The sequence below is a fragment of the Lepisosteus oculatus genome, chromosome 11, assembly GCF_040954835.1.
Source record: "Lepisosteus oculatus isolate fLepOcu1 chromosome 11, fLepOcu1.hap2, whole genome shotgun sequence".
NCBI classification, from domain to species: domain Eukaryota; kingdom Metazoa; phylum Chordata; class Actinopteri; order Semionotiformes; family Lepisosteidae; genus Lepisosteus; species Lepisosteus oculatus.
Window position 1 is genome coordinate 41,613,843 of NC_090706.1, and position 121,896 is coordinate 41,735,738.

A 121,896-nucleotide genomic window follows, 5' to 3' on the forward strand; every position below is an offset into this window, starting at 1 on the left:
ATGCATTTAACAAATGGACAACACCCAACCACAAGATGGCAAGGTGGAAGCATTTCAATTAGTGCAAATGTACAGTTCAGTCTAATTAAATCCTCACTTGTTACCCTCTTCAGGTCTGAGTGTCAGCTCATTCATGCTGCTATATGGCTGAGCCCACAAGAGGGACACAGTATGTGTTTCTGTTCAGTGTCTGGCTCTGCCCAAACTAGGCCATCTCTTAGACATTGTAAACACTGCGATGGCTAGTGATTAGAATTTACTTCACCATAGACACTTTGTATCTCTTTTGTCCAGCGGATACTGCAGGAATTAAATCCAGCTGTTAAAGCACAAGTTTAGTTTTTTCTTAAATTGCAGGTCTGCACAGCTCATGCATGTGGTGATCTGCGATTATCCAGGAAACAGCAGATACAGTTCACGATACAACCCTGGGGAAGCTGTGATTCTTGCTGGCACTTTCTGATTATAATGCCATTCTGTTAGATCAGAAGATTAGCATTAATTTATTCTCGGTCTTCAATGGCATAATTCTCTGAAAATTTACATTCACATAAACAAAAGCCAAAGCTATTTTATTTGGTAACTTTCCAGTTAAATGCAATTTCTACATGGAAGGAATTTGGAGGCCCAGTGACTCTGTGCAGTGAGCTGGTATCCCCAGATCTCTTCCTGCATCACTTAGTTGGAGGAAGCAGATGGCTAACAAGTACTGCAGAGCCTCCACTGGTCTCTAGTTGTTTTACATTGATTCTTACACACATACTGTTCAGTATTTGCTTAACATACCTGTACAAGATATGCCTTTTGGAAATGCAGAAAATTAGTACATACCTTGGTTTACAACAAAATTGGTATTTTCTTGGCAGAGGGAGTCAGGTGAAAGAGTTTCTGGATTATGGTGCCATCATTTAAAGTGTCAGAACTGCCAGGTCCCCATTCAGATGAACAGTATGAATGAAGACATGGTGAAACCAACTTTAGATCAAGGACGATATTGAGATGTACAGTAATTGAAAATCTCTGACAGTAAATGAATGCACTTTGGCAGCAGGGAGCCCCAGGGCGACTCCTGCAGGAAGCAGAGCACAGGAAGACCTGCTGTGGCTCTTTGTTGGCGTGGCTGTCACAGGCACAAGCAGAGCCTCTGCCCAGCTCTGCCACACTCCGTCAGCGGCGGGACTGCGGGAAACTGCTGGTCACCATCTGTGTCCTGATGCTCTCCCAGCCCCCGGAGGCTCCTGCCGTTCACACGCAGCAGCGACAAAGGACAAGGCAGGGGGCGCAGGAAGCATGACTCTGGGATGCTCTTTTTATCCTATGTGCCTGGTAAACCGTGATTCTAAACGGAGTTTGTAACAGATGTTTTGGGGGAAGGTTAGATCCTAATCTCGCTCACTTGTGCTCTCCTGTGTATATATCCATGACACTCTCTGGCCTTCCCTTCAGGTATCTCTTTCGTACCCCTCCCACCCCCTCATCTTCACCTCTGCAGTAGCTCCCTGGCTCATTCCTCGCAATGGGGGGTGGGGGTGGGGGGATTCAGGCTGCCTCACCCTCACACCTAGACACACATAGACGACCATTCCTGCCGCTAGCTGAGTCACGCCAGATACCCTCTACACACGTCCTCCCTCTGTCTCATTCATTAGTATCTCATGAAAATACTGAAACTGACAATAAATGATTGCAGCAATTTCTTACATTTACACAGTGTTTTTCATTCTGAAGGATTCAATGCCATTTATATGCAGGGGGACCACTCCACCTACCACTGGAGCGCAGCCTCAGCCTGGGTGACGCACAGCAGCCATTCTGCACCTTCAGCCTCCCTGCACAGGACGTTAGAATGATGATGCACTGTCCTCACCTCAAAGAAAAAATATTCCTTCACATACCTGTACACTGTATTCCTTTCCCTTTCCCCTTCCCTCAGAGACAACAGCTTGAACTTGGAGTGACAGATGTACCTATAAAGCCATGCATGCAAAGTTTTATTTCACACCATATATTGGATCGTGAGCTTAACACCACAAAATGACAACTGGAATCGCTGTGTTTTTATTGCAGAAAGCTCTAGCTTTCTGTTAAACTGTAATGGAGTGCAGCAAAGATTCACAGCTAGCTTATCCTTTAGGGAGACGTGGCAGTTCATCATCAGCAGTGGGTAAGCTAGAGAAAGCATTTTGTACATGTACATACACTATATACAGCAACTTGCAAATCTGTTCATCCCATGCCAACAATATCACATTTTGATGAATAACAACTGATGTTTTTTATTTAAAACTGTAATAATCAAACTGAATCATTTTATATTTGAAAGTGGTTGAATGTCAGCAAAACTTGCAAGAACCTGAGAGAAGTGAAATGTATTGATTGCACATTCTGTTCCCTAAGATGCTCCTTTGTCCACAGTTACTACTGTCAGTGATTTTGGATGGGTCGATATTGTTGATGTATGAACACTGACTCCCATTTCAAACGCACAGCTTTGTAAATCTTTCAAAGTCAGCGTTGGCTTCACAATGACATTCAGTAAAAGGATAAGTAAGCTTCACCTGATCTGTGCCTTTCTACCACTTTATCCTTGAATTGCTTCAAAAACTCTTTGGGCTTCACAGTCAATTTGTCGTATCGCTACCACTTGTGGCAAGAAATTCGATATCTGAGGGATTGGTATTAGACAGACACATTTGCTCTGAAGTCAAGTTAAAGTTGCTCAGACACAGAGAGATCATTACTTTTCAGGCCTATTCTGAACCTGAACTGTTTTAGGGTTTTCTGTTGACTATTTGGGCAAATTAGTATTTTCTAATTTTCTTTAACATCCAATTAATTTACATATTATCAGAATTTTTTAGCATTTGTTCAGAGACCATTTTGTAGATTCTAAATATAGATTCCTCTTTGAAAGTAAGAGAAAGTAAATACTTTCTGCAAATGTAAACTTTGCAGAAAATGAATACTTTGTCAAGACAAAGCGTACAAATGCGCTGGTGTTTCACTGTTTTCTCATGGCTCAGCCCCTGAAGCTGTCCTGTGTGTGAAGTAGCTCTTACTGCAAACACCTGCACAAGACTCTAACAGTATTGTAGTCTGTCATTCTACTGACATGCAGTTTGCTGTAGGAGCTGAATACTTTTCCAATACCTTTAAAGATTCTAGACTTGTTCCACGTTCTCCTCCTCTAAAAAGTGCCAGTCCTTATGTACTATTACAGCTTTGAAGACATGTTTTTATTAATTTCTTCACTATGGAGATATAGAAGTCATTCACAGCGACAACAACAATTCTAATTCTTAAAGCCGGTGTAAAGCTAACGTAAGCTATGCTTTTCATCCAATCCTGAGCCTGACTGACAGAAGACGTCTTCGTCCTCCTGCAACAGTTCCAAGCAGGTGCATGTGTCTGTTGACACATGACAGCCTGTCTTCTCTGCAACATGGGGAGAGCTTGATTGTCTCCAGGTCAGCATCCAGCCAGACGGTCTGAATGACAAGCCAGTGTCCGAGGCGCATCACGTCTCCCATAGCAACAGCTCCTCTGAAAGCTTGGTCCCAGAGGACTGCTCTAAAACCTTTACTGAGACTGAAATAATAGCGACTATAATTATTATCTACAAATGTGCCATTTAAAAAAAAGACATTAACTATTTAATTTCAGTTTTGTCTAAAACAACTGTCCGGTCCAAGTAGTTCAGCTAGTCAAATCTTTTCTTTGAGTGTTATAAGTGATGGCTCTGTGGCATACAGTAGATCTATGGATCATGCTTCATTCATACAGTGGTTTGCCAAGCGGTTTGGAGAAATATTTGAAGAATATTCCTCAGGAATTCAGGAACTCCATTTCCTAAGTTTGAATGGTTAAAATAGTGTCCACCGCTGGCTTTCATCAACCCTGGACTGAATCTCTGCTGCATTCATGGTGTCTGGTTGTTAACTTTAATGGTGGGTGATGTGGCTCCCATGTTATGTGTGAAATGCTCTGTGACTCTGGGGGAAATAAAATGTTATACTGTTTATACGCCAGGAAGTTCCTGATGTATATGTGCATGGAACGTTTGTTCAATTAACTACATAGGAGGGCGAGAAGTTTGTGGACACTCACGAAAGGATGCAGTGTTTTGAGGGATGAGCATGTGGCTTAGTCAGTCCACGGTATTTATGAGTGGATAACAAATAAAGATGAACTTTAAAGACCGATGCCTTGGCATTCCTTGTGCATGTCTATATGAATCTCTGAAGGTGTAAATATTATTAGAACACGGCTTAAAACCTACTTTTGTGTTTCAACATTTAACCATTTTCTTCATCTATTTTTTCTGCTTTTAACCAATCTAACTTTAAATAATGGGATGTGATTAAGAATCAGGTCAGCTTCTGAAATGACTCCAGGCAATATTTGGTGGTCGGGTGAATATTTGTTGAATGAGGAGCGACAGTCTTTGCATCTATTTTTCAAAGAGGCTGTGAAATGGCATTTTATTTCCCTGACATTGCAGAGTATGACAGGAGGTCAGGCTGAAAATCTATTCTCACATGGTCTATTGTAAACATCCCACTGCTGTCTATGTTATATAAATTTAATCACATACCAATTCAAATTGAAAGGTGAATGTTGTATCAGGAACCCTACAAATCATGTTATGAAATACCAGTGCATTAAGCAATAATAATCTAAACTCTATAACAAACTTCAAGGACACCATCACTGCAGTGTGCAGAGGATTGTTGTTTATATGTGTTGTTTATATTCTGGGTGTGAGCGATAATATAATTTAATGTACTTTTCAAGAAAGATAAGAGGTCTCACCTTATTTCTAGGTCTCTAAAAAAGGTCAATTCCTTTTATGGGAAAAGTTAAAAAATTAAGCAATTTCTTACTTCCTCTGCATTTTCTTGGATTGCACCTTTTATTATGACTTTCATAAATATTATTGGTAATTGCATTCAGCTATATCACCCTTCAACTCACAACTGGCAGCCCACTGAAGCTCAGCAGGTGTGTACCTGGGTGGGAGACTGGGGAAAAACTATGGTTGCTGGTGGAAGAGGTTTTAGTGGGGCCAAGAGGGGTTGTTCATCCTGTGGTCTGTGTGGGTCCTAATACCCTGAATAGTGATGGGGACACTATACTGTAAAAAGACACCATCTTTTGTATGAGGAGTAAAACCGAGGTTCTGACTCTCTGCGGTCAGTAAAAATTCCAGCGTGCTTCTTGAAAAGATTAAGGGTGTTACCCCGGTGTCCCTGTCTCTGAACTGGCTTCATCACTCTGCTCTCCTCCCCACTGAGTGAATGTACTGGTGCATTATTGCTGCTATCGCATCACCCAGGTGTGGGTACACTCTGGTGGTGGAGAGGAGTCCCCATTATTTGTAAAGTGCTTTGAGTTTAGTGTCCAGAAAAGCGATATATTGATTAAGTTTAAGGATTATTTACTGTTTGTTTATAATTAAACAACAGTTTAGAAATTAATTAATACATTTTATTTCATGTGTCAGAGTGACTTTAAAATCCTGCTGCATCTCAGAGTGTCCTGGGACAGTGTTGTTGTGTTTATATCATACACACTCAAACAGCACGTCCTTGGAATTTCACAGGTCTGAGCAGCATTCCTTCCATTAAAGGCTTGGAAGTGCTTGAGTGGCTGTGAGAGATGGGGAGAACCACCTAACTGTAAGATGCCCTCATAAATATTAAATGGCACTAAATATGTGGTGACTTTACTCAGATGTGCAACCACTAACAAACTTCCCACTCCAAATTAACACTCCACCCACCCAACATCAAACAAGCACCAGTTTTCCACACAGTGACTCATGTCTGTAAAGCAGCAGACACAATCTGAGCAGCTGGATCTGGGCTGGGTTGCTCTGAGATGGGAAGATCTGCCTCCTTCCACAAATCCCAGTCATACCCTAACATTCCTGCGCCAATACATTAGACTTCACATCACCTCCTTTAGACTACCTTTCCATGTCCTATGGCTTTTAATTCAGTTGTAACCCAGTGGACAGCCTTACATTTCTGGAAAAACAAAATTTTTATTCCTTCCTTGTTGTTCTCTACTGCTCTCTCTGCCATGAGTGTTTTTTTTAATCACGTTTGGCAACAAATCAAGGGTCCTGGACATTTGTTTCCTAGCAGTTGTTTGCGATTGGCTTTTCATTAAATCTACTAGACGGCTCTGGTGAGAATACATTCCTTTAGCTGTCCTCTGGAGCGTCAAACATTTTTATGTGCCATTTTTCCCTTTTTATATTTGTAATAAGAAAAAGGAGAAGCTGCTACATGGATCATTTAATGAGAATCTATCCAAACTCAGTTTTGTAGTGAAAATGGCCTATTCCAACCCTCATTGATAACTCATCCATATCTACAGTACATTGCACCTCAGTCATTTCAGTGACCTTCACAATGCATAAAGAAAACACAGGAAGCATTCTTGACCTTATGTTATGAAAGGTTTCTGGGTTACATGCCATGTTCAGCAATATGAAAGCACTCACTATGCATAATGGACAAGGCTACTGCTTTCCCAAGCTTTAGATAAGGTCAGGTTGTTGAAGATTGAGGCCTGTTCTTTGCCAGCTAGGGAAGAGGCTTGGAAGTCAGTTTTTACCAACAATGATAACAGCAAATAATGAAGAAAAGCGATTGATGTGACTTCAGAAATATTAAAGTTTCTCTTCTTGTATTTTATGATAGTAAAGGAAACATCACTGACATGGCATACTGTATATGAAAGCTAAAGGGTTGATATATTTTCACAGTATTGAACTTCCATATGGATGTACAGTATCAGAAAGGTACAGTATTCTGTTTATCCATAGAGAAAAGGTCTTTGATAATCCTACGGGTGAGCTTCAGTCAGTACACCAGGCTGCAAGGGCACATGTGTAATGTGCTTTTTATAAGCTATTACCTCAAACACACCAAACCACAGGCCACCTCCTGTTGTCCTAGTGTTAATCAAAGCACAATCACAAAATAAACCCTACGTGTAGCAACAGATTAAAACCTTTTGCTGATATACATGTGATATGCACATGGAAAATGAATTATATTGTTTTACTGCTTTACTGCTTTAGAGTGAAGTTAAAATGATATTAATAACTATTAAGAGCCCCATCTACTTTTAATTTGTTTTGGATATGTTCGCATGCACGCAGTTTTGTAATGGGTTGTATCTCTCTGCAGCACCACCCTTCAGTGCACAACTTAGATCATGTAATTCCAGTGGTGTGGTTTAACAAAGATATGAAGGGTCATAGAAAAGGCTGCGATTATTTTTAAAATTACCTTTCAGACCCGCTGGCAGACTACCCAGAATCCTTCAGTGTATTGCAATTGACACCATACTGTGGGATGTTGTTGGCCCCTGTTCTGCACTGACTATGTGACCGCCTCCAGGTTACCATGAAACGGTGTGGCCATAATGCAGAAAACGCACTGGCTGGAATATTTTGAACCCATGATGCTTGTTTAAATTTCATCGCCTTCTGTTTCCTTTCATGTTTCAGTGTAATACATAAATGTCTCCACAGCAGTCATGGACACCTTCAAAAACTGTGTTATTTGCTTAAGCGATAAATTATAAACATTGTGGCTGTACACATCATATTTAAACAATCAACAGTGACAACTACTTTTTTTTTGCATTCAAATTATGCCATCGTCCTGTCAAATATATTACAGATCTCACATCAGGATGGGACCATCTGCTTTCAAAGGGATGAACAATCAAGCGAGCTTAACTGTTTTCTCATACTGTATAGTGGCTCATAGCCAGCAGCTGCAATCCTAGAACTACATTATATTCAGTCCAAAGCTTATGTGGAAACACTGAAGACTGCAAACTCTCTCTGTTTTGGTGGACTCCGGAGAAGTTTTGGGAATCTACTTGGGAATCATGCAAAGAAGATCCATTTCATCATGTGAGGGCTAAGATTTTGTTTATATGGGCAACAGCCCTCAGAGAGCTAGGAGAGTGAACATGCTGTGGTTCTGTAATGGGTAATGTTCAGATTGCTCATCTCTGACTATTCTCCCACTGAGACCCTGTCTTAAAAAGAAAGATTGTTTTTAAAATAAACATGTTTAGAAATATATAAATATAAATCATACCTAAATAATAGAAATACTGATAATTAACCGAGGGACAATAACAGCCAGGAATTGGATACTCTGTGAATGTTTGGATTATTTGGTGGGATATGTTTGTTCTAACCTGCCTGGTTAAGGAGCAGCCTCCTGGCCACAGGACGAGGAGACTCAAACCCCAGTCTCGAACCTCAGTTAATCACTTCTGTTAAAAGACAAACACAAAAGTATTCTAGACTGATCAAAACTAAGAACAATTATATTTAAAAAAAATCTGCACACTGATAGCCACCAACCAGACACAAATGTATTTGCTAGGTGTAAAATTGAAGCTTGAACTCAGCATGATGCAATGGAATGAAATGAAATCAGATTCTTTGCTCATTGATCGTTAAGCAACCTAATAAGCCAGATGGACTGAAAGACCTCCTGTATCTGGAACATTTCTTGTGTTCTAATTCTTTAGCACATTTACTGTAGGCGTGCAGGTACAGGTGTGACCAAACAGGTGTGCTTCTGTGCTTTCTCTCTCCAGTAAGCACTGGTTGTTAGTAAGCAAGGATGGCCCCGCTGTAATCATAACCTGTCACCAACATCTGACCCCCCTGACTGCCAGGCTTGCTCACAAAGTCCAAATTTAAACCTAACATATATTTCCTGATGCCAGATTTTACTTTACAGTGTGCACGCATTTTTACAGATTTTTTTTAAAAAACGATTGTTACTGTTGGTAAAAAAAAAGGTCTATCACACATAATCTAAAAACACAACGAGAAAATAATAACCTGGAAAGTGATGTGCTTCATACCATAGGTTTTAAGGTATAACAGCTTGTTTAACCCTGAGATTAACTTTTTTGTTAGCAAAATGAAATGCATATATTGTGTATATATAATGCATGTGTGACCATTGCCTTGAGCCTTGGTAAGAAACAAACTAATTCCCTGGAGACTGAATTCATATTCAGATAATCTTTCCAGATAGTTACCACCTCAATCTGTGCAGCGCTCCTTCAGACGTGCTCAGTGTGCTACCACACTGCTGTTCTTAGCCAGCGCAGAGGGGAGGTCGGGAGACTGGTTTCCACACACAAGTCCACCACACCGCTTCCAGTGAGAGTCAGCCCCCAAACCCCGGTTGCAGGACTCAGGTTTTGGTCATCGTGCAGCGTTGGGGATCAGGCAAGTGGTCGGAGTGCAGGTCTAATCAAGACGCTACCGTGAGGTGCTTGGCGCAGAGGCTTGGGGGATGGGACAAGTGTGGACACGAAGCCTTTTCTGATTATTTTGCATGGATGGCTAAGGAGAAAAGAGATCTGCTCTGAAAACCGGCCTCTCTTCATTTTGAGTAAGTGCATTTTATTTTCTTTAATGCAAACGACGTGTGGCAGAAGACGGTCCATATTTTGTAATGTAGTTTTTTTTTTATTTGTCTTGCTTTTAGCGTTAAACGATTAAGAACTGGGAATACATTGAGTAGCACAATGCACATTAAAAGTAGATTTTTTTAAATCTGATTCAACTGTTTTTGAGTAAGGGATCTAATAAACATCAGCGAGAGATGCAATCTTTAAAACGCTAACATCTCTTGAGTTCGGGTGCGTTTTTATGTAGAGTACATTACCATCATGCAACACTTCATAATTTCTGCCTGGGAATACAGTTAACAAGCCGCTGTTTATTCACACCAAATGCTTCATTTTTCGTTTTAGTTCGCTTAATAAATACGGCTCAGAGCCGTTTCGCCGGATTATCTGGGGGGGAGAGCCAAAAAACAGCTGTATTATCAGATCAATTCAGTTCTGAGTATGTCTCCCAAATCATCCCGTTGTCATGGTGACCGCGCTATGAGGTTGAGTAATATGGCTGCATCTCGGCTCTGGTCGAGTACAGTTGATTAATGTTTTTGTCCTGTAGCACTTCTTCCCCCAAGTGTCGGTTCGGGTTTTTGCTCCGGGAGGGTGTCGTTTCCGAAGTGGAGAGTCCACTTTTTCGGGGGAACAGGTGCATCAGCGGGACTCAGCCTCTTCACAAAAAGCTCGAATGCTTCCCCTCCCCTGTGGTCTTAATTATTATATTTACGTGTCTAGCCTAATTTTATAGGACTGCTAATCAATTTTGGGAGCAGACTGTGCATATAACACAAGGGCAAATGAAGACGGCTAGCCTGTGATGAAGCTTGGCAATCCATTGTTACCCTTCGCAACGTAAAGAAACGCCAATGAAAGCAGCCCAAATAGAGGTGTCAGACAGCCAGACAGCTCCGTTTAGAAAAAAAAGAAAGACAGGCTAGACACGAGGTGCCAAATTTCACTTTTCTTCCTTGTCTGACTGGCTCTTTTTACGACGCTAAATTAAAGTGAAAATATCAACGTTACGGGGAAATGCGCATTGCTGCAGAAAACATGCTTGAAAGTATTACATGCAAACCTTATTGTAATGTTTGATTACACTATGCATTCTAGTGTGTGACCTTGAAGCTGTAAACGTGACTGATAGAAATGATTAATGATGCTCCATGGCTTTTAGCAAGCACTAGCAATTCACTTTAAATTGCATAAAGGTATGATTTGATGTATGGCTTTTGAAAAGTGTGCTAGCTGCTAAATTAATAGACTGAAGGGTGACTGAACTGCATCAGTAGCAGGGGATGCTGCTATTGTTTTATTTCATTCATTGTTTCTATTAAAATATATCTACTCTATATACGGTGCTATGCATGCATATATGTGTATATGCAGGTGTATAACATATAAGATATTCTGTATAGCAAAACCGAATGCACAAGCACCTTACCCTACTTATCTACCCCTCCATATATTGTACTGCATGTAAGTAACTCTCTAATGAATAAGGTTAGTAGGTCATCTTGCTCATTATGGCAGAATGCACTGCTCTCTAAATTGAAAATGCAGCATCAATAAATTATGTGACCGCATAATGTATAAAGACAACAATTTCTTTGTTAACTACAGAAGAAAACGTTTTGAAAATGAACATTTGCAAAATAAAATACCCATTGGTGCTGTACACTGATATACTGCACTATATATTTTGACCCTACCCTTCTATTACAGGTGATCAGTGTGTCTGCTTGAACATCACTGTCAGGGTGTGTATATTTTAAACAATCTTTATATAAGCAACAGTTATTGCTTATATAAAGCAATGCCACCTGCCTTCCAGAAACATGCCGGAGAAATGAGGTGACGTCTGTCGTCCTGCATTAGTCCTGCCGCCCGTACAGGCTGGCTTCCCGTTCAGGATCGGCTCTCACCTTCCACACTATGCTTCCGGGAGACACTCCAGCTTCCAGCACCCTTTCCAGGAATAACTGGTGGCTCGAGGAGCAGACTGAGTGGATGCACTGTTTACACACACACGCACTTCCACATTGATCCAGTGTACTTCATATTGCTCAATATTGATCCATTCCGTGTCACTGAATTCTAATTCTAACATCAGCAAAACTGGCAAATTTCCACAATCGTCGATTTTAAATCAGAACAGCGTTGTAATGCACAGTAAAATCCTCAAATAAGGGTGTTTAAATTGTGAGACGTTCTTAAACAGACTGCAAGAGAAAATATCAGCAACACTGCCATAAACGTGCCTATATATTTCTAAAAATGCCAGTTTCATTTTACAGTATACCTTAGCTTGTGTCAACTACTGTTATTTTATAAACCGAAAACATATTTTATATTGTTAGAATTTTGATTCAGGATCACCTTGAAAAAGTTGAGCAAAAGAAAAATAGGTAAATACGTTTTTAAAAAACAAACAGACTTAATAAAAATAAAGAGCATTTCAAGGACTATGGCTATACAAAACCCAACCAGCAAGCAGATGAACTTCACGATCTTATGCTCTTGGGAAGTGTAGGTTCTTCCTGCTTGTAGACCTTTAAATAACGTTGCCAATATCAGAAGTTACAGCATTTAAGTTTTTTCGCTGGTTGACTGACCACATACAGAAAGACAGTTCTGGCAGTGGTCATTTTTGGGTTTTGGATTTCAGAATGGTCACTAATTTCATAATGACCTCTGAAACTTTATATGAATGTGCCAGTGTTCAGCACATGGAGATGCAATAAAAAAATATGTACAGTAAACACATTTTTGTGATGAGGAATGAAACAAAGAAACAGTTGTGCTAAAGCCTGGGAGCTAAGTGAGATGCAAGCAAGCAAGATTATAGCCACTGAAAGATTGTTATTGAACAGGTAAAAGCATAAAGAGGGGGAATCTGTATTACTGGTTCTCCTGCAGAAACCAGAGAGAGCAGGAAAACTGGATGAATTTATAGATCCACCTTTTTCCAGACTAACTGCAGCCCGGCACACACACAAGAAAACACTGTCTTGCACTAAAACCAAGCTCGGTCGGGAGTTTTCATCGTTTTGTCGAAGACGCGAGGGTGGTCTTCAGGAACACAGAAAACCCATATCAGAAGATGGTATAATTAGGGCTCCTTGACACTGGCTATGTTCATATATTATATAACTCATAGCAAAAATCCATTCATCTGTTTTCTAACAGGTGAAACTAAATCAGGGCTGCAGGGGATCAGGGGAGCCGGAGCCTGTCCCAGGAAGCAGCGAGTGCAGGGCAGGACACACCCTGGATGATATGCCAGTCCATGGCAGGGTACACTCATAGCAATAACATTTACAATAATTCTGTATTTCAGTTTTATTGTAAGTCTGCGTCATGAGGCCTTTTATTAAAAATGGTCTTTTTGCAAAGATCAAATCAAAAACAGTTGGTCTTTGTGCCCAACGATGCAGCTGTGTGTCAGTCAGCTATGTGGTCTTGCCCCACCTTGCCTCATGGTGAAGCAGAGCCTGTAGAGAGGGTCAGAGTCTTTCCCTCTTAGGTATCTCGGTATTAATAGCCAGCAGATTTCTTCTGGTTCCCTCTTAGTTTTCCTTCTTGCAACCCCTGCCGTAGTCATGTGTTTTCGCAACACAACTTCAACACTGTTGCTAAAGCTTCTAAAGGAATAGATGCAACTTGATGGGTGGGTTGTGTTTTGAAGGAACGGCTGAGATTTTTTACAGGCTTCTCCTGGTGTGGAATCCAGGGAATGATATTCCCCTTGTGGGGAAGTGGGTGATCTTATGGCCACATGCTGCAGGTGCTGTGATGATATGTGACAGTGCCTCCTAACCTGTTCTGTTTGAAAAATCTCCTGCAAGATTGCTGCCCATGTTTCATTGCAACAAACATGTCAGTAAAGCCTGCCATTACAGAAATGAACCCTTGCAGGGTAGTGAAAACTCAACCCACACGTGATGTAACTGAGTCTGGCCATTATCTTTCTCCCCTTCACTTCTCACACTCCTGGACCAGACTTGAAGCACACAGCCAGCCATTCCTGCTTGAGCAAGGCAGCCCAGGCAATGCTAGGGCAGTCTCCTGCTCCGACCCTCACCCGAACAGCTTCTCCTGCAGTGGCCCCCAGGGACGATTGCGTCCACATGTTTGTGTTCATTAGGGCTCCTGGAACTCCAGAGAATCCTTGGGTCCTCTTCTGTCTTTGGGAAGTGCAGCTGAACCCGCCCAGCAGAGCGTGGGATGGCACACATAATTATGAATGGGTATCTGAATGGAAAAAAATACACAACTGTGAGTTTAGAGAAAACTTTTATAGCAGTTAAGTTAAAGTTTTGAAATACTGTACTTTAGGCTTGTATTAATGGGGGGGGGGGGGGTTATTACCCCAGGCTAACTGTAATTAGCCACTCACAAAATATACTGTCGTCCCAGGTGCAACCCAGCATGCACGCACGATGCAGCATTGTACATTTATCAGATGAAGTAGTAAAATGGTGCGCTCCCTGATTGATTCCAGTCCAGAACATGAGACCAATGAGACGCGTGTGCACAAGGCAGTCAGTTGTCAGTCAGGATATTTTCCAAGCCAAGGGCCCTTCGTTTTATGCTACTTGAAGTGTTCCTGTTCCTGCTGCCTCTCTGCTACAAAAAAGCCATCTGTTTTCTTTTAGAATTCGATCTGTGATACTCTTTATATCATGGCAGTTATTAAGAACCATTTATTTTTAATCTATGGCTTTACATAATTGTACTTCCATATTACAAAGCAAATGGAAAATGTACTGGAAAATGAATTCCCTTCAAGGAAAACACATTTTTAGGCATCATTATTTCTTATCATCAGTCAAAAATGTGTGGTGCATATTATTCACCGTAAATAAGAAAATCAATGTCAAATATAATTAAATACTGTATTTTAATTAAGGATTCCTGTTTGATTTTGAGTTTATCAACTCCAAAATGAAACAAATACATAAACTGGATTTTTTTTTTACAAAATGAAAATTGAATCACTGACAAAATAACTTATACAGTATGTATTATATTACATCCTATTGTTCATTAAGGTTTTTGTTGAGTCTGCAGTAGTAGTTATTTAGCCACTGCCTCTGAAGGAATTCATTTCAGTCTTAGCGTTCTCAATGTAGAATCAGGTCCCACAGGTGAGAGATGAGCTAGTGAAGTCAGAGCATTAATCTTTTCTCTTCTGTCCTGAGCCTATTCTGAGCTAAGCCCATAGTTAAGGTCATTTGATGCCATGTACAGGATTTTTGCAGTGTGGGGAATTGCGAGTACTAAAATCATTCCCCTTCTTTCCTGTTAAAAGTAGGCCAAGCAGTGGAAAGGTATTTGATATGTTCATATTACTGCTCAACAGCAACATCCTGCTGTTGCGAAGTAATGACTCTTATCCTAGATAAAGCGTGAAACTGGAATACATTATTTACTGGTGAAACGGTTTAAGATCTGATTGCCAAAATGTTTCCAGTCTAAAGGTTTGATTCGGTTACATACCTGTAAAACAGTTAATAGAGGAATCCACAAGTAAGCTTTGCTGAATAAGTTCCAGCAATGTGTCAGGACTCTTGCCTTTGTGTTCCACAGTTCTCAGAGTATGCACCAGCCAGACACTGAGGTCTGAGGAGATCAGGTTACAAGGTGTTAACACTTTTTTTTCCCCCATCAGTGAGAGCACCTTCTAATAAAATGAGTTAGATAGTGTCCGTGGAGCTGAGTGAAGGATGCAGGGAAAAGTATCTGGTGTGTTAGTAGGTCTTCCTTGTAACATTGCTAAAAATCTTACAAAGACTAAATTCTTTGCTTCTGGAGTGTATTGATCAATTGTGTTCATACCTTGGACATTAGTTACAAAATCCTGTAGTTTTAATCCTCTAATCATGGCTTTTCATTAGCTGTACATTTTCAATGATATAGAAAGGCAAGTTGTGTTTATTTTATTTGTATCCAAAATGCAGAATGCACATCTGGAATTTCATGCTAAATCAACTTTTATTTACAGTTCATCAAGGATATTAATCATTTTTGGACATTACTGCTTGCTAAATTTAACATTCTTTATGTGTTAGCTAGTGTTTAGTTGCTGCTCCAAAAAACTTGCAGAAGGACAGCCTCATTTAACTTTTTTATTGTTTTCTTGGTGAGTCATCATGGTGCTACAGTTTAGTTGGCATTTTTTGTCTAATCAGAAACACTTGATAGAGCTCTTACTAAGATGGAAACATCTGACCTTTTGGGAATTAGTCATTAGTTTTAACGAAGGTCTTTCTCTTTGAATTTCTTGTTTGAGAGCACCAAAGCATTGCTCATTTCTACAATTTCTTCAGTAAGACATGTTTTCCACTCGATGAGGGGCAGTTTTATACTGTCCACCACTCAAGCATGAAATTTGTCCATAATCACTGTGGTTAGCATTAAGAGCAGACTCTCTGCTCTCAGTTCCAAAGCACTGGCAGAGAGTCTACTGTGCTGTGTTTGCCAATACTTAGCTCTTCCTGTAAAGCCTAAATGTGGCTTGGTTTTCAGAGTGACTGAGATGAATTACTGAACATTGTAGACTTACCAGAATGTACACCAACTAATCCTGCCTGGCAGTGCCAATATTATTGAAATTAATAAGTACTGGAGCTATGGTTAGATTAAGTTCATCCCCTTCACTATATTTGCTCAAGTGCCAATCAGTACTGGAAATGCTCCATTTGTGCTGATGTCCCAGTATTTCTGTACACCCATGAAGGTCTCTAATCTAGTCACAAGTATGAGATCCAAACCCTGACTTTGTATTCAAAACAGCTGACAGGCTCTTCCATTGTGAGCCCAGTTAGTGAACAGTGACAGTCATAAGAAACTGTGGTTCATTGCTAACAGTCAGTAGCAAAAGATACATTGGCAGTGATCATTCTCTTTTTTTCATTAGATACTGATTTTTTTATATTATATTTCTTCAAATGAGAGCAGCAGAATTTCTTATTGTTAATGCTATAATTTGGTTTCATTGAATTAAAAACACTGCAGGTCTTAAACTAATATTATTGTAAATGGTGTTGGTAATATGTTTTATATGAGCATATCATGGTAATATATTACTGGAATAAATTGATTTTTCAACAGAACGTCAGGAGGAAGGTCCTCATCTCACCCGCTTCTGGACTCCTATGTACTGTATAAATACATATCTCCTCCTGAGCTTCCCTTTGCATGTCTCTCCCACACTCTCCCTCCTCCTCATCAACACCCTCGCAGCAGCTCCCTGGCTCATTCCTTGTGACAGTGAGGAGGGTTCTGCCTCTTCCTCCTTGAACTGAACAATCTCTGATACAATTAATCTCCATATCTCATTAAATAGGTTCTAACTGAACTGCTGAATCTGTAGTATTTTTTTTAATTTGGATTTATTAGGGTATGAGGCTTATGACTCATTTTTTCCCCACCTGTATAGGTCACTTTACAGCCCTGAATAGATATTTAACACCATGTCAAAGGTTTTTAAGTGTATTTTGACATTTGTTTTACATTTTGTGAACAAGAAGAAGTGCTCTATTTCCTCTCTGTCTAGCTACTGTATACCTGTGTGTTCTCCAGCTGAATGATGCTTTGTTTAAAGTTAACTCAAGTATGTTCGCTTTAGTCTTCAGAATGTACATTTTAAATCTGTGGGGATAAGGAAATAAATCTGCCTTAATTAAAGAATCTCAGTTCCCCAGCCTGCTGAGCTGAATCCCCACTGCTCAGATTAGCGTGGCTGGTAGATGGACCTTTCAAAGCAAGTGCAGAAGTAGTGCCTTTGAAGGTAAGCATCTAAAAGACAAGGTGAAATTAAATATAAGCTCCTATGTTACAATATCCTTACTTGCCTAAATAATTAGTTTTTCGCACAGCCATTTTTTGTTTTGAATTCTGAAGTGCATCTTGACTAATTTAGAAATGTGCAGATACGTCTCTCTAAAGCCTTCGAATGTCTTAAGATTCGAACAGAACTTGGGTTTGAATCTGTCACTTCTGCCCTCATCACTGTGTGAGAGGGAGAAATGGGCAGTTCTGACTCTGTTCTTTATTGACAGTCATCTTAACTCACCTGTAATTCCAGCAGTTTTGTGTAACTGGGCTGCCGTCCTTATAGCCATGAACTCTGATCAATGAAAACCACAGTAGTTTTAAAATAAAAGTAAAGAGATGCAGCCATTTGGAACAAATTGCAAAACCATGCTGTGGTTCTCTGTGATCTTTAAAGAAATGGCTTTATGAGGTTCTTGGATCTAGGAAACATACAGTAGCATGCTGACATCACTTGCTGCCCTAGAGATTCAACCCTAAACAGCAGTTGCCTCAGGCGTGTGTTATGCAGCCTGGTATGCTGCCAGTCTTATTTTCATAACAATTACAAAAATATAAAAGTATTTTAAAAAATCAAACAGATTGCAGGAGTAAAGAAATAATGAACATGCTGGGGAAACTGCAAGTAACTTTATTTGTCTAAATCTGGCCAACTGGCATTTAAAATGCAATTCTGTTGTGTGGTTCTGATATAAGAATAATTACTTTATCAGATGTGTCAAAGATTGAAGATTATTTTACTTAAGAGCGCTCAGTGATATTAAATTACTATCAGTGTGGAAGATGCAAGCTATTGTTCCAGAATACTAAAAATAATATCACATGGAAGAGGGGTGATGGAAAGCTGATGGTGAAATTAAAATAAAACAATAATATCTTAAGTCAGATGTAAGACTATTAAATGGCTAGTTTTAACTGCTTTACAATTATGGAGTTTAGATTCTTTGTGATGACAAAAAATATTAACATCAATTTTCACTGGATTATCCATGAGGACAGCATGGCTGGAAGGTTTTCTCTCAATTCGGCAAAGTCTTAGGATGAACATTTCCTCATCTGCTCAAACAAATTCACAATGGTCCAGAATATTCTCTGCTTATACCAAGAAATTAACCTTTTGTTTCTGAGTAAGAGTCTGCTTTGGATTATGTATCCCAGAGGTTATTAAAATGTTTGTTTTTGAAGGAAGAGGTGAAGGCTTTCTGTGTGCAGCTTTTTCTAAAGAAGGGATTTCAATGAAGTTCAGACTGTCAGAATTATTCTGTTAACTTAAAAAAGTCATTTAACAAGAGAGCCTAATGTCAATAAAGTCATTAGGAATTATAAATAGGGAGATAAAGCAGCACTGAAATGTTAAGGGAAAATCTGTGAATCTTAATCAATACAGTTGATTTAAATACAACAATTTAAATTTATTGAACTGAGATGGTATTTGGGCAGATCCATACCTTTTCTGAAAAGGGCCCTGGGGTCTCTAATGTCAACAGAACAACCATGACCTCTCTTTATGTCTAATATCATCACTTACAGTCACATTCCCTGTCATGTCTTTTCACTATGTAACGTGCTTCCTGGATACATAATACTTCAGAGCTGTTCTAATGTAGATTGTAGTTTCTCAGACTTTATTGCCAATGTGCAGCCTTGCAGATGATGTGCAGTCTTAATGGGATACAGGTAGGATTGAAGTAGATTTTGAACCCCCCCCCCCCCGACATTCGTGAGGAATGAACCAGGGAGCTGCTGCAAGGGTGGAGGCGGATTGTGAGAGAAATGAGCAAAGGGAAGTCTGGAATGAGATATAAAGTATTTGCGCACACAAGAGAGTGAAAGATGTTAAGATTACAATCTAACCTTCCTCCCAAACTAGTTATAAACCCCAGTATATACCACTTCTTAATTTAGGCTGCGTAACATGCTCATGTGCCAGACAACTTGAAGGAGTGTTTGGTACATTATGTAAAATACGTGTTGTGTGAATGCAGTTGGGTGCCAGATTGCTTTGGGAGGCACACAGACAGATGAGCGATCTCTGCTCAATGTTTTTCCAGCTACTGTTCATCTACCATTGTATCACACTAAAGAATTTGTAAATAAAATGTTTATAAGGTCATTTAAAAGACAATAGAAAACAACATTTTACATCTTAGCATTGAACAATTAAAACCATAAAATAAAATAGTCTACATTTAATAATTGCCTAAACCCCTAAAACACTCCAAAGCATCACGCATGCAAGCACTAGTAAAAGATGTACTCTTAATGCAATGGCACCTGGAACTTCATACAATAGTATTTAATTTACACAGAGGAGTAATCTTTGTTAGTAGGAGGCTTGATTTTAGCATCTAAGCGTTTTGCTTCAGAAGAGAAAATAGTATACTGATTTCATTTGACTACTGCTGTCGAATAGAGGTCTGGCATAATTGAGAATGAAACAAAAACGTAATCTGTTTAATATTGTCCCCACTTCTGACAAACCACACTATTGCAATTTACTTTAGAATTCGATTTGAAGCCGTTCAGTGGTCTATATTCTGGTCTTTGTGTTCTATATGCAATATGGGTGTTAATTTTTTTGTCTAGCACTTTCAGGTCTGCTTAAAGGCAGTGAATACAGTTGAAATGCCTGATGTGGCGAGAACTGATTTATTGCTGAGCCTCTATACTGTAAATCTGCACCTCATTATTCTTTTATACAAATGTTTAACAATTCTAGTAACAAACTCACTAACAGTCCCTATTGTCCACATAGACACACACATAAAGAAACCCATAACACAAAACATCAACACACACTTGCCTGATTTTGTAAGCGAGGAAAATAATCATACATTTCTTTGTACCTTAATTATTTTGATTCTTTACAACTTATATCTGTGACCTAAAATATTTCCATTTAATAATTCTCCATTATTCTACAGTGCCTAGTTGTGTTTGCAATCCTAATTGAGCCTGTCAAGCTTAATCTTGCATGTGTGTGTGAGCAATAAGGAATAAATGTTACATGAAAAGTTCATGTCAAAGGAAGAAATTCCCTTTCCCGTTAAATGCAATTAAACTAATCCCAGTGTTTGTTTCTGATGCATCTTGGTCTACATATCTGTCTGGTTAAAAGCCAGACAAGGTCAAGCAAAGTAATTTGCCATTAGATGTTATCATCTGAATTCATAATTAAAAATGACAAAACAGACAGAAATAAATATTCTTTTCTTTGTGTTAATTTACTTAGCTTTCAGATCCTGTCATTAGCAGAGCCAATTTGTTTACATAAAAAATGGAAAAACAAGAAAATCTCAAGTGACTCACAATGGCTTTGGAATTCACGTGAGCAGGCATGTAGTTGAATTGGGCTGTGCCTCTTCCTTCATTTCAGTGACACCTCTCCATTAGGCTCAGCATCGTCACCAAGGCCTGGCAGGATTCAGGGTTGAACTTCAGCAACTTGGCTGTCCTGCTTTTCAGGCAGATACTGCAAGATGTCAGTGAAGTCACTGCTATGCAACTGATCTAAAGAATAAATCAGTTATAGAGACTTACGCTTGTGGTCAGATATGAAACATGCATATAATAATGAGGAACAATTATTTACAAACTGACACGATGAAGGAAATGTAATTGCAACTGTGAAGCTGTGAATTTCTTTTGCTTCAATGTTCTTTAGTTTCTAAAAATGCGATGACAGCATAATGCTTTTTTATGTTACGATCAACATCCATGAAGATAAAGGAGCAGAGCAGCCTAGATTGCTGTACCTGAGCTGCTAGGCGGTTCTGAGCATGGACTGCAAGCAGCTGCAAAGCCAGTGGCCTCTTGGGTTTCCTGGGTTCCTCATGCTCTCAAGCTGCGTGCAGCCGAGCCAGTCCCTCCAGCTGCTCTGCAGCTAGAGAGGAACATAAGGCTTTTCCACTGAGGGTTCTCAAGTACCTGTCATGGATGTTGGAAAGGGCATGCCGTGGAATGACTAGGTGAGCAGTAGAGACCCTATGCGTAGCGGTAAAAGGGGCAGCATAGATAGATAAGACTTTATTGAGCTTAGCCCAGGCTCAGGGGGTCAGACGATGTCGTTATAGAAACCTACAGTATGCTCTCAGGCCATGAACGTGGGGCAACCTGGTAATAGGTGGGTTTCACGACAGTCCATACCCCCAGTGCTGAGCCAGGAGGAAAGTGTGATCTTGGAAATATATAGCCCCACACTGGAAGGACAAGAAAAGCACAGGGAAACTGGGAACAGGACAGAGTAGGAACAACCTCTAGACGTTTGTTTCTTTTTTGGGAGTCAAGCCTCCTAATCCTATGGCCAGGAGGCTACCTCTTAACCAAGCGGGTTAAGCCAAAACTTAATATCCTTAAATACTCAGTAAACATTCACAAAGCATCTGATTCTTGGATGTTGTTATTCCTCTTGCACTCTCCACACATTTATATCTTACTCATCCCTCCTCAGCCCCATCTCTACCTTTGCTGCTCCTCCTTGGTTAACTCCTCTCTCTGAATGGCTGCCTCTTAACCAAGAGGGTTCAGCCAAAACTCTACACTGAAATACTCCAGAAACAATCACGAAGTATCTGATTATTGGATGCTGTTATCCTTTTTGAGATGCGTTCAGCTGGTAAACTACTAGACCTGCATTCTATTTGAGCTGAAAACAGATCCTGTTATTATTTTCCAGAAGTGAACACAGTTTTGCCAAATATAAACAACAGAGCAGGAAAGCCTCTAGCAGAAAAGCAGCTCAGAAAATGTATAACCGTAAACAAGCTAACTTGGGAAAGGGAACAATTGCGTCTGTTCTATTAGATTAGCAGGAATAAAGTCCCAAACTTTTGTTTCCAGTTTAGCCACATGGCTCTGAAAATATGAAGGTCACCATGAAAATGAATGTACATTTAAGTCATATTTAAAAGTAAAATTATTTCTGCTTTTGGCTATGTCTGCCTTTAATTGTATGCAGTGTCTCTTTTGTAATGATTTCTGGTTCCCAAGCTGCTGAAAGGTCTTTAAACCATTAGTCAGAAGTCTGTTGTTTAGCATATAAAACAGACAAGCCAGTACACACAAGCCTGAAAGGGGAGTCTGTAGCAGAAACAGGGCTTTTTAAGAGTTGTCTGTGCCCCAGATTTCACTTTTCTTATCTGTGAGAAAAGATGCCTTCAGGATGTTGGTCCAAGGAGAAGATTAGGACATGTACAATGTTGTGGCTAGCTGTGACGAATGCCGTATGGATATTGTGTTTGTGACCATGGAATTTGGTTTGCACTGAAACAGCCACATATGCTGATCCTGAGGGAAACTTATAGCATGAAAATAATGACAGTACCTTGAAGACTGCAGTGTGTATTCTGGAAAAAGATACACTAACAGTTAAAGGATGACATTCTCATGAATCTCTTCATGAGAGATCTTGAGCCCATCTCTTGGGCTACCCTTGGGTTCTAGTCTAGTGCAACATCTGTGACATTTAAACATTAATGAAAGTTGCAGGTCTTTGAAAAACACAAATTCATTATTCCACTTCCATTCTCCATGTACTGAGAGGCTATAAAGGTAAGGTGCAATTAGGTGAAATTAGTTCACATTGTTTCATTTTTACTGCTTCTCAGTGTAGTTTTATTAACAGCCACAATACCAGTATTTACCTTTTTGTTATTTTAGTGTTTAGTCAAAGTCTTGATGTCTTTGTTTTCAAATGAGTGAACAGGGTAGACGTTGTACCAGTTGTCATTCTGTTATTTACCGTATGAAATGGCTTATGCTTTCACTTAAACATGAACCTAATACACATACCTGGGTCTGCAAAATGGGATTGTTTCTGGCTAAAATGGCCCATGGTGTGTTTCTGTGATAGGGAGGTTGCTGTCTGAGACCCCAGTGCCACTGAATTAGCACTCCTGCCTGGGAATCCCTGGGGGATATTGTATCAGCTTGGAGGAAGTGTTAATACAGAACGATAACAACTTCAATCAGAACTGGGGATTGAACCTTTAATATCAGTCTCACCAGGGAAGGAAAATTCTTGTGTCAGCAGAAGTGTAATACGATCCTTTGTCCTGAGGTGTTCTGCCTACATGACAGATTTACAAATATTTTATGCTTGAAAAATAAACAGCAAATAAGAAACTACTAGTATTGTTAACACTTGCCTCAGAACAGCAATGAAGTGTATTATTTTCCTCTATTACACATATATACACAATTTGGGGATTTTTATAAAAAATAAACAACCTTCTCCAAAGATGTTTTTTCTAGAAAACCTATCTCTTCAGAAGGTCCCTGGGTTTCGATCACAGCAGGACACACTCCACACATCGTGTTAGTTTCTCTCTGCTGTCTTTTCAGCCGTAACCATCTCCCAGATCACAGCTTCACTGTTCTCAAGCTGTGTAGTGGGGTTACAGTCTCAGGACCGGCAACAACATGGCATTGATTTTCAAAGCCTGTTGCTTTTCTTACTCATGTAAATAATTAGTCTGATAATGGCCGTTACCATATTCAGAACATCAACCTGCACAAGGTGTGTTACCACATTAGAGAATGACTTGTACTGCATGATCTGTTTGCCAGTTGATCTGGTTAGAGAACAGTTGTGTATTCTTGACACATACTGTATATTAAAAATGCTATTGTGCTTCAAAGCATTTTATTCCTGAACATTATGTTTCAAGTGAATCTGCTTTAAGGATACTTCATTGAAAGGCTTCACAGCTGCTTTTCTTTGAAAAAAGATATGACTTATTACTCACTTGCAGAGATTATTGTCAAATGTTTCATTTGATTTAAGATTCTGTTTATTTGTGGGTTAAAATCTATTAGAAACAAGAAAATACATCTTCAGCCAAGCTGCTCAGCACTGCTTCTGTCACCTGCTCTCCCTTCCTGGGTCAGGCTGTTCTGGCTGAAGTTGGGAGCTCTGTGGGCTCGGTACAGTATAAAATAATAAGTGTGGAATATAATTGGGTTCGACAGGACATTGAGATCAGAGCAAAAACAGAAAAGGCTCTTTATTAAAGCCTATAGGGTGCCCAACAGGTCCATTGCATCGCTCCATTATTGCTTGGTTGTAACGAACAGTTCTTTCCGGACCCTATGCGGATGACACAATCCGACGGAGTGGGGAAACACTGGGGAAACGTCATGCAGGAATACGGGGCTGAAGACAGGGGGGCGTGTCCAAGGTGCGCTGGTGCACGGGGGAGGTGTGGCCGAGGCGAACAATCCGAGAGAGTAGTCCTTAGGGAATATCCAAAACACACGAGAAAGTCCAAAACCAGAAGATCCATCAGAACAAGTTAAAAACCACGAAGGCCGGGTCGGAACCAGCGGACGGGGAACAGGAACGGGAACCGAGGTTAAAACCTTAAAGGGACCAGGCGCTTCCAGGTCCCGGACTCGCACGATATGGAAATCAGATGCAGAGCCCGGAAGAGCGTCAGCGCCTGGCTTTTAAGGTGGGCTGGGAATAGGGAGCAGGTGCATAGAATAAAATCTTTAGTGAAAGGGCTGGAGCACCCTTAAGGAGGGGGAACTAATATCGTGACATTGGTGTTTTCATTTATATTATATAGTATACATAGTATTTACGTACACAGTATGTGAACTGAAATCCATTGACTCCGTGTTCTTCACACAGCCTATTATTATTGTCAATATCAGCAGCATTTTAATAACACCTGTATTTTGAATTATAGGCTCACAAGTGCTACACATTGCTTTGTTCTGTGTGAAAAAGAAAAACCTGTGAGAGTCTCGCTTCCAGCATTGTGCTGCAGTATTATCTGCTAGAAATCCTCAGGTGTTTTCTCTGCTGTCTTGAACCCCCCATTTTTACAGGTAGATCTGCTCTCCCTGTGAGTATTTTCCCACCTTCCAGATCAGTTACTGATAATATTAAAACTGGTCCCATCCACATCTTATTTTATTAATTTCTCAGGATTCGATGACATTCGCGACAGTCATGCTATGTGACCTCATCACTGGTCCTTGCAGGTGCTGCACGAGTAGTTTTCACCAGCCTTTCATTTACTCACAGTCAGCTCTTTCGCTGCGGCCTCGATCTCTTTTTAATTGCTCACCTTGCTCATGCATTCTTCCCCACTTCATCTCGATTCCTGCTGCACCTTCAGGCATTGTGTCTAACTGTTTGCTCCATTACTGTGTCCTTGTGGAGTCTCTTCTAATTGCTCTTGCTGGCTTTGAACCATTCCCATTCATCACCCCTCCAGTGTAAACTGCCTTTGCTATATTCTTTTTCTTGTTTATTCACGCAAGTGTTTTGAGCTCTTTAATGATATTATTGGGGTTCATGGCTTCTAAACCCAGAACTTTTGCTTTCATCAGCTTCATTATATACAGTATAATGGCAGCTTCGAGGTGTTGAGATGTACAGGTAAATCAATTGGAATTTGCAAATAATTTTATTAGGTTTAAGCATTGAACATCTGCTTAAAGCGTTTTTAACACCATTCTGCTATTCAGTAATGACGGACATAATTCAAACCTTTGCAAACAATACATGAGAAAATTATTAGCAGTTTATGTATTTAGTTCAAGTGGGTAGTGTCAGGCTTTCCTCTCAGGGTATCAGCTCCTGGACTCGCTGGTAGGCGGGCTTCCGGGCATCCATCTTCCAAAGCTGAGCCCAGATTGGCAGGAACGTCTGGCTTTTATAGGACAGGGGCAGGAACTGGAGGCAGGTGCAGGAGATGAGCACTAAACAAGGAAGGGCTGGAGCGTCCTTAAGAGGAGGGGTTTACGGTCATGACAATAGTCCCCTGCTAGCCTCCCTTAACACAGATTATGACAACAAGTGAAAAACCACCTTCTGAAGTTGGGATATCAAAGATGCTCTTCTTGACTGAGTCTGAACAGGTATAAACACCTACAGTAGGCTCCACTGTTAGCAGAACCTCCTGAGTCTCCTACATGTATAGAGTTGTGATGAAGTGTGCTTGAGCTGTCTGGAGTTTTAAACCTGATCTATTTTATCACACAGCTCTGTGTTGATTTTTAATTAAAGTGAGATCTTGAGGCTGCAGAGGTTTAGTGGATCCCAGAAAGACACAGTGTGTCCTGTCTCTGCCACCAAATCATATTATATTATAATACCCCAGAATAAAGTCAGCCTTTGGCATTCATATACCTGTCTAGAATGAAACATAGATCCATTCATATTTCAAATGGTGACATTTATTCTGTTAATATGTTGCAATCCAGTTGCTCCTTTAGATTGAGCACACTGAGTGAGATTGTAATCTGGAATAGTTTGGTTCTCTGGTGTGTCTGATTCTCAGTGAGCGCTCCAGGTGTTGCACTGCTCTGACAGTAGCCCGCAATAAATGAGCCTCCCTGAGCTTTTATTCAGGGAAGCTGGCAGTGCAAAGTCCACTTTTTCTGTATTAAAATCTCACATCTATTTTGGAGCTTCCAAACAGGCCTAGAAGGGACTAATCCCTTTCTGCAAGATTTTCAATATTGCTTCAGTTAAGCACTGTAAAGGACACTATTTTGTGTCCCCCAGGGTTGTGCTGCAAAATATACACTTTATACCAGAAACAGGTGATTGTACATTCAAGGTACAGACAGTAAAATTTGAACAACCACAGAACTTTTTCTTTTGCTTTTTAAGTTGAGGTTGCAGTGCCTACCGTCCACACACTGAGCAGCAGACATTTCTCTCTTAAAGCATTTTTATTAGAAGTATAAATTGTTCTTTGTTAGTTAATGAAAGAAGGCATTACATTGAGTCTCTTTCCTTGAGATGTTATCATTAAGTGTATTTAATATTTTTACAGAACCGGTGGCGCTACCATGCTGTTGTAGCTGATACCCTGGTTTCTCAAAGAAACAGATGGATGAGATCCTGGGATCAGTGAACTACTGACTTCCCAATGGGCCACATGGGTCGAAGGGCTCCTCTCATTTTTAAACTTTATTCTCTACTTCTGAAGTTCCTGTATTAGAGCATGTTTTTTAATTATCAGCTGGTTGTTGTACTTTACAACAGTTTCAAAGACCAGCATCATCAGAGTTTGGAGGAGACTGCATGTCTCATTATTTTCAGGGTGTTCATTGTTCTCAAGGAATGTGCAGGGCTCTAGAGCTTAGCAAAGAACTTTAGATGTTTTAGGTCTTGCATTGCTGCTGTCTTGTACTAAAATGAGAAAAAAAACAAGACATTTGTTTGCTCACAGAACCATAATCTTACATCTCTTGTAATTATATTGATGTAATTTACCAATGCATCAACCAAATATTGTTATGATCAGTTGGTTATTCAACAACATGGCTGGATTCCAGACTGCCACAAACCTGTGAAAGTTCTTAGCATTCAATGCATGTCTACATTGTTTCCACTTGTGTCCTGTGGTTTGGGTTTCATTAATAATTCTGGAAAGGTCCTTTGGGTTGGTTTTGTCAGTGCTTGGAGGATTTTCAATATTTGATTCAGGTCCCTTTTCTCTATTTGAAAAATGTCTACGGACTGATCACAGAGCACCACTAACTTTTTCGTGTTTTGGTGACCACAGTTGTGCCCAGCATTCTAAATGTGGTCTTAAAATAGAACTAGATAGTAAATCCAAGAATTGCCTACAGTATACAATGAGGTCTAAAAACAGCATTCCTCAGTTTTGTAAAATACAAAATTAATGAAATATTGACTTATTTTGTATTGTATGCTGACTTGATGTCTAAGAAAGACTTTAAAATCATGAAAGAAATGATAAAAGCTTATTAAGTAGTTTGCATGATTCTGAAGCTTTCTGACAGGCTGTACAAAGGTAATTAAGTGAAGAGCTATCATGCTGTGTGCTTTCGAAATGAGCTTGACAGTTCTAGAGTGAATCCCTGACCTATTTTCAAACTATAACCACATTGTTGAATCAGCTAATCAGTGGTGGATTTTTAGTCAGTATGTGCTCTATACCTCCTTTGGAACATTTCAAAAAAGCACAGTTGAAAGTACTTAATGATTAGTATTTTTGTATGGAAGTGTGATTTAAATCTATTCAGAATTGTGTTAAGGAATAATTAGAATGATTGGACACAAAATCATTGTCACACCCCCTACAGCTAGAGGGCACTTCTACTCTGTCCTGTTCCTAGTTTCCCTGTGCTTTGCTTGTCCTTCCAGTGTGTCTTAGTATGGGGCTATATATTTCTGGGTCACCCTTTCCTCCTGGCTCAGCATTGGGGGTCCGGATGTCTTGAGACCCACCTAGCACCAGGTTGTCTCCTCCGCGGCCTGAGGGCATAGGTTTCTACCCGACATCGTCTGACTTCCTGAGCCTGGGCTAATCTCCCTTTTGCCCCTACGCACAGGGTCTTTTTTGCTCTCCTGCCATTCCACGGCATGCCTTTCCAACATCCGTGACAGTCATTGCATAGTGACAAAAGGGCAAAAGTCACACAAAGTGTCTAGAGCTCTCTTTGTTGTGCTGCCCACTGAAAATGGGGGTTTGGGCACCAGGACTGCTACGCTGACTTCCGGGTCTCGATCTTAGGAATGTAATTGGCAAAAAACACAGCCTGAAAAGAACCCCATACTCTGCATGGAAGCTATTGACAATATTTACTCCAAACCTTTCTCTTAAATCTGAAGGACTTTGTCTGAATTTTGTCTTAAATTCTTATAGGTGATGTTCACTGGGAATAAATACTGTATGTGCAAACCCTGCTCTCCAACAAATCAGCAGAACTTGACATCTTATGCAGAAAGCTTATGTTAGTATTCTTATCTCATTTGGTGGTACTGATGGGGATTAAACATGGACCATCTTAACTCTGAATCATACCACAGTCATGTCGAAAGATAAACCTTAAGACTTCATAGATTTCAATGTTATATTTCCAAACCTAAGCCTCGTTCATCATTACTGCGCACTCACTAACTCATATTCAAGCACTGTCAGAAGAAGGCTGCCCTGTCACCTTGATATCCCCTGTTGTCAAGTGACTAAAGATCGAAACACCAAACTAAGGCAGCACACACGCTAATACCTATCATTTGTGGAATAAGAAAAGAACATTTCTGCTCTGGAGCCCCCTCAGACGTGGGAATGAGGGAATAGGTGTTGGAATGAGGGACAGAGTGTATTTATGAGACAAAGGCTGGTAGAAGATACCTAGATCAAGGTGCCCTGCTGAAGATTATAACCTGGCTTTCTTCAGAACATGGCTGGATGAGATGCTGGGATCACTTAGCTACCAGCAGCTGAACGAGTTTTAGTGTTTGAGGAGGAGCACAAGCAAAGCTGCAAGTCCTCCTTAATGACAAGAGAAAAAGAAGCACTAACAAGGGTTAGGTCAGGTGAGGATATGGATGTTTGCTGCATTTCTTATGCCAGACAGGGTCATGTAAGCTTGAATGTTCATTGGCCTGCATTCTTCACAGAGTGCACAGAAATACTGTGCTGTACAAGTGCTGTGCTGATCTTTCTATTATTCTTTCTTAATTTATTTATTGTATAATTAGATATTGTAATTATATAATTTATTTTTTGTGTACACAGTGGCTGTTGTTGCTAGTAACTTGCACACTCTTAAATCTGGATTTAACTTATATACTGTATGTGTGCATCGTGGGAAAAATAGACTGTATGTAAGTACATATTATCATTTAGAAATGTGTATCTACTGTATCTTATCCCTTACTCAGTTTTTATTTTTGTCTTTATTTGAATTGAATGCCAAGAAGAGCTTCCCACTTAATACAACAGTAATTGCATGTCTTTAAAGTGCAACTCTTTGAATGCAAAAGCTTTCAATTAGTGGTTCAGTTACTGAAGTAAAGCTAATCCTACACTGAGCCTGAAAACAGATGAGTAATCCTGTGTTTGTAGATGTTGGTTTGCCACAGGGGTTCAGTTATTGTTCCTCATTAATTTCCCACTGGATAATGCCGAAAATCACATGCTGCTCCCAAACTTTTTAGACTGCAACGGAAATTACTAAGATAATAGCTTAAGCATTCCAAGCACAAATGCTTGTTTTTTGGCTGTAAAGCAAAACAATCTGCATATTGTTCTTACATGATACTTTAATTTCCCTAAAAGCAAGGATGTGATGCTTCAAAAATCTGAGCATTCATGTCCTAAGCCTTTATCACACTACAAACAATTTCACTGATGGAATGCAGTCTAAGCCTTTAGGCAAATTGCCCACACAAAATGTGGCTCTTTAGTCCATTCAGTCCAGCTCTCTGACCTGTCTTTCAGCAATGAAAGCTTGCAAGATCTCAGTTTGAGATTAAATATGTGTTTTTAACATAATGCTTAATTACTGCCATTGAAGGAATTTAGCAACCCTTTACCACTCATGAAAAACATTTGACCTGCTCAAAGCAGTAATAGTCATTTAGAAGATGCACTGATTGAAAGTGACTTAGAGAGCTAAAGGAGGGAAGTATACATTGGAAACTGCTGCAGAGCCAGCTACTGCAGGACCTCATGTCTCATCAGCAGGGCAGAACACCAGAGGTCCTGAAAAGTACGCAGAGAGTCCGAGGGGATTCAGGGACAGAATTTGGAAACAGTTAAATTGAAAAAAACATTGTATTTCAATACATGGATTAGAACACATCTGTATAACAAAACATTTTCAGAGATCACAATTCACTTAGCTGAGTTTAATGTGCATAACATGGAATTATGAACTCTCCAGTCAGCTGAAGTCACTAACAACGTATATTATATGTGATTACATTTTGCCATTCAGTTAGAGATGCATCAGACATCAAAACAAGAAACGCTTTAGGTCTGAAGCTTAGACGAATTATCGTAAAGCTTTCGTAAGTAGAAGCTGAACGTTATTAAGTCCTAGAAGATGCAGTGTACAGATGAGCTCATCAGTTTCCCTTGATACAAGCCCTTCTGTTGGTACAGGGCAAGGATCTCACAGAAGACTCTGAAGCACTTGGGCGTACATGGGACTTGCCACATGCATGTCACAAAAAGTGACAGCACCTGCATAGGATGATTTAATTACACAGAAGCTCCCTTAACCAGCATGGCTTTGAGGATCCTGTATGAAAGAAAGGGTTCATGCTCAAATGACCTGCTAAACAGCTGCTTCTTGCACCCAGACACATCCAAACCCAGCTTCAGTGCATACGTAATACATCTGCTTGCATCAAATTCAGTGGGCTAAGCATGTCTTTGATGAATTGAGAATTAAGTTCCATTCAACATCTGTTACCCATCGTTGAAAGTTTTTGTTCTTTGAAGGCAGCCCCAAAATCTGTCAGAATATACTTTAAACAGTAGCTGCAACGGAGACAATGAGTTACTGATGCTGTGCCATCATGGCAGAGTATTGATGGATGTTCCTAGTATTATTGTACATTGAATCATACAATATTGAGGTGTTGTACCCTTTGATTTACGAGGCCAGGCGTTCCAAGCCCCGGAATCAGATGGTCAGGATGCTGTGAGGAAGCCGATGCTGCCGGGTATCTCCTGGACCCAGATGTAGGCGGGCTCCTGGGCGTCCATCTCCCAGTGCTGAGCGAGGGGTAGCGGGAGCGCCAGGCTTGAATAAGGAGACACACAAGGAGCTGGTTATTTGAACCAGCATGTAGGTGCAGTGTTGTAATTGATTGAGGATCAGTATGTAATGGTGGCCATGTTTCACCCTGTTGTGTTTAAACTTGGACACTGCCAAGAAACGGTTATCAATGTACAGTAACAGTGGGCAACACACAGCTTTCAGAATCTTAAAGAGCTAAAAGAACCATATGATAATGTGGAGAGCCACCTGTTAAGTTAGTAATCGAATGCTAGTCCATGGAGTTTTAAAACAAAGGCTCAGGATCAGGAACAACCCTTATCTTGCCCACTTCATCCTACTTACAGTACATATATCATGCTCCTTGCTAATTTATGCTTTCATATCTGGACCTTGACCTAATTTTTGTCTATATTGCAGTTTCCTTCTCATCCTTAATTAGTTCTGAGAGCCCTGTCTTTATGGACAGGTTTTTCACTTAGGCCAGCAGAGATTCCCCTATAAAGCTGGCTTCTTGCATCAGCCTCTTCTCCTTAATTGGGGTTTGACCGAACTACTGCGTTTTTTGTGTGGAATTTGGAAGTATTATAATGAAGTTTGTTTTCAGTTGTTTAATATATGTAAACAGAATTTGTGATTTTGAAGGACCTATATCATTCCATTCTTAAATAATGTACTCACTAAGTGGGTAAAGGGTTTGTTTTTTTAACATGCTAATGACCGGAAATATACTCTGAGCCTGAATTACTCAAATCAGAAATACAGAAGTTACCAGTATGCAATTGTTGCACTGGCCATCCTGGATACCAGTGGATGCAATGAAATAGTTGACAAGAGGTTGAGAACAGAGGTTAGAACAAGCGTTGGCCATGCTGCGGGAGATCATTAGAGCTGAATGTGCTAAAGCATTCAGTGACACAGCACTGAAGAATGTTTAATTCATGTGCAGGTGTGATTGCCAGGAAGGGAACATCATTTGGTGTGAAAACATTACAGTAAAATGCGAGCAAAACACGTGTTGTTGCATTTGATTTTGAGACTTATTTAATAAAAATTTCCAAATATATCGGCTGATGTTGGTTTAGTCTGTTTTAGCTGCATCTCAGTCTTAGCTGTACCCAGCTGCTCTTTTCATTTTCGACTCTCATCATCATAACTGCTGTGCCGATTGCTGCTCTCAAGCTGAAAAAAACTATGGGCTGCATGGTTTGAGATGACAAGGTCTGTGGTATCAGACTGGGATTTGTTGGGTTAATTGCTGTGGATGCACAATATAAAGTCCCAGGGAAAAATTGTATAATGGGAACATCTGCCAATTTGAAGCTTGGGGATCTTTTAGTGATGCTCCATATAGCTTCCTGTCATGGCCGCCTGAGTGCTGAGCCCTTGTGCACTCATTCTGCCTGTGTGCTCAGCTCATCAGATGAGAAAATGGCAGTGGATCAAATGAGAGAGGCAGCAACTGCAGTAGGTCTTTCTTGAGTTCTCTCCTGGGTATTCTTTGGCGTGCGTTTAAAGAGCTCTGCCTTCCAAAAGGGTTTAATAGCAGACCTATGGAAGTCTCTGCCAGGTCCCTCCAATTAGCTCAACCGTATACTGTAAGTCCCTTCTTGTGTGGCAGCCATCTCTGGCAGCTATGACAATGGACAATGATGAAACAGAGAGATCAAGGTAATTGGTTTCCCTATGAACTCAGTGAAAGGAACTGGATAGAAATTATCAAAGATTTTAGACATGGGTCCCCAGTGTCAAGGCTTGTATTCAATTGGTTGTGTCCATAATGTTGGACTGTTATATAACTTTAGATGACGAACACAGAGCAGTGGTAAGAAGGCTAGTATTCATCCAGACAGGTATTGTGTATGCAGCCTGAAAAGGACTTACCCTGGGTTTGTACTCCATGTATGTATTTCTTGAAAGAGTTCTAGTGTATAATAACATACTGTATAGTGAGCAAGTAAAGCTGAGTTTATTGTGTAACATTATCTGGCAATGGACAGCAGGGTCAGGACAGTTTGAAAACTACAGTCTACAAAGAGAGTAATAAATTTAAGGTCATCAATTCTTTATCAAAGTCTTTCTCCATATTTAATATGCTTTGCCCATGTTTGTATAAAATACCTCAATAAAAACTCAAAGCTAAAGTCATGCGCTCCAGGCTAATTTTGCTTCCATACCTGAGGACTGATAATTATTTCGAGACTAAATATAAGGGGAAAACACACAAAATAATTACCATATCAGTACATACAATATGTTTCATTAACATTTGTCATCAGTTTCTGTTTTCCTCTTTCACACTGTTCCAATCGCTTCCTCTCTCCGCAAGAGTGATGAGGACTTGCGCCCTCATCCGACACGCCCACTGTCCTACTGATGGGATCCCAGACCCATCCTGGTAATGGCCCAGCCTAGGCCTGTCTGGCTGAGCGGGTTGGAAGGCCTCACAAGGCAGGTTCTGGAGCCATTTAGCCATTTTTGTTTTTCTTTCTCTCTGAGGGTTTAATTCAGTACCCATTGCAGATTGTGCAGGATTAACTTTAACTTCCAGGGAACAGTACAGAAACTCATAATCTGTAATACTAATCTTCTGCTTACTGAATAATAAGATTTTTTTTTTTTACCATGAATCACATTGAGCCAGGCTATAAAATGAGGATGTGCCGGTGCAGAACGAGAAAAGGGATTAGATATTTACATTCACCAGGACAAGGAGACTAAAAATGGATGGATGGATCATTTTTATCTTAGAAATACATAAATATATTTGTCAACAAAATATTTTTTTACCATTACAACAGTGCACTCCAGATTACCAAGATGTAAAAACAAAACATTGACCTATTGATCTCTTTGCAGAATGCAAAGCGTAGGGTGAGACAATCCGCACTGAATTTCCCTTCGTGATGATGCTGTCGATTTTTTAAAAATTATTTTGAGATGTGTGCCTCCAGACATAATCACTTCATAGACATAGACACTTGTACTAGGATGTCTACCTCTCTTAATCAACTGCTTTATGCTAATATTTTATGTTTATTGATTTGCATTAACATAAATAATCTACACACATCACAGTATTTTTTACTTTTAATATAAATAGATCATTTGAGGCTGCTACTTAGTTTCCTGCAAAACTAGCCATTCAAAACTCATGTTGCATAACTGTCAAATGTGTTTGAATGTGCAGGAATGTGCAGAAATGAGGGATGTTGCAGTGCTTTGAAAATATGCCACTGTGATGAAGCAGTAAATGGAGAGGAACACTACGTAGGGGGATTCAGACATTCATGAATATGCAGCTGGTGTCTACAGAGACAATGCTGTTGCGACTGTCATGCCAGGCGTTAATGCCTTTGAATATTAGATTAGATTAGGGAATGCACAGAAATATGTATTATTATTCATTGTATTGGTTGTGTAACAAAGCTTGGTTCGATTGATATGTAATTTGTCTTTTTGTAGCATTTAGCATAATAAAGAAGCTGTTAAAATATGGTGAAAAGGAGCTTTGAAATTATTCCCTTTATCTAAAATGAAAAAGAGTAAAGCCAGAGAAATAATTGCTTAACAGGTTTCTATAAATTGAAAACAAACATCTTTCCCATCAAGAAGCACATTATTTTAATGATATTTCATCTTATATTAAAATGTTCCTTTTGAGTTTTTAGAGGTCTCAGATGTCTTAATGATACCACCAAGAAGAATTATACAGTTAAAATTAAGCTTTGAAATGACTTGCAAATTGCAGTTATGGAAATGGGGTTGTAGGATTGAAGTGGGAATATCTAGTTGGTACTAAACAGTAACACAATAACTTAGTGAATAAAATATATATGGAAAAAGACTTAATATTAAAATTAATAAACACAATTACTCTCTGGAAGAAGCAATAGATAACACTGCAGAGTCCAATACTGAGTAATATTTACTACACTGCAAAGTCACTCATATAATAGCATTCTCAGAAAGATCTGACATGCTTTAATGCAGGTCAATGACTGAAATATGTGATGTCTTTAATTATAATGTCTTTAGTGTTGTACAGCACTGCATAGACTTCTCCTCTTTAGCACACCGGAGATGTTTTCAGTACTATTTCAGGATGCAAGATGGTATAGCTCAGTTTGTTCTGGGCAGCTGTACAAAATGATTAATAAATTAAGGTTATTGCAAGAAAACTGAGAGCTGCAATGTAATGGAGAAAGCAGCTGATCCGAGAGACCTGTTGCATGTGTGTCTGTGTATCGTCCTCACATCTTGCCATAGCACAGCATCTGGCTTACAGACTTGAGGTCTTGAGATCAAATCACCCGCCTTACATGGGAAACATCCAGATCTGTACAGTACATCTTTACGCTTTGGTGTAACGTCCGGTGTGAGTGACTGCGTCATGAGAATGAAATGCCAAGTGCAGTGTGATTTTTTACCAGTCCAGGATGACAAGACGTCCAGCAGTGTTACCCGTTCGGGTTGAGGGTTAACCACCTGTAAATGGCTGTGACCCCTGCTGCCAGAGAGGGCTATGACACCTATGCATGGAGACTGATGTCAGCATGACGGATAACTGGGAATCGATTGTCTGAGCTCACTTAGTTTGCACGACATGCAGTAACATCTCTGAATCTTCAATGGTGTAATGGAAGGATGTTTGGTGGATCATTGCATTGTTGTGGCCCTTATCACACTGTGGAGGAGAGAAATGCTTCATTAGTGTTGGGGTGGATGTGTCCATGTTCTGATACTGCATGGAGGCATTCATGTCCTGAGTGATATACTGTAAGCATAGTGAGCGGTATCATTAAGTGACAATTCCATTCCATGCTAGTTCATGCAATCATATTATTTGAGAATGCAAAGAGTTAATTTTTTGGATTCATTAGCAGAAAATGTCTCCCTGACGAACATTTGTCTAGCACCAGTCACCTGTGCTGTTTCTGCGGATGTTGCTCATCGCCTGAAGCTCACATCTGTGTTTGTCCGAGTGCTTACAGCTCCATCAGAAAGGCGCAGGATGTGTGTTTACCAGGCAGTCTGCTTTGCTTTCAAGTCTGAAGAAATGTTTACACTAATCAGGTTAAATTTAATCCTCAAGCTGTTGCTCTGCATGAGATGTTTATTAGTGCAGGTAGTACACTAGGTATTGCATACATCCATTTTCAAACTATATTATCCAATATTGGGTCAAGAGGGAGAGCCAGAGCCCATCCCAACAAGCAGTGACAGTTCATTGCAAAACACACAGACAAAAACAGACAGACACACGAGGGGTGAGCCTACAGTATATGAAAGAAATGGCAAGGAATACAGGTATTTTGCATCACGCTGTGAGAAATCTACGGTTGCAACATCTACTAAATTTGCAAAAAGGTTTATGAGTCCATGAGGTACATAAAAACCATGGACAATGGACCACTGAGCAGTGGAGACGTGTGATGTGATCAGATGAATCATCCTACACCATGATCTTGGGTGCTCTCATTCCCTACGAGGGCAAGGCCAGTGCTAATCAGTGTAATAGTACTGAGTGATCATCCTCAACGCAAGTTGAAGCACTTCCTTCCTTCAGTAAGGAGTATTGCCCAGGATGACAATGTCTCCATCCATAGAGCACATGTGTTTGCCCAGTGGTTCGTGTGCTAAAGTTGTCCACCTGTATCATCATAGGAGCCTGGAGAGGTTGTGCAAACCAGTCATGGAGTCAGTCTACCCAAACGCAGACACTTGATCTGATAACATGCTGGCCCAGCATTACAGGAGTCAGCACTCCAGAATAATACCAGTAGTGGCATTTTCAACCTCCATAGGCACGAGTTAACTGACTTTCTCATGGAGGACTGGCATTGGTGTACCTCCTGCAGAACTGAAGTCTCTGGTAGATTTTACTACAGCGCATGCTGGCCATATGGGCTGCTCGTGGTGACACAATGCCCTTTTAAATGATATTACATTGAGGTTTCCCTGTTATAATAAATAGGTAGTTTAATTAACCCTTTACTTTCGTGATCTGTATTCAGATGCCAAATGTATACATTCATGTTTTGGTTGGGGTAGGGGCTCATTAAATTAACATTCAATTTATGGTAGATGACTAACAAATGCACCTTAACAGCGAATTACTGGCATTCTTAACAATTTTGTTGTTGAGAAGTTAAGAAGTGGTGAGATACTGTAGGTAGAAGTATGTATTTTAATTTTCCATTTTAGAAAATATGTGTTTCTTGAAGTGGGTTAAAAATGGTCAGTGGAATATAGCATTTTAATTGTGGCTTACCATGTTAAATATTGATAGAAGCCACTGTCGGTGAACAGAGAGCTTCGAAGCTTTGTTTCAATCTGCAGAGACCTCTCTCTGGGGGTTTGCTCATCTCAGTCAGATCTGTGTTTGTGTGGGCAGGGATCTATCACTCTGGCTGCAGGAGTGAAGGGTTTCGCACACACATCTGACAGCTACAGTCTGTGTTTAATTCATTAAAATGCACACAGCAGTCAGGGAGTGAGATGGGATCGGGAGGCCTGAACTTCCGTACGTGCCAGTGGAAACCTTTTTCATTCTACTAAGGAAAATGTGCCCGGCTCATTGATTATGTTACTTTGATGTTGTTTTGAGTTTGAGGAAAAATGCAGAAAATGCTTTCTAACCCAATAGTATTTTGTTACCAAATTAATTAACTATGTAATTTGTCATATTTAGGATTTAGAGCAAAATCTGTAGTGATTCGGTATAATCCATGCTGTTTCTTAGTCATTTTCTATATTGTTCGAATTAATAGTTTATAATCCCCCTGTGATGATTGACATGTTCCTGCAATATTTATATTAGCTAGACTAACAGGTTGCTATTTTTTTTATAAAGGCTTATTTTAAAAATTTAACATCTTAATATTGCCTCTGTTACATCTGTTTGGCTGAATCGAATACAGTGTCCTGTAGTTGCATGTTGGCTGCTGGGGAATGACTGGCGAGAAGCCAGTTTGTCAGTCAAAGGGCTGTGTTAAGAGGCTGTAAAAAATAAAACAATTTCTTGGGAAACCTAGATAATGCCAGATGACCTTGGAACGATCCTTTCAAATCTTGGAGAGAGTGGACATAAAAAACATCTAAAATGACCATGATCAGTGTCTATCTAACAATCTTCATTATAACTCATTGATTAAGAAATTGATTTATTGACGTTTTTTTCTAAAATGTTTAGATGAAAACAAATTACTGGTGAAAACATATTGACACTATTTGTTACAGGTTGTTATCTCATTGAACTAAAGTAATTGTAACAAACTAACATGCATTGTGATTTCAATTGCTTGTTTAATGCTAGACATATGGTCTTTTCACGTCAAAATATTCATGTGTTTTAAGAATGAATTTACATTATAGCAGAGGAAACTTTACATATAGGACTTCCATTTTAGGATTTTTGTGGTGTACTAACAATTTAAATGACTAATATTTTTTGTATGATTTTCATGTAGGTTTTGCCTATATTCAGTTATATCTATATTAAATCTAAAGTGTTTGCACATGATATACTGCGGAGTTGGTGTTGTGGATTAGCTTTAAAAATTGTATTGTCATTATGCGGTGTTGTGATACCACAGGAATTCTTCCTTATAATTTCTTTGCCTCCTTATAGTTACACCTGTTAACCACCTAGCAGTCAAAATAAATAATATTTACATAGAACTGCTCTACCGTTAGCTGGAGCTACTGAGCAAAGCTTTCACTTTGTCCCACTTTAATAATAATCCCCAGGAAGGGACTGGTCCTGCTGCAGGGCTCTTAGAAGGGTTCTTGTGTCCCCAGGTCTGTGTTCATTCTCATGGTAATTGCTGGCGCTTTCACTCCAATTTCACATCATTAAGAATCGGAACAGATCTGATTCTCAGCTGGAGGTGCGGAGGGGGTGTTTCATTCTCACACAGAGATCCTGACTCTGCAGAATTGGATTTTGTAAAAGGAAGTTTGAAATCCTGGAGCAGAAGCTGGGACAAAACTTGGAGCTGACTATTAAATAGTAAAACAAATATATACTGTACATATTAAAGTTTTATTGTTTTTTCTAATGCTTATGAATTACACTGAAAATGGCCTGTTTCAGCACATACCATGTTTTGGTCAGCCTGACTATACTTGCATGTACTGTATATAACCTACTTTCAGTATTAATCTTATTTAGGTCACCTTTCTCTGGTCTCTTTCCAGTGATGAAATATATTTTTTCATAATGTGGTGACCGGGACGAAAGGCAATATTCTAGATGGCTTTGGTGCGGATGTCACATGCAGTTTCAGCATGACCTTTCTTATCTGAATTCAGCAGCTTTAAATATATTGCAAGCCACTCTGACACACACTGTCTGGATGCATCCATTGATGAGTAAGACAGCATTTTTTGGGGATAAACTGATTAATCTCTTTGGTTAGATTGTATATCCTTCTTAATGACTGATATTACAGTTGTTATATTGCACTTCTGCATAAGTCATGCAATGTCTGTAGCGTGGTTTGAGACATCAGACACACATGTTTACCCAAGAACAAAATGGGCCTGAAACCGCAGTCCTCGTCTATAGCCTGACCTTAATTCATTGGAAATGGTATAGGATAAGCTTGACAGGAAACTGAAAAACATGATTGTAACCAGTATAATTTGGTGTGTGATGTGTTCAGGAATGGGCAGAGAAACTTTAATCATACAATCACATTTCTGCCTTTGTGTTCTTAGAAATAATTAGATTGGTGTGTGCTGTAAGGTGTAGCCTATGCATCTCATCACTGGGTGTATGCATGGAATTTAGCTAATTGGCACTTTCACATTACATGCAAACCAATGGACCTTCATGAACCTCTGGATAATAGATGGCATTTTTAAATAAGGAATGTGTTTTATTCTAGAAGTACTTGGTCCCTTTATTAATCAATGAGTTATGTAAAGGAACAAGTAATAGGTTTATTCCATGCTGAAAAAAAGAAGAAAGAGAACACAACGTTTCGGCCGTGGAGCCAAGAAGGCTCCACGGCCGAAACGTTGTGTTCTCTTTCTTCTTTTTTTCAGCATGGAATAAACCTATTACTTGTTCCTTTGCAGCCTACGCATGCTGACGCAGCTACCCACCTGAACTAATGAGTTATGTAGTTGATTAAAATTACTTCCTTGTTCTTTATGCCAGTTGTGCCAGTGTTACAACATACTCTGTTGTTATGGTCTTACACACAAGTCAGTCCACACACACACACGAAGACCGATCACAGAGACAATAAATGGAATTCGGAGCGAACATTCGGGAGGAAACGACCAGTTACCTCCTCTCCCTTTTATATAAACGAGAGGCATCTTACTTCTTTTTCTGTTCAACAAAACCTCTCCGCCCTTCCTCTGGCACGCCAGCAGCCCCTGGACTCACCTTACTCAGGGGGCTGTCGTACCTTGTCTGTGTGACAGGTAATCTCCCACTAACATCACGCGCTTCATTCATGGTCACGAAGGCATTCAGTCCTCTGATACTGTACTGATACTGCGATGTCACCTCCCATATCTCTAGGACATCGATGCTCTGTTTATGGTGTCCTGGAAAAGAGAATGCTCTGCCTTCAGATATTGGCTTTTACTTCATTTTAAATGACCCCTGGGAAGCCCAAAGACCTGTGCATTCTAAGATCTATTGCCTTTTCAGCATTTTGCCTTTCAATTTGGCACTGAAAGGCTCTGGTCCCTCAAGACCATTTTTTCAATAGGGATATAACAATCAGTAAGATATATTCAAACCTTTAGCAAGGCTTTCATGATAATGCAGACAGAAAATTTAACATGACACACCTTGCCCCGCTATGATTAGCCAAAGCAAAATCAATATAAATTGTACCGAAATAGCTCATACTCTGGAGAATGAAAATGCAAATTGATATTAGTGTGATATTGATTTCTGTGTTTGCTAGTTGCTACTGTTTTACTGAAAAAAAGATGTGGAACAGAATGTTACAATTCACCTCTTTAAAATGTACTGTTAATATTGTTAAAACAATAGAACTTGGGGGCTTTAAAATATCTAATTTGTACTAATATCATAACATAATTCTTGTGCTGTTAATGGAAGCACAGTTCCTCTAAAAAGTTTGTTTTAAAAAATGTAATAATATGCATTTACAGACATTTAAATATGGAACAAAGTCAGTTCCCTTCTGAAAAGTAAAATATATATATATTTTCAAGATGAAATGAATTGTTCCTCTGCAGGTTCATACTATTTCACAAGGATTAATGACACTGAGGGAAGAGATGAATTAGAGGCTGCTTGTTGAGTGTTCATGTATAGTGAGATTTGCCCCAGTCCTGGCAACAGGATGATGAGGCTGCGACCCCATGCAGAGTGAGGAATGAACAAGGGTTGCTGCAAAACTGGAGTTGGGTGGATGTGGATGGGATGTAAAAAAGAGTGATCTGTGTATGATAGAAAGTATATACTGTACATCTGTGCTCTGTGCAGTTTCAGTTGTTTTTAATGCAACATGGATAAAGGCATCAGATTAATTTTGCTTTCAGATTAATAAGAATACTATATAATAATTAAATGAATGAAACATACTGAAAATGTTAATAATAAATGTGTTCCTACTCTTCATAGACAGTTTAAATTAACAGCTACAGCATATATTTATGGACCATTTACAGTGTCCCGGCCAGGAATTTACTGCATATATTTCTTCTAAGAAATCATCAGGAGAGATAATCTATCTATAATAGTTTTAAATAATAGATATTGAGGCAGCCTGAAGATCGTTATATGCAGGTTATGCACAAGACAGTGAAACGTAACCATCCCTATGCTGAGCAGTCCCACATAACATTGAGTGGTGGCTCTGTGGCTAAGGATCTGCGCCTGTGGCTGGAAGGTTGCCGGTTCAAATTCTACAGCTGGGCTCCTGAGCAAGGCCCTTAACCCCAACTGCTCCAGGGGTGCTGTACAATTTGGCAGACCCTGTGCTATGACCCCAGGCTCTCTCCCTGTCTGTGTGTCTCATGGAGAGCAAGCTGGGGTATGTGAAAAGATAATTCCTAATGCAAGAAATTGTAAAGGGTTAATAAAGTAATGTTATTATTATTATTATTATTAACACACTTAAAGGGTTACACCCAGGTTCAGTCCAGCAGAAGGAGGTACGTGCGCCTGCTTGCGATTCAGCTGCTCGGGGGAGACAGGGCTGTGTCTGAAGCCTCTAGGGTGCACCAAGGACCCTTGTGCACCATCTGCAGAAGCCCCAGAATATCACAGGCGTGCAGGGAGTGGTGTTTCTTCCTCCGGGGAACAGGGAACAATCACTGCTGACTGGGGACATTTCCATGTGCTTGAGCTTTTTCCTCATGCAAGTCCATACACTCTGGAAAGGACACGAGCAGCTGGAATGTAGAGGAACTGTTCTGTATGTTGTTGGCTCCTGAGTACTGATTCTACAGTACCTTCTTCTCAGTTAGCCTATGAAAATATAGCATCATGAACAATTCAGCTTTGTGATATGCACGACTAATTCCCTCCCACAGGGTGTGTGAAATTGACATTGAATTGATCACAGGCTCCCACAGTTAATATTGTTATATTTATCCTTTGTTGCTCTGGAAACCTATTTTATTAAATTTGCATCTCACTCCTGTTACCAGGAAAAGAAGGAAGTAAATAACAGGGACAAGGGACAACGAGTGCCACTAAATTTACATCCAGAATATATAAAAGACAATATCAGTGTCAGGAGCAGAGCTCAGGACCATGCTACTGTACATACTAATCCTTTGTTGTATGGCTGAATTAAATCAAACCTTTTACCCTTTTGCTAGTTAAAGACTCCAGGAGGACATTGTGTAAATTTGCATTTCCATCTTTATGTGACTTGTAGGAGAAATAACAATCCTGTTAAGTGTAAAACAACCAACTAAGCAAGTGAGTCACCACTGTAACATGGGGCTCAAAATGAAGCCCGGATTTGCAAGTTAGAGGTCTAGCAAAACAACAAGATCAGCTATGACAAGACATTCTACAGTAGCTCTCACTTTACTGACACATTTGTCTTCTTTGTTTGTGGTGCTGTGGTAACACACGTTGCCTGGTCTCCTGGATTCTAGGGTCAGCAGAAGTTCAAGGAGTGCCTGTCTGAGTTTACAGAAGGAAAACCTGGGGTCTGGAGTCTGGGGTGACTTTGTCTCAGCTCAGTATACTCTACTAAAGAGATGCTATCTCTACTTTTCAAGTCACTTTTAAAATGCTTTCTGTTTAAAACGGAAGTAAAATTGGAGGACAGGTGTAGTGTGTGTTTGAAAACGTACACATATACAGTACATCACACTTTCTGAGTGCCTTGACGTGATGGTACAGTGCTTCAATTCAACTTTGTCTAAAAAGGATGGTGTTTGACGGCATATTTTCTTTGTATATTGTTTTTGCTTCCTTTGGTTGCTTAAGATCTGTCTGCAGTGCTGCATGTGCTAAAGGACGTCTCATCTGTTTCCTTTTGCAGACATAATATCTTTAACAGTTCCTGGATCCAGCCGGCATCCTTATTCTCTAACTCCAGAGAGACGCAGCCTCATCTGCCAAAGGAGTTGACATGAATGAAGAAAACAACAGCACTGTGTCCCTGGTCTTGGAAACTGAAAGTACCTTGCGGCCGCTTGGCACACATCACATTGCAAACGGAGGCTCTTCTGAGGGTCATGCCGGCGTCCTGACCGCCGAGGCAGGTCTGGGGCAGAGCGTGGAGGAGGCAGAGGCGGGACGCAGCTTTGGAAAGAAACAGAACAGCGACACGTCGGAGAAGAGCACTGGAACACTAGGAGGCAAAGTATCGCAGCTGAGAAAGGAAGGGCAGGATGTAGAGAAAATGCAAGAGGAACTGGGTAAAGAATGCAGGCTATCCTCCAGGGGCTCTTGTGTTTCACACTCACAGAACGGCCTGGAATCCGGAGATGAAGAGGTGGCTGACAGGCCTCTCATGAATGGCAGGTTGAAAGACAGGGGGGACGAGAGGGACAGGCCAGCTCCTGGAGAAGGGCCAAGTGGTACCGCTGGAGACGAGACCTCTCAGACTGAAGATGAGCCAAGCAGGTATGAAAGAAACTGCGTGATTCCTGCAGATAGGCATGAAACTGAGAGATGAGAGATGGATGGATGTTAAGACGGATGGATGAATACGAGCAAATGACCTCACTACTGATCTTCCGTTCATCCTCTTCCAGTCCATTTCTCCTGGGGAGACCCAAGATGTATTAATCTCCCATTGCATTGAATGTACTGTAGGTAACGTCACCGCATTGCCGTTATCATCTTTTTAATATAATATATATACTGGAAATATTACCAAAGCCATGTAATAAATTGCTAAAGCCATTTAATAGCATATTAAGCTCTGACAGATCAGAGCAAATCCAGTTAGTAGCCAGTCAGCCATACACGCATTGTTGTTCAATAAGCAAAATAATAATAATTTTGGAAGCCAGGCTTAACTCCTGGTTATGAGAGAAAAATATTCGATTTAATAGCAAGGTAAAACTTTGTACCTTGCTATATTAGCAATATATGAATTGAATTCATAAATATAATATTAAAGCATATGTGCACGAAAGAAGTATATTTTTTTTAGGAAAAAAAACTGTCAGTATTGTACTGTAAGTCACCAGTTGGACTTGAACTTGGGAAGATGTAATCTTTGTCCCTGACAGTCTTCTGTTTGAACACTGCAGTCCTCCACGTCTACTGTGGGCAAATGAGTGACAGACTCCACAGTAAAGTAATGAGATTTTACACACGCATAGAATATGATGAAAAAAAAATCAAATCCCACAGGCATAATTATAGATTTGCTTTCAAAGAAAGCTACTTGCTCAATGCCATAACACACAGCAGACTCCCATAGTTCAGTATAGAAATACAATTTTTAGTTCTTCATGTTTGTATGAAGGCTTTTTTAAAAAGGAGAGCTGAATTTCTAAACTATTAAAAGTGAATTGAATTGATCTCCAGGACCGAGTTGGGAGCATCTGTCCACCATTAGCTTTCTGGATGGTGGCATCGGGGATCAGGGCATTCTACAGTTTAGATTGTGAAGTATATGGAGAAGACATGAATTGTTTACTGAATGTAGACTAAAGACTTTGTGTTATTATTTGCTTTTATTTAAAGCTGTTTGGACTTGTTTCAGTGTGAATGAATATTGTCCACACTTCAGAATGATGTTTAAAAAGTAAACCTAACCTCAGGGTTATATTTTTGAGAACCGTAGCAACATAAACTCATGTTTAACATTAATTCAACTTTTTTTTTTCTGGGCAGAGCCACAGGGGTGAATACTGAGGAGAGAAAAAAAAAGAAAAGAGGAAAACAAGAGAAGTAGGAGAAAAAAAGAGAATAATGTAATTCACAGGCAGGCCCCTCTTTTGAAGCTGGGAATGTGATCTGTCTGTTGCAGAGAAGCATTTATCCCCCAGATTTGTAAGGTGCTGTCTGCAAGCAGCTCTACAGCATATACCTGAAATACATTAAATGCCTGAAGCAATAGTTCTCCAAGGGCTTTTCCTTAATGCTAAATTGAAAAGCAGAGAATAGTAATGATACTGCATAAGGGTCCATATATACCATGGATCTGTAGCCAGATGACTGTGGGACTGTATCACTGTGAGTAATTGTTCTTAAACAGTCTTTCAGTGTGTTGGACAGCCATTATCCCTCACATGTCTTTTTCGCTAGGAGGAAGCGTCCTTCACCTTGTGCCTTTCAGCTCATGTTGTCTGACTCTGAATGTGTGGGCCCTGCTGCTCATTCTTGTAGCCTTTCTTCACATCTGCAGGATCCTACATGAGCATACTCCAGGCTTGTTTTCTTTTTATTGTTAGTTTAATAATGACTGTGTAATTTCTTTAAAGTATATACAGTAGCACTTTGCATCCCCAAAGGATCCCATTGTGTTTTACTTATAGGTAACAATTCACTTCATCCATGAGTGAAGTGTGGCACCAAACTGGGCATCTACTGTAAATTAAACTTCTTCATCACTTGAATACAGGGGAAATGGAGGAAGACCAGGCTGTTAGAATTAACCAGGACAATGGGGTTAACACACCTCGTCTTAGCAGCAGAGACATGAGCTTTTTAACAACCTAGTATCTAGGACAATAGGATAACATTTCATGCAGAGGTTGGCACCTCCTGCCACGTAGTGTGGTCCATCTTTGGAAACTCTTGTCCACAGGGCTGCCTGGTCCACCAGCACTTACAACCATTCCTCAGGACCAGGCTTGCTTAGCTCCTCAGGCCCAAGGAGAGCTGGCTACAGGAGGTGGCACTGCTAACTCCCCTCTGTGTGGTGATTCTTGGTTTAAGCAGTGATTTCTAGGGCTGGCAGCTTTCAGCATTTATTTCTGTCAAAACTGCTTCCTTTAAAATGTCTTGTGACAATTAAACAAGTAGATTAACTGTGAAAAGGACCAAAACTGTTTTTACTTAGGTTTTGCTGTAGCTGTATCTTCAGATAAAATATATAGAAAAACAGAAATCTATACAATAGAAAAAAAAACAAGAATTAGTTTTATTGTCATTGTGACCCCTTCGCTTATATTTAAATAAAGACCGCACTCAGTATTGCAGTCCTAAATAACCTGTGCACTGTGCACTGTACAGTATATGAATGCTGGAAACACTGATGTGAAGTGTGACATGATTCCTTTCTTTAAAAAGCTCCAAATCACAGATTGTTTATCTGCTTTCTTGAAATAGCATTACACACTGTAAACACCTGCTGTGAAATACAGTGTGATTAGAAAGTATGTTTATCACATAAGTACATTTTCAGCATTTGGGAATCTTAATTTTAATGTACCTATGGGTCAGGTGCAAGTGCTGTTATTCCTATCGGAGTGTATAATTAAAATTAATATTAAAATTAATTATTTAAAGGCTAAATAATTAATAAGCTAGAGAAAGGAAACGGCTCTGGGTATGAATTCTTAGCAAGACGTACAGTGGTTTTTATTCATAATTAAACTTTATGACACAGTCCTCCACTGCTTTTTAGCCATTTAGAGGTTTTTCACATTAAAATTCCCATATGGATTAAAAGAAAGGAAAAGAAATGTCCACAGTGTTGATTAGAAAAGTTTGTGGATTTGTCTCTGGTACTGGAAGCAGTTTGTATCCTCCACACTTCTTGCCTGTTTTTGTGGGAAGTAGAAGATATCTACTACAGTACAATAGGTAGGTCATTGCGTGAAGATTTCCCAGAGAGTGTGGAGAGACTCCTGTCCAGACCTCTAGTTAATGCATTCGTCACTGTCAGCGTTAGAGCCCGTGACATTGTTAGGGAAGATGGAAAAGGTTATCTGCCAGTGGGACAGATATGTAGATTTAGGGTGTTCTCCAGTTCAGTGTAAGCAAGAAGACACCAGAAAATAATGATCAGGACAAATTCAAGGTTTGATACTTTGTTACACTCCCCGGTGTTTCAGTCTGGAATTTCTAGAGTCCTTCATCTTGCGACTGGGCCCTGGGTCAGTGGGTGAGCTGTCTCCCTGTGTGTGGCCAGAGAGTGGTCCCAAGAGATTGTAATTACTAATGTCTGTCCTGTGTGCCATTTTATTTCTGACAGCTTATTTTACTTCTACCTAGACTGCAATTTGTGAAATTGTTGTTCATTGCTGATTCCTTGTGTTGACCCCAATAATCCATACTGTATGTATACTGCTATATTTAATTAAATAGTAATTATTAATGCTATCATTTTTATTGTGCAAAGAATCTGTATGTCCATATTTGAAAATATTCTTATTCTTATAGAGGTTTGACTAACACAAATTAATACAATAAACACCACCATCACCATACATATCTACTAATGATTAAAATAAAGAAAATCCAATTAATAATACAATATAGTACTTTAATTTCCTGAATGCAAAAGCTGTGCTTTGTGACCCTTGGAGGGCTCTGTACCTGGCAGCCATTTTGGTTTAAGATCCCTGCTGAGGACTGTGCAGAGCCAAAATGGCTGCCAGCTGCCAAACACGTCATCAGCAGGTAAAATACAAATCTGAGACTGAGCACCTGAAGGTATCTCTGTGTTTAATAGAAAGACAAGCTGCAGAATGCAAACATATACAGTACAACATACACAGTATCAAATGGTATGTATATGTTGCTATATAATAGTTGTGAAGAGTGTTTGCATTTTTTATTTCTGTATATTTGACAGGGTGACTGACTGTGTGAGACTGGATCATTACTTTAAATTAGGAAGAGCTGTCGTCCCACAGCTCGGTTCCCACTGCTGACCTCTGCACTCTGTGGTCACTGCTATCTTCTTCCTGTTTCCCTGTAACCTGTTCGTACTACATGCACAATCCATGTACATGATTTACTTTGGATTCCTATGGGCAGGAGAGTGTAACTTTTATTATATATTTGGGCAGAACATGTTTGGTGAGCTATTTTTTTTGTTAGAGATTGAATGTTTTATTTATTAAATCATCGGGAATTTTCTAAAAAATGTGTTCTTTTAATGTGTCCAAAAAGCAAGTGGAGCTGCTTGGCTTGCTTGTTGCTGGAACAGATGCACAGATGCACAGGGCTTAACTGGGCACTAAGGCCTCACATTGACACTTCCCGCTGTTACAGGAAAGCAGAGAATCAGACGGATGCTGATACGGAGAAAGAGGGGACCCAGGTCCGGGACAACCGGGATGGGTTCAGTTCTACTTTCGAGCGAATCGTGGAGTCGGACCTCATGAGGGGCACCTACTACAGCAGCCTGGACTCACTCGACGTGCTGTCCCTGACCGACGAGACGGACAGCTGTGTCAGCTTCGAGGCCCCGCTGACCCCTCTCATCCAGCAGAGGGTCAAGGACGGACCCGAGCTGCTGGAGCAGAAGCTGGTGGCCCAGCAGCAAGAGGTTCTGGAGCTGAGCACCGTGAGCGAGCAGGAGGCAGAGCAGGAGGGGCCACAGGGGCAGGAGGACCCGACGGCCGGACGGTGTGCTGAGGAGGCCTGCGGGAGCCCCCTGCGTCACTCCATAACGAGCAGCAGATCTGAGAACGTCCTCAGCAGGTCCTCCCTGAAGGTCATCCCCAACGGGTTTCACATAGAGAACGAGGCGACAGCGGACGACACCAGCAAGATCTCCAACTCCATCAGGTAGGGCGGACAGGTGCCCCTGAGGCTGTACAAGCAGATTCGTCTCATGTGCTTTCTTATATATTCATACAGGTAACTTCTTATTTTCATCGTGAATACAGTGTGGATACATGCAGAAACAGTCTTGGTTTCTAGTTACTGAAGGGGTTTCATACACATTAATTCATTAATGTTAACAGGTCTGGGAATCTGAGTATTTTTCAGACTGCTGTTCCATAGATTCAGAACTATCAGCATTCCATACTACAGTGTCTATACTGTATGTCCACAAAAGACACAAAAGAGAGAATTTAAATTAACTTTACTGCATTTTTTAATTTTTCCACAATATCTTTAAAGATTAACTGTGTTCATTTATTTGAGTACCCCTTTTGAAATTAGCAGCGATTCACTTTTGTCAAAATATTTCAGTGCCAGCAGTTTTTTTATATCAGGCCAACAAAAGACAGGGAAGCAATCAATTTCATGCACTTGTCAGTTTATTTTGTTAGCAACCATGTGAAGCAGAACCCAAGAACATATTTGCATCTAATAGAGCTGCTTTTAATATCAGTAAAATGTCTTTTCAACCTACTGACACTAATTAAAAAATTAATTGTTCCCAGAATTTTCCATTAGCACTGACAGGAGTAAGTATTGATTATATGCTATTGAAGAGAAGCCTGAAAGACTTGCTGTCATGCTGTATTTAATCTCTCAGAAATTAAGCTTATTGCTTAATTTTACATCTGCTAACACACTGAGAGTCATGACAGAAATGTTAATGTTTGGATTTTTGGGATTTGAACTTTACTGAGGTAGGAAAGTTGATACTCACTAAAGCTCTCAATACAACAGAATATACAGTACATTGAAAAGCACAGGATTCAAATCCCAAGAATACAGCACTAGAAAGATTTTACAACGGATATTGTCTTAGGCAAAAAAGGGCAAATAACTGTCTTTTATTTGTAAATGTTTTCATGTTCTGTTCTTGTTATTGTGCTCTCTGACACAAAACTGCTGAGAAAAAAAGGATAGACCCATGGGTAAACGTTTGTAATGACGTATGTATCCCTTGCTATGTGTGAAATAGAAAGCAGGTGGCTTGCAGGAGCTGACCTGAAGGAGAATTGTGTGAGAGGGCAGAGGAGGTATTTACTGAATCTATCCAAGAGTCCAGCAGCTACTCTGAGTATTTAAAGGATACCTTGTTTTTCTAAGAGGTAATACACTATTCAGTGGCCATGTATTATTATTAATAAAGAGCTCATCTCTTTATTACAACCAAACTGCCACTGAAGGCTGAATGTCTGGTATGAATATAACACTTTAAAATACTGTATCTGAGGGTTTTAATGTATTTTTCTCATTTAAAGTATGACAGTACTGATATGTGCAGCTTATTATGCAAAATGACAACTGGTGTGTGCTGCCAGCTCGAGGGCTTTCGGTGGCAGAATCACAGCCACGTCAGGTTTTTAAAACCTCAAATACATGGGCCAATTCACAAGGATAAGAGGACACATGCCATTTTTATTCTTCCTGAGTACTTTTGTGAGGGGATTATTTTTGCAGGTGTACATTTTTTTGCAGGGTTTCTGCAGATGTGTAGTCTGAGACATCAAAGCTACGAATGAGTTTATTTGCAGACATACTGTATCAGTTGGTTTGAAAGGGAGAGGAAATGAGCTTTGTCCTCAGAGTTTCACATGTCCTCCATCTTCCTTATACAGTACATTCGTCTTTAATAATGTGCTTTTCACTATTAAATGCAGATAAACGTGGTTCATTCTAATGTCACATTTTAGCAAGGTAATCTCCTGACAGTGGCAGTTTTCTGTTGTAACAATTCTAGTTCCTTTTCTCATCTTTTTGGCTGTGGGGTATATACCTTCACATACAGTACTATATTCATATATACAGTACACACGGTGTATGTACTGTATATTCAAATATATTTGGATTGCATGCATTTAAAAAATATGAATTCATTAATTTTACTGAGATTTTTAACCTTGGTACACCAGGCAGAAGGAGTACCAACAGTAATAACAATGTATACTGTATATACAGTATAGTACAGTATATATCTGTTTAATGGGTTCCCTTGACCCTGGCTCTGGGCTCATCCGGTCTTTGACTATGTAGTAGTGAGATAGTTAATTACCCAATGGCAAATTCCAACTAGGAAAGAATAACAAGAACTAGACAAGCAAACTGCAATAAAAAACTCCAGGGACATTAGAAGTCTTTTTTTGTTGTTAATGTTTTTTGGATGTTGCCTTGTGAATTCAAAAAACACTCCCGACTCCTGGCTGTTTTGTATACGGGTGGTGTTGTGGTCACAAACATGAGTTTTTGTCTAGCTCTGAACTCAGACCTCATACTGTAAGGGCAGTAGCTGTACAAATCATTGTTCATAATGTGAACCTTTTTTTGAGTATATTATCTGTTTTTTTACTGTTTTAAGTTTGTGAATCTGAATACATAAAACCAAATAAAAAAAAAAACACTACAAAGCTCTCTTGGAAGACTAGTCTGCCAGACCTGACAGGTTTGTCTGAGCTTTAGCTTCATCTGGTATTTGACAGAGGAGATAATGCCTTCAGTCCACCTTCTCAGGCTCCCCTGGGGCACACAGACTGGGGCTTCATAAATAATGCACCTTATATTAACTTGGCATAACATCAATTAAATAATTAATAAAGGTCTATGTCCATATCGATATTGGGATTATTGATGTGTGAAGATTACTTTCTTTTTCAGTAACAATTACATTTACAGAATTATATTTTCAGAACCGTACAGTAATTTGTTGGATTAACAATTAATGTTTTACTCTGCTTTCCTTTACAGGGGGATGTGGTTGTGAATACAGTTTTATGTGTGACATTTAAATAAACAGAGGGGGGTAAAATAATGTCCAAAAGCTTAGTAGCTTCATTGCATCATACCATAGAGGAAAGATTAGACTACTGCAATATTGTTTGATTGCTCAATGGAACAATCTGATCCTTCAAAGACAAGCAGAACAAATGATGTCTTATATGAATACTCAGACATATTGAAGTTTAATTGCTGTTGTTTTGCATTAAAAGTTTTATTACAATTACTAAGACAGGCACATCAACATTTAATTCAAGAGCTAACTAAGTGTGTTACTTTGACATTGTTAAAAAGGAGGTTCAACTTGCAATTTAGCATAAATGATGATGATGTTTAGAGTTTAGAGCATGGGTAAGTTCTTTTATGTCTTGTCCTGGCACCACTGGAGATGGCTATAAGCTACAAGGGCGAAAAGCATTTTCTGAGTCTTCTGATGTGGGTGTTGGTGTATTTAAACCTCTGGGGAATCCGCCCCTTCCACCTCAGACTCAGCACTGTTCTCACCGTTCACATAGCCTGCAGGCTGAGAGGGGTGCCTGTGTGTGTATACGGGTGTTATTGCCAGTATGTAAATACAGGTGCAGTATGTCTGTATTTAAGACTCGCATATTTCATACGTCATACTCTCTCCATATTCATTCTGATCAATCATTATTATTTCTGTCAGCTGCCAATTCTGGACATTTTATTATTGCATTTGGACAATGTGCAAGCTATTTCTTTCTGCGGGGGTGTATTCCTGCAGAAGGTTGATGCATACGTCACCTGTTGTGACTGCTGTAATTATGGCCGCTGAGGAAGACGGCTGGTGTGAGGAAGAAAGGAGTGAGAGGAGTGAGCCCAGCAAGCTGCGCTGGCAACAGCTCGTCTTTTGGCTAATGGACTTCCTATTTGTTTTGCTCATTTAGAGAGGTAAAGAGACATGAAACAGCGAAAGACAATGGCAGGAATTCCCTCTCTAAGGATGTTAATTATAAAAAGTTTTATCCTGACAGTGTAGTGCTATTCCAGCACGACCGTGCACATTTTTTACGTTCCATCATCTCCAGAATGTCAGAAATATGATGATGATGATGTACATGTGTAAATGCTATCTGAGTTTCAAAACCTGGACAGGAATCCTGAACCTGTACAGTCGTTTATTGCATTATATAGCCTCTTTGCTCTAGATCTGAATTGTGTCTTATCTTGATTATTGTCTTTTCAACCTTGCATTGATGCAGCTTTCGTCACTGTTTCTGGTCTTGGGTACAGTGGGTAATGTATGAAAATGTGAATGAAAAGCTAAGTGATGATCCGTGTGGGAAACTGTGTCTGTGCTACCTACAGTAGCTCACTTGCTTTTTTATTATACAGTTTATTGTGTTTTGTGAGGTCTGAGTGAGTAGCTGCATAGAAACAAGTCAAGGTTAAGTCCGCACTGAAAGCAGCAACAAAAACACTGTCTGGGCTTCAGTTGTGTGGGGAGGGTGAAAGGGAGAGCAGGGATAAGAAGCAGGAGGGGGCAGGGAGTAGGGGGGGGATGAAAAGAGCTAAAGGGATGGGAATCTGGGAGAGATGAATTCCAGAGGAAGTGTGGAAGGCAGCAATCTGTGAATGAATGGAGATATCAGAAAGACATTAATCGATCATTGAGTGCTGGTGGAATGTGTGAACCAATTACTGAGATAATTTTGGCTTCTGATGTGTTTCTGATGTAGAGGTCTTTGAATTCCTGTGCAATGACACATAGGAGGAACCAGAGAACTTCATCTTGGAGAGATCTCTGATCCTCACTGCCGCTGCTCTGACATGTGTCCTGAAATGGTCAGCCTGTCATCAGAGCACTTCCTGAAACAGACACCATGTGTGTGATTTATTGCAGACAGACGTGATGCCCTCGGTGTGCTTTTGGCGACACAGTGGGTTTCAAAGGGATCTGTGGGCATGAAGGCCATGCAGAGCAGGCGGTGGGCAGTATGAGAGGGTTGGCGGGTCATTCTGTGAGATGGAGAGGTTTTGTCTGATGACCTGCGAACAGACAGGGTGAAGGGCCTGAAGGGGGAAACATGCGGCTCAACAAATGTGGGTAATTCTTAGTCAACTGTGCTTGGGCTTGTTTTGGCTTGGAGATGAGGATTTAATGATGTACTGTATGGAGGATGTTTTATGAGTGCTGCCACTCCTCCAGGCTTTTAATTTCCTTAAACAGCACAACTGCAGGGTTTTTCTGCATCCTCGTAGGTGGCCCTACACTGCCATCGCCACCAGGTGAGAACTCTTATTGCACATTGTCCAGTATTGCAGCAGTGTCTTCAAACCAGTCTAATGTCCTGATTTACACGGTTTGCCTTTTCTTAACTCCTGCTGACTGTCTTCGGTAAAACTGTTACCACTTTTGATTTTCCAATTTATTTTTAACTTTAGTTATAAGTCTCTACTGTAATGAGTGTTATTATTTGTTAGGTACAGTTTTAACACTTTGAAATGTATTTCCGATATAGTAGATAACTGTTACTACACATCATTTTGTAGCAATTTTTAAAAATGACTGTATGTGACAAGTGTTTTTTCTGGTTTTGCTAAGATTATCCTAGATGGAATGTGGACCTTCAATGGCTAACGTCAAGTTTTAGCTAGGTACTGTACAGTATATCACATAGCAGATGCTCATATTATCTATACTGTATTTCATTTAGTGTTCCCAGTAATATTAAAAATGTGATTCAAATATAACAAATGATAATGCATGAATGTTAAATGATGTATGTGCCAATAACAGAAAAATATAATGTGGAATTTTGTTTCACAAAAAAGCATCAAAGGGGTATGAACATTTTAAGATAAGTTTGAAAAAAATACCACAAAAATTTCATGATCTATCATTTATTTGGTTTTGATGCACATACAGTATTTGATTTGCAAGCACAGTTATTTGCAAAAATGATGAAAACTGCATGGAGTAATTCTGAATTCCACTACAGGCTTGTGTCTGAGTTCTGGAGTCATGGGAACACATTGCTCTCAGTGATGGTACTTGCTAACCAATTCTGTTGCTAAGGGCAACCTGACTGAAAATAAAGAGACAAAGAAGCAGGCAGTATGTGGAGCGAGGGCCTGGATTAGGAAAAAATGGTTCTTCGTTAGACCTGTCTTTCCTGGTAATCTCTGAAATTTCTAATCCCACATGAAGTAATAATAACCTTTGTCATTACAAAGCTTGTCCACTAGGTGACAGGCAGCACAAAGTTACTATACTGTAATGATTAGATTAACCTCTCGCACTGCTCCATTGCCTACGAGATAGATGATCCCAACACCTGTAGCACACAGATACAGGAAAGACCTCATCTTTAGGATTAAAGTAGTCCTCAAATTCACGTGTGCATTTCAAATGGTTTCATTGTTTAAATCCTATCAACGAGTATTTTCTAACGCACAGCCTCTGGTACACTGCTCCTACATTCTCTGCTCTTGTGTTCTTGTGCCAGAGTGGTTTAGAAAGCTTGCTACAGCATAATCATAAACCTCCATAACCCCTCCCCCCCCACTCCCTGCCCCCTTTTCATATCCCTGCTCTCTCCCTCTGCCCCCCACACACCTCAAAGGGCTCCACAGCCCAGACAGTATTTTTGTTTCTACTTTCAGTGTGGACTTAACCTTGACTTGTTTCTATGCAGCCCCTCACCCAGACCTCACAAAACACAATATACTGTATAATAAAACAGCAAGTGAGCTGCTGTAGGTACCCCAGGCAGTGTTCCGCACTGATCATTATTTACATTTTCATTCACATTCCGTACTCAGGTTTCTAATCTGGTGTCTTTAGCACTGTACTGTACCTACAGTAAGGCTCAAAAACAGTGGCAAAGGATGCATTAAAGCAAGATTGAAAAGACACAAAACAAAGTCAGAAAATATACACACCAAATCCAGAGCATATTGAGTGTATAATACAATAAGCTACTGTACATGTTCGGTATTCCTGTCCAGGTTTTGAAAATCTATCATTTAAACAATATACACTAAATTGAATATAAGCCAAGCAATTGTAAGCAAACTGATACAAATTGCTTAGATCAGAAGTGATCATAAAAGGGAAGTAAAGGAAAAATGACAGTGGTAAAGTTTTATTATTGTGTAATAGATTTACTGAGGGAGAGAGGGAGACATGATATTGCTTAACGTATTTTTATTTCCAATGGTTTGACAAGCAAACTTAATTGAAAAAATGATGCAGAATTTAATGGCTCCAGGCTTCTGATGAAACGTGTCACTGAAGCAGCTGAGCACAGTGTCTCTTTTTAGTGTGACAAGATTCAGTCAAGCTATGTGATTGCAGATCACTCTATATTTGCCCTATAGATGTCCACATGATAATTTCACAGATGGCATGGTGTACCAACCATTCACATTAATGAAACAGAAGACCTGAGAGATCTTTATAATCAAGTTATTCATGGTGTAGGTGTTGGGTTTAACTACCGTGTGCCAGCTGTTCTTGAGATAAGATCACTTTATTGGCCATATACAATTTCTTGTATTAGGAATTTGTCTTTTCGCAGACACCAGCTTGCTCTCCATCAGACACACAGACAGGGAGAGAAGCTGGGGGTCAGAGCGCAGGGTCAGCCATTTATACAGCGCCCCTGGAGCAGTTTAGGTTAAGGGCACAGTGGAGTAGGATTCCTCTGCTGGCCACAGGATGCGAACTGGCAACCTTCCAGGCCCAGGCACAGATCCTTAGCCACAGAGCCAAAGCAGAGCCAAAGCATCCTGGACTGGCATCCATTCATACAGATGGCTATTGCACTGGACTTATTCAGGTGGAGTACCTTTCTCAAGGGCCCATCAAGGGCACAACAGCAGTTACGAGGCCAGAGCCCTGCCTGCTGCTCCACACAGAATATCAGTGAAAATCTCCACATCCACTGAAACAGCTTTTATTGAAGTATAAGAAAAAAAGAAAAATTGTTACAACCTGAACAAAATAACTTAAGAAAAGTCAGTTTACTCAAAGAATAGTGGGTGTCTGACGCACAAACTCAGGGCATCTTAAAGACACAGCAGGATGAAATTTTAGGCTCGCTCAGCTACTCTTCCTCATTAGAAAGCTTACAAACTAGAAGAGGACATTTGGCCTGTGTGGCCTGTTTGGTAGTTAGTAGTTAATTGATCCAGGGATCTCATCCAGCTGTTTCTTGAAAGAAACCAGGGTGTTGGCTTCAACAACATAGATGGGTAGCTCGTTTGATAATCCCACAAGACTGTGTGTAAAAAAGTGTTCCCTGTTCTTGGTCAGATTTAAATGCAATTCCACTTAGTTTTCACTTGTCCCCTCTAGTATTTCCTTGGTTGGGTTATTTACCTTATAAAGTACATGCTACCATTTAAGATAAATTCTAAACATGGGTTGAACTTTCATTTTTATTCTGTTGACACAATTTAGTTTTGTTTGAGAGTCCTGGGGATATTAAAATCTGTTTAAACAGTTTCTGCATTTAAACTAAAGTGATAACCTGGCTTTTAATCAGAAATATAAGAGGTTCTTTTTTGATTTAGTTAAACTTTGAATCTCATGATAAACAAATCACTAGATTCGATTTTCATCATCATCATCATTTTATCATCACCATTGGAAAAATTAAGTAATTTCTTTTATTGTCAGTATTTTAAATATGCCTCCTTTGTAAAGCACTTTGGTATCCTTTTAGCCTAAAGGATGATGTATTATTATTATCAACAGTAATAATAGTAATAATAGCCAAGGAAGAGGTGATAACTTCTGCTACACTTAATCAAAACGTTCTTATAACATACCAAAATATTCTTTCAGGTTTGCAGACTTTTCCAAGAAATTGCAACTTAGTAGTGCCTACAGTACATAGCTGGATATTCGAAGTTGGGAAGAACTGCTGGCCTAGACTGATCTGACTGATTTGACATTTGATAGATAGTGTTTATTTGTGAGTCACATTAAGTCATCAGCCAAGACATGAATCACTGCGGAAGTATAAAACTTTGATTTGAAGTGCTGTTAAGTGCAGGAGAGGTGTGTTGTGTGGAGATTCTAGATTAGAGAATATGTAAGATCCAACAGCATCTGAGGCCTGGTGACGTTTGTGTCTCTGCAGTTGCCAGTTAACACAGGCATGCGCTTGCTTGCCCAAGCTTGGTAGATGGAGTGGCTCCACCTGACGATATTGGGCTGTCTTTCCTTTAGGTTGTCTCTGCTGCTGTTGGAACACTTCTTGCACCCTCTGTATCCTCTCTTCAATGCGTGAATCACTCCTGTACTGGGAGGCTTCTGTCTAGTTGTTTAAGAAGCTATGGGGATTATTCTGTTTATGCTCAATTAACAGCCTTTTATTAAAGATCTGACAAGAGAGAACTGAAATGTGAACTGAAACTTTTAAAAAATGAATTACAGCACATATCTAGGAATATAAAACCAAGAAAGATGTACAATATACTGATAGTTATATTGCAATTACTGCACCACATCACTAGGCCAGTGGAAAGATTTGAAAAATGCTGTAGTTAAAACACAATTAATATTCCACATTCTTAATTGGTTAGACAATTCAAAAGTTATTTTATTCCTGGGGGAAAAAAAGCGTATTAAAGTCCATTGGTAACAAAAATGTAGTCAGAGATGTGAAAACAGTCAGTAAGCACTTTGGCCCAGCATGTTATATGAGCAGTATAGAGCCTTTTCCCCACATGTTCTGATTTCCCAGAAAATGCCTGGTGTGGCACAATTACTGCTGTGGGAATAATGTTCATATCCTGTTAGGTCATTATCAACACAGTCTCAAAATAATACCCCAGCTCCTTATAATTATTAATTTAGAATGTATTCATTATTTTTGTCTAAAGCAGTTAAAAAAACCTAGATTTTGAAATGCAGATCAATAACTGTAGTGTTAAGTCACTGCAGAGCTTTGCTGTGATTCAGTGGTGTCACGATAAAATTTGTTTTCCTGTTTTTCAGTATAAATACTGTATCCATGCAGTTTTCACCTCACTTTAGAAGACATGGGCAGTGACAGGCCTTAGCTTGTTCCACAAGAGAGCACAGGCATTATGCAGAGCATGTCGATAATCAGTGCATCACAGTGGTGGTGAAAGAAGAGTTAGATTATAGGATTCTGTGCTTCGGCAGCATTCATACTAGCTGCAGATAAAGATTATGATTTTTTAAAGTGATCCTTCATGAGAAAATATTTTTAAAGCTATAGTCTTGTTTTTTATATATTTCCACTGCAAAATATATGATAGTCATATATGGATATTCAAGCTGTATGTTACATATAGTGCATGTGAGATTAATTGCCAACTCACTCGCTTGGTTACTTATACTTATTAATCCTAGGATCTCATTAAGATGCTTTTGTTTCAGCTATCAATGGCAGCACATTAGTAGGTAGATTTTTCCAGATGCCCAGGCTGTCTAATTACAGTACCTCATTTAGGAGTAAAGGACTGACAGGTTTTAGGGACCTGCAGGCACTTCTCCTGCAGTTCTAACAGAGTTCATCGACTGCTGTTCCCAGGCAGACGACTGTGGAAGCTCTCGTTCACTGAAATGGTAAATATTCTGACTCAGGCAAGCATGCATTTAAGTGATCAGATTTGCTGGGGGTATGAAGGTGGGAGAAATGAGATCTAGTTTAAGTTTAGAAATAAAAAGAGAGCTGAAGGAATGAAAGCCAATTCTAGAAGAACTGAATGAAAAGGTGTGTGGAAGGCTGGTGTTGAAGGTCACGATTACATGTTAAAGCTGAAACTGGGAAGCCATCAGTGGGGCTCATGCAGATTCAGTGATTTAAAAAACAGACATTAAGCAAAAACAATGCTTTAGTATAGTTTGCAGGGTAAGCACTTCAATACTGCTCCTGAGAGGTTATAATAATGCTCCAGTGATTCGTGTTTAGGTCATATTCACAAAGTACATTCCTCATGTACTGTATCTCCCATATCATAAAGCCAGAAAGTACCAATTTGCAACATAAGCAAAGAGGAAGCCTGACCTAAGGTCTTGAAAATCTTGTAGCCTAGTTTTTTTTTCATTGTAATTCTTCCAGCAGAGCAGAGGGGGATAAAAATGGAAACAGGAAAAGTAAATCTAGTCATGATAGGAGGAAGCACTGCTCTTCACAGAGAGAGGAAAAATGTAAGCAGCAAGCCAAGAGAGGTTGTTGTTTCCAGCATGCTGTGATATATTAGGAACCAGCTACTCTGAGGTCAGTTACGTTTCTAAATGCAAGTTCATGCTGAAGGGCTGAAGAGCTGCCTCCTTTCTTCTTGGTGGTGCCTGTGTTCTTGGAAATATTTAGTTTTTCTTTGTTCAGGGAATGTGGCAGTATTTTTTACAAACCTGCATATAAGAGACAGTGTGTTTTCCTTGTGCTATTGATGTGGCAGGCAAAGCACACAGTTACGTCCTGCCAGTGAGAGAGCTGAATAAGGCATTGTTTCCACAGACACACGTTTCAGCCAGACTTCCATTTTTGCTCCCAGAAAGTCAAAGAAAACTTGTGGATGAAGATAAGACTTTTTTGTTGTAAAACTAAGGAACGCTTTCAATCAGAGAAAGATGCCCACGGTATGCTCTTTGAAGAGAGAAACAGCCAGTGTGTTTGCTGTATTCCAGATGTGCTGATAATGAATTTCCTGTTGCTCCTCATTTACATAATTGTATTAAAATTCGCAAAGCTGGTTCAAGGTATTGTAGCTTTAGATTGATCTTCAGCTGCCTGCCTGCAGAGGTCAAAGACTTCTGTTACCGAGGCAAACACAAAACAATACAGGAGGAAAATTACAAATGTTAGCAGCCATTCAGCCTGTCTAGCTCATTTGATTGCTAGTAATTGAACTGGGGATCTCTTCCAGCTACTTCTTCACTAATGCTGTGTGCCTCAGCAACATGGCTCTGTAGCTTGTTCTAGACACCCACAGAAAAAAACATGCCACCTGTTTGTATTTTCAAATGCAGTTCTTTGTAAAATATTAAAATATTTCAGCATGTAGCATAGCAGCATGGTGACCAGAAAAAAGAAAGAGGTTTTTCCTAGATTAGTCCTGATTTTCACTTCCATATGTAATTCATAAGTAAGAATTACTGGTCTCTATTGTTTGTTTCAGTTATGCAATTCTTTTTTAAGGACGGGCACTCCTTTATATTTTTTTTTGTCAATGGGTATTACCCTTGTCCAGAGTGAACTACAAAAGAGTTTTGTTAACAGCCTATGTATAACATCTTTGTTTACTTAAGTACGACTGGAACAATATCATCATGCCCTGGAGAATTGTTTATCATACAGTATGTGCTTCTTCTACTACCTATAGATATAATATATTGTAACGCTTACGGCCAACAGGTACTGTGTAAGAGCCGGCGTACCAGAGCAGGTGACGTCACCGCCCTTCCCTGTGATAGCAGGACCACAGCTACTGGGCTGTGGAGAGATCTCTCTTTAGCTCACGGGGCTGGGTCGCTGCAGAGAGACGCGGAAGTCCCGGGTTCGAGCCTCCAGTCGGGATGGGGCCGACCAGATGCGGCAAGGGCGCCCGCCTGAGCCCCTGTTGCGTTACATTGGTGTCAGAGCAGGGTGGGATAGCCCTTCGCCGGGGACGGCGATTTAAGCGGGGGAGAGTGTAACGCTTACGGCCGACAGGCACTGTGTAAGAGCCGGCGTACCAGAGCAGGTGACGTCACCGCCCTTCCCTGTGATAGCAGGACCACAACTACTGGGCTGTAGGGAGATCTCTCTTTGGCTCACGGGGCTGGGTCGCTGCAGCGAGACGCGGGAGTCCCGGGTTCGAGCCTCAGTCGGGATGGGGCCGACCTAATGCGGCAAGGGCGCCCGCCTGAGCCCCCGTTGCGTTACAATATGTATCATATAATATCTGTCTTTTCTGTGCTAATGCTATGAGAACTCTTTTTCTTAATGCGTGAGACATGCTGTCAGTTCTTCCTTGGTAAAATTAAAATATTCATTTAATACATCAACAGTTTCCCTGTCACTGCCTTGAAGTTTACCATTTTTATCTTGAAGACACCTTACTTCGTCCTTTATTGTTAATGGCAGTGAAAAGCAGCAGCTGCAAAGACACCTTGTCAGAATTTCCTTCCCGGTAATCCTCTTATGCTAATGAAGACGACAGCTACTGAAGTCAGAAGCAGCAAGAAAAAGGCTTTTCTGGCAGTTCCCCACTGTAACAACTTTTGTTTTTGCTTAATTTATGAACAAACTATAACATACAGATATAATTGTTCTTTGAAGACATACTTTAGACCCACTTTCCATTTGTTTCACAGCTTGTATTTACTAAATTAAGATCTGAGTGTTACTGAGACAGAGATCATGCAAACCCACAGTTGATTTACAGAGCTCATTTTTAAATCATTAAATTAATCCCATAAATATTTCGTATTGTGTGTCCTCAAAGCATTTGTAGTAATGTTGTATTGAAGAGCAAGTAGTTCCATTGACACGGATGAATTATCTCCTGCGCCTGTGAGTGGCAGCAGTCATTGGGGTTCTGCACTTGTTTAAATCCCACTGCGACACTGGCAGGACTCAAACCCACAACCTTTGAATGACTTCATCCGAGCAACGCCTAGAAGTCCAGCAAGCTCTCCATTGCACCACACAGGCACAGCTGCTGTACCCTGGAGCAAATGCTTCTTCTATAGTGTTCCAATAAAATACCCAGCTGTATGAATGGGTGCAGTTATGCTGTATGAGGGCAGCACTGTGGAGCAGTGTTTAGTATTGCTGTTTTGCAGGTGCTGCCCGCGTGGAGTTTATACAGTATGTTCTCCTTGCGTTCACATGGGTTTCCTCTGGGTGCTCGGGTTTCCTCCCATAGACCAAAGACATACTGGTAGGATGATTGGCTTCTGGGAAGACTGGCCCTGGTAGGAGTTTGTGTCTGTGTGAGCCCTGCAATGGACTGGTGTCCTGCTCAGGGTGCTGCCTTGCGCCCGTTGCTTGCTGGGAAAGGCTCCGGCTCCCCTGTGACACTGAATTGGATAAAGCTGTTAGAAAGTGGATGAATATACTGTATGTTGCTTTGGTGTCAGCCAAATAAGTTATTGATTAATTTATAACATTATGTTAAAGCAGTACACTCCAGCAAACATCCTAGCTTGCCTTTTCCATCTCATCCTCCACCTGTATTTCGGTTGTCTCATGATGGAATTACTGGCATGTTAATCCCCTGCCCAGGGCTTTTGTAAGCTGTGTTTTGGACATGGGTACCTCTAACAGCAATGGCAAAGGCCAAGAACATACTGCAACAGTGCAAAGTAGCTACATTTCTGTTCTAATAAACAACTAATCATGTGGGATCTCCTGACTGAACCTGTTTAAAGATAAACCAAGCTCTTGGGAAAATCAAGTTGTTTTAAAACATGTGATATTGTGGTGAGCTACAGTGTTAGAGACAGCCGGTGCTTATTTAGGAGGTGTAAGTGACTGCGACTCACAAGACCACTGTCTTTCTGCAGGAAAAAAAGTAGAAGAGCCTGCAAAAAGCTAATAATAGTTCAACATTGAACTTCTCTACATTAGAAAAAGGAATGTTTTCTTTAGACAATTTTGAAACATTTAAAGAATGATGGAGGCCAGTGCTATGCTTACTTTATTAAAATTTGAAACTGGCACATATCTTTCTGATTTTATATCCAATTAGTTTGAATCGCCAATTCTTTATCAGGCGGTCATGGGGACCATGTGCATGTCCTCTGAAGCAATCACTGTTAGCTGTGTGCCATTTCTCTCACTGCATTTCCCTTGGCTCCGACAGCAGAACTAGCATTTGAAGGAGGACTGAAGCAGCTTCCGCTGACTGCAAACTCAGAGGTGACTGAAGAGGCACCTCAAGATGAGGGAACTCTCAATAATTCAAACCTGTCCAACCACTGAGTGTGAGAGCCAATTGTACTATTGGATATGCCTTCATTCTGGAATGCCAGTCATTGTAGGCCAATGGCTTAGTGCAGATAATGTCTGAACTACTGTATAGGATGTAACATGTGGTCTGCATAAGCTCTGTTTCTGGTGAAGCAGGTCTGCTACATTGACTAAATGCCAAGAACAATAACCCATCAGCCCATGTGGCCGTTTTTTTTTTTCAACCAGAGATGACTTTATTATTTCATTTAACAGAATAAAAAAATTGTCATGTCTCGTTCTCATCTACATCCATTCTCACTCACAGTGACATACATAGTGTAAGTATTGATTTGTAAGAATGTTTCCAGAACTATTGAACTAATTATTTTGTCCCTTTAAAGAATCCATCTAGATGGATGGATTACATGCATGATGCGACATACTTCATCCTACTGTATCCATTGATGTGTGGCTGCTTCGTTACTCAGCACATGAATTAGAAGAAAGTGCTTCACCTGTGCTCACTTTTAGAGAGCGCATGATAAGACTATGTGCTTTATTCTACATGCACTGGAGAAAAAAAAACAGGTTTGTTGAGTAATGAAAGTAAAATATTTTAATTATCTTTTTATTTGTTTTATCTGAAAAAACATTTTATCTTTGTTATATTTTTCCCTTTTATCTGATCATAGTCAAGGTGCTGCTGAATTTGTCACGATCCCTGTCTCTTGTTCCTCTGACTGTTTTTAGGCTTTTTGGGCAGGACAGTCACATGAGTCAGGGATTCCGCACTGATTGTGTGGTTCTATGAGATGAGTCAAGCTCTGCAAATATAAAAAAGCTTCGAGTCAGGTCATGAACATGAAATCTAAGCATAGGAGCCCAGATGCATATCTAGTGTGCCATATAAATTCCAGTTCAAGTTTTTACTGATGTTTAAATTGAATCCTTATTAAATACTGTATTCAGAAGAAGGGACAAAAATGTTAAAACAAATTAATAAATTATTTTGTGAATTCAGAAATGACTATATATCTGACTATATATTTTATTTTTTCTTCTTCCTTCACTGATGTGCAATCTTTGTTTTGTCCTGAAAGTTTTTATCTTTATTGAAGTCTTTCTGAGCCACAATTGGGCTTTCTTCCATACAGGTTTGACCCTGGCAAATAAATGTCTGTTTTGTTGGAAACCATTTAAGAGCAGTATGATGGGCTAACAGTTAGAGATGCCAAACAGTTAGAGATCTAACAGAGATTTTAAGGGATTTAAGATCTGTGGGAGAGCTAAATATTTAGATTTTGACATTGTAATAAAATATAGATCTCTTTAGGAAATCTCAAGCTTGCTGATAGAGTTTTAAAAAGAGCACAAGTGTCAGTTCTTATTCTTGCATACTGAATAAAACAAATTATGTTTTGTAAGTTGATATAAAGATAAAATATTACACATAATGGATTACTTTGAATTGTTTCCAAGATCTTTGCACAAGATGGGAATGTACAGTACCTGATACTTCATGTAGACGTAAAACATGCTCATGTATTTTTTTTTGTCTTTTCATCTTGGCTGCAGCACTTATCTCCCAGGTATATTCCCAGTCATGATCAAACACTATTACTGTACTTACAGTATTTGACTTTGTTCCAGGAATCACTTGTACTAAATACTGGATTTTAACTCTTTTTTTTACTTCAGAACAAGAACATTCTTAAGACTCGTCCTGTGAGAACATGAACAGTATTTTAGAGACTAACAATAATCCTGAATTATCTATAATGGGAGATGAGGGTTAGATTGTATGGGGGTTATGGGATAGATTTTTATAGGGACACTTGAACAGCTTTTGGTTCTAATGTGGGCAAAAAGCACAACATGTGTTTAGAGCCACAGTCCTGCAGCTGATAAGAGAACACAAAGGTCAATTCTAGGTGAGATAGGCTGGACGGATGTCCAGTTTGAAAAAAAACACAGTGGTAGATTTAATTTCCCTGTTCACCGGACAAGCACATACTGTAAAACTAGGGGCAAATGAAGTTTATATAGAGACCTTGAGCTTTTTGTAAAGAAAAAGCTTTTAGCAAGTGGGTTTTAAGGCTTAATCAAAACAATCTGAACAGTGGGATATCTGGATTCTTTTGGAAAAGCTCCTTCAGGCTATGAGCACTGGAACTGAAGGCTCTGTCACCATCACAGTTTGCTGTCTGGTCTTGGGAACTAAGGAGTCTTGCATTAGAGGACAGATAGTTATTTTTAGGAGTACTGTATAAATAGATTAGTGATGTAATGGGTATACAGAATTGTACACCCATTACATCAGGCCTTAAAACTGAAAGCAGGTTTTAAAACTTACGTGTACCTCAGTAGAAAGCCAATGTACTGTAGGTATTCCAGAACAGATGTAATATAAACATCAGATTGAGACCCTTTCAGGAATCTGACTGCACAGATCTGAAGATCTACAGAACTGCAATGTGTTCAGGGTATTATTGGAAATCCCAGCAAGAGCATTGCAGTAATCACTTCAGGAGGAGACAAAGAGACAACCTTTTCAGAATCAGGCATTGACAAACAGGATGCTCTCCGAAGTTGATATTTGTCGAGTGGGAAAAATAGCTTCCCAGAAATATGCTGTACCTGGCATTAAAAATGGTCATTTTAGAGTACTCGCATTGTCGCATTTAAGCACTTGGTGGTGAGAAGCCGGTGACATATTCTCAGCCTTATTGCAGGTTAACTTCACTCTTGGGGGCCTTGTTGCACCCTGTGGATAGCTGTGCCAACAAGACTTTAGCTGGAGTCTGATCCTGCAAGAGCACTGGAGCAAGTTTAACGTTCATGCTATGGATTTTGTGCGTGCCCTCACTCTCAGGGCTGGGGCACAGAGCAGTCACTGCATGTATGCACATGTGGGACCTTTCTAGCACTGTCAGTAGGTTGTAGTCCCCCCTCAAGGATGATAAACTTTCTGCATGTGTGGCTTGTTACATGTGTGCAGTAAAGCTCAGCTCTTGCTTCACAGTGCCTGGAACTTTGCAAGAATGTTGCCATGATGAAATTAAAATCTAAACATTTTATTGTTCCTGTTTCAGTCTAGCACAAAACCTCTTAAAAGTGCACAAGACTTGAAACTTCCCTGGAATTTCTTAATTAAAATAAACCATTAGAGACAATATCCTGCTATTCGCCATAGGGCCTCTGCTTCCTCAGTTCTTGTTAACTAATTTAAATCAGATGTATCAGGAAACCACTAGCATCAGGTCGGTGTTATGAAAACATTCCTTCCCTTCCAGAAACAGCATGTAAAACACTACCAAGCGAAAGATCTTTTCTTTGACAGCCCCCGTTATGAAGCATAACTAAATCAACTTACAAGAATTCATAGCAAAAAAAAACAGACCATCGGCAGGATGTGTCTTGTTATGAATATCTACAGGCGTTGCATTCAGATTTATAAGATCCTGTTTCTTTGAATCTGATTGGATGAAGACGTGAAATGTTAAAAAAAACCTTCTGTGAGATGCTGTATTTTTTTTCAACAAAAACATTAAACATAGCATAACAAGCATATTTGTATCGCTTGAATCGGAGCACACGCTGGTAGGTAAAACCCACCAACTTCTCTGCGGGCCCAGCCAGTTGCGAGTCTATGGAAAAATGAAACTTGTGATCCAGTGATTTTAATAAGTTTAATGTGCTGCTCCTCTGCTCCTCCCCTCTGCCTGCTCGCCGCTCTAAGAGCGAGTCCGGAGCTCCAGACTTTCGACATCAGGAAAGAGAGCGAGCGGTGTACTGTCCACACCCAGTCCGGTGCGTTCACATTCAGCCCAGGAACCGTTCAGAAAAAAACGCACTGAAGCTAACAATCCTTCCACCCCCCCTCGTAAATATATAAAAAAAACTACGAAGAAGGTGATGGCTGGCGTTTTAAGCTCTTGGCAGATAAAAGCAAAAATGGATTTAGCGGACCTGTGGGCACGGAGTTGGCTATCCTGTCTGTGGGTCTAGAGAAGAGGAAACAGTCCAGAATGTGGAGCGATGAATACGATATGCACTTTGACCTTCTCCTGGAACTGCTGTAAGTGTCTTTATTCTGACCATCCCGAGAGCGAAAAGACAGAGCGGACTAATCCTGCCTGTTGAATAGCAAGCGGTTTTTAAAAGTCATGTGGCTTCACTTCAAAGCTTTATTCGGGCTCTGATTAATTGTGTCATTGGAAAGGATTGAAGAAACAATGTCGAGTTGTAAGACCAATTTGTGAAATACCTGGGACACCCAACGACAACACAGTAGTTTTATTATCTAAACGTAACTTTAAACAAAAGTATGTGGAGTCGTGATAGCAGACTTTGCCTGCGATAAGGTGTCTCACTGTGGTTTAATATGTTGACAGTAAAAGCAATGCTGAGGTTGAAACTCGTATTAAACCTTTATAGATACGTCTATTTTTCTGATTTAGTACCATTTTTTTTGGCAATAAATTATCCTGCTGTACAAGAAAGGTTATAGTACTGTCCTATTAGAGACAACAACCAAATACTGGTAGTATTTGGAACTGGGCTCAGTCTGTTCTCCTTATACAAGTGCAGTACCCGTACAGTATTGTGCCAGCAACGACTGAATAACTGCTGAAGTAGAAAACGATGCATACCTACAGTTAAAGCCTTCGCCATTACACAAACATACGTTGACGTTCAACATCATAGCGGTAACAGTTGATCTGCAACTGTTGTAATCAACAGTTGTATTCAACTACAACTACAGTTGTATTCAATATATATATATAATCATTTTAAATATATACTGTACAACTTAAGTTTCTATGAAACATTATGAGAAGAGGTAGACTGTTTTGTTTTCCTTGTAATTCATTAATTGGACATTCTTTTGTATCAAAGCTAATTATGCCCCTCCTCTTATTTTTTGTTGAAGTGAACTTGTATGAGGGAACATACAGCGTGTCTTTAGGCTGTTGAATTAATTGATCCCTAACTCCCCGGCACACACAGGAATTCAGTTATGATGACTACTTCTGGTTATTTCATTTATTACATCTAGAAGCATGTCTTTTGGAAAAGGGACTTACTAAAGGAATGCCATTAGTTGAGGTATCTTGCTTCCGCATGGAAAAGCTTCATTCAAGCTGGGTTTGAAGCTTTTCCATGAATTCTGATAAAAGGACTATACAGTACAGTATTCTCATATTTTTGTGAAGAACCAAAATATTGTGAACTTCTAAACTTAAGTTTAAGCTGGCCGTATTTTGCACTGAAGTACCGTGTTTCTGTTTCTTTATCTGTTTGAGACACACAAAGTATGGTAGGAGGTTAACTCTCAACATTAGACAATGAGATTTAATATTACTGTAAATTTAGTTTAAAACTTTTTTTTATTAATAGCTCTGTAATGAATTTGAAGCAACCCTTTGTCACAAATTGGTTCTTGTTTTGCTTTTTTGTAAAAAGTTACAAAAGTCTCTTCATTACATGTGTATCTACGGAACAAAGTGAATTTGCTTTCCTAACATCCAAATAACAGACACTTTCAGGAACTGATTGGTGAAGCAGTTTAATTTTCCCTCATTGTTCTTGTTGAAGTTGTTGAAGAGTAATTTAGAGTAGAGTAAGAACAATAAAGGGCAGTAGGAAATGTTGGTTATAAATGGTAGATACAGAAATTTATAAGTTATTTAAACACAACACTGCACTTTCATCACTTAGCAATGCCCAAAGTACAGTAGAACAATGATGGTAGACCAGTAGCACATCAATGTGCAGCCATCTGCTCTGTGATGATCTCTTCTGAATCTTAGTAAGTTAATCATGGATATGAAACTAATTGAGATAGTAATCCAACTAAAAAACAAACATACAAACTGTTTTTGACTGTCCACAATACTCCATAGTGCATAACACCTAAAAATTAAAGGAAGCTGGAGTACAATTCATAATTCATAAAATGAGACAAAGTTCAAATGGCATGCAGCAGAATAGTTGATACATCAATGAGAAGTTTACTATTAAAGACTTTACCCATTTTAAACGTATATATAAACATATTAAGAGCTTTGTTGGTCTGACCTATGAATTAGTGTTGCCACAGCCGAAAGAATAGAAGATCTGCTAACAGTACAAAAGAAATGTCTCACATTGCATCTGAGAGATGTATCTGAGCAGGAGTGAGCATGACAAAAACTGTCAAACATTTCTACTGATGTGTATTCAGGAAGTAGATTGACCAGGGTAAATAAACTCCCAGACACAAGATGAAAACAGAAGAAAGGTCACGGCAAGACCATTTGGTTACTAATTGAGTCAAGGATTTTATCTATTGTTTTCTTGAAAGGAGCCAGGGTATCAAGATTGCATATTCCCACAACTCTTAGCGTAAAATAAATGCCTCCTGTTCCCTCTAGTTTCTACTTGTGTCCTCCGGTTTGTGTTTCAGTCTTGATTCTGCCTGTTGGATTGACTTTGTCAGTATCTTTGAGAATTGTCACTGCTTGAATCAGGTGTCATCATAGTCAGTTTTGTTTTAGCCTGACTGTACACATTGCTTTTAAGGTCAGGAATGTTAATGTATCTGTTTGCTTTTCTTGGGACTGATTCCAGAGCACCAATATCTTTTTTTGTTTGATTTTTGGTGACCAAAACTACACAATATTCTATATGTCATCTTACTAGTGTGTTGCATCCCTTTATATATCATTTATGTTTTGCACTTTTAACCCAAAATTCTGTTTGCCTTTTTATTTCTGCTCCACATTGTCCAGAAGATGAAAATGGTGATAACATAAATCTTTTCCATGAATAGCTTTTCCCAGCTCAGCGTTTCCCATCTTACATGTTCATCCCTTTTATTCAATGTTTTCAATCTGTTAACCAGGTCTACAGCCTTCTATTTAAAAATTCATCTTTATTTGAATTTTATTATGATAATTAATGTACATCCTAATTGGTATATAAGTACTTTATGCAGTTTTGATATCACTTTCACAGATGCTGTGTTAGTGGTTTTACAGTCAATGGGGATTACCTCTGTCTTGAGTGACTGCTGAAAATCGAGTTTTGTTAGTGGTCTATAAATAGCTCATTTAATTTAGAACAATTACCATAAAGCCTTGGAGATTTGTGCTTCTAGTACCGCAGATGCTTTTGCCTCTTCTACTGTGTATCTGTACAAGTAGAATATTCTATATGATAATGTGGTATAGATATTTCATTCTTCAGCATGAGGTATGTTATTAATGTCTTCTTTGGTAGGCACTTGAGTGAAATATTCATTTAATACATTGACTGTTTTCCTTCTATTATCTGAATTTCCATTATTATCTCTATGATCCTTCACTTTATCCTTTATTGTTTTTTTTTGTTGTAGCACTGAAAAACTTGTAATTAACCACATTTGTTTTGCCCTCCATTACAGTATTTCTTTTGACCATCTCTTGGCATTTCTCATGTCCTTTTGTTTACCTGTGCTTGCAGTGACTTATTTCAGTGTACTTGTTTTATTAATACTTATTCAACCATTGGAGACACCTACATTTTCTAAATTCTACTTCTTAATTTTGATTGTGATTGGATGAATCTCTTCTGTCCTTCTGTCAGATTCCCTTTTAAACTGTTGCTGTCCATTTTCTGCTGATTCTGTGCTGTGCCATTTTTGTTCTCTTAAACTTTAGGAAGATTTTAAGTGGGTTATAATGCTGAAGTTCTCTTTGGTTTACCGTATCTTCTGCCATGTGTGGTGTGCAGGCAGGAGCTTTGAGAACACCCACAATTCGGTTGTGCTCTTCACCTTGTTTCCAAGGAAATTTGAATTTGTTTTGTGAGAAAGAGTGCTGCTGATGTCATCTTTCCTAATGTGAACAACCACTACTGGTTCATCTGCCCCGCTAGGAGCTTGTGTGCTGTCCTGACCATATTGGCTCCATGACTCCATTGTTGCCGGTCCAGAATCCTGGCTGCAGATCTTACTTGCTTCCAGGTCCAAACTATACATTTGAAGTTTCTGGAGTGGAGATACATTCTGAAACAAGTTGATATGAGGTGGTAGTATTGGGACATACTGTGGTATTGCTCTTTCTTGACATTTGATACCAGCTTCTCTACCTCCGGTAGCGTTGAATTACTAAAAAAAGACACTTCTTCCATCTTATCTGTCCAATGGAATTAACTCATTTTTTAGATCTGTTGCATCATTAATCATTCTGAAATAGCTCAGCTGCACCATGTTTCTTTTTGTTCTTTTTGTACACAACAGTGGACAGATTCCTTAAAAAATGCCCTAGTGCTCAAGCCAGACCACTGCACGTATCATGTCTAGTCAACTGTCCAAGTTACTGAACTATTATTAATTCCATACTGAACAGTAGAAAAAATTCAGCTGAGCAATGCACAGATCAAGTCAGAGTGTCCAAGCAAAGAGAGGTCAGTGGGAGAGGTATGATAAGATGCACACCTTCCCCCTTTTCTCTGTTGGAGACTAATTCCTTTTTATAACTTGTCCATTAAATTAAGAATTCAGCTTTTCACAGAAGAAGAAGACAAGCTCTTCATTTTGCATCTGTAATTGACATTGATCAGAACATTCAGAAACCTGATTACAACAGTTCAAGGTCAGCTGCACATGAACAATGCAGTGTTGTGATTGATTAGCTACTACATTTACCAGTCAGATGTAATTGACTCATTGACAGGTGTTCCACCTCATTAACAACATTTGTTCTTCTCTGCACAACCATAAAACTAAAAGGTGGCTTTTATTGTACTAGAAAACACGGATCTATCTGGATACACTGTTAACTGTGTTAACAATTTACTGTGGCTACAATTTAAGTGGCTACAATTTCCATAGAAGATAATCCTATAAATGTGTGCCTGCATAAAGAAGGAAAAACACTTAGTGGAAATTGCAGAACAGGAAAAGATTTCTCCACAGCAGTGTTAGTCCTTAAGGTATTTTATTTTAGAAAGGAAAGTTGCTGACTAGGCAGCATTTCATGTTCCAAGAAGATAAAGACCTCAAAACACTTAGAAATATGTTCTGAAACTATTTGAAATGGGATTCAGTTCATTTCAAGATATTTATGTTAAAGATAAGATTGAAAGCAAGTGTATTATTATTATTATTCTAGGAACCTGTATGAATACAGCTCTACTGTAAAAAACTGTTACAATATTCACATTAGAAGTGTGAAATGAACATATATCCACCCTAGTTCCCACCTCATTAACATATTTTTTTTTTATATAAAGTTTTGTTGTCTTATAAAAGTGAGTATGACTTTCCGTAAGGTAAATTATTTTCTCCCAGTATTTGAATCATTCTGAATGAATGAGCTTCCATAGGTTTGCCACAGTGAATGACTTCAGACTCCAGGCAATAGAATTATTCTCAGTTGACCACTCCTATAGGTGGGTTAGTGTGGTTTTCAGTGACATGTTGTTTCCTGTTTTAATGGTGGTAGAGAAAGCCGAGGAGTGGAATCAGTAGCTTTTCACTGTAACCATGTTTCATATAAAACAGTATTTATTGGATCTGAGAGTGCACAGGGAACACACATACAGAAAATTCCCAGAATTCAAAAGAAAAGCACTGAAATTGCTAAGAAACTGTTGTGAAACCTGCCCAGGTATACAAAACTAATCCTTTGTATACTGGCATGGAAATACTTATTTTCAGAATGAAACAAACATCCTGAACAAGTGTATCAGTGTGACTGACGTGTTCAAAGAATAGAAGTAGGAAATGTTTCTCTTTTTATAGAGTGCTGTATACTTCCTGTTGAAGTTTTATTTATAGGAAATTTACATTGGCTGTTGGTGTACACACAGATTTGAATCCAGCAGTTTTCAGTTTATTCAGAGAATGCTCTGTTTCCTGTGAAGTGGGGGTACAACAACAGGTTCTGAAGATGCCAAGCTCTTAGTGTTCAGAGAAAGCTGGTATCATAATTTGTCGCAAAGATAACGACGTGTTGGGATTTTAATGAAAACCTAATGCACATTATAGTGGTCCTGGTGGCTGAAGTTGGCCAGATGAGATATAAAATGAATGGTGTGGTCCAAAAATGCACCTGTGTTAACCTGCATTTAATAAATATGATTGCATAAGGTGTAGTACTTTAAGTTACATGGAATAATAAGTATAGTAGGAGGATAGTACAGCACAGAGATTTCTGCTGTTTGGATACACCTGCGATAACACTGCAATAAATGACGTGTCAAACCATAACAGCACATTTATAAAGCAGAATGGAACAGTGCAGAGGTTAAACATGAACTTAACTTGGAACCAAAAAGCATTTCTGAGTTTATATGATAAAGAAGGGAGTGTAACAATTGGTGCTTCAGATCAAAACAAGTGAAACGTGATTTTTTCAGTATTCTGTTTTTATCATCCTATTTCAAATATGTGTTACAGTAAGGTACAAATATCCAATGATTAGTACTTGAACCTTTTCCTGTTCTTGCACTGTTCTGTTTTTTCAGTAAAACCTTAATGTAAAAGGGATGTGGGAGTTCAGAACCAACTACCCAGGCATGTTGATGAAGAAATAACTGTATCAATCAGTTACTTCAGCACTGTCCAAAAAGGCTGGACTGGCCCAGTGACACCTTCCTTATGATAACATCTAAATACTGTGCTGCCCCATATTACTTTTCAATGTAAAGTGCCGCAGTAGGATTTCTCTGTTTTATCAGCATACTGTAGGTGGTTTGTCAAGGTAAATGGTGAAACATCATCTACTGTACACAGGTTTAATTAACTGTCTTTTGTTAAGAAAGAAATTTGAGAGCATTCATATCCTTCCAATTGAAAGGATTGTACAGGGATGCAGTGATTCTGTCGATATACAATACAATAAGTCTGTCAAAGGAAATGAACTGAGACCAGTCAAATTACAGTATGTGGGATTAGTCCCAGACTTAGTATACAATCCTAAATAGCATACAATAGCTGAATAATATTCAAAGGTGTTTTTGAATTCTCTTTTTCCCGATCTGTTCTGTTCAAAAGCTCATATCAGAAATAACAAAACACTGATAAAATTCCCAAAACATTTTGTGCTTTCTAACTGCTTTAGCGGTTTGAGCTGTACCTGGTCATTTGACTCATTCATTCTTTTTTACATCTTTTTGTTTAATGTAAGGATCGATCCCTGAGACTCTAACTACCTTTTTAAAAAAAGATTCACATAGATGATGTTTGTTAATAAAGAGACACATGACACACATGTCAAATAATGTATGTGTATAAGTTCATTTTTAATAGGTGATCAAGAGCCAACAGGTTCTGGAAAAATGAAACTGCAGATCAGGACTTAAACATACGGATATACTAATTAAGTAGAAAAATAATGGCATTGAGAATCTGGACCACTGTGCTTTTTAAAAAGTATGAACCTCTGACCCATGTTAACTATTTCAATGGTCTCCTGAAACGTCGACATTCGATGTTCACCTGCTCCTGGTTTGATGAAATGAATGCCATGCTTGGAAAAAGCAATGTTTTTGGAAAATTTAAATGTAAGCTGGGTCCTCCAAAGAGAACTCAGGCAGTGAAGTCTGATGTTTTCATATTATTTGAAAACTGAAGTAGTGCATCTACAAGAGTGTGAAGTATAGATGGAACCTCAAGCTTCCTTAGAAAGCATAAGGGAATCAAATTTATCCTGTGCTAGAATTCCTATAATTCAACATTAGGGTTTAACCAGTATTAAATTGGCATTTAACGAACAGGGTCTGGGAATACAAACAGAGCCTATGACATGCTAGATTTTAAATTTCAGTTGCAGGTGGTAAGCATTGGGGATAATGCAGGTTTTTGGACTGAGGTTAATGTGCAGGGAACAGATAAGATAAGGGGTGAATGCTCCAGTAAGTATTATGTAATAAATGGAGTACCAACACTGGTCTGTACAGGACCACTGCTCTTCCTAATTTATCTCAATGCTCTAGATGCTGGTATAGTTGCTATACTGGTAAACACTCTGTGTATCATAAAAGAACATTAAAAACACAAAGAAAAAATGAGAAAATGTGCCAGACACCTGGCAGAAAACATTTATTCTAGAGAAATGCAAGTAACAGATTATAAATGTAAGATTGGAAATGCTGACCTTGAAGATGTGACTTCAGAGAAGACTATGGGGGCTCTTGATTCAAATATTTTAAATCCTGAAAGGTATTGATGAAGCCGATCCGAAAGGACCTCTTCAGAATCAGCAGTGAAACATAAATCAAACACATGGGCCAGACACATGGATTCGTACAGGGAAATGAATTTAAAATTGAGAACAGGAGGCACTTTTTGCCCAAAAGGTTTGCAAGACTATGACATAATCTTCTCAAGCACAGTGTGAAAGCTGAATCCCTGTCTTTTTTCAAGAAATGTCTGAACCACATCCGTGGGTTGCTTGGCAGGTAGAACAAAAAAACTAACTGGATTGTCTTTCTTATGAAATTCTTCTGGGACTTTGGCCACTGCACTGCTGCTGAGTGTCTGCACAATGCCTGCAGTGGTCAGTGTTGACAGTTAACGCAGACAATTAGGGACAAAAGTCAATGGCAGAGTAAACCATTCCCAACAATAAGTAAACCATTAGCAAATCAGTTTTAGCAATTATGAAACCAGTTTCTGCAAGAGTCAAAAGGGGAGCGCAGAAAAAAAAACATTTAATTAGGAATGCAGGCATTTGAAATCTCTCAGACATAAATGGCAAAGTCCTTGTGGAATAACAAATGCGGCAGAATCTAATCAAAATATTAATTAATATGTTAGCACATTAACTGTAACACATGCAATTAGAGTAAGGATTAGACATCTGGAATGCCTTAAACACAACAAAATGCTGATCTGAATAGCGAGCGGATCAATTCCCAATTAAAAATGTTGAAATAAAAGTTGAAAATGCAACAACTCCTAACTTAATTCAACAAGGATTCCAACCTTTAAAGCAGGGTTTCAAGCAAAGTTGAGTTATTTTAATCATATCACTTTATTTAGGAAAAATGTGGACTTCTCCGTAGTATTTCACAAAATGTATTAATGACCTTCGGATTCATGACGTTAATTGTCATGTTAGCCTTCTGAAAGCCAACTAATGTCAATATCAAAAGATGTTAGCTGACTTTTCTGCAAAGAAGATACTGCCACTATTCTTCCGAAAGGTTTCCAGTAAATAAGTGGTCTTTCCATTCTCTGGTTTTGCGATGACATCTCATGGCTGGAGCTGTGGCTAGCCACACCTTCCCACACTTCACAGTCCTTTATCCTCATTACCACCAGAGCTTTGATAATGGTGTTACTACATCTACTGTGATTATAGACATGCTTAAGCAATGTGTATTGTGTGTATTAGATCTGTCTCTGAGTCTATGTAAATTCCGCCTGGAATTTCAGTCTGATCACTGCTGAATCTAATGGTGGACCCAACCATTTTTAAAGGAATTTACAGTACTGGGTTACAATGTATCAAGGGCTGATTGCTGCTCAATAAACAGATCGGGTCACTATGAACAAGGTCAGAGTCAAGAACTACATCTGTGTGCATTGGCTGCACAGGACCAAAGTAAAGTTTAATTCCCCATTTAAAAGTAGAAAGATCTGAAACATTTTGGCTGTTTGTCAGTTGTAAGGGAGCGAGGTACAGGAGCAGAAATATGAAGCACAAAGAACAAACCAGATAGAGAACAAAGATCCTGCTAGGTGTAAATGGGCACAGAGCAGGTGAGAAAGAGCGTCCAAGCAAGGGGAGATCTGGGGGTGAGGTCTGAAAAGCTGAAATCTGTAAATCAATGCAGAGCATTTAAAAAGAAATTAGCCTATCACTAAGAGAAAGGGAAAGGTGTGATCCAAGGATAGTCTTGGTTTCTGATGTCCTTCTGTATCAGGAGTCCTGAAATCCCTGTAAAAGGAAACAGACGGAAAGGTCAGTGAAATGGAAATCAGCTTGGTGTGATCTTTCATCCTTGCTGCTCTGACACATCCTCTGAAACATTCAGCCAGTCTTCTTCCTGTCTCGCCAATGTAAGTGACAGGACATTTTTTGCAAGAAATGCAGTAAATTACATCATATTATATAGATACACAAGATTTCTCTGAGCGAATTTAAATTGGTCATCTAAATGTGTGATGCTGCATATGTATTTGCAGGTCACGTAGCGCTCATGCAGCTCTCTTGTGGACAGTAGCTGTGGGCAGCGAGGGGAGCTGTGGACAAGAAGGCTGCATGAGATGATTGGGGGCTGCAGCTGAGGGCAGTTTTCTTTGATATACCGAGGAATCGAAAGGATGTTGGGGTGAAAGGCAAGCTGCCTTGATGCTTTGAGGACAATGTCATCTCTGTTGCGGAGCGACTGGAGTGCTTTTGGTTCTCCTTGCCTGAGGTTGGACCCGTGTTTCCTGAGAGTGGAAAAGAGTTTGGGAATGAGTTTGTGGCCCGGTTCCACAGCGTTGGTTGGGATTCGTTTTGCTAGTGATGTCAGACAGCAGTTTGTTGTCAGCTGTAGTTGAGGAGATCTTGTGACAGATGAGCTCGGAGGTGAATTCTGTGGTCAAAACTTCTGAGGGTTAGGCTGGGCCTGGTACTGGGACAGAACTGATCTTTGCTGAACAGACATTCACTTATCCTGTCACAGAGAAAAGTTAGAGGCCATGCTAACTTTCCTCCTTCCTCCTTCTTTCCTTCCCTCCTTAAGGGCTGGTCAGTATGCCTGCCTATTAATGTTCTTCAGCAGGAAGAACCATAGCCAGGACCAGTAGAAACTCAGGTCTCTAACTACTTTAGAGATCACCTATCTTTATTTCAATTTTCCGGGGATTCCCGGGTTCCATTCAGAGTGTGGGATTGATCCAGTGCCCTGGGGAACCTGCAGTTTAGACCTTTGAGAAGGGTTGGGAAGAGTGTCCAGTGTGACTTCTGCTCTGCCTTGTTTGGTCAGTGAGTGAGGCTCATTGGAAACGGAGATACATGTTTTTTTCTTCTCAGCTGGGGCTGTAATAGGAAACACGATTATGTTATAATAATGCAGAACATTCTAATCGGATCATAGATTTTGTGGCTCAGGAGTTTTTTTCAATAGTTATGAAACACATACTGTTATTTTAGATTAAACAAGTTGCTCGGACTGATTTGGGGAGTAGAACAGAGTAAAGAAGCCAATTCATAGATGGGGTTTATTAGGAGGCCATGATTGGTAAAGGCCAGGGGGAAATTTGTCCAGGACGCCAGGGTAACACCCCTATTGTTTTTGAGAAACGCCCCAGGATTTTTAATGACCACAGAGAGTCAGGACCTCGGTTTTACGTGTCATGCGAAGGACAGCGCCTTTTACAGTATAGTGTCCCCGTCACTATACTGGGGCATGAAGACCCTCACAGACTGTAGGATGAGCGTCCCCTGCTTACTTTCCCTACTGAAAGTAAAACTGTAAGATCACAAGTCTCACACAAGCAAAATTTTGATGTCTAAAAAGGCAACACTTTATTCTGTAAGAACCACGATACCATTCCAAAAGAGAGACTAGAGTTCAAGTGAAGTCAAGACAGCGAAGACTTGAACAATACAGGTATATCCACTAGCAAGCGCAGCCACTCCCATCGCGGCGAACTCTGCCTTAGGTCCCCAGGGCCTGGAACGCCTCGTCATCAAAAGAAATTCAGACGTACCCGAGACACATTCCAGAATCTTAACTGAATAGACATAAAGAAACCTTTGTTAAATGTTCTGAACGTTTTACAGGGTTATAGGTTTGGCACTTCTGTTTTTGCTTAGCACCCAAAAGCTACAAAAATAAGAATGAGAAAAGTTACAAACATGGCTACAGTCACAGTATCTTAACATGATATTTAATTTTACTTTTGATGCTTAATTTGCCATTATTTGCACACTTGGCCATGGCCATACCACACTACGCACAAAACAGCTTTTGGGATTCTACCGTTCTTCACAGACGCTTTGTGAGACTGTGGATTTAATTTCCCAAAACTATAAGCTTTGAAAATCTCTGTGATGGGCTGGTGCGCCCCGTAGAGTTCAGCCTCGCATTGCGCCCTGCTGGGACTCCTGTCTCACCCACACCTCAGTATTAAGTGGATGAATGAGTTGTGAAAACTAAATCTAGAGATTAAGGGTGTATAGGTCTGTCCAAAAATAATTTTTAACTTCTATTTTAGTAACAAACCAAAAACTGATGATGTTGCATAATAAAAGAAAAATGAAATGGTGGGCTTTTCAAAACTCTTTTACAGTAAATACTTTTTAAGAACTGACAACAATTCAACACGCTTAATGATTTTACCATGAAGAGTAACCTGATGACATTGGTCATTCGTGGAATTCAGACTTCAAAATATTTTACAAAATAATGGAAATTTTAAATTGTAGGTACTGTAGATGAATAAAAACTTCACTTAAATGAGATTATAGGAACTACAATTCACGTAATTTCAATACCAGATCAACAGCTGGTTGTTATGGCTACTGCAGTGCTTGTGTACGTTCAAGGTACTGTTAGTGCAATTCTTCATGCCCCAGCTGAAAACTGCTTATAATACAGCCTGCAGCTAGTGTAAACCTCCTTCCAAAAACCACATGCCCTCCATCCTGAAACAGGCCACAACTGGAGTGCTGGCAGACTCATTGAGATCTTATAATCCTCTAGAAGCAGTGCTGGTAAAGGCATGCACTCTAGGAGAAAACAATAACAGCTTTACCCATGAATAAAATCAGTCTCAATATAGTGCCGGCATGTGCCCATTAATGACGTATAACATCTAAATACTTTCTTTGAAATACAAGATAGCCAAAATAGCTTGCTTCCCTTTCAGTGCCACAAAACCCAAAACCCATTCCACAGTCTTTCCCAGTAACATGAAATACTGACAGACCCAAGAATGTCACTACAAGGAACTGCTGAAAAACACCAATCTTAGCTCCTGACAGAAGGCAGAGCACTGGGCTTAACCTAGGACATCACAATAGATGTACGGACAGTTCTGGTATAAAACATTCACCTTTGAGCTACCTTCCTCTCTCTTTCCAATACGAGAGAGCTGATATGTGGTAACTTTACTATTTGAACTGTGGCTGACGTTGCATTATCCAGGTGGGGCTGCACACTGGTGGTGGGGGAAGGGAGTCCCCATTACCTGTAAAGGACTTTGAGTGGTGCCCAGAGAAACGCTATACAAGTCTAAGGATGATATTATTACTTTCATAGTACTACAGCTGTATGCGTTATCCCATTGCTTGTCATTATTAATTCCTCTACTTTTTTCTTGTTCAGAGATTTTCACATTAATCACAATTTTATATACTTCACTATTGTATATTGTGTGTATATGCCATTATAGATGTGATATTGGTATGATATTTTAGAAATGTAGTGTTGTTTTCTACACGTACAATACGATATATTTTGTAGCAGTACTTATGTGCTCAGATTAATACTGCTGGTTAGTGATATTTTTCCAGGGATACATGAGTTGTGTTTCACCACTGCAGTGTTGACGTTTGGCCCCAGTTAAACTGTGGTGCCGGCTAGTGTTCACAGCAAGGCCAGGTCCTTCTTGATGTGCAACAGGTAGAGTTGTGTCACAGATTGAGTAGTTTTTGCCTGGAGACGTGCAGTGGTAGCTGTGGTGGGAATGTAATGTATTCTAAGGTATTGTTTTCTTTTAAGGACAAATGTACATTTTTGTACTGTATATTTGTATACATCTCTGAAAGAATAGCAAAGCATACGTAGGCCAGCTACTCCTTTGATTATTGTGGGCCATACGTTTTCATGGTAGACTCTTTGTATATTTTTAAACTTTCATAGTCTTTTTTGACTTGAATAAATGCTATGCAAAAGTAAACACTGCAGTCAGTTTTGGTGACGTGTTCTGTGTTGACATCCATATTAGGATATTTTTATCTTGAACAATGGCAGAAAGACGCAGCAATAAATCTTATGCAAAAGTCTTTGCCATGAGAATTTTCGGATGGAGTGAGCTTAGACTGAGACGAGCTGAGACTCGTTTACATCTTTTTACTGCGGTAAGCAACGGAACAAGTTCAATGATTGTTTTGAAAACTTCTTCCTTTAGAAGTTGAGAACCAGGAGATGTGCGTGCTGCGAGGCTCCATTAGTGTGGCTGCTCTAATGAGAACTGCGGGTTGTTTGAGATGGGGAAGAAAGTAATTGGGTAATAATTAGATGGCTAGATGACATGCCATTTGAATATACCAGCCGTTAAATCCCATTTAAAAGAAGTGAGGTGATTAAGTACCATCTGCAGAGCTGAGTGGCGAGGGGGGATTTCTCCACCGCCGCTCCTCCCCCGAGAGCACGCTGACAGAGAGCGTGTCAGCTGCGCGTCCCGGAGACGAGGATTTCTCCGAGAGTGCCGCCCGCAGGATTGCGGAGGGGCCTCATGGCATGCGCGCCCCTCTGGGAATTAACAGAGGCAGGGCTCAGTATTCCGTGTGAGGGGTGTGTCAGTATTTTTACCTCTGTGTGCTGTCAGTTGGTATATGGCTCCATCCAGACTGCAGGGCTGTCCCACCACCCGCTGCTGATACTGCCTCCCCAGTTGACAGCCAGATAAACCCCATGGTTTTACTATAAACTCTGCCACTGTTTGGGGGTCGGCATGGTATTAAGAGTTTCAGTTTGTCAGCACTTCTTCAAACTTTTACTTTTATTTACAAAGATAACCTGAAAGGTCACAGGAAAAACCATTATCTGACCTTTTCTGTTTACTGTATGTATTATTATCATATCTTTATGTTTGCAGATACCGTAGTGTAGTTGTATTTTTATGATCTTTTTCACATACCTGTACTGCTGTTTTCACATACTGAGCCAATACTGTAAATGACTGTGGATATCTTACTTTAAAGTTTTCAGTTTAAAATGAGTTTAAAAAATGTAAACACCATAGTTCTGTAGATACCTTTTTTCTTATTTCTTAAATGTTGAACAGAACTGATGTCAAAGACACTGATTGTGGACAAGGTGTCAGGCAAGGTGCCTTCAGTACTAGTCACGGACTGTGACTGTAGATCACTGTGTTCTCTGATCGCACTGATCAGCACAGGATAACCTAAGCAAGATTTGTCTCTTTAAAAGTAGGATATACAGTAGCCTAAATACGGATGATAAGCTCAAGGAATCTATGTGGTCTTGTGCACTACAATACCAAAACTGTACATACAGTATAATGCAATTGTTGCATAAATATTGAGTGGTCAAGGTATGGAGAGGACAGCATGTTCTCACATGCTAATCAACTCAGCTTGCAGTGTTCTCCTACTTTTCCTACTTCCTACTTCTCCTACTTTTACTCCAAACCATGTATCTCCAGCCCTGGAGTTCCCAGTCCAGCCCAATTCATAGGTAGCCTGTTTCTAAAGATTGGGAGGAACCCAAGCAAATGTTCAGTTGCGAGTCCCAGCAGATTTGTGTAGGATTGAGAGCTGGGGATCACTACCGCCAGGGAAGGTGGCAGAGTCTCCTGCGGCACGTTGTATAATGAGTGCTGTAATGACATGCTCGTTAGGTAGGTAGTAGATTTTAGAGAGGGCTGGGGCTTCCTGAGAGAGGTACCTGCTTTCTCTCGCAGTAATGTGACAGAACTGTGACCTTTGCTGTCCATCTTGCTGCTGCAGTGATGCCAACTTGAAGGATGTCCTCTCTGACTCGGACTCCGAGATGGGCAGCATGGAGCAGCTGGAGCACGGGAGCACCGATACGCTCGCCAATGGCTGCAAGGCTGACACCGAGGCTGCCAGAAGACTGGCCAAGCGGCTGTATAACCTCGAGGGATTTAAGCGCTGCGATGTTGCCCGGCATCTTGGGAAAAAGTAAGTGTGGTACCTGCAGGAGCGATGACTGCCCTCCGATGTGTCTGCCGTGCTAAAGGAATTTATTTTCTTATATTCAACTTGTATGTTCAGAATAGCTGTGAGCTCAAGTGTGCTGGGTGTTTAAGGCTCCTCTGTCACGGAAGGGCAGTTCAAACGGATTTTTCTGTGGATTTTTTCTGTTCAGGCATGTACAGTATTTTAGCCCTGAGTTCATTTCCAAGTCTCAAAGTTGATTGGTGATCTGTCTCTCTGGCTTTTTCACAAGTCAAGGTGTGCACTGCACAGATCTAACAGTCTCCCATGCTTCTCTGCACAGCAACGAGTTCAGCCGGTTGGTTGCAGCAGAGTACCTTAGCTTCTTTGACTTCACTGGCATGTCTTTGGACAGAGCTCTCAGGTGGGTAACCATCACATACTGTAGCAGATGTCTCTCTCACTTTTCCATCCATCTTTGCTCTTTCTGTTGAAGTTTACATTGGATCTTTTCTTAGCCCCTTGGTACTTATTAGACCCCTAGTAGTCGCCTGGAGGACCTGAACACAGGAGTCTGTCCTGTTTTCTGCACTGAACCTCATGGAAAACATTAAATAGAGTAAATTTTAATATGTATTATTAAGTCTCAAGTCTTCAAATTGTCCCAGACATTGAAGAATCACTTGGATAGGAAGGTTAGGGCAAACAATGTTTTATTTTTCTAATTTAAGTAAAGAATGGAATGTGTTCCAAACTATTTTTTCTCATGTACTCTTATGTTCCCCATGATGGTTTTGTTATATATATAGCAAGCAAATTTATTTATTTCTGCTTTGTAAAAAGATAGTCTTTTCAAAAACAAGATTTAATTTTTAATTTTGCTGTCCATCTCTGTTAATGTTCACAACATCTTCACCCACCCATTCTATTCCTTTGAATCTCTGAAATGATTTCTGTGCAGTACTGTGTGGTAATGTCTAATATGTAAAATAACTGTTTTCTTTAGAAGCACTTATTAGATAAATAAACATAACACCTTCACAATGTTACAGTTCTGTGTAAAACATCCAAACGGTAACCAGACTAATTTTTATCTAATACTTATGCTCATTTAACGTATTGTTTAATAAACTTGGAGAATGTAACCCATGAGCTTTGTTCTGTGTGTCTTCCTTCTGAAGTGCATATGAAGTGCATATCATGCATGATAAGACCATAAAGAACTTTACATAAATCAGAGGTTATTGATCCATGAGTGTCATCAAATCTTTTCTGGAAATATCCTGCTGACAGTTTGACATTACTTGGTTTGGCTGCTTGTTTCTTTAAACTACCCTGTGTGAGAAATAATGCTTGAATCTGGTGTGTGTGAAATGTTTTGGTTTTTGCTAAATCCCCTCTGTTCACTGCTCTTGTTGCGCAGAACATTTCTGAAAGCTTTTCCCCTGATGGGCGAGACCCAGGAGAGGGAGCGAGTTCTGATCCACTTCTCCAGACGATACTGCTGCTGCAATCCAGAGGGTATGACCTCAGAAGGTGAGTGCTGCTCAGAAGAGCAGAGAGAAAACCAGCTTATGTCAGATGCTCCTGCACTTGTGTCATTGAGAGGATCCAGCAAAACTGTTTCTTTATCACATCCTTTCTCAATCCACCTCTCTTTTGCAGAACCAAACTTTACACCATGTTCCAATAATTAATTGACACATTAATTAATTCTCTCATGGCAAAACACTGTCAGTAAAGAATATGCAGACGTTACCTATGATGTGAGGCATGTTGTTTTCCTCTTGTTCACCCACAAAGCACCTAATCTTTTTTTGACAATGACCATATCTTGAATTTCAGTTCTTGTTCTTCTGCGAAACAGACAGTTTTTTTTTTCGAATTCTGATCATTTCAATTATGATAAAGGAATTTAAGCATGTGAATTTCCTTCATATAAAATTGAAACAAATTATACATGTAATTATGGGGTACATTCTAAAAAGTTAACTTCTGAATTTGAATGATTTCTCATTTATGAGTACGTGAATAATGGCTGGACCTTCTACTGCTTCAGATTTAATTGCACTAAAATGGTCAACAGCTCAAGAGTGGCCTCGATTTCATTGTAACAGCACCTGTACTGTTGGTCTCGGGTCATGATCCTCACACTGAATTGCATCACCGTAACGTTTTCCACATCCACGTCTCCCAAATTTTTGTCTCTGCATTAGTGAAGTCACACCAGGCTGGTTTTATTCATGATTAACATCTAATTAAAGACTTTTTAATTTGGGAGAATTTTTGAAGAATTTTGTAGATATCACATTTACATGCACTCATTTAAAAGTAATTAGCACTGATTGCTCCGAATAGCAAGCAGATGTGTGTTTTGAAAACGAAACAGTTGCATATGAATGTTGTGGTAAACGGACTACATTAATTTATTGGAGCTTTTTTGATTTTGTATGCTGAAATAATAGAATGCATTTATAGTTTTACTTATGAGATAAGGGTTTTCATTTGTGAGTTTAGGGTACCGTTTGGCAGTAATTGAGGTAACTCAGCAAAGGAAATAAACAAAAAGCAAGTTACCAGTGGCTGAATGAACTAGGTAGGATCATGGAGTGGGATGTGTGTCCTCTTGCACTTCACCAGTAATATGGCTGCCAACGAGCTCTCTTTTCTCCATTGAAAAGCAGAATATCCCCACTTCAAAGATGTACAGTAGCATACTGTACTGTATGTCTGATCTGAGCTGGCATGTCTTTTTCAAGGTAAACACAGATGGCTCAATTGTGATGATACCAAGTGTGATATGAATGATGCCATGCTCTGAATCACACCACATTTTAAACGTATTGATATCACCACTGCTCTGCGTTTTGTCAGTCAACATCAAACTGCAAATGTCTCTCTGTAATTATATTAAGATCTCTGTCATAGCACTGTTATTGTTTCTGGGCGATGTGAATCACCCGGGATGATGGGATTCCTTTTTTAATGATAGAAAAGTGATTTTAGCTTGGTTGAGAAGGCAGTTCTCATTACTCCAAGCCAAAGGTTAAAGCACAGGAAAAAGCACCAATATTGCTCAATCCCAGAAGCGACACTTTATTATTCTTTTGGGATTGGAACACATTTGTTATACTAGAAGCTACTGAAAGAGGTTTATTCCTTGCCTGGAAGGAAATAAGCTGTGACTTGCAGACAAATTCTTTGTTTTTTGTAAGTAGCATTGCATATAGCCCAATGTACAGCCATTCAAAAGAGCTACATGAAAGGATAATGAAAAGGATGTCTTTAACATCAGATTTGAGTGAATGGTGTAATGGTGCTGGCTGTGAGAAGCAGGAAGGTTTATTTTAAAGACAAATGGAAGTTCTGGTTACACAGGTATACTCATTGAAGGCTGTAAACTGTGTTGTATATTAATGAATATAAACAGCTGGATTACTAGATGCTGTTCGCCTGTTCAATGGTCCGTTTGGAAAAAGTCAAGACTCCCAAGGCTTCCCTGGGCTGGTTGGAGCTCATCTCTCTAGAAATGTAAAATTTTTCAGCTTTTAAAAAGGTCTGATCTTTGGCAGGAGGAGTGAATGGCTGACCTGCATCACATTTGCTGCACACAACACATTAATCGTTAGTTTTCTTTTCAGTAAAGGATTAATGCTGAATGTACAAAAGAATGTCCCCCAGTTTAAGAAGCTCTCTTCTGGTCTCAAAGTGCACAGGTGAGCAGAGTCATAGGGTCACTGCAGCAGTATAGCATGTACAGCACAGTATGTGTGTGTAGTGCATGGAACCAGTGTCCCCTCTGTATGAGTTTGAAACATTTGGTATGATGCAGAACTACTGATGTTATGATCAGTTTGCCTCATTTTCCAAAAGACTCACTGACCCTGAATCTGCGAACATCGTTATATATATTTAAGTATTTAAACAGTCGGACTCCGGGGGATTTATAAGCTTTTTCCAGAGTGTGCTTAATGAATCACAGTAATCCAGACTGTGGTGAAGTGCCAAGGAAGTATATTTTCCAGCGATGTCTATCAAGCTGAAAGTAAGCCCTTTACCTGCAGGTTGAAATTTATTATGTAATATATATTTTAAAGGATGTTTTAAATGTTGAGTAATTAAGAGAAAAATAAAAATAAAGTTTAAAGTTAAACCATCTTTATTAATATATGTTTGAGCTGACATATATAGTAGCTTATACTGTATAGATGACTTTTATAGCAGGTTTTTATCTCAATTTTCCACTGAAAATAAACTCCACACTGGGGTCCTATAACAGTGTGCCCGGTGTTCCTACATTTGTAACATTTGAGTCCCTGATTCAACTCGTTACAGCTGCTGAAGGTTTGTGTGAACGGCAGATATTGATTAATACTAGATTTTATATTAAAATCAACACAAGCGGCTGTGTCACCTGGATATGCACATCCAGCAGGGTACATTCTCAGCATCGCTCAGAAGGCATCCAGAAGGCTGGATTGTTTGTCCAGCAGTCTCGTATATAGTGTCTCTTGCTGATAGTGGTTTATGGTTTACACTGGCAACACAGAAAACAGATTGGACCACACCTTTAGAGAGCGTCTCAGAGCAGCCGTGGTTAAACATCTCTCTGAGATAGCAGGGCTCACCACTTTCATTGCTAGGGTGGAAAAGCATCGTATAAATGGAAGTAATTATTGTTATTTAATGTAACTTAAGAGGTGCCAATTAAAAAGATATAAGTGTTGGAAGCATTTGAAGCAATATTGTTTATTAGTTTTGCTGTGATAAATATATCTGTGTTGAATAGATATCTGTAAACATTGGCATTTGTTATTTTTAATTAGTTAAGTCTTTGCACAGATATATATTGCCAGTGCTCATGTTTACTTTAGTATGCATTATTATATTTGATCTTTCTTGTTTCCTTAAATTTGGCGGTGTTAGCAGCACTCGTAGCAAAGAGAGGAAGGGAGAATAACTCACAACACCCCAGTCCCTAGGAGGAAATTGCGTCACCTATTACCTCAGATTTATTGTTGCATGTATTGATGGCAGAACGATTGTGCAGAAAATGAATGAGATCACAGCAGTTTTAGCCACACATTTTAATCAGACCTGATATATGGTGCAATATTTCTTACCCGCCTATTTTTTTCTGTATGGTTTCCTGTTGCTTCTCATATTTCACACCGAGTTTGGTGCATCTAAGCAGAAACCTGCCTTCGGCGCTCAAAATCGACAGTCGCCTAGGCAGCACCTCATGATTGATTAATGCTTCCTAACACAACCGCATGTGACTTGGTCTTCTATTTTATTAGTTTTAGAAATTGTCAAGGTACAATGCATAACAAACATTGCAGCAACTGAAAGATAAAGGTCACTTTTCTGTGGAGCTCAAATCAAACCGTTGTAATTAAAACCACTGAAGTCATTTAGCGATCCAGTCAAGTCATGAAGGACTGGTATAGAATGAAGACCCTGTGGATCAAGATCAAGATCAAGAATGTGGACAGTTAAAAAGTCAGAGAGGAGGCCTTTCAGTGTTTGGTCCTCATTTGGTTGATAGTGTGTTTTGTCCAGATGTTTCTTGAAAGGATCTGAACGTTCAGTCTTTACAATAGGCTGTGTAGTTTGTTCCAGACCCCCCCAAGTTTCTTTAAAAATATTTTGTACAGGCAAATTAAAATAACAGAAGATACTGTCTTATATACTTTTAAAAATGCAGTCCTCCAGATTTCCTATTTCTTTGGCTTTTTTGCTGATCTCATTAGGCTTATTGAACCCTTAATTGAACTATATGTTAAATCTCTTTTAAAAATCTTAAATCTCTTTTGCATTCAGTCCTTAGGAATATCCTGCTGTAAGTATAATTGCCAAGGAATCTGGAATATAGAACTGTTACCAATCACTTCACAGCTTGTTTAATAGAATATGGCTCCCCTGTAGCTACATCTTAATAGGTTAACAGCTAGTGCTGTAACAAGCTCACCCATAAAACTCACCCTTAGTTCCGCATGTTCCCCTGTGCTTTAATTCCTGACACATGGCCACTGAAATTAGATAAGTTCTCAAATAAGCATCTGGTATGTGCTTGTGCTTTCTAAATTTCTAACTTTGTAGGATATGAGAACTGTTGTTTAAAAAATCTAATCAAGAAAATAGTTCGACATAAGGGTTCAGTTATCCTGAGTAATTAAAATCTCAGTTGGAATGAAAGAGAAAAAAACCCTGGGAGACCCAGGGACTGGGAGAAGGAAACAGTAGGCTAATGATTTTTTTATTCTAGTTAATCTTCTTTTTGATTCAAGAGCAGAATCGGATTACAGCACTTCATTCTGAATGGCCTGTTCAGTGCCGCCTCTCTCTCTCTGATACAGTTGTGTCTGATAAAACAATTTACCCCCTCGCACACACAGCAGCCTCTGTTTTTGTTCTGAACGCTGACATTGAAGCGCCAGGGTTTCTATTTCGATATCTTGCAAGCTCAATTTAAATCCAAACTTGGATTATTTTTAATTGTTCTAGATCATGTTTTATTCAATTTGCTACCCATATCTTTATTCAGATGTCCTCATGCCCTGTCTTGGTCTTGTCTCTAAACCCTGGTTAAGGAAGCTGATGTGTGACCACACACAGTTAGATTTGTCACAGATGGAACCAGTTTCCTCTCCAGCCTGGGCAACGCGGACATGGGTTTGTGTGTATTAACACTCAGAACTCCTGCTCTCCTGAACTCATTCCTTCATTTGGTTTTACACAGGATCTGCTCCGTGGTAGCACGTGGTGAAACGTGTAGGTGCTAAGACTGCACGCTCTCCGTTTCATATTTTTTGTACTTTCTCCCCCCCCATTAGTTTTCATTCCGGCACTTGTGTTTCCAGTGTGTCTGGGGCACCTCCTGGCCAGGTCTCATGGCAGCTGAGAGTCTGTTCTCAGCTGCCTGATACAGCTCGGTGGAGGATTGGGATGAATTCACTGAAACAAGGGTGGCAATGTCTTGGTTTTCGGTGGCTCAACTTGACTGAGTTCACTTAGGTCAAGTACAGGGTGCGGATGAGCCACCACTAACAAGATTGACAAGCCCGAAAGAAGTTGCCAGCAGAGGCCAGGATATCAGTCCGTCACCAGGATGACCTTTCCAGCAATTCTGTTCCCCACGTCTACAGCTGGCACCTGAGGCCACAAAGGCAAAGGCTTAGCCGCTAGTCTGCTTGTAACCCATCACAAGATATACAGGGTATCTGTGGAAAGCCATTCATTTTAACAGGATCATCCGGCATGCTGTTTCAAATGATCTCTTCATTGCATTTGCTTTCACATAACAGATTACCAATGATTTTTTTTTCAGTATATCTGATCAATATGTTAGGCTTTTTTATATTGTCAATGCATGTTGACAAAGATTGGTCCACTGAAACTGGAACATTTTCTAGTTTACAGTGTGTAAAACAACAGGCTGATTGTGTCGTCATCAAAATATTTACACGTATTTACATCACAACTTGAGGACTATAGGCCATCAGGTATTACAGCTCTTTGTATAACTGCAACACTTCACTTCCAAAGCAGAGGGCTACATTTCCAGTAGAGTTAGTCCATTGAGAGCTCATGGTTCCCTGAAAAAGAAAATGAAATTGTAGCCCTTGAAAACTAGCTGAGCATCCCTGCCTTAATCAATCAGATGTGGCACTACATTGTGTGTTATAAATCGCCATTGTACTGAACAGCAGCTGTGGTTTTATTTTCTGTCTTCAAAGTTTTTTTCATATCTCTTTCTTGCAAAGTTCAAAAACAGACTATTGGAATATGCTCAGTAGACAGTTTAGGCCATTCAGAAAGCAAATTATGCTCACTGGGATGTGTAATCTGCTCATTATTGTTTTCCATTCAAATGCTGAGAGAGAAAATTACCTCTTGCATGGGAACATCTCTTAAGTACTCAGCGAAACCTTCTGTTGCATTTTTGTGGTCTGTCTCTTCCTATATTTAGAACCTCTAGGGCTCTGTCTTCGTGAAATGTGCTAATCAGCTGTATCACAGAATCACACAACCGTGCCCTATTGCTCCACACCATCATGTATGACTTTGAACATCCATTCAAAGACATGCACTTTCACATCAGTTTGCTTCTAAATATCTTTCTGCATTATTGTTATGTGGTATTGTATAGTTAAAACTACTTTATTATTTGCTTTGGTCACTATGTAGCCTCTAGACCAATTTATCAAAGCTCCAATTTAGGGAGAGTACTGGGGAAAACGAGTTAGAAGTGTATTTTTAAAACTATTATCATTCTCTTGGCAGATGGTAACCAATGTAATTGACACCTGAGAGATCATATTTGTTGTCTAAGCACAATATTTACATCTTCTATACAATGTGGAAAAGCAATATACTTGTGCAAACCAGTATACAAGCCATTAAGATAAATAGTTTTAAGCATCAAATTTAAATTGGAATGTAATGTTTAAATGTGCAGTGCACTAGAGTGAAAATTATTGGTGCTATGAAATCAGAACAGAGAAGAGCACCAGAAATGTTCTGGGGCTGAAGCAAATGTCCTACAGGCTGAAAGAACTGAACCCTTTTACCCTTTTTAATCATGAATAGAAGGCCATACTGGGGGACATGGAGCAAATATGGAAAATTCTCCAAAGCATTCATCAAGTCAAATCGGTGGACGTCTTCAAAACAAACCATGAAACAGGAGCCAGGGGACACATTGAAAACTATCATTTCCAATTAAAATTGAGAACACTTGAGCGGTGACTAGTATTCGTCTATACAGATGAAGACAATGCCCTGGATTCTTACAAGAAATGAGTGGATGAGATCTTTGGATCAATTGCATTTCTTCTAAACAGCCTTCTCTGTTTCCAAACTTTGTCCTGTTCGTCTTACAGCGTAGCTTTGATCAGCCACTGAATGGAACTCCGGTACTGAGCACTTTTGATTTCTGGGGTACAGAAAATCTGGAGTGAAAAGATTAGTGAGCATGGCAGGAGGGATTGTAGGGAGAAATAAGACACAGAAGATATGCAGGAGTAGAGTGGTCGTGACAGTGACAGGTTAAAAATCAGGGTTTTGAATTGGATGCTGCAGCAACAGAGAGCCAATAAAGGGTCTGGAGCATCATGAGAAAAGATGAGGCATTTCTCTGAATCGTGGATGGGCTGGAGTGGGTGGCTGGTGTAGCCAGGCAAACCAAGAGGGAGTGTGGGCAGATCAGTACCGGAGTCTGAACATGGAGCTTGAACTTGAACTTTATTGCCATATGTAACCGATACATGTACTGGTACAATGGAATTCTTACTTACAGAAAGTCTCTCTATTGTTAAAACAAGTGTAGAAACACAAAGTGCAGACAGTGCATCAAGACAATATACAAACAAACAGTAGACAATGTACAAGTAAACAAGTAAACAGTTTGGATGTAAACAATGCAGACATGTCAACAATGACTGGATATGTATAATAAGAAATCATGGTGAGGTAGATGGTATAGGTGTGGTCCGAGGGGCATGGCTAAATATGTTCGCCAATCGCACTGCTTGTGGATAGAAGCTATTGAAGAATCTAAGAAGCTGTGTGGAAGTTCTGGTGAGGAAGGGGCAGAACCTGCGAGTGTTGAAGGACTTGTCAGTAACTGCGTCAGAAGAGTGTCAGAAGAGCAGCAGGAGGAGGGAGAACCTGTGAGGGGAACAGGAGAAGGCAGGGAGTGAGTAGTGAGTAGACTGACAAGATGAAGTGTTGAAGTAACATGGAGGTTCAACATTTTTGGGATGAAGGAGACAAAGTTATCAGATGAGGTACATGAAGGAAGGGGAGGGTTGTGAAACGAAGAGCTTATGACGATTGCTGGAGGAGGACGATTGGATGACAGAATAAAAATAGGATTGTTTGGCAGAGGTTAGAGCTGAAGAGAAGGATAAGAGAAGAGAGAAACTAAAGCAACATACTTTTTGTGATGTGTTAACTGTAACCTCCATGTTAATCCCTGTAATTTTAGTATGTGATATACTGCACTGAAATATATAATGTTAGCATTTAAAGCTTATAAGATTTACTGGAATGCATTTGAATTAAAATTATCATTGATAAACATAAATAATGTTTGAAATTAAAATGGAAAGAATGCCCAGACTCTGAGCAGCAACAACTAGACAATTCTTGTAACTATCAAGTCTCTCACATTGGCTGTAAGGAATTAGGAATTATGGTATATTCTTCCTTGCGAATGGCTTCACGTCAGTGACATTTAAGGGTTTAATTGCATCAGGTCCTGCCATAACATTACAATGCAGTTTAGTTGCATTTAATCCAAATGGCAAATTTTCTTCAGGATTGTTTTAATGTACAGCCCACTTTTAGCTCAGCTTCTAAATCTAAGGGTTCACATTCAGCACTTATTCACTTGTCGATATTTACTGTTGGATCATGTTATTAATTTTATAATCCCAATGTACTGTACCTGCTTTGTGTCAAACATTAAATCAGGTTATCTCAATTTTTACTAAGGCTTTCATGAAGATCTATTTGCATTTTAGATCTGATATGTACAGGAATACAGACCAGCCCTCATTTCAGCAGTACTGTATGTGCTCTGTGTGAAAACAATTCTGAAGTGGACCTTCCTTTTCCTAAGCTTTATTCTCAATTGATTGTTGCTTCAACCAACATCTTTAATGCCAGTGTTCAAATACTGTAAGGACTTCTGCTTTGAGAAAGAAGCAAAGACTTTCTAAACACTACTGATATAAAAAATCACACTGGAGAATAGTTTAATTCCTAAGTCTTCTAAAACTGCACATTACTGCAACTACAGTAGCCCTGCTTTTATTCTGACTTTGAATTAACTCATTCTTGCGTGGTGGACCAACATGTAAAACCTATTGTGTTTCTTAAGAAATATTTAATGAACTTCTCAGTAGCATAGGATCAGAATGTGCTAAGTAATTCCAGTACATATGAAGAAGGCAGTTGTTGTGTCATGCTCAGGAATTACGTGCTTGCTTGTGCAACTGCTAGAAGCAGACGCTGGACTTGTGTTATTGAAATACTTCCCTGGATAAGTGCATCTCTCCACAAGATATCTGCAGTATGCTGCAGGCAGAAAAGAGCATAATAGCAAAATGTATGGAGGAGAAATGTGTTTGAACACTCAGACTGTAAAGCCCTCACTTTAAGTGGAAGAAATTAACCTCCATAATAACAGGAGGTCAAAACAATTGTAGCCTGAAAGCCCCACACTGCTGTTTCCAGCATGATTACTCTTTTCATCCATCTCATTGTTGATTGTTATTGTTGCACTGTAATTACCTTCCTCTTAACCCCATGATGGTCAAACACAGCATTCTTCCAACGAGAGAGATGGAACCCATTTTGGGTTAAAACACAAAATGATTTGATTAACTATAGTCAAGATAAATACCCGCATGGTTCCTTGTCATACTGAGCTGCACTCCTCTACAAGCAGTGGCGAATTACATGCATTACAAGTTATTTTGTTATCTCTGACTGTATGTTTACCGCTGTGAAAAGTTGGACAGCAACCAGTGGAATTTAATGTCTTTGTGTTTTGTGTTTTCAGATGGTGTCCACACTCTTACATGTGCTCTGATGCTTCTCAATACGGATCTCCATGGTCATGTATGTACAGTGAAAAATCTGAGATCACTTTGTATCTTCAAATGCTTTCTTTTCAATGCTCTTTCAACTAATACAGAAAACTTTTCTTAAAACTTTTTTTTTTATTGTGCTTAAGTTTTCCTAGTTTTCGCCCCCAGGAAACACAGAAAGTCTTTTCATAAACAGCTGAGGAGGTTCATCTCAGAGCTCCGGTGATACATTCAGAAATCACGGTTACACGCTAGGTTTCATACATTAGAAATTTGATTTTGCTTTCGCAAGAAAAGTAATAAGAATAAGAGGATTACCGTTGCTTTGTGACTAAGCCCCTGTGTATCTTCTCTTTTTTATTTCTTCAATGTCTGTAAGCAGCAGGCAGTGCTTCAGGAATGCGCAGGGCAGGGCTAATCCATCTGTGTGTTCCAACATCATAAAAAATGCATACTGTGCACATTTGCTTCTAATAATTTCTATCCTTTCTTTGTCCCTGACTGCTCCTGGATCCTTACACCTTATAACCACTTTCAGGTGGTAAGTGCAGTTTAGTTCTGCTTCGGCACACATCGCCTGCAGCTCTGAACAGAGCTGTGTTATGAGTGTCTTTCTGTGAACACCAGACACCACATATCTTCTTCAACAGTGAAACCCTCTCTTATCAAAGCAAGTATCAAACATAATTCCAGTTAATTCTTCTTGGAGGTTTCCTCTACATAGACCTAACTTGACTAAATCCATGTTTTTAGTTCAAGTCCCAAAACAAAAGAAAACTGTGTTAATCTCAGGAATGACTAAATCAGGACGCAAAGAGGTTTTTGGAGGGATGTCAGCAGATTGTAATTGTCATCTTTTTGTGAATTATAATTGAAGCCAGACAAAGGTGGAACACTGGTGTAGATGCCTTTGTGAGTTAATGCGACACCGAGAGTTCAACCTCCAACAAGTCAGACAAAGTGAACTTCTTGATTATGCCACATTGTAGTTAGTCTATGGTTATTAAGAATGGATTTAAATCTGCAGGAATTATTATAATTTTAAAAGAGTAAGTATCAATCACATTTTTAGTTTATTAAGCACCCGAGAGTCCACCTGGAACGAGAACCATGAAGACTTGCATTAGGAAGCCCTGCACCAATGTATTTGCCAGCAGTGAATAACATGAAAAATTTCTTCCACGGCAGTAGTTAGGTCACCTATTGTGAGCCAGCGGAGCAACTGAACAGCGCCATCTAGTGGTTGACCTGTAGAAAACTGTATGTGTAGCTTCTGATTGGCTCTCATTGTTAGCATTACCAGTAGTTTCAGTAGTACAAGCGAAGATTAAAGTTATCTGGAAAAGGATTTGCAAGAAATGGAAAAAAGTCATACTTTTACTTGAATATCCATCTTTAGGATGGAAAATATATTTTAATTTATATTTAATTAAACCATTTTCACCATTCTGTACTTTTTTATGTACTGTATATGTGTATTGTGTTTATTATGGAATTAATGTGGCAGTCTTGTGTATGCGTCAACAGCAAGCTTTCTGTCACTTTAGGCAAAATATTTTAAGAAACACCCTAGTCTCTAGACTCAAGACTTGGTTGTTAAAAATTAAATGGGATAAGGAAAACATTTCTGAAAGGCAATGACATTAAAAATAAATGTGTTTATTATATGTTTAAAAAAACATTTTACTTCATTTCATTTCAATTTTACTTCATACTTACATTGGGTTCGGTGTAGTGATTGTGTCATGATTCACCACATGCAGTGCATCATTACCAGTTTTGGATAAATCTGACCCAGAATGCTGAACCACTTGCTTTTTTTGATAGTATCAGGATTATACTATAGCTTGTACTATATGTACTATAGCTTGTGGTGTTGATTAAATCATAGTTTCAGAATTTTTTTTTTAAAGAAAATACATTTTCTCATTTATCTTCAAGATAAAAGTGGTGTAAAAGACTATGACTATATTCCTAAAACATTTCTGTTGCTTTTACCAGGCCTTCCTTGAATGGGAAACACATGCTTCATGTTGCAAGCCAGGCCACAGCATGTGAACATCTTTTAGTTACTTTTAACTGCTGTACTTGAACATCTTTCAGGTGTTTCCTCATCCGCAGAGTAACCAGGTTTTAGTGTTGTGTGGCAATTAAACCTATGAAAACGGCCCTTAAATTCACAAACAGCATATATCCTATATATGAGCTTGTGCAAAAATAAGGTAATAAAGTCTGTTGGCAGTAGGTTACAGGGGCTTCATGAATATGAAAAAGTTTGTTAAAAATCCAGGTTTACACTAGGATTTGATCAGAAGAAATAGAATATTTAGCACTTTTAAGAATTTGTAGCCTTAAAAAATCATATTGTAATGCTGAGTAAATTTTGAAGTGCAGCTAAAAGTGAGTCAAGCAGGGAGCTCAATTAAACTTACACATATGGCCGAGGAACACCCAAGCATACATCCACTGTCTTCCTTCTGTGTGTGTCATCACACCCTCAGTAGAGCACCCCATGTGTTCTGATAATTAGAACACAGCAACGTCCCACGTTGTACAAACATGTCAAACCCTCACTCTTGCTGTGCCTTTGCCTCCTCCTCCCCACCCCCACCTGCCCGCCTGGGTTCGCTCGTGGGGAAGAGGCACCGCGCAGCCCCTGCCCCAGTGGGAGCAGTCCGTCCTGCCTAGGGCAGGCCGCTCTGAGGGCAACACCAATGGTCAAGCAGAAAAGCGAAATGATGCTCTAATACAGGGCAAAAGGCATGAGTTCTCTCTTCTGAGATGAACTATTTCTATTGCTGTATACAGTGAGTTACCAGTTATCTGTGTTGCCTCATGATATAGCTTGCATACATGTTCCTACGTTGCAAGCCCACCCCGCTAATTTCATCAAGAACAAACGAGGTTTTGGTGGAGAGTCCATGTGAAATGCTTTCATAATTTCACTGTTTATTTATTCGTACATTCATCTCTTGTTGGTGCATATTAAAAAAAAAGGTGCAAGTCTGCTCTGGAGAGATTGCTTAAAGCTAAGTGTGCTTTCTGTTTATTACAGAATATTGGGAAGAAAATGTCCTGTCAGCAGTTCATAGCCAATCTGGATGGTCTCAATGACGGCAGCGACTTCCCTAAGGACCTATTGAAGGTACTTTCTTTTCTATAAAAGCTGTTCTAAGAATATATAGTGTTTAGATAGTTTGAATGCCCTCTGCTCTTGTTTTTAACCTTTCATATAAAATAAGTGTCTGAACAGGCAGTCTGGAGCCGGCCATAAACTGACATCCCACACACCAACTGGAATTCTGAGGTCTTTCCTGAAGGCTCTTCCCACTTAGGGCTGATGAAGTAATGTAGATCCCAAGCCTGTGAGCCTTTGACCCTGTTCAGATTTGTCACAGAAGCCTTGTGACTCTGTCTGCAGCTCTCTTGAGTGCTCAGTGAAAACCAAAATTTCATTTGTTTTTCACTGGTAAATTATATGGTATACCCATAAATATTAAATACTGATATTGGAAGAACATAAAATTAATATTTCGACAATTTCTTAACAAGGCTCTAAACAAGGATGGCAAGAGTGATCAGAAACAACATTTCTATCTGCATGTACAACTCACATTACATTTCAGGAATTCATGTTTCAATGGAATTCTTTCTGTAAGAATTCCATTGTACCAGTACATGTACCGGTTACATAGGGCAATAAAGTTCAAGTTCAAGGTAATATACAGGTGCACAATTATCAAATTGGGATTAATGTCAAGTTTGTGTTAACTCTGTACATCACAGTTAGGTAGTTTGAACCAGGCTTCAGCAAACCTGCACCTTTCTATGTACTTTGTTTTCTCTGGAATGAAACAAAAGGGTTTTCTTTAGAAGATTTTTTCAGGAAATCAGCACAATACTTAATGGTATGCGTGGAGTATAAGCAAAAGAAGGAAGCAGTTCTCATTGTTCCAGCTACAAACAAGAATGTTTTCCGTTTCTCTTTTTTGTGCCATTTAAAGCATTGCTTATTGATTGTCAGTTTTAGCTTGTGGTTCTGCTTGGTTGGTTGTGCACATGGAGCCTGGCTTCAAATATGTGAGAGATTTCTGCGCAGGGCGGTGGGTTAAAGTACTGTGTGCATGGTCAACATTAATTAAAAGGCAAAGGTGAAATGGATCCTTTCTGAGTGGGGTATTACTTATTCATGCTCTGAATATATTACAGCTCTGCTTACCATCAGGTTTGCTTTATATAATAGACTCAGAGAAAACCCTGTCAGGGAGTGAAAAATCATGGAGAGTGAAAGGTAAGAGGGCTCCTGTATCTCCCAGTGCAGTTCTGCCTTTTCCTGTCTCCTTTACACACAACTAACAGTGGAAAAAGCAACCATCCAAGTACAAGAAAGAGACGCATCTGTCTAAATATGCTCTGCTAAAGCAGATTTAAGCTCGAGCCTTTCTCTTTTTTGCATCATGTTTTAAAATATTTTAGATGTCTTTAAAAAATCCCAAATGTAGCTTTACCAGTACTGAAAGTTAAGACTTCAATCCTGAGAGGATAAGGACAAAGCAGTTACATTTTCCCAGAAAGCAGATATCTGATTCTTTTACTGTCCCCCCTTGTATTGATTTCCCACTTGATAAGCTATGAAATATATTTCTGTCACGCGTCTCTTCTGTAAGGAATGGTACAGGGCTTGATGTCCTGCCAGACAGGCTTGTTTGCTAATTGAAGACATCGTTTTTCTTCCAGACTACCATCCTCTATTTTGAATTCAATGGGAGTTGCAATAAATTCTGTACTGTGCAGTTGTGCCCAGCCTTTAGGAAGATTTATTTCCCACTTGCCCAATTTGTTTGTGAATGTGCTGTCAGGGCCATTGTATCTTTTAACTTTTACTGCCTGCCCATAACATGCCTTACTGAAAGCCCTAGCTGAATTGAAATAGCAGAGGAGATGTAAATCTGAGAAAAGCTGTGTAGTCTGGTCAGCATTAAAATAACAGGACAGGTACTTGTTACGCTGTTAATAGTTATGAACCATAGTGTCTGTATTGGAATGTCTTTTGACATGTGCTGTGCAACATGTTTATCAAACACTAAGCAGTTAAGCAGTCAGAAAAGAGGGCCCCAATGGAGGGATCATCCTGTAGGATGTAAAAGGTGTCATTAATAGTCCTGGGGACAGGAAGTGTGTTGGGATGGTAGGGAAGCACCAAAGGAATGCGGTTGTTACGGCGGGAGTTCCTGATTGAGTTGATGGTCTGAGGGGTGTTTTGGCGTGGGCAAGGGCCCTGTCAATAACACTGCTGGGGTATCCTCTGTTGGAGAAAAAGGAGTACATTTTGAGGGCTTGGTTCTTGGTTCAAGTAGATTAATGGGGTAGGGTAGGAGTAGAAGATTAATTCAAGTGGGTAGCTACATGGGCTACAAAGGATCAGGTAGGCTGCTGAAAAGGGAAGAAAAGAAACACTACGATTTGACCGTTGAGCCTTCTTCGAGTGCATGTGAAGATTAATTTTTATGCATTCTGTTGACACCTGAAGAGGAATCTGGCCACATTGATTCAGTACCATGAAAGTCACGAAGACCTAATGAGCTTGAGAGAAGTCAGAGACATGGGAGCAGATAAGTATTGTGAGCATTAACATAATTGGACATAGACGTCTTCATGGAAGTATACTTGTTTTGTAAAATCCTTTCTAGATGGGTTACAGTGGGAATTCTAGGGATAAGGCACATGGCACAGTTTCCAAATTGAAAACAGATACAGTTTAGAAGAAGTACATACAGATGATTAAGATGTATACAGACTACAGTAAATCAAGACAGGTTTTGAGAAAAATGACTGAAGTTGACTCTTAACAAGTAATTACTATCATTATTATTTTGTCTTTTCTGGTTTCATTGTCTCTCTGTCTTTCATTGATCAATACTTTCAGCCTGTCTTAGCACATTTATACTGAATCTTTCATTAAATATTACTACTGAAAATTACATTTATTTCAGTGAGAGAGAACTGGCTTGTCAACAGCAATAAACTAAAGCCATTACTGTCAGAAAAAGTACAAGTGATATATTATTCCCAAGGACTCAGACTTTAAGTATATTTCTATATCACAAAACTAAGGCACGCTGAGTGAAACTTTGGAGAACTTGTTAGTTTCTGTCAGCTGTTTATACTTTTAGGTTTTCAGAGATAACTTCTGCTGCTTTTTGCATAAGTTGTAATGAAAACAAATATCCCTTGTAAATGGGGTAAAAACTATAAAAGATCATGTTAGCTGAACATCTGTAGGAGTTAAATACTAGAGGAAGGTTATTAAAGTGCTAATGACAGTCATATTTATCTTCACCACTTTCTGATTAATCAAGACCTGGTCATCCCATCAATATTAATGCATCCTAACAAAAGTGCTCATTAATACTGGGAAAGTCTTGCTCCCCAGCTATAAACCAGCATAAATGAAGGCAGTCAAATTAGCACAGTCATTTCCCTCTTTGGTCTGTTGGCTTTATTTACATATTTTAAATCCTTTGGATATTATAACAAGATGAGATGTGTGTGCGTGTCAACATTGGGTGTTTATTTAAAGGAGGAAATTTTAGGATGGGCTAATAAGCATTCTAAGCTATCTTTCCACAAGAAGGTAACTTTATCATAAAATAATTCCATTCAAAACAACTTTCAGCTTTCCTTGGCTATATATAGAATGTTCCTAACCTGGTGGTTTTTAGTGTGTCACATTTACTGGAAGATCCAAAATCCTTGTTATTTCATGGGGCAAGTTGTTTCTTGTTGATTGTTGATAAATTTCACTCTCTTGAAATTCCTTGTTTTTATCAGTAGTAGTACTTTTGTTGGACACTGTAATTTATCAGGCCAGTAATCTCTAGAATAACAGCAATAACAAACGAACAGGAATAATGATCATAATAGAAGAACTGTTGGATTTTCAAAAGACTACCTAGGCATTATGACATATTATTAGAACCATTCTTGTCTAGCATATCTTGAAGAGTAAAATAAGTATTTTCTAAACGACTGAAACATTAAACAAAAAATTCTCTACCCTTACAAGGTTTTTATGAATGTCATCACATAACTTTAGGTTTGGAGATTGATTGGCGGTATTGTTACACTTCTGATTGAAATCAGAGTAAAGGCTTCATAAATTATAGATTTCGTTATATGCATTAAATAAATGAGTAAACGCCAAATCATTTAATATATTTTGATCTTATGAGTCAAGTGTTTATTTAAGTCCTCAACATGCAAAATATTATTTTCATTATTGAAAGAAAAGGCATATAAAATGTGATTACATGTAATAAACAGGGCAGCATATACAGTGCCTTGCGAAAGTATTCGGCCCCCTTGAACTTTTCAACCTTTTGCCACATTTCAGGCTTCAAACATAAAGATATAAATTTTTTATTTTATGTGAAGAATCACCAACAAGTGGGACACAATTGTGAAGTGGAACGAAATCTATTGGATTTTTGAAACTTTTTTAACTAATAAAAAAATGAAAAGTGGGGCGTGCAAAATTATTCGGCCCCTTTACTTTCAGTGCAGCAAACTCACTCCAGAAGTTCAGCGAGGATCTCTGAATGATCCAATGTTGTCCTAAATGACTGATGGTGATAAATAGAATCCACCTGTGTGTAATCAAGTCTCTGTATAAATGCACCTGCTCTGTGATAGTCTCAAGGTTCTGTTGAAAGCGCAGAGAGCATCATGAAGACCAAGGAACACACCAGGCAGGTCCGTAATACTGTTGTGGAGAAGTTTAAAGCCGGATTTGGCTACAAAAAGATTTCCCAAGCTTCAAACATCCCAAGGAGCACTGTGCAAGCGATCATCTTGAAATGGAAGGAGTATCAGACCACTGCAAATCTACCAAGACCTGGCCGTCCCTCTAAACTTTCAGCTCAGACAAGGAGAAGACTGATCAGAGATGCAGCCAAGAGGCCCATGATCACTCTGGATGAACTGCAGAGAACTACAGCTGAGGTGGGAGAGTCTGTCCATAGGACAACAATCAGTCTTACACTGCACAAATCTGGCCTTTATGGAAGAGTGGCAAGAAGAAAGCCATTTCTCAAAGATATCCATAAAAAGTCTCGTCTAAAGTTTGCCACAAGCCACCTGGGAGACACCCCAAACATGTGGAAGAAGGTGCTCTGGTCAGATGAAACCAAAATCGAACTTTTTGGCCACAATGCAAAACGATATGTTTGGCGTAAAAGCAACACAGCTCATCACCCTCAACACACCATCCCCACTGTCAAACATGGTGGTGGCAGCATCATGGTTCGGCCTGCTTTTCTTCAGCAGGGACAGGGAAGATGGTTAAAATTGAGGGGAAGATGGATGCAGCCAAATACAGGACCATTCTGGATGAAAACCTGTTGGAGTCTGCAAAAGACCTGAAACTGGGACGGAGATTTATCTTCCAACAAGACAATGATCCCAAACATACAGCAAAATCTACAAAGGAATGGTTCACAAATAAACGTATCCAGGTGTTTGAATGGCCAAGTCCAAAGTCCAGACCTGAATCCAATCGAGAATCTGTGGAAAGAGCTGAAAACTGCTGTTCACAAACGCTCTCCATCCAACCTCACTGAGCTCGAGCTGTTTTGCAAGGAAGAATGGGCAAGAATTTCAGTCTCTCAATGTGCAAAACTGATAGAGACATACCCCAAGCGACTTGCAGCTGTAATCGCAGCAAAAGGTGGCTCTACAAAGTATTAACGCAAGGGGGCCGAATAATTTTGCACGCCCCACTTTTCATTTTTTTATTAGTTAAAAAAGTTTCAAAAATCCAATAGATTTCGTTCCACTTCACAATTGTGTCCCACTTGTTGGTGATTCTTCACATAAAATAAAAAAATTTTATCTTTATGTTTGAAGCCTGAAATGTGGCAAAAGGTTGAAAAGTTCAAGGGGGCCGAATACTTTCGCAAGGCACTGTAAGTAGCTTTCGTGTTTCATAGAAGATGGCCTGAATTAAATACAGTATAAACCCTATAACAGGATCTCAAATATAACTGTTTATTAAATGTTCAGGCAGTCTTGACCCAACAGTAGACATCTGGATCCTCTTTTTCCACTGTGTGTGTGTGCTGGGCAAACTGCTTACAGAATAGAAAACAAACTCACTGGGCTGTTTGCCCAAGGTGGAAGGTAAGGCCCCTGTTTCGATTCCATTCATACAAAACAGCACTTGGTGGTAACTGCAGATCTGAGTGGATTTGTAGAGAAGTGTCTGTCTTCAATGATGAGTCTAGCCAGCACTGTGACAGGAGACGGCCACACACAGGACCAAGTGTGATTACTGTAGATGCAAAATATTTGGTTTCCGTACTATTGTAACTCCTTGGAGCGTGGTCTGTGGTTTGCAAAATAAGGCTAAAAATATGTACGCCCCCTATATACCCCCCTTCTCCTTTTGTAAAGGTTTTTCTTACTGTTACCACTTTTTGTTGTTTATTCTTAGGTTTTGTACAATTCCATAAAGAATGAAAAGTTGGAGTGGGCGATGTAAGTATCCTTTCCAACATTTTTTCAGAGTGTCCCTACTGTAATTCTGCATGAAGGCACATCCTGTACTAAGAGCACATTGAATGCACCTGGAGCCCAGAAGTGTGTGTGAAATACATCTCCGTTTGTTTGCATTATTTACCGTACTCATCAGAAATCATTAACAGCTACTTGCTATAACGTGAAAAGACATCAAGTTGTCTCCCTTTGTCTGTGTAGAAACATGATGTAGGTCATGCAGGTGTTCAACAGTGATTGTTAGGAAATAATTTCCTTCTCATTTGCCTGGAGATTGTTTTCCCTCTGCGCTGCTCAAGCTTTATACTTCTAATGAGTTCCTGCTCCACTGTTTTTTTATTTTTTTTCCTCTACTTTGTTACAATTACTTCATTTTAACATTTATTTTATTATTATTATTGGACAGTTTGTACTGTATGTTGTCCTAGATAAGGGTGAATGCCAAGTCAGCAATAAAAATAAAACTGACTCCCCTGACTCGAGGAAAGCCAAGAAACCCCCATCTTGACTTATTCAATCGTTTGGACTTAGTTTGCTAGTTTAACAAGAAAACCTTGTTAATATAAATCAGTCCCTCCTGTATCAATTTTGTGTTCTGTATTATGCTTTTCATTAGCTGTCATTCATTTAATTATGTTAATTCAAAGTGAATTCTGAAAGGCATATCTGTTATTCTGTCAGAAAACGGTGAATTAGTGGGAATTTGAGGTTGATGAAAGCGGCTTCCTCACATTATGCAAACCCATTTAAAAATTGTACAGTGAAATTAAAGAGAGGCTAGAAAAACAAATGAAAGACTTTAGCTGGTAACCATTTGGAAAGCTTCCCAATTAATCTATTCAATTAGAAATACCGTGCTTTGTGTTACATTTAAGATGGCATTAACAGCCATGATTATGCTGTGTAACTGGCTGGATCTGCTTTACGGAAACAACACTTTTGTTTGGGAATAGATCTTCAGCTTATCTGAAAACCTCAGTCCACTATGGTTTGTGAAGCTGCAAGCAACTCCCCGCTTGTGCTTTTGTAGCACGGCTCTGTTATCACTCTGCACTGTGGAAGTGCTCTTATAACTGCACTTGTCTTTCTATTCCAAATATGAGATGCACTTGCTAGCCAGTTTTTAATCTTCTAAATGCTCATTGCACACTTTTAGAAAATCAAGCATCGATTTCTCTTGTGAGTCTAGTTTTTAAGCCTGCTACACTCAGATGGGGCAGGTTCCACTTATCTCCTGAAGTGCTTCCATCTGCAAGCTGGAGGCTGATCTGACAAAACTCTGTTACCTGGTCATGTTTCATGGCAATGCAGAAAAGGTTATGAAAGTTAGTCGGGTTCTGGTCCATTGTCATTGAGTGGCCACTATGATTTTATTAATCTGTAGGCTCGTAGCTGCAGTTTGCATGCAAAGCCTGTGTGTATAAATATATTAAATGCAGAAGCATTTCTAGTAAATCCAAACCCCTTATGTTATTATACAACATAAACATGATGAAAAAAGCTTTCCCATTCAATTTGCCAAAGATATGACACCACTTCCTGATTTAGAGTGGAAGACTCGCTTCAAACAAAATAAAGCTAATTCTGCACAAGTCAGGCCTTAAAGTTCTTCTGTGTAGTTTGGTGACTCATGGAAAGAAAATTCTCTGTTAGTTTGTAGATATTTGAGCAGTCCAAACCTAAGAAATTCTAATATGAAAGTTAATAAATGACTTCAGAACTATTTATATGGTCATTTATTTAATAAAGTAATGCTGACAGTACCGAGTCCTTTTCAAGCAGTGTATTGTTTCACCTGCGGTGTTCCTATCTGTATTATGACCTGTGCAGCTCTGTCTTTATGGCTTTTGCTCTTGCAGAGATGAAGAGGAGCTCAGGAAGTCCCTGTCGGAACTTGTGGACGACAAGTTTGAGAGTGGAGTGAAAAAAGTGACCAGGATTGGGGACGGAGGCAACCCCTTCCTCGACATTCCCCTGGCCCTCAACGCCGCAACGTACAAGCACGGGGTTCTGACTCGCAAGAGCCATGCGGACATGGACGGCAAGAGGAGTAAGTGTCAGACTCCGCCCGAGTCCGAGCGCACAGCTGCGTCCACCAGCCAGCTAAACCCCCACAACCAAAGACGCAGTAGGAATCAGCTTAGCTGGAGCAGCTGAGTCTGCTCAGGTAATCGGAGACAGTCAGGTGGGTAGCAGAAGTGGGCAGGCCAACTGGCAGGGAGCTACAGCTTTTAGGCTGTCTGGGTCTAAAAGCAGTGTAAGTTTTTTTATATATTATAGAGTTGTTCTTTATTGTGTGTGCATCTTTCTCCAAACTAAAATTCAGTATATTCTAGGGACATATTACATACTTGGGGGGTTACCCATAACAATTTAAGGAGTGAAGCAGTTTTGAATTCAGATGTCAATCATAATGACAAACAAATGAAGTGGTATTGCACGGAAGAGACACAAAGGTTTGTAGTTATATAAAACAAAATGAGTTACCAGAAAACATTTACTGTCATTTTTGCATTTTAGGGGGTAAATAACACCTGTCTGTTTCTGTTGTATTTATCATATTGGGTAAAATTAAAAATGTTTAAGAAGCAACAGAATGGTGTTCTAATATAGCAGACTTCCTCAGGGACATAGGTCCACAGCAATGATAATTACCAGCTGTCTTTTTTATTACCAGCAGGGGGTGCTAAAAGCAAGGACAAAACTATACACATACAAGTGATTCTAAGTATGTTCAGTGAATCGAGTGTATAAAACACAGAAAAGCTGTAAGTTGTGACTAAAGAGAAAGATAAGACTTTCATACACCCCAGTATGATATTTAGATTGTTTGCTAGAATAATATTTACTGGCAGTAAGGGTTTGTATTAAATCTCATCCTCAAAAACTAGGGTTCGCAGAGTCTAGGAGCCTGACCAGTCTGCAAACATCAAATGATTTATTATTCTTCTGCATCTCATTTGGTATCCTGATTGTGTTGTTTCAGTGTTGATACTTATCCTTGAGCATTCATCATGAGCACCACAAAAGATAATTAATGTAGATTATACAGTACATTATGGCTTACTTAATGCTCCATAGCTTCATGATGGTGCATGTTTCTTTTAAAATATTAGCTCAGAGCAAAAGTTTAGCTTACTAGGCATGGTCTAATAGTAAAGATTTTGCAAAATGATTGTAAATAACAGTTGTTGCATATATAGATGCTATGTAAAAAGTATAGTTAGAAATAAACATGTAAGATCCCTGTCCTTACATCAGTTAAAACATTGTCAGCAGGATAAATTGTATTAAGTACTATTAATATATTGCATGCTTACAAATGAAAAAGTCCTGTGCTGTGTGAATTGTAAATTATGGCCATTCCTCAGATTGCTTACTCAAGCACTATCAGCTCTGCTCTGCAGCACTAAATGCAGTAGTAATTAACTAATTCTCTTGAGGAAGTACCACATGAAGCGGGACTGAACAGAAATCGTTGCCTGCATGCTGGTGATACACCAAGACAAAAAAGAGAGGATTCACTGGAGAGGGGGGACCCCCCTAATACACGTGAGGGACTGGCCCTAACCTGTCACCCTCTTGCAAGGGACCAGATACTCAGAACAGAAAGACATACTGGGAGGGGAATTGCATTGTCCACATTCCACCAGGTCATTCCCCTCTGCCATTTGCATCATGGCTTTCTGGAACACAGACAGACAGCCGTGATCACTGTTGCACAAATCACAAGGAAGCCTCTTTACAAATGGAGATTAAGCTCAATCTTCTCCTTTTTCTGAAAAAAAAAACAGCCATCGGGAGTTTTCCCCTATGAGTTACTGTGCAGTTTGCAGGGCTCATGATGATGATAAACAAACTAAGAATACAAGTATGTAAAAAAAAAGTGAGAAAAAGGAAAAGACATACTGTATGCACCACCTGTTTTTAAAGTGTGCACAAAAGCAATGAACCATGGTAAATAAGGCTGCAAATTATGAATCCTAGTGAGTTTTTTTTCCAGATTACCTTTTTTGTTTCATGTAATTAACTAGTCACTATTCATGTAGCTAATATTCCAGCAAATGCTATATATATATTGTATGTAGCCTATCTGAGATGGAAGTTTTAGAAGTTATGTTAACCTTAAAATAGAGAAGGACAAAGTGTCTATTGTACAGTCGCGGTGTGGAGAGAACTATGAATTTCCTCTCGTTAATTAAACTTATGGTTAAATTAGAGTGACATTTGTTAACTATAACTGCAGCGAAAGTTGGGGGTTAAAGAATAGTAATCATTTAACACATCTTGTTTATTTGGTATGATTTGTGTTTCTTATCACGATAATGGAACAGAAAAGATGTCTCATGCTATTAGAAACATTAATGGATTATTCAAAATGAAAAAACTGTACTCTGTAAGTATGTTTTCAATGTTGTGATGCAGTAGCTGTAAACCAACCTGTAATGTGTGTTTTCTCAGCACCAAGAGGAAGAAGAGGCTGGAAGAAGTTCTATGCTGTTCTGAAAGGAACCATTCTGTATCTGCAGAAGGTAGTACTGAGTTTTTTGCCCAGCAGATGTGAGCATTTGATGTGGCGTTTATCATTGCATGTTATACGAACTGTGTGCAAAATTTGTTTAACTCTAAAAATAAAGTTCAGGGTGTTTAGGTTTTGGAACATTAGCTGACAACAAATCACTGAGTTTGTTTTTGCAGGATTCAAAGTGGACTAGGTATTTTCCTGAAATGTCAGCTTTCTGCTTTACACTGTACATTTACGTTGTGATTTATATAAGTTTTTTCTTGTTCTAAGGATGAATATAAGCCTGACAAAGACCTTTCTGAAGTGGATTTGAAAAATGCCATTCGTATTCACCACGCCTTAGCAACAAAGGCCACAGACTACAGCAAGAGACCAAGCGTCCTCAAATTGAAGACAGCTGACTGGAGAGTGTTTCTTTTTCAGGCCCCGTAAGGAGACTTTTACTCAAACTCATAATCTTTCTCAAGAAAAAACATTAACTGTTTTGAACAGAAGTAACACAAGATATTTATGTTTTGAGGTGATAACAAGGCAACTGGTGTCCAGGCTCAAGAGTTTGTGGTGTCTGGTGAAAGCCTGGTTCTGGATTCAGTTACTCCCTCAGCCTGTGTTTATTTACACAGAAATATGCTGCAGCAGTGTTGTGGAAATGTCATTTGAAATCCCAAAAGATAAAAATATTTTTGGTGGTTGAAGAGTAAAAACAAAAGCAAATTCTAGAGAGGCTCCTGGGAATATAACATAGTTAAAGTCAAAGTAAAAACGTTTTAGTGCAAATGAACCACAATAGACTATTGTTCGGTTCAGTGCAAATTAAACAAATTTCACAGCAAACATATGAGCTAACCACAGCCATTTTAAATGTGCTGTACTTTCAGCCTCAATGAATCACATTAAAAGACTCATATCATAAATGGCAGTATCTGTGAGAGGTACATTGTAAGACACATTTGAACTTTTCTGGACACAGTTTATAATGAAATATTTATACTTGATGAAATGTCATAAAACAGTCATGCTTTACTCCAATTAACGCTATACTGTACTTCAAGTTTCAAATTATACTTCGAAAACATTTCCCAACATTATTCTGAGCTCTTCTTCAGTCAGTGAAGCACTTCTGTGTGTTTACTTACCACTGCCTCATAAGAACACAAGAAAGGCTACAGGTGAGAGAAGGACCATTCAGCCTATCTTGCCCATTTGGTGACAGTTGCTTCACTTAGACCAGCATTAATTGTGCATATATTTTCTGTTTCGATATTGGTTAGATAAAGCCTCCCTTGTTACCTGTCCAGATATATATATATATTTTTTGCTTTTTACTCTACAAAGCCTCTTTCAGATAGTCCCAGTATTGAACCATCTCAGAATTTCATTTAAGAACCTCATGCACACAGTCAGAGGTAACCTCCTGTAATGGGAAAACAGAAAGAAGGGTTTCAGAAACACTTGCGTTGTCACCCAGTTCTGCATCGTCACCCGTCCTGCTCCCTCTGCGAGTGTCCTCTCCCCTCTTCGGTCACGTTTAACCCACTTCGGCGAGGCTCCCTGTCCCTTCTCCCTCATACGTGTGTGTGGGGAGCTGCTCGTAGTGCCACACCTCCCGTCTGCTTCAGAACTTGCACTGATCCACCGTGACAACCAAGGTGGCTCTGTGGTCTCCGAATCAGCTTGCAAGGAGGCTAAGAGCTGGGATAAAGTACAATGGCCACATACCAGTCGGAGCCCAGAGTGCTGTGTCAACTGCTATCGTAACTCATCCCTGTGAGAGGCACTTAATTCCCCCCCTCTTCTCCCGTCAGATATTACTCTGATTTAGAATGCAGAGCCTCTGACCTGACGTGCCCACTCTACCATTGTGTCGTGATTTGTCACAAGGGGAGTGATAAGCCCTCTTGTTTGAACAGTTCATCATTTGCTTGTACAGGTCTTCCAGACCTGACCACGAGACTCGTGGAGTTTTTAAGGGCTGTGTCCTAGGGTTAACCTGACACTGATCAGTACAGTGCATGGATCCGTGTTGTGTTTTCTGTTAATAACCTTATAACTTCATTTAACCCTGGGAATCTAAATAAGACACTTACTGTAGGTGAAATGACAGCTAATCCTAGTGACTGAGCCCTAGTGCAGTGCGGCCAGAGAGGGCATGAGGCTGCTGAGCTGTGCCTCTGCACGCCGCGGCCCATGAGTGATCCTGGTGTTATCGGGTTCGCAGGAGTGAAGAGGAGATGATGTCCTGGATCCTCAGGATCAACTTGGTCGCTGCCCTCTTCTCGGCCCCGGCTTTCCCTGCAGCCATAGGCTCCATGAAGAAATTCTGCCGGCCACTTCTGCCGTCATCTACCACCAAGCTCTCCCAGGTAGGCAGGAGCTTTATTCCTTATTGGAAATTAAGAGAGTCGAGGGAATGTGTTAGAATATGGTCTAGGAACATATTTGTCACGTATCTCAAGTGGAGTAGACAAGTTGGAACTATTTTGCACCAATATAAATAAGAAACTATAATTTGACCATTGTAACGTGATCAAACCAATGCTTGTTTGCTTTTACAATCCTTGAGAAGAGACCGTTGGATTGGATTGCATGTAACTACTCTTGTACACCCATGAAGGAAACAGCGTTTGCTAAATAACCCTTTAAGGTGAATGTTAGCTTTCTGTTTCTTGCTTGCACACCTTAAAATTATTTTATGTGAAATTAGTTTTTGCCATGTCCATATAAAACATTATAGCAGCGTGATTCTTCGTCTTTCATGCAACACTTCACACAGGTTGCACTTATCTCTTGTCAGCACTGTTAACAGTGTCATTAGGGATCCATTGATGCTGAACAAAATGTCAAGACGACACTTTGTCTTTAGGTTGTCTCATTAACAAAACCCAGCAAGATAGGCAGATGATGTAAGCCTGTTTTGCTTTGACAAACATAAAATGCAAATTCTTGCAACAGCACAACTCCAACAAGGTGTGAAAAACATACACCGGCAACATTAATTAGAATTTAAAAATCAGATTGTCTATTTTGTATGTGAAGAAAAAGGACAGAATCTCTCCCTTGGCCTTAAGGTGAGCAATACTGGTATATGAAATGTGATAAGATTATATTGTCCTACATGCAAGCGAACAGAGCCTGAGCAGAAAGAGCCATCTTGGATTATCAAAATAGGGATGTTGTCCTTTTTTAATTCATACCTGCACCCGCTGCAAAACATTCTTTGCTGCAGGGGGAAGGCCGTGTCTCGTGAGCTCCCACCTTGGGGATGGACTTGGCCAGGGAATAAGAGAAGAGGGAATTTCTCTCTCTCATTCTCCCCGCCTCGACAGCATTGCAGCGTGCGCCTCGGGGTTACCATGGCAACCAGGAGCCGTATCTCCAGATCGATACAAGGCGGAAGGGGAGAGGAGTCTGGCTGTACACTGCAGAGGAGCTGGTCGCACCCCCCCCACACACACACCATTGCGCACCCGCTATACAGGGTGCCCTTGACAGGAGGGAGGGGGGTCGCCCGACACCTCAAGCAAAGAGCCGTGTGGACAGAAAAGAAAAACAAACGGAATTGAATGGGTTGAAGTGTGACTATGCTGCAGTTTTAAAATAATAAGAAATATTATATTCCATTTTGCCCATATTTTCCTAGAAAGGGTACTGAGACAATAAAGAAATGCAATACCAAATTCTTTCTAAAATAACTAGCTAAGTACTAGTTAATTATGGACGTTCCATGACACCCAACTGTATTAGCAGGCAGCACCTATTCCCATGTGGAAGTAATCGTTGGGGGTGGTCTCTCTGAATCTGGAGATCATGTAATTAATTGGTCAGCATGGTCAGTAATTAATTGGTCAGCATCTTGACCTGGTCTGGGCCAAACACGTGCTTCAACAGGAGCTTCAACATTCACAGTGAGCCTTCAGATCTGCTTTGCTAATTCCACCACAGTACAAGCTAAGCACACATGACAGTATGAAAATGAAGTTTTCTGAACTCAAACATTAGCTATCAGATCATACATGTTCCATTTTTACAAACTATGAGAGACTGATGAGTGATCCTTCAGATTTACAAAAAGGCATCCTCCTCCTCCATGAATTTCGGGCTGTCAAATCTGCATTCTTCATCTTCCTTAATTTACAGGGAGACAGGCATATTATGTGATCACTGGCCAAAATGTAGGTACGTCAGGTGAAAGGACTGCCGGAATGGTTGGTGTCTGACTTCCATCACGTTCCTTAGCCAGTTAATCCCCCTTTTCTATTCTGTTGAAAATGGATGGAAACACTGGAACATACATTTCAGTCCCAAGTACGGTACCATCACCCCTATCATCACAGCCTCAGTCTAAAGGCGATTATTTTCGAAGAAGGGGATGGGATTGGGCTGAGGGAATTTCGGAACCTCATGTGTCACATCACATGCTTTTACAGCTGTTCTTGTTGCTCACAGAGGCCCCGAGGCGCCTGCAGCACAGGGAACACTAGTTCCTTCAGGTTTGTGTCCAATGGCAAAGGGGAACATGGGATTAGGGTTGACTTCTGGCAAGAGTCCCACCCTTTTGTTATTCAGTAATGCACTCTTGATGCACACAGTGCTTTCTGGATGACTGTAACTCATTGCATGACTTCTGCTTTATTTCCATGGCTTGCTGGCTAGGAGGAGCAGTTGAGGTCACACGAGAACAAGTTCAAACAGATCTCTGCAGAAGTGGAAGAACATGGGAAAAACTCCCCCGACAAAACCTTAAAAACAAAAGAAACAGAGGAATACAGACTGAAGGAGCACTATCTAATATTTGAGGTGGGCTGACATTTCTTTTTTACACACTTGTGATAAAGGCATGTAGAGGAGAGGATATTATGTATTATCTCGAGCTGTGTGACCTGTTCGAGAGATAATGATACATCATCATGATTACTGAGATTGGAGTAATCAAATGTGAGTGGAGTCAGATTCACCATTTTTTCTTAAAAATACATTCAAAACAGCCTTACCTCATTATTAATACATCAGTTATTTAAACAACAGTTTGTACATGTGTTGATCTGAATGAATGTGATAAGCTGTAATCGGTTAAGATATTGCTGTTAATGCTTTCTGCAAGATGTCCTACATGAATCCGACTGTCTCAGCTTCTACAGCCGACAAACAAGACCTTTGTCTCCATTAACCAAAATTAACCAACATAATCAAGTACTTAAACATTAGTTTGCAGTTGTACTGATAAAACATTAACAGTCTTTCAGTATAATCTTACATTTCACACAACCATGTAAAACAAAGTAAAGTTTTCAAACAACCACTGCCATAATAATAATAATAAGTGGATTCTCCGTGCTTTTGGGATCACTAGTTGTACCTTTCTCTTGGACCAGCTCAAGGGTTTTGAACCCAAGCCCTAACTCAGGAGAGAGAGAGGAAGTGCAGGGAAACTCCTCTGGTCTCACTCATTTGCAAGCTACTCATTTTGAAATGTTAAAACATCACAGGAGGTTCAGCAGCAACCAGAGGAGAGGTGCATATCTTACTGACAGCACTCCAAGCCTGCAGGCACCCTTGGAGGCCACAGGGGGCGCTGTGTCACCCAGACACCTGCGGCCATTTATTCTCAGTCTCCCCTGGGCAGCACTCTGGACAATCATGCACTTGCTTGGAGAGTCCTGGTCACAGTCAGATAGTGACGTGACTCAGATTGAGCCCATGACACGGAGATTACTGAGCCCTCCCTCTCTCACACAAATGCCTCTAACCCCTCGAGTCACAACAGTGTCCATTTCACTGAGGACACTGCACTAGAAATAATAAAGTGGTTAAATAACGCTTAGTATGGTTGTTCATTTTTACTATGTAGTCTTGCCTCTGCCCTGCAGGCACTGGGTTATGCGGCTCTCATTTTAGATTGCACTAACCAGCATGAGGTACTTCAGAGATTAAGATCAGTGAGCTGAAAGGGTTCAGTGATTCACAAGGTTTCTCCTTTCCAATCACAAGTTAAAAGGAAGAAAAAAGCTCTGCACCAGGTGGCTAAGTGACTGATTGATCATCCAGTCGCTGGAATGGAATTTTCCAGTGCTGGCCGGTCAGTCAATAAACTGAGCCTGGCAGGCACACCTGAAGGTTCAGGAACACGTTCGATTTTCAAACAAAAGAATTCACACGCTGACAGCACCTTCCGTGTTAACCCAGAAAGCAGATTTTCAATCTGTTGTGTTAGCAAAATTGAGATTTTTTTCTGGATTTCTTCTGATGTGCCAGAATAAAGTGATAGATACAGCTAATGTTTACCAGCTGAAGTGCTCTAGTGCCTAGAGGCAGCACCAACCTGAAGGATACCACTCGACTGCAGTCTGTGACTACCAAGTTAAAAATTGTCATAATATGACAAGTGAGATATGATGCAACAATATTTCATTATATAATTTCTAAGATTTTTTTTTTCTTGTATCAAAGTGGTTATGTGGCTTAAATGCTTATAGCATTGGGAATTTAAAACACACTATGTTTTGGAAACCCAATTCTGGGTCTTTAAAGTTGTACAATCTTTCAGTACACATTTCTGCAGGTCCTCCTATCTATATACTGCCCCTGTGTGGACCATAGGTAAGGCATTTTGACACCCTTGATATTGAATATAACTACACATTTTTAATCAAACTAATTGGCCTGCAGATTCAATACTGACTTAAGAGTTTTTAGCATTGATCTTACCAGATTACATTTTTTTGGGTCAGTACAATAGGTTATGCATATCAGCAGAGTACTGCTGTTCTTATTTTTTTTTTAATGAGACAAAGCTTAATTTAGATCAATTTCGATGTAAAAATCTTGTATCGTGGACTTTCAACCAACGGATCCTACAGCTTTTCTCTAGTCACAGTATCACTCCTTTAATATTCATTTAAAGGAGTAAAAGATCAATTAAGCACGAGTGAGTCACAAGACGAGGGGATATGTTGCGAGTTTGCGGGACTAAACAGATGTCTCAGAAGATATTTTAAACTTTAATACTTAGTTATACAGCTATTTATTTTCATCACGTGCCTGTGAGGGTGATAGAATGTGAACTGGAAGACTTGATGGCAAGAGGAAAGAGCACTGGCATTTCAGGCTATTTATTTCTCAGTCATTAACACCCCGCACCCTATCACACTAATCTGCATTGTAAGAAAATCTGCACCGTGCCAGCTTGTGTTCTCTATATTGAGCTCTATTGAACTCACTGCTCTCTTCTAATTTACCTCCACAGAAAAGTCGATATGAAACATACATTCACCTCCTGAAGGCCAAGCTAAAGGTAGAAAGTGATGATTTGGAGAAAATCGAGGCGAGCCTGTTCAGTGTGGAAGGAGAGGAGAGCTGTCTGCGGAAGACACAGTCCAGCCCCTCGCTGAACCAGGGCCACGTGTCCCTCAACGGGACAGCAGACGGCAAAGACATTCTGGATCACAAGTGCTGAGGAGAAAGGAAACTAGCATGAAGTGGTCTGTGGTGGATATTTTGAGTTCACAGAAGAGCACAATGTACTTATTCCACTTAGGACCCATGTTGGGGCCACGACATTCTAAAACAATACATGATGTGATAAAGAAAACTTACCACAAGAGTGTGTTTTGTAACACGGTGAAAACCTATGCTTTTTTAGTGCTTATATAGATCTCGAATCCACTTTGTCCACATGGTAAAAACAAACTCTTTCCAGCACGCTGGCTGCCACTTGTGTGTGCAATAATGGACACATTACCATGGCCTCTCTGGTCAGATTGTTCTGTTAACCATCTGCGACTGCTATACTTTGCAACATACAGACCTAGTTTTTATTATTTTCTGAAAATAATGCTATGATTATAGCAAACTACAAAGCAGCGGGACTGCAGTGCCAATGTTTTCCTTGTATCAGAAATTGCTGAAACAAGAGAACTGCCACAGCTTACAACCTCCATGATTAAAACTAGATTTCTGATACGCTGATTTATATACTGACAACTATTGCAAAGCAATAGGTAAAAATGCGCTATTGTACAGCCGAGAGACTGTTCTGATTATAGTGCGAGAACTGTGTGACTAAGCTGAGTCTTGTACGCAAAGTGGGAAGATGTATTACTAGGGTACTAGATGACTTGTTTCAAAGGATAAATTACTTCAACGGTACAAAGTAAAGTGTGTGCTGGAACTGAAGGAAAGAAATGCTTTATGATTCAGTCTAGTTGTTGGACAGCACAAGTGTCCCATCTGTTTCATAAAACTCTGCTTCAGAATGCTAGCAGTAAATTAGTAAATGTCATTTTTACTTTATATCAACTTTCGTATTATGAGACAGTACAATATTGCTATGACTAAAGAGCTGACTTATATAATCCAAGGCTTTTAGGTAGATTAATGCTGTTTTAATACAAAACAAGACATTTTATTATCATCCTTTTTGTTTATGAAGGAATTTCCTATTAAGTCGATTTCAATAGGCCTTGCCTTCTGATTGTTTTGTAAGTTGATTTTAATTGCACTTTATGTTACAGCTTTGTTCTGTTTTTCCTTTATTGTAAATTATTTTCATATTTATTTTTATTTTTTATTTTTCTGTGATTTAAAAAAATGTAAAGGACCCTTTTACTGGAATCTAAGGTTATTACTGAAATGACCGCATAAAGGTTCTTTTTATAAATATTTTGGATGACTATTTATTGACAATTGTATGCTGGACATAAAGGTGAAAAGTAATCTGATCACTCTGAAGGGGGTTGACTGAGAAATTTGAATTAGGAAAAGAGTACAACTCTTGAAAGCCAACCACACACATCTGCAAAAGATGACTGCTGATTCTCAGTGAAATGAAGTGTCCACTTATACAGAAGCTATACATTGTATCCCTCACACTTCCACAAAATGTTAAATAAAATGGATCTCCAGGGTCAGTGTTTCTGTTCACTTTGGTCTTTTACTCGTCAATGGAAAACGCATTTCCTAAGTTTATTTTCAGAACGATTTACATGTTTCTGTGTTGTTATCCAGGATGTTTTGTTTTCACTTTCCATATTGTTTTTTCAACCGGTCACGTGCTCCGTTAGGATACTTAATTTCTTTTAAACCAAGATTAGGTGCCTTACAGCCTTCTTGGTGCAATTCCACTACGCTGTACTTCACTGTCCACCCTGTGGGGAAATCCCACAGCTTGCACATGCTGTCAGTTTTCCACTGACCAGACACAAGAAGCTCCCGGCAAATGGAAACCTGGAGTAACGTGCTTGTACCATAAAGCTGGGAGTTAATCCAGTTATGGAGAATATTTCAGAAACACCGCAAAGTTCATCCATGCTTATTGACAGGTGGACGTGGATGGGTCTTACTTTGAACTAGAGCTGCAGGGGCATTAAACTAAAATACAGGGCTGTCTGGTGTCCATCAAGGTGCTGCCCTGTGAAGACGTTCCCCTGAGTGTCTCCGAGCGCACCTTGTGTCTGCTGCATTAGGGACCAGCTGACCAGGCAATCTAGACTGTTCTCAGTCAGCTTTAGTTTTCATCACAACCCCATCAAATCCTCCAGCTTAACGCATGCAGTTCAGTGACTTTTTTTAGTATCTAATAAACCCAAAGAGCTCATCTAGCAGTTTGGTAAAGTAAGCCTTCAAGGACATGACTGGGCAGCTGTCCCACAACCATTTGTGTAAAGAAGTGCCGACAGTTTAGTTTTAAATGTACTACTGCCCTGCTCTATTCACACATTCACATTATTATAAGAAGCTGAAATGCGACATCTGCTTCACAAATTGCAGTCACTGCTAATTCCAGTGGCAAACTGACATGGTGAAAGATATACCAACAGAGAAAGACAGTAGTTTCAAACAAAGCCAATGGCCTAGTTCACATTCTTACATCTTCATTGGCTTAAGAAAATAATGTAGAACAAACATCAAGCACAGTCTTCATATTGAAAGATAAAGCTAATGGCAAGGTTATGTATTATTTCAGTAGTACATTACCAGCTAACAACCTGTGAGAAAATACAATAACTTTTAACATGGCCAAGTTTGAAACAAATGCCAGACTCATGCAAATTTACATTCTGCGAAAATATTTTGAGATATAAGGAATATAAGAAGGTACTGTATATAGTTTGTAGCAGGAACACTACCAAGACCGGAACAGGTAATGTGTGCAGTATAAGGCCCTCACACCTGAAAAAGGCTTCACAGCCGAAACATTGTTTCTCTCTTCTGTTTTTAGCATGGAATACACCTATTACTTGCATTTTATAGTATACTGTATATGACTAATGAACTCATCATAAAACCACAATTCATAGTACATTTTCATGATCTGAAATGAAGAATATTTTTCATAAAATGTTTTAATAGTTCCACACTGCGGTGTGGTGGCTCTGTGGCTAAGGACCTGCGCCTGTGGCTGGAAGGTTGCCGGTTTGTATCCCGCGGCCGGCAGAGGAATCCTACTCCGTTGGGCCCCTGAGCGAGGCCCTTAACCCCAGCTGCTCCAGGGGCGCCGTATAAATGGCCGGCCCTGCGCTCTGACCCCAAGCTTCTCTCCCTGTCTGTGTGTCTCACGGAGAGCAAGCTGGGGTATGCGAAAAGACAAATTCCAAATACAAGAAATTGTATATGGCCAATAAAGTGATCTTATCAATTGGTAACACTGGGCTAATGCATGATAAAGAGCAGCGGGAATGTAGAAGTGCTGCAAAGTGGCTATAGAGACAGATCAACAGAAAGCATGCAGCAGAATAAGGGCAGCTACAGCATCTTCAGGAGTGCAGTCCTCTTGGAATGGAGTACCATTACAATAGACTGCCGCTATTGGACATGGCCAGTAGGTGGCACTTCACTCACTTCGTAAAATAGAGCAATCTAGCAGAGCTTCTTTGGCATAGAACTCTCTCCCTCCTTCAAATGTTTGATGATTTTGCCACGGTCTTCTTGGGCGGCCACAATGGTCACATGGCTTTCAAATGAATACATTTATACCTTCAGCCCAGCATGGACATCTGCTTTCGGTTCGGTGTCTCGAGCTAAGCAGCAGTGCAATATCATGGACATACTTTAGCATTAAAACATCAAGAGCTGTAACACTTCGATGAATTGTGCCTTCATGATGCATCCAACGCAAGCATCTTAAAACAGCACTGGCCTGGATTTTAGTAGCAATACTAAATGTTAAGAAAACAATAGGATTAATGAATATTCCTTAACCTTAAAATATTATAATTGGTCAAAAGGCACAGTTTCCGTTATATTCTATAAACTTGTTACAAATACAAGATTTGAAGATATGGTCTGTCATTTTTTTTTATTTTGACTTAATAACATGGACAGCATTTCTAAAAGTTTAGGCAAGAAGAATCATCACATATTAATGATTCATATGAAAACATAGTATTATAAAAAATACAATTAAGGCCGTCTTGTAGTCCAATTAACTTTTTCTCACACTGCTCGTGTGAGGTGTTCTGGTACTCAGTGTTATATCCCTCCCTGCATGCTTATCTGGAGTATTACCATAAATAATGCTCATTACAATTCAAATCTTCTTTCAACTTAGCCGTCAAAAATTCATAGTGAACCTGATTTCCCATTCTAGCTTTACTGATGTTGCAGAACCCTTCAATTAAATGTTTTTAGGTGATGCATTTTTACCCTTGCAAAACAGGCAAAAAACATG

General features: G+C 39.6%; 1 protein-coding gene across 2 annotated transcripts; it reads left to right on the forward strand.

Moving 5' to 3' along the window:
• The first annotated feature begins 9,106 nt into the window (after nucleotides 1-9,106).
• Nucleotides 9,107-119,146, forward strand: psd2 (pleckstrin and Sec7 domain containing 2). Of its 2 annotated transcripts, none has more exons than XM_006632120.3 (15): nucleotides 9,107-9,452; nucleotides 44,304-44,890; nucleotides 49,448-49,966; nucleotides 84,384-84,578; nucleotides 84,898-84,978; nucleotides 85,978-86,090; nucleotides 96,127-96,185; nucleotides 99,210-99,299; nucleotides 105,645-105,688; nucleotides 107,566-107,756; nucleotides 110,168-110,238; nucleotides 110,502-110,659; nucleotides 112,450-112,594; nucleotides 114,885-115,028; nucleotides 117,475-119,146. In XM_006632120.3, exons 2-15 carry the CDS (start codon nucleotides 44,394-44,396, stop codon nucleotides 117,682-117,684), a joined length of 2,517 nt encoding a protein of 838 aa, XP_006632183.2. In that variant the 5' UTR covers nucleotides 9,107-9,452; nucleotides 44,304-44,393; the 3' UTR covers nucleotides 117,685-119,146. The 2 variants fall into 2 exon arrangements, with proteins under 2 accessions (XP_006632183.2, XP_069051478.1); XM_069195377.1 differs by lacking the exon at nucleotides 9,107-9,452 and adding an exon at nucleotides 24,680-24,746 and having other exon boundaries at nucleotides 96,127-96,187; nucleotides 99,209-99,299.
• Nucleotides 119,147-121,896: the final 2,750 nt, after the last annotated feature.

Excerpts from the sequence above, each read along its gene's own strand:
- psd2 (XM_069195377.1), top strand. The coding sequence starts at position 44,394 with ATGAATGAAGAAAACAACAGCACTGTGTCCCTGGTCTTGGAAACTGAA. Across the intron at positions 84,979-85,977 it reads TCTTTGGACAGAGCTCTCAG|AACATTTCTGAAAGCTTTTC; the intron begins GTGGGTAACCAT and ends CTTGTTGCGCAG. Across the intron at positions 99,300-105,644 it reads TCCCTAAGGACCTATTGAAG|GTTTTGTACAATTCCATAAA; the intron begins GTACTTTCTTTT and ends GTTTATTCTTAG.